We start from the raw sequence: 128470 nt of genomic DNA on the forward strand, positions 1-128470 counted from the left end.
GGCTGCACTGTTGAGTCCGGGGCAGAGTACTGGGAAGGGGGGTGGTAATTCTGCTGCCGGTGGTGGTGGTGGAGGGCAGAGGAAGAGTGAGATGGATGGCGGGAGTGCGTTGGTGCCGCAGAGTGAGTTTAGTGGTGCGACTGTTGGGTCGGGGTTGTCGCCGCCGTTGGGGCAGGGGATGTGGGGGTGGGATGGGCAGCAGTCGCCGCAGCATATGCAGATGCAGCAGCCGGTTGGGGGTGGAGGGGTTTATCAGGGGCTGCATAGTCAGGGACACGGACAGGGACAGGTGATGTATGAGGCTATGGTTAGGGGGCCGTCGGAGTTGGATGGGTCGGGAAGGACATGATTGTGACTTGGGAGTGCGTGGTTGGCGTAGAACAGGTGTTTTTGGTATGTTCATTATGTTAAGGATATGGATGCTATGATCATGTACTGTACCTGTTATGCTATTATGCGGTTCACTACTTCCGGGATATACCAGTATTCAAACAATTGCAATGATTTAGAACCTGCAAATCAATATACATACTACCCAGTAGCATCCTTTCTACCCAACACTCGATAAAATACTCCAAGGAAAGGTAATCTAAGAGCAATCCGTTCCCCCATAGACAAAAGTCCCATCAGAGTCCTCACATCCACAAGTACCGTCATCAGGGCTGCGAATGCATCCGGTTCCAACGCCGGAGGACTCGCCGTTGTCGCTACAGCACATTCAATTAGCATAACCCCTCATTAAATTCGCCCCGGCGGCTAGTGGTGATTGAATGACAGAAGTAGAGTGGGGATGAACATACTTCCAGAAGAACGTCCAGCAATCATCATCATCATCCGTCATCTCGCTATCCGTCGGCGCAGTGCAAGTGTACGCGCTGCAAGTACCGTAGGGAGCGCCGTAGGAGGAGTCATATTCGTGGTCGGTGACGAAGACGGCGAAGGTTTGAGTCCCTATATTGCATTTATCAGTATATTGCTTCATCTTTCGGGATTGAGGTGTGGACGTACCGGAAGTACGAGTGTTGTGGGAGCACTCGGCTGCCTGGATGGCGGTGGAGGTTTTGGCGGCTATCATCGTCATTAGTATCATTGTTTCTTTTGCTTGTAGGGGGTAGGTAATATTATCATGGAATATGGATAGGATAGGACAGGATACACACCAGAGCAGTTATAAGTACCCGGACACTTTCCCTTAGTGTTAGAGCTGGCGGGGTCAACGGTAGCAGCAGCCAGAGCAGCGCTGAGAAGGATGGTGAGGAGGGATTTGGTCTGCATGGTGATTCTTATTCTTTCTTCTTTCTTTGCTTCTTGGATAAGCTTTTTGTTTGATTTGTAGGTGAGGGAACTTCCGTCTTTATATACTCACCCCCATCCACCTATATAACAACCGCATTATACATCCATCACTTCATCTCAAACAGGGGGTGGAGCCCATCTCCCGGTCTAGAAGTGTTCTGGTGTTTCGTCACGGTGGCTAGTCTAGTCTAATACTTAAGCTTGTTTGAGGTGGGGATCCACTCACACTGCGGGTGGTAGATTAAGGGATGATTTGCCGCGGTGGCAGTGGGTTTACCGTAGATTCGTACGATCGGTGTATTATTGGGGCGGATGACAGATTCTTTGACGAATGGTCTAGCTTTCTAGTATTGTGTATGCTTAATATGAAGATGTGGGTACAGTCTGGTTGGTAGTTGCCTGGAGATCGGGCTTATCTGATGTTAAGTAGCCTACGTGGACGTGTGGGTGGGTTGCCGAGTCAGACCATACTTGATACATTGGATGCTGGAGTCTAGGTCGGGTGTACGTATTCCTACTTGGCAGGCTACGGTGGGTACTGTCTACTGCGGGATTGATGGGCGTGAAACTCCGTTTTTGGGTCAGTTCTAGATCGACTTCTATCTGTCGCGTCTTTCATTTCCGGCCGTTCGTCATTCGTAAATCCAACCAATATTTCCCAAGTCATAATTTCATGATAAGATATTCCTCTGTGACGCCTCCATCTTGCTCATACGCCGTCTCTCTACCGCGTTGAAGTCGTAGATCATAACCAAACTCCTGACCTGACCAGCCATCATGCTTCGACATGGCTGCGTACCTCCAGAGGCACACAGTCCGGCCCGAGCTTCGTCACCAAGATCTCTGCTCTGTCCGGTGTCCAATCTCCTATACCGGTTCCTAAATCAGCCAATGGAATGACTATGTCGAGGTCCAACGCTGAGGGATCCAAGTCCGCATTGGACGAAACAATGGCCCGGATGAGTTGGTGGGCAGACGTCCGACCTGCTATGCCGCAGCCTGCCCTCTTGCACACCGGAATGGCAACCTCAAAGACCTGAGCTTCCGCTGATCCCCCAAGCGTGGCATTCATATCAGGGAACCTCCACCGACTATGAACAAGCTGTCCCAATCGCATGATCAGCCGGCGTCGCGGGCCATCCTCCAATCCGGATTTGCTAGTCCGTGTGAACATAATGGGCTGGTGCACGAATTTGCGGGCGGGAGTCGGCTCAGAGCAAATTGCACAGGCAAATTTGGCGATCTGAGGAAGGCACTGCTCGTTGTACTTTATGATGTCTTTGCATTTCACTGCCTTGTCGGCTTTGTTTTTGCACGAGTTCGGGAAAAAGTCCTGGCGCCAATCGGATGTGAGTACAATGCAGCTGAGATGGACGGGTCGATCTTTCTGAGCACGTGGACTTCCCACGAAAACGGTGATGGCGATCGGGTAGAGCTTTTCGCGTTCTGGCTCAACGATCTGGAAGGACAGGGAGCTTGGGGAGCTGGCTCCACTGACGATATCGTAGTCTTCCATGCTGTCGGTGCTGTCGTCACTGAAGTGGCTGTGCTCCTCAAGGCTGGAGGTATCAATTTCGAGATGATCGGGATTATCGCTAATACTCAGCAACTGCGTGGCCGGAGCTTTCTCAGGCTCATTCTGATAGATCTCAAACCAGGCGGAGGCGGAGGCGAAGCCAAAGCCACTGCTGGCGCTCAGCCGCGCTCGAGGAGAGTCGGATTGGGAAGCAAGGGTGCTGCCGGGACTGGAGGCAAGGGACCCGATTGGGCTGGCGAGCGTGTTGTTGATTGTTGTTGAGTCCGACATCTTCGAAGTCGATACCCAGGAGAGTCAACAAAGATGAGGCTGACGTCATGAGCGGTGACAGGGACGTGCCATAGTGAAAATTTCATATACGATGAGTTTGTAGTGAGAGAAGGCTGATAACACTGAATGCATTGCTAGTGAATAGCCTATTGGTGTTGCACAGCAGCGATAAGAACATCTGCCATGATTCACATTCGGTAGGATAATAAGATTAGGATCCTCATTTCATCAAGTACGCACTTGATTGCACTGGAAGCTGAGTACCCAGATAGATCCCAGGCCAAGTGTTTTGTGGGTGGTACTAATAAGTGTGCAGCGCCCGGAGAGATGTAGATGGAGAGGCAGCCAGGCACAACTATCAAAGAGGGGGGATATTAATAGTTAGTTTAAGTACTAGTTAGTCGGCGGCCCGCCAGTCATCTAAATTCAACCACGCCCGATTGGGTTGAGGGGTCAGCATTCAGCTGTAAGTCTACTAAAATACAGTGCAAGCAGGCTCAGCTAGACCCCAGAATTACCCCAAATTGTGTACATCATGAGACAGCTGAAACAAGAAATTGTTGCATTGATTGCAGCCAGTTGCAAGCCAGACGATGGCTGGCCAAGGAGTGGAGGAGGGATTAATTACTACTAACTAATAGTAAATGGGGAAGGAACCAGACCACCGCAAGCGGGCACCACGTGATGTGGAGGCGGCATTGCCCCTTTGCGGCCGGAAAAGAAACCTCCCAGATTCCTGCTTCCTGCCACCCTCGACGACCGCTTATCGGCTTCGCTCCTTTTCCTTCTTGCATGTATTCTACTTGTTTGCTTCATATGACCAGTCCACTTCGTTGACTCCGCGCTTCGTTTCTCGTCTCGCCATTGTTCCCGATCGCGTGTCTTGAGTCCGCTCGGATCGCTGTCGTGGCTTGATTTACACCGATCGATGTACCTGGAACCAAACTTTCTCGTCAATCCTTCATTTACGGCCTTTTCTTATCCGTTCATGTGGACTACTGCTTGTATCATCTACACTACGTTTTAATCTCTTCGCAATTGTTCCAACTGTGACGATAACAGCCCTACACCATGAAGATTCACTCTTCGTCGCTTCTCCTCTTCCTCCTTCCTGCGCTTTCGGTCGCGCTCACGGATCCGAGCTCGGCCAACAACGGTGCAAAGGACGCTCTTCTTGCTGAGCGGGAAGCTTCGACACCAAATGCCGTCGAAATAGATGCCGCCGCCGCACCCAAGCCCGCCAAAGGGACGCTGGACGCCCCGATCGACGGCAAGGATGGTCGGCCACATGCGGGTCCCTGGGTAGAAACAAGTGCAGAGCGGGATCGCAAGAAGACGGGCTCTACCACCTTGTCGGAGGAAAAGGCAAAGACCGATCCTAAAGCGGAACAATTGGGCCCTGATGGCAACCCAATTCCCTACTCCAACGACGGCGTGATGGATGATCCTCATCGGACGGGCCCCAAGGAGGGTACTCGTGGGACAGAAGGTGGGGTGTCTGAGAAGCTGAGGGAACCATACAACAATGAAAAGACGCCGGGCAGTCCGAAGGAGGCTCCTCCGTTGCCGCACAGTGAGCAGCAAAAGCTGCCAGTGGCGGGTCAGGATGCCGATGTCAAGGACACCAAGGGATCGAGCACCGACTCAACCCTCGGAAAATTGGAGGTATTTGAGACCTTTATCATGAGGTTAGATGACGCTTGCTGATGTATTTCAGAAACCCGCAGATTTGCCAGAAAAGCCCCACGACATCCCACCTCCCAAGTCCCCGGCCACGGTCAAAGATAGCCCTCTCGGTCTCGATAAGCATGGCTCCTCGGGCAACAAGCCTGGCGAGCCGCTGGAAGAGGGAACTGCATTCCACTCGTTGTTATTCTCCTTCACCATGATCATCGTATCTGAAATTGGTGACAAGACTTTCCTGGTTGCCGCGCTCATGGCTATGCGTCATCCGCGTCTGCTCGTCTTCTCCGCCGCTTTCAGCGCCCTCATCTTTATGACTGTTCTCTCCGCTGTCCTAGGCCACGCAGTACCTACTCTGATCCCCAAGTCTCTGACGAAATTGTTGGCTGCTGTTCTGTTCTTCGTGTTCGGTTTGAAGATGCTCAAGGAAGGTCGCGAAATGTCGCCCGACGAGGGTGTTGGAGAGGAGATGAAGGAGGTCGAAATGGAGCTGGAAGAAAAGGAGCAGGAGCAGCTGCGTATGAACCGTCGCCGTTCGTCCGTGACTCCCCACTCGTTGGAGGCTGGCCGCGTTGGTCGTCGCAAGTCTCGCTCCTCCGGCAACCGTCTTCCCTCACCTCCCGAGAGTGTTTCATCGTCGTCCTCTCGTGCTTCCTCTCCCTCTGGTAACCGCTGGAATGATGTTCTTGTCGGAATGAACAACCTTTTCTCGCTTCTTCTCAGTCCCGCCTGGGTTCAGACTTTCGTTATGACCTTCCTGGGCGAGTGGGGTGACCGCAGTCAGATTGCAACCATTGCTATGGCTGCCGGTCAAGATTACTGGTGGGTGACCATCGGAGCTATCTCCGGACACGGACTTTGCACTGCGGCCGCCGTTATTGGCGGCAGTGCTATTGCTGGCAAGGTCAGCATGCGCGTCGGTACGTACTCCTCCTTTCTAGTTTCACGGCTGTTGCTAACGTGTCACAGTAACGCTGGGCGGTGCCACGGCATTCTTGGTCTTTGGTGTCATCTACTTGGTTGAAGCCATCTATTAGACCTTCATTTGCTCCCGCTTGTGTCTCACATATCGGGTGGTTCACTTCAGTATAGATTATGCGATATGGTGCTTGTAATATTCGCGCCTTAGCGATGTTTTAATAAAATTCTTGATGCAGTATAATTAGATTTATCATTCACAGTGATGCGCATTCTGTAGTGTATTTCCGCGACTAACAGGCTGATTTTGTACTTTCGTTCCTCGGACTAACCTCAGTAGGGTAACTAGCATGTACTGCACAGTGAGCGCAATCAACTCCAACAATCTATGTAATCAGTTATACTCAATCCAAGCATATACTTGTCCAGTCTTTCAGGCCAAGATTGGTACTATGCGTCAAAAAGAGAAAGAATACACCCAGAGCCTGAGCAAAACCATACAACACGACTGCCCATCAAAAACCATTTTAACTATCCTCTGCACCACAGCTTCATTCCTTTCATTCTACCAAATATGTCTAGCAGTCTGCAATAGACCCTTGAGTCCAAGGAGCGCATTGGCACATGTTCCAGTAATAACTACATTCACACGTCCTACTTACTGTCTTTCATTGCATCGCTCATTCAGTACGCGCCACAGCCAGCGGCATATTTATGAGAAGTTGAAGATCCATACTCAATAACCGGCCTAGCACCTTTGTAGAATAAACATCAGTGATAGGTTCGATCCAATGGCCTTAAAAATTAAGCTATTATCGATGTGTATGATGTTCTATTCTTAAACCCTAATGGTAGTTGAAAGCGGACGTACGTGCGTACATATCGGTAACATGGACTGAGGTCCGATATCCACAGGTTCATGACCTTTAAACAATCATTTTTCGATAGTAAGAATTCATTAATAGTGGTGGTAGTCGAAATGGTCCTCTAATTCATGGTCCGATAATACATGGGTAAACTGTAGGGTTTCTAGGGTTTTGGTTAGGGTTTATGTAGGGTTTAAGGCTTCTTAATACTGCCTTCCTACCTGGGCCTAGTGCACCATCTTATTAAGCAATTAGTAAGCAACTTACCCCAAGGGTTTCACCGCTAGTACCCCAACACACCACCAGTGTCCTTTTCCGTACTCTACGCTGTCCCAGCCATCGACAACATCACCGCGGCATCAAAACCACAGTTGTAATCACCAATTTGCATCAATTTGAGGCTTCTAGCATCGATAGCAGACCGTCTGGAGTATAAAGCTCCGCGCTTTCACGTGCTCGGACGGCTGACCGCCTTCCATTCTTCTCGGACGCGTTTGTTGTGGTGGCAGAATGGCGCGGCTGGTTCAGTCACGAGAGGTCGTACAATCCTCGACTGGTTTGTCTAAAGGCCAAGGGGTCTGGACGGGGAGTCCTATGCGGAGACGTGTCACCAGAAGTCAGAGTCGAGAGTTAGAGGAACTTCGAACTCAACAGGCTCCTCGTGGTAGTGGTGGTGATGATGGCGAGCCGTCGGCAGGTGCTGGTCGGAGAAGGTGGGGCACCCAAAGTAAGGGACCAGTGAGCGGGAAGGGTGAGTCTCTTTCTTAGTACTGTTAGTGGTTCTTTGGGGCGCCTCTCATTGTTCTTGGTGCAGGCTTAGATGTTGTGGTTGAAGAATCACCGCAAAGGTCGGCTCAGAAGACTGGCCCCCAGTATGGGAACCAGGTCATTCCTGAGACTCCGGAAGATGAACACAACATCTCCGGTACTACTATTCTGCCCTCAGAACCGGACCATGATCTGGATGTGGATATCATGGTTGAGGCACTTCCGGACTTGGAGCGTGCAGCTGCCAATGTACTTGATTTCCTCGTTCCTGGGTCGGCAGATCCCGTCAGCATCATGAGCAGGGCGAAGCAGCTGAGGGATCCTGCTGGCACTCAGAGCAGACGGCTGCAGCGGTCTGTGACTAACTTGAACCATGAAGCGAAGTACTTTGGTCAAAAGAGCCCTCTGACTTATCTTGATGTGGAGTACATTGTGGAAGTCAGTGGGCTTGAAGACTACTCGAAGCCTGTGCTCTACAAAGCCAATTGTGCTCGTTTTGCGTTGCGAATGCTCCTGGCTACACCTGGTACTGAGTCCTCTCCAGAGCAGGCAATTTCCACCATCCATGATGAGTTTCCGTCGCCTTTCATGGCTAATCTGGTGGAAAGGGGTGCCCAGAAGTCTGTCGATGAAAGCTATCTGGAGAAGGAGACTTGGCAGCTGGCTCTAGAGATTCGCACACAGTACTTGATAATGCAGCTTGAAGCACATCAGAATGATGATGACTTTGACCCAATTGAGATACTAACAACTGGCTTCTTCTTGGACGCGCCCAAGGACGCACCAAGCGATGCCGAGCGTCGGTTTCGCGGCTTCAATCTGGAGAGGTTCACTGACGCCAGACGAGAACTTCCATCGAAGTATCGGAGTGACGTTGAAAGCCGTTATGACGATATGCGTGTCGTTCTGGAAGTTGACGGTACTATCGGAGCACTCAAGGGTGACTACCGCTGGCAGAAGTTCGTCATGCAGGCCGCCCGATGGATTCGCAAGAGGTGTGACGAGGTGAACAATGACTTGAAAGGCCAAATGAGCTCCATGGACATGCATGAGAGCTTTTACACCATTGCAAAGTCACGTCAAAGTATCAGCGGCACTCCGGCGTTGTCCACGCCCAGTGGGCGCTTTTCCAATCGTCTAGCGACGGCTGAGAATACAGCACGGAGGTCTGCTACTACTTCAGGTACGCCACAGGTCTCGCAGCCTTCGTCGCAAGCAAGGCCTCCTGCCACCGCTTCTACAAATGCACAGAAAATTGCAACACCCATGTCTGCCCAGAACCCGTTTCACACAGTCCCAGAGATCATTGAACCAGAGAGAAGCGCACCCAGAGTCGCTTCAGTCGCCCGCGATGTTGTGCCTCCTGCTGCAACAGAGGAGCCCTCTGAGACCAGGCCTCAGAAGAAGTTTCGCAAATAGTGAGTATCCTCAGCATTCACCTTTTGTCCATGGGCTAATTGAGGAAAGCCCCTTCAATAACCGAGACGCTATCTCCCGGATGGGTCAACGAAGGCAAGAGCTTCGTCATTCAATTGATGCGTCAACCTCTCGCCGACAATCTGACTCAGTCATACCCAATGCTTCTGAAGTGGCAGATCAGTCTGCAGCCGACAGGCGACAGACTGTGTCTGCGATCCCACCTCGGCAGAGGTCAACGGACCCAGCACCGCCCAATGAGGTCCAGACTACCTTTGACGCTTCTCGCACGCTCGTCAATGATGAAACGCAGGTTAACGATGACACTGAGGCTTATGAGGATACGCAGCTGAATGATGGCGATGAGACACATGAAGAGACCCGGCTGAACGATGAACACACAACGGCCGAAGACACCGAACTTTTCGTATGCGACGAACCACTCGATATAAGTCAGCATACCGAGAACCATCCGGAGAGGTCCCATAGTCCTCCGATGAATCGGTCCGTCCCAAGACCCCGCAGGGAGCCTGCATCTACATTGGCACCTCCTAGAATGGAAAACCACCTTTCGCTCCCCTCAAGCAGGGATGTCTGGAATATGGCGAATTCTCGGTCGCGGGCCACTCCAGAAGCTTCTAACAGCTCACGACCTGCGTTTATCGACCGCCAAGAAAACGCAGTGCGCGTTTCTCCGGTCAGCCAGACGTCGGGACCGAGAAGTGTGGAACGGAGACCTCGTGGACGGCCCCCCAAACGCAGACGTGAAACCGAGACTGTCTCTGAAAGCGAAGAGGAATATGATACCGATGACCGTGAGGTGGCTACGGAACGCCGGCGTGCGGAAAAGCCCGCGCAGGCGCGACAAAGCAAGCGCGCAAGGGTAGACAATGGCCATGAAGGAGCCGGGGACGAGGCCCAGGTTCGACATCGGTCCAGGTCGCAGGAAGCTGCTGGTTCCCCAGTTCGTACGCAGGCCCCTTCGCCGCAGGCAGAGAACCGCCAGGCGATGCCACCACCGATATCTAAGCGGAGAACCAGAGGCTGGACAGATGCCGAAGATCGCCGGTTGATACGTTTGATCGAAGAGCACGGTGTTTCGTGGACGAAGATCGAAGATGAGAACACGATACAGCCTGAAAGGGAGGGAGAAGCCCGATTCGAAAACCGAAATCAGGTGCAGATAAAGGATCGTGCGAGGAATTTGAGGATCAAATTCCTTCGGTAAGTCGTCATTGCCTCTTTGATGTAGAAAATTCACTGATCAACTTAGGGAGTCCCTACCGATCCCCAAGAATTTTGTAGACGTGACGATGAAGGGGGTGGACAAGAAGAAGCTCCGGGATCAAGGTATTGACCCAGATCGTAGGGAATAAAGTGGACACTGTCTGTGGGCCCAGACCAGGGGTTTTTGATAATGCTTTGTGTGACGACATGATTTATGATACCTTTGGGGATACCGGGATATGTTTTCGGAGGCGTATTACTGGAGTCTGGTTTACGAACGATTGAATAATGCAGCGACTCCCAATAATGTTTATTATGACTATTAATGGCTAATTTCGGGGGTCCAGACTGTACTTGATGAATTTTTATTAATTGTCTTTTAAACCTCTCATTGCCTCGTTGGAAGCATCTTGAACAGCGAGCTTCGCATATCAGATGCGCGGCTACAGGCTAAGCCGTTCAGGGGGCCACTACTTCCCTACCATACTTGTCTCTGTGGTCTAGAATATTAAAAAGTAGACACCACTTCATTTCTCGGAGAAAAATTATTATCAGGCCCAAATTTACGACTATATGCTTAGTTACCAAAAGAAAAAGTCATGGATTCAATATTGATCAAGCCTTTGCATTCGCATAACAGCATAGGGAAACCTTCACCAGTAGGGAAAACCTAAGCCAAGACATGATGAAACAGGTAGGTTAGATAGATCACTGATAAATCTCGGAGCACAAGACAGCGTATTTTATAAAATACATGGTTGCCAGCCCCCAAGCAAATTTTCTCGAGTGATCCCTTAGCAGCCACACTTGCCGCAGCACTCCGGGATGTCAATATGGTGGTACTGGGCAGCACCCCAGCAAGCGGAACAGCAATCGCGGGCATCAGTGGTGTGGCACGTTTCAAGATCCTAAGTTAGATGAGAGGTTAGTATCCCTTCTTTGTGAATGAAGGCAATGATGTACACAACTTAGTTACTTACCAGGCGCTTTCCATGTGCAGACACTTTGCCACCACCTTTCACATGTTCAGCCGTGACGAGGGCTGCAAAGAGGGCTGTGAAAAGAACAGAGAACTTCATGGTGGTCAGAGATATTGATTGGTTGGCCTTTGGTGGTTATATGTTGGAATGGAAAGTTATCTGAGTGTAGAGTGTAGAGAATAATGATCAAGAGCTGGAATTATGAACCCATTTATATAGTAGCAAAGAAATCATAGAATAAGGCAACTAGTATATTGCCATCGATCCTCACCGTAATGAATTCTGGTGTTGATCAACCAGATCGTTGCATATTATTAGATGCTAGTCTGGTCCAGTGGCTTATTCGGACACTTCTACATGCAAGGAGGCTTCTAGATCGGGTTTTGCAGATCGTGCTGAGCGATCATATTGCATGTCGGCTAATATAATTTAGTACGGGAAGCAGATCCGATCTCTAAGACAGGAGGAATAATTGTTTGCCTTCTGCAGTTCGATGTAGTGTAGAAAAGTTTATGTTGAAAGTCATACATGCCTTTAGTAGGGCATGATACCAGAACTAGTGCTAATTTGGGCAGTGGGTTCGGGCTGTTTCACATGACGAGGCTGTGCTTCATTTGCTGACATCCACCCGCTATGTTGACCTCTTGTAGATAACATATTTCCCTCCCAGTGCATCCGTAGCTCATTATGGGTCTGCGACGCAGCTGTGTCTTCTGTCGTACCCGAAAGATTCGATGTTCCGGTAAATCTATTTGCAGTGCCTGTCGAAAGCGCAACCTCAGCTGCGAATACAGTCCGGAAGCTCGAAAGGGCCGGCCCGCGCAGAGGGGAACAACATCACAACCTCCGTTGGCGTCGCAACTACATGATAACAATGGTAGAGATGCTTCGTCGCAGCCAGGAGCGAGCGCAGAGAGTTCCTTGACGCCTTACTCAATAGCGCAAAGTTACGAGGAATCTGCAACCAGCTCCGACCTGAGTATTCAAGTAGGCGATGAACTGGAGCGGAGATTCAATGCCTACTTTATCACGAAAACTGACTCCGGCTCCAATATCTTCCAAACCGCAATCGCTACCTATCAACGGCAGTTGGAGAAGTCTCCTCGGAAAACACCAATTCATTCAATACAGCTTCCTTTGAGCTATGATGGGTTGCTGTCCCTTATGGCGTCGGAGATGGTGGGCATCCTGCCGCTCCGCTTTAGTTACCTAGGAGTTCAGCAGTTGGAGGCTCCGAATCAAAACTTTTATGTATCAACTCTAGCAGCGGACACTACGCGTACGATGTTTGATTCTCTCCAGTTTGCTGTCGATCCGTTGATAGTGCTGGGGAAGCATCTGATTCTTCAATTGGTTGATGTGTGGTTTTCGGCTCATCCATTGTCACCTCTAGTGTCTAAAACTCTTCTAACTACAGCAATCCAGGATGATACAGTAGATAAGGCTCTTCTAGCCGTCATACTGGCTGATGCATATGATATACAGCCCATCATGAGCGGGTTGCATAAATGTGCCCCAATCGATCCTCAGACACTATCCAACTTTGCTATATTGCAGCTGAAGCAGCGCACAATAGTGCTTGGACACCCTTCTGTTCTTTCTACAGCCCAGGCACTGTTTCTGGTGGGGTGGAGGGAGCTGTGCCTCGGCCATGCCCGACGTGCCACATGCTTCACAGGCTACGCCTGTCGCATAATTGCCACTTTGTACACCTTTTGGCAGGCGGGTGATCACAGAAAGTGTAGCAGAAAGCTCAACGGTGTGGATGTAGGTGCCGTCGAGCAAGAATTGGCACAGAATGTTTACTGGATCTGCCTGGCCACCACAACATGGGGGTTCATGCAAAGCAATCAGCCATTCTCGTTGCTCACTCCGGAAACGACGCCCGACTTCCCGTGCCTGGATGAGGCAGCTTCAGCTATTCTCCGCCTAGATCGCGCATCGGGAAACATTTCCACACTACAGGCACAAATCCAGGCTACCCAGTGCTTGTGGCCACTCAGTCACATCACCAGTACAGTGGCCCATATCTACACCCTGTATCTCAATGCACCCACAGAGAACAAAGATAAGCAATCTGTGCCATGGCAGAAACAGCATCTACACGAGTTACATCAGCTTTTCCAGCCTTGCTTTGATCGATCTGTTCTGGCGTCGAGGATGCATAGGATCCTTCTCAATGCCATCGAGCTGGTGAAGAACGAGGTCACCGTCGCATCGTCACGGTCTTTTCTTCTAAGTGCATATCATAGTATTGCTATTCATATGCTCTTCTCTGGAGACAAGAATGATCAAAAGCGGCCGGCGATCTCGCCGTCTGTCATCGATCCATTTTGCCAGTCGGCTTCCGCGCTTCTTACCATTATTCAACAAAGGCCTTCCAGAGTGTCAAATCTGATGCCTGCGCAAGAGTTTCGAAGCGTTGATGAATCGAGTATAATGCTGTATGCTTTGGACACTTGCAGCAGGGGCTTTTCGTACATATATGCGAAACATGAGCATGGCTCGATCGAGGAGCGCAATATGATTGGCTTGCGACAGAATCAGCTAGCCCACCTTGCTGATCAGCTGCACCAAGCCTGTAAAGGAGACGTAATATCTCGGCTTGGAGCAGCTTTACTGCCGGTGAAAAAGAGAATGAAGCGTGCGAAGCAAGCGTTCCAACAGCTTGGATCATCCTCCATTCCCCAAACAGCGCTGCTTTCCAGTCAGAACGCGCAGACACCATCGAGTAACTTGTCTTCCGCCAATGACCCTCTAATGGATCCAAGGCTCAGCGTTGGACAGATTGCAGATCCATCTCTTGCTCCTGACTCAGAGCCTTTTCCGCTCATGGCAATTGATCAGACCTTATCGCTGTCGGAGGACCCTTGTGAGATATACGATCCAGGCTTTTTCCTCGACGGACCGGTCACAGGGTCACTTCTGGGGTTCCCTGGCCTTGCCAAGATGAACATGCAACTTCAGGATTACGTATCTCTGGAAAGCGACCTGGATCAAGATGCGCTTGCTTTCTTGAGTCAAGGCACGAGTGGCATTTCGTTCAATGAATTGAACGTTCAGAGCGCTGATGCCAACCCTTCGGACACTCAACACAATGCTTTCTCATAATGAATTATTATATAGCACTTGCTGATGCTATTATTCAGGTTATCAAATTTCAATGTGTATCTCCTACATTCGTGAAACCATGGCATCGAACTATCAATCAACTCACAGCATCACGATACCAGCTCATGCCTCGCCCCATTGACTTCCAACTCAACTGGCGGTCGCTGCGTCTTCACCATGGGTGCAGGGTACCCTTGCTCCACTGCCAGGTTGCCACCAACACTACCACCGGATCTTTGCATCCGTTTTCTCTCCTTCCTTTCCCAAAACGCCCATACAAGCGAAGCACCCGCAATGACGCCCAGAGGGACCCCAACTCCCACACCAATGGCTGTATCCCGCCCCGCGGAAGACGAGGAGGAAGACGAGGAGGCTGAAGAAGATGCCATCGAGGCCGACGAATTTGACGAAGTACACGTACTATTCCCCGACGACGCATCCGCTGTAGAGTTCGCAAGCGCCGCATACCCATACAGCATCTTCCCGGTAGCAACCTCAAACGAGTTCCCATGCGGACAAATCACCTCACTGCCGTTGCTTATCGGAGTACCGCAACAATATGTTGAGACGCCATTCTCATACAGAAGATTTATTATCGAGCAACCGCCGCCTTTGTTGATACTTTCTATACAGTACAGAAGAACCAAAGATTAGCGTTATTCCCCCATCACCATTCACCAATACCATTACTCAAAAACACCGGAAGTATCATGTATGTACGTACGACAAACAGAGGGACAATTGTCCGACTCCCAATTCGGATCCGTACACGCCCCGCGGGACAGAACATACGGCTGTTCCCCCGTATCCATGCAGAGATTATTCGATAGACAGACGTCGGACTTTCCACAACATGCGGAATACGTGTCCGATGAACAGGGAACGTTATTGCTTGCGATGGTACCGTCAGGGAAGTAGCATGTCGCTGTTGCGCTGCTTGTCGGGGTGCATGTTGCGAGGAGGAGGCAGAGTAGCGCAGTCGCCCTGATCCCTCTGACAATCATACTGAAAGGCGAAAGGAGGCGGTGCCCGGGATAAGAACCGCGTTCTATATATTAAATCAAAAGAAAATCGACCCCAGAAACTCATCAATCAATCTAAAAAGAGAAAGAAAGAAAGAATCACGAAGTTACTCATGTCCCTAGGACACTTCTGCCCAAGAGAGAGCGAAAGAGTAAAAATTAAGGAAAACGAACGGGCGCGCGCCGCATTGCGAATCCAACTAAACATAAGTAAATCTCACTTATGGCAAGACAGGCAGGCAGGCAGCTAATAATACCTGCCTACAAGTGCAGAATACATGGAATTCCTACAAGATGACTGGTTATTGACTGCGTTCAGGCCTTCCAGTATTTTCCTTTTTTTTTTTTTTTTTTTTTCTGCAGAGCCTTGCAGGTAAAAAGTGGCGGCGGATTGCAGGGCTGGTCAGACAGATACCTATTATCTTTGTATCGGTGGTGTTAAGGGGGAGGGGTTGACGAATAAATGGGCTGTGGATTGGGGGCCGGGGATTCTCACTCACCGACTTTACTCATGTATGGTGTCGGTGCTCTCGTATTCGATATCTATCTACCCAGTAGGTAGATGGTTGGTACGTTAAATTTTATCTAGTCTGTATAGGCAGTAGTGAGTTGCTTAGCCTCAGTGATCCTGCGGACTATTGCTGCTTAGTTCTTATCTTATGGGGTAATTAATTAACTCCGATGGAGATGAGTTGTGGTATTGTTTAGGGCCGATGGCGTTATTTGTGGATTGAGTTTCGAAAGAAATAGTGAAATATAGTATAGCTAAATTGTAACAGAAATAGGGATATCTTAAACAACGAAAGTGACTATCACTAAGAAATTAGCTTACTGCTCAGCAGAAACCAAAAAGTACATGTCGCATCGAACCCGCGATTAATCCCAGCCTATTATAGGTATGTACCTTAGATCAATCAATGCCTAGCCCCGCACCTATACCGTACATCCGTAGCTACATATACAAGATGATCATCCCCTCTTGGACCGACGTAACTATATCTATACTCCAAAAGATAGAACGTCGAATGTAGATTGAGACATCTACAGTCCGAGCGCAACAACTGCCGCCATAAACACACCTCCGATCATCCCACTAGCAGGAGCACCAGCAATTGCAGCAGCAGCACCCGCGCTAGTTGATGGGCTCGCGGCAGCCGAGCCACTGCTCGCCGCTCCGGACGCAGTAGCAGTCGCAGACGCGGAAGCAGACGAGGCAGCAACAACCATCGACGAGGCCGCAGCAGCACCAGTAGCAGGGACAGTGACGCCCGTCATGGACGGTGCGGTAAGGATCACGCTCGGGACAGTAGACTTGGCTGCGCCTCCGTCTGCAGCGGAGCTGGCGATGGGGATACCGGTCTCCACCATGGTAGGGTTGACTTTCATGGTATCAGGGGAGGAGTTGGAGGATCCCGAGGACGAGTCGGAGTCATCAGACTCTGGGGCAATCACGATGCCGTTCTCGACGTTGTCGGTGGATTCACGTTTCAGTCCCGTGACAAGTTTGTCGTCGGTGGTGGACTCCGAGACAGTGGTGGAGTTGTTGATTAGCCATGCATTGGCGCCGCCGCCTATAGTGCAGTATGTATTAGTTTATGATTGTAAAGGCGATAGATGAGGGCGTAATGGAGGTATACGTACAAGTTTCAGATGGGAATCCCGAGCAAGGGGTCTGGCATTGGGTGGAAGAGACCTTCGCTGTTGAAGGAGGCAGGGAGTCGCCGCAGTAGCATTCGTCGCCATTGTGGAGGGCAAATACGGGCTTGTTTTGCTTCGTGCAGATTTGCTGGCAGTAGCCCTCGGATTGGAATTGATATGTGCCCGCTGAGGTTAGCTGGCCGGCACTGCTATAGCAGCCTGCGGTGGTGTAGGCAGAAGCAGTAGTGAGGAAGGAGAGGATTGAAAGGGAGATGATCTTGGTGGCACTGGCTTTAGGCATTTTGATGAACAAGGGAAAAGAATGGAAGTTATAAGGCTGTTTCCTTTTTCGTTTTTTTTCTTCAATGAACGAGAGTGGATTTTGTATGTATGTAGTAGCAGTTATATACCGGCAGGAAAACGAGAGAAAGTAATAAAAGAACGAACTGAAACAACTGATATCAGCAAAACTCACAGGCAGGCATAACCTAAATATGATCCATCCGATTATCCCATCGTTCAGGATGGGGTTGGCACCCGACCCAACCCCTTGGGATTTTGGAACACCCGAAGTTGACACAAAAATCGGCGTGTGAAACGCAGTAGAATGCCGATCTGAAGATCGCGTGAACGAACGCCCATCTGATTCTCCGGATTCCAAAATGGTTCGCTCGGCTCCACGTCCCGCGCGTTATGGCCGATCCCTTGCTGTCTTGGGGGCGATGTTTCATCATTGTTCCTGTCGAGTTGACGGTGTTGGTCTTGGGAGGACCCATTTGAGTGGCTACAAGCCTCCGCAATGCGGATACACCGTTCGCCAGGTACCCGAGCGAGGGATGTTGTTTGTTCCGGTGATGTAACGATCGTCGCACTATTGCTTTCTGAGACCACCACGCGGCCGACTATCGATTGTCAGACTCTTTTGGTCCTGTGGATGTCGTCAGGCTGGGGAGCCCCTGTGGAGAGGAGGATGACGTTCATGGTCTGCGACAAATTTTATTTGTTAGGTGAGGCTGTGTCTTGGTCGGACTGGGGCTACCTTGATAGTAGTAGTATTCTTAGCATCTTCAGTGGTGGATGCTCGCTTGTTGTTTGTTTTGTTCCTGACCCATGGAACCAAAGTCGGAAGGCAGAGTTGGCAGGCAGAATGGAGAAATGGAGTAAAAGGGGAGCCATGTTGAAGCTGCATTGTACTTTTTCGCCTCGTTTGGTGTCGATCACGAGACTGGCACCTGATACTCCCAATTCTCCCCCTTTTGGGCCTCACTCTTCCTCGTCTCCCTCGACATTCTTATAGTTCTTACTTAGTTGCACTCGCTGTGCTTTAGCGTCAGCCACTCCGCTAATTTGCTTCTGTCAGTGTTCGAATCTCCCGCATAAATCACCGGCCATGTTAAGCGCCGATCATCCACAAGCTTGATCGCGCCACTGAGATGCACTGACGTCTGCAGAACTTGTTGCAGACAGCCTCATGGCCAAGGCTGCTGTGTCGACCATTTTCATGTTTGACAATTGATACAATCCCCTACAATGGCAGGGGGAAGTCCCGGACTGGTGAAATCCGCCAGGCAATGTTGACTGCCAATGTTGCCGACCGACGATACTATGCAACAAGTGAACGAAAGGGGTGTTGCTATTGGCAATCCTTGTGAGACTAATGACTAACATTGCATCCCTTGATTTGTCACCTTTACGCAGGAGAGATCGCTGCTGGACGGGTTCGGCCGATGCTATGCTGAGGGCTCATTGATGACATTATGGTGGGAAATAATCCATTGTTGAGGTCTTGCTGGTCTATCAATGAGTGGACTTAATGTCACTGCCATTGCAACTCAGTTCCAATGCCTTCATTCAGCTCTCCGCTATATACCCAAATTCAATGCATCACAGAACCCGTTACTGCATGCTATCAATATCCTCAAGCTTACTTACCGCACTTTCATCTCGCCTGCCTCGACCTTCCTGCTATGGCAATTCTTTCCCCAGCTGAGCGGTTCCGTCCGCTTTCCGACCGGCAAACTTATCAACCCGAGCGATACGGAGAGGGGAAAGGCTATCACGGCAATGATTGCGCAACTCTGCGATAAGATAACCCCATGCTTTGACGTAGCCTCGGCCTTGCCCTTCTCCTCATTATTATCCTCCGATTCCCCCAGGGTTCCTATCTTCTGCAGAAAGTGCCCCAGGAATGGAATTGAAGATGTCCAAGTTCCAATTGCTTCCCCTTGTCGCAGGGCTGCTTGCCCCTTCAATTGCAGCCCTCAGCATCCCTTCCCCGCAGCAAATCCTCGATTCTCTTACTTTCGGAGAGCACACCGACGGCTTCTGTCCGCTAGCACCCAAGGTCGAGGTCCCTGACGACGGACTCTTCCCAGCTCTCAAGTTCGTAGAAGATGCCTCCTTCAAGTCGCGTCAAGTCAATCGTCTCTCCAGGGCCGTCCAGGTCCCGACCGCGATCGACGACTACATGAAGGACCCCTACGACGAGAAGTTCGCCCCATTCCTCGACTTCCAGAACCTCCTAAAGACCCTCTTCCCACTCACGTACGTCTCCAGTCCCCATCCTCACAACTCCATCTAACACAACCCAGCCACTCCTACGCCCGCGTAGACCACATCAACCGATTCGGTCTCGTCTTCACCCTCAATGGCACAGACGACTCGCTCAAGCCCCTGCTCTTCACCGCGCACCAGGACGTCGTGCCCATCAACGACCCCGCCGACTGGACCTATCCCCCCTTCGATGGCCACTTCGACGGCGAATGGCTCTGGGGCCGCGGTGCCAGCGACTGCAAGAACGTCCTGATCGGACTGATGTCCGTCGTCGAAGACCTACTCTCCCAGAACTGGAACCCAACCCGCACCGTCGTCCTCGCCTTCGGCTTCGACGAAGAATCCCACGGCTTCCTCGGCGCCGGATCCATCGCCAAATTCCTCGAGAAGAAATACGGCCCCGACAGCTTCGCCTTCATCCTCGACGAAGGCGGCATGGGCCTCGAAGTCCTCGACGACACCTCCAACGGCGTCGTCTACGCCCTCCCGGGCGTCGGCGAAAAGGGCAGCATCGACGTAGTCCTTACCCTCGCCGTCCCAGGCGGCCACAGCTCCGTGCCCCCTCCACACACAGGAATCGGCATCATCTCCGAAATCATCTACGAACTCGAACGCCAGGACCTCTTCGTCCCCGTCCTCGACACCCACCACCCAACTCGCAAAATGCTCGAATGCCAAGTCCGCCACTCCCCCTCGCAAGTCGAGTCCTGGCTCGCCTCCGCCCTCCAATCAAGCGACTACGTCTCTCTCGCAGAGAAACTAGCCTCCTCCCGCGGCGACAAGTTCCGCTTCATCCTCCAAACCTCCCAAGCAGCAGACATCATCAACGGCGGCGTCAAATCCAACGCTCTCCCCGAGAAAATCAGCGCCCTCGTCAACTACCGTATCGCGCTGCACCAAACCCCAGATGATATCAAGAACCGCGCTGTGGATATCATCTCCCCCATCGTGAAGAAATATAACCTCTCCCTCACGGCCTTCCCCGAAAGCGATACCGTCGACCCTGCCCTCAACAACCACCTCACCCTCACTACCCTCAGCGGCGCCCTCAGCCCCGCCCCAGTCAGTCCAACAGACACCGACACCGACGCCGTCTGGGCCCGGTTCTCGGGCGTCACTCGCTCCGTGTTCGAGTCTGTCCCGAGTCTCGAGGGCAGGAAGGTCGTCGTCAGCGGAGACATCATGACCGGGAATACCGATACGAGATTCTACTGGCCCTTGTCGAGGAATATTTATAGGTGGAGTCCGTCGAGGGCGGGTAAGGCGGTGAATATCCATACTGTGGATGAGAGGATCGATATCGATATTCATCTGGAGGCGATGATGTTGTATTATGGTATGTATATCCCTTGTTCTTCCTATTGGTATATTTGTGATGAGTGGGTGGGTAAGACTGACTTGTGTTTGTGTTATAGATCTTATTCGCTCTTTCGATGGATGGGATGATTCGTCTGTTGTGGATGCTGCTGTTGCGGATGATGATGATGATGATGATGATGAGCTTGCTCATGATGTGCTGTGAGTTTAGTTACTCGCACTCTAGGAGACTTAAGACTTGGTATGAGTATTGGTATGGGTATGGATGAATGACGGTTATGGATTATGTGGTGTCTTGCGCCAAAAGTTCATGTCTTTCTTGGAGTAGAATGAGATCCAGATCTGTTTCCATGAATAGCTCCATTATATAGCCAAATGCAGTTAACTATGTGTTTGTCTACCGATCTGAAATAATACAGTAAGAGTCAAGTAGGTAAGATAATCAAGTAATATTTGCAGCTTCCTAGGAAGATAATTATGTACTCGGCGATCGCCCAATGCACTGTAAATTGCCCGCTCCCCGTAATACCCATAGTAGAGGAAGTTTGAACGAAAGTGACAAGAAGGCGGGGAGGGGGCAATATCCCTGCTTAAGCAATATATAACAATAGTAACAATAAAGAGCTCAATATAAATGTAACGAGTGACCTGCACATCGAATGCTGAAGAATAAGAATGGAACGGCTCCACTGAACCAAGCAGGGGGATATCATGCACAGTTGCAAGGATGTGTCGGAATGAAACGAGAGAAGTGGTTTAATTGCCTTGGTTGAGTAGAAGCAGGGCAAAGGCACCGCCCACGACGGGGCGGTCGATGAAGACGTTGGATGGGTATCTATTAGTAACATGTCAGATGATTCAAGTTATATAATTTTCTGGTTCTTGCTTACCCTCCGCCAACTGCATCGTAGAGATCAGTCATTGCGTAGTTTGTGGGCGTGTCGTTAATCCATTTCGAGAGAAGCTGCGTGAACATGTCCCGCGTGCTGGTTGATGCGATGGCCGCAGTGAACATTTCCCAGTCGGCTAGTAGAACAGGTTAATAAGTGAACACCATGGTAGGGCTGTGTCAAGCTTACCCTTTGTGTAATTGTGTCTAGTGTCGAGCGGTACTCCGTACTCTAGTTGGACAGTGGGGTAGAAGGTGCTCTGCATGTCGTAGATAGATTGTGAAACCAAGTTCAGGCCCAGCTCCCGATCGGCATAGAGGTTGTATAGGAGACCTAGTAGCTGTCAGTATACGTACTCTGGCATTATTGAGGTGGAACATACCGTGGGTGTTGTTGGAGCCATAAGCAAGTGTAGCATGAGGAGGATTGGCATCGTGCGCGACGCCCAGGATCTGCCATCTGTCGATGTAGTTGTGAGCAATGGCAGTGTAGTTGGCCCCATTATCAGTGTGATCAGTCTCATTGCTAATGACAGCCATGGCTTCGATACCGATGATGCCCTTCAAGGCCAAGTTGGTCTGGTTTCTATACCTGTTGTTAGCATCTAATATCACATAAAGCGGGGTTCTGCACGTACGCTAAGCTGCCTGCAAAGTCATCCGTCGAGATTTGGTTGGCAGGGTAAATTGCATCCTCCACAAGGTACGCAGTCCACTGGTTGAGCAAGGTATAATGCTGAGACAGGTAATCGGTGTCGCTCGCCTTCTGCGCATATGCCAAGGCCATGATGACCATGTTGCCACATTCTTCTAGTGGCATTGCCTCATCATCGCCCTTTGGATGACCAGTAGCGTTGGGATAGTGGCTCCCTACATCATGCATGGCGTATGCGTTGGGGTAGTTGCCAGACTCCTGAATCTCGAAAAGTGGCTTCAACAAGAGATTGAGAAGCTCAGGGTTCGTGTATAAGAAGATGGGGTGTGCCGGGAAAATGACGTCGACCGTGTTCACGTTTCCATCCGACGAGATTTCCTTCATGAACAAGTAGGTGTTGTCCGTGGTTCCGCACAGTTGGGTTGCACCGAAAGCTTGACGGACCGTGAGAGAAGTGATCGTCAGGTAGTCCTGCCCAGCTGCGGCAATGGAATCCTGGGCTACCTGGGTATCAAGATCCGACGAGAGCGAAGAGGATGTCGCATAGTCATTATGGAAGAAGTCCAGCTGGAAGCGGCATTAGTATAGCCCTCGCAACCTTATCTCGTAGGACTTACAGCTTCTGGGCCCGTGCTGAAATAACTGGTCCACAGCGAAGGTAGAATAGTGGAACCACTGCTACTTCCTTCGTACTGAATTGCGTCGGTCTGGGCAAGACCGATAGAGTATAGAACTGAAGCTGCGGAGTCCACAGATCCAAGGTCATGAGCAAATGCAAAAATAGGCCAGTCGGTAGAAATGGCACGGTAGTCAGAGTCCTGCGAGTCGCCTAGCGTTCCGTTCGCAGCAAATGCTGCACGTACATCAACAGCTCCACCAGACTGGTAGGTCAGGCTTTCACTGTTGTCTGTGGCCCAGTACCAGTCTCCCCATTCTCCCTGGTTGCTGATCTCAGAGAAAGCAAGCTGGGTTTGGCGGCTGACTTTGTGATAGGCGACACCATTATCGGTGGTACCATAATCCCATGTTGCGGTCGTGGTTCGGTCTCCCGACACCCATTCTATATAGTTAAGTTAGACACAGCCCACCCGTTGCTACGCAAATGTAACTCCTGTCAGTAGGCAAGTACTCACCCGCCGAAATATCTGCGTACAGCTGCACATCGTGGGCCGTGCCATCGAGAGACTCAACCTGCACATCGACATAGGAGAACACGAGCGACTGCCGTTTGTAATCGTTTGGTGTAATCGGCGAAAGGAATGTAATGTTCATCTCCACTTTGTCGGCAACGTTCATGGTGAAAATACTCTTCGTAGATGTGTACTCATAGGAGGTTTGTGTCACAGTTTCCGGTCCAGGGATTCCCATCCAGGTGTAAGCACTGCCATCAACACGAATCATACCAGCCCAGCCAGTGATCTGGCCACTATTCCAGCAATATTATTAGCTTATATTTCCATCCAGATCACACACCATCAGTATGAGTACTTACGACCAGAAAATCGGCCATTCACCCGCAAGATACCCACCATTACCTCCATCACTCCCTGCAGACAGCCAAGTGCTCAAGTACGGCGACTTGACTGCCAGCGGTATCGCAGGCGGCCGGGCAGGCGAGAAACTAGAGGTAGCGCTGGCCGAAGCGGCCAGCACCGTAACCAATAAACTTATGAAGAACTGATACATTGTGAAATTTGACTGCAAGACAATCAACAGGCAAACATAGTCCTTTATAGCAGTACTTCTTTTGTTATTCCCCACAGGAAAGGCAATGTCAAAACACTTAAGGTTCCGCAGAATGAGATAGGTAACTCCAGGAATGGGGACTGGAATGTCAGGCACAGTCTCAGGGCGTAGACAATCGACTCAGCATTCCGGGAAGAAATGAGGGAATGGGGGCATATTTGAATCAAATGCAACAACCCTGATCGTCAGGAGATTCCAGTCAAAAACAAAACATCCCCAAGTTCTCGAAGACGGCACGGAACTGCGCGATAAGAAATTACTTCCCCCCAGCGTCGTCTGACCTGTCAGTCTCCGAGTGGACAAGACCCATGCGGTCTGCATCCATATGTCCGAGAAAAGCAAAGAGGTTATTCATGGAAGAAAGGGGGGCCGGTATGGGAGGGGGGCGTGGCTGAGTGTGATCAAATCTTACCAAGAAGTCTTTGATTAAGGTATGTGGTCTCGCGGAGCCATTTCCCATACACACAACGCTGGGCTTGCAGGACAGCCTCGGGCCAAAAGCAAATAACTCGGCCAAGAAGAGAATCAATGGGTCAAAGCAAGACGCCACTAGCTCGAGCAATATACTTGTTCTAAAATCCAGGTGAGCCCATGGACTGGGGCCCTAAGGAGCGCAGATGAACGAAACAATGTCAAACCAGGCCCCATGGTCTTTACAAGCGGCACGAGATTGCATATGACTACTTACTGAAAGCGGATATGACCGAGTGACAATATCATGAGTTCCGCGCCAGCAATAACGATAGATTAGCCGAGGAAACAGGTGACATCGCTTTTGACCGAAGTTATGGCGGCGGAGACATGAAGTGGATGCGGCCGGAAAGAGAGTGAAACAACTGACAAACAACTTTGCTGGAAGACACACACATCCTCCATGTGAAAAGGAGACCGTCTGAAAACGGCAGGAGACAACATGGCGTTGGTGCCAATCGATCCTCCCACCGAATAAGAGTTCTACGGTGTCTCCTGCAGAACTCTGAATTGCTGCATTCGGAGGGTAAATCATATATAGTATCGTGGCCATCGAAAGTCAACTCCGGGAGTCGATCAGTCACCGCCAGACCGGTTATCCCAACCAAGCCAGATTGTACCCATATCGATCGCAAGTCCCACGACAGTTCCCAGCAAGGGGAGGAAAGTAAAGCCAAACGGCCAGCATCGGGGTGGACTCGGAAAACCTACAGTACAGCGAGTGGACAAGCAGAATAAATTGGAGCCCCGTCAGTGTGACCGACATTTGTGATAGCATCATGTGAGAAAGTCGATACCTCGGGGTTTCCCCCTCATTCCCCTGCGTCCAGGAACCATGAAGTCCACCAGTCAGAGAGGTAGGTACAGGGAAGAGGTGCGCATGGCTGCAGTGTGACTATGCTCAACCAGTGAGCATCGACCATGGCTGGTGAAGATGTGGAGATGAGGGAGAGAGAGATTTGGAGATGGACGCCTTGACCTCCTCGGGGATCGGATGGCGGCAGGCTGACCAACGCGGAGTTCTCGCCGTGTCTTCCTCCCTCACCAACTAACTAATTGGACTATTCTACTATCAGTAAGATTATTATTATTCCCTGCTCAAGATCCCAGATCGTGTTCCACCGAAGAAATGATCCGTCATCTCGCCAATGCAGGTACCAGGCAACAATAAGTCCAGTCCAGTCCACTTTGCTTTTTGTTGCTGTTCTATTTTCAACTGTTCTTGTTATTTTTTGCGCCCGATCTTTACCACAAAGGACTGACTGACTGACTGCTAAGTAGTTAATGCAACTCGATCAATAACCAGCGTGATGTTCTTGCAGAGCATTGAGACATGCACACACAAGTAGTATACACTGCACCATGTGTCTCACAGACAAGACATCAATAGTAACCTGCACGAAACGCAGAACAGCTTCAAGTCGACAAAAAAAACAATCCAAGACACCGCTCCCACCTCGGTCAACAAGGAACTATAGATAGTTACGGTCAGGGGTAAGTAGTAGGTAGTATTCCACGGGTTAGTCCAGGAACAACAATGGCTTGGTTGTTTGCTTGTTTGATTGTTCATTTCCACCAGAGCCAAACTCCTCCGACCCATGGATTTGCTAAAACCCGACCCACCAACAATGTATAGAGCTGATCCGGACTGATCAGGAACAAAATAAAGCATAGTTACTGTTAAAAGCAAAGACACACTAGCTAATTGCTAGTAGATATCAACCTAACTCTTAAGGTTTCTCTTCAGCTAAACTAATAGATAAATATCCTATAATCAACAGAAACCATTCTACTACTAATGCAACTTCATCACTAGTAATGATGTCTCAAAGCTACAAAGACAAAGTAACCAGCGTCGCTAACTCCTATTGCTGCATGATGTATTGCATATTCTATTGTCTACTAGATACAAAGTCAATGATGTAGGGAGATACTACTAAGCAGTAAGTTGTAGATAACAGATAGTCCGAGAACTCCGATCGCGCCATTGCTCTCACTCATTGCGTTTCGCGAACTAAAGAATATTATCGAGCTAAACTACTGCTTAGGAGAGCATACCTTTAATTTATCGACATGCGTGGGAATCTCTCTTCTTGCTCATTAGAACCATCTATCTATCGAGGATCTCATCATGTCCCTCCTCTTATCTATTTAGACCGACCAAACAATTAAAGAACCAGTGATGGAATCTGAACACATGCCAAGGTACATATCTATATACAAGAATCATGCAACTATACTAACATATACAGAAAAATGATCAGTCTCTTTTATCTTTGACTTCATGAATCTCTAATCAGAAGCATTATTCCTCAGTGGCGTCTCCTCCATAGGGAAACTCTCCTCCGAAGGCACATGCCGATACGGCTGCGAGCGCTGGATTCTCCTCCTCCGAAGAACCCAAAATGCGCCCAAGAGAACTCCCGCGAAGGACGAGACAACCAGAATGAAGATGAGAAGATTTCCGAGGCCACGCACAACCTGATACGCTTGAGACAGCGCCGCAAGAAGGTCCTTGGTGTCACCATTTGACAAGGCAGAGGAGTGGTCCTCACCCGCCTGGGCCACCTTGTAAATGCTCGACGGGTTGATCGGGGAAGGAGCTCTCGACGAACCCACAAAGCCAGCGGCCTCCCAGTTATCGGGAACCTGGGTGCGATGCACGGCCGAGGTGCCCATCACATTGCCTTGGTGGTCGACAGCCGCAACAGACACCCAGTCGAGGAAGCCGTGGGCAACGAACATGGTCTCGAAGTCGGTCTTGGAGACGTTGCCGATCAGCACGGGAGCTCCGCCGTCATATGCCTGGGCGTAAAAGTTCCAGGCGGCTACGTCGGTCGCACCGTTCCAGCTGACATGGAAGATCGTGGTCAGGTCGTCTTCGGTCGTGCCGTATACGGATGCTACCAGATCGGGCGGCGCGCGAGGCCGGCCGGTGAACTCGTACTTGTATGCGCGGTAGGTCGAGAAGCGGTCCGATGCAAACCGGGCGGTCATTAGGACTTTTCCCTCTGGAGAGAATTCGCTCTGGTAGCCTGACTGGCTCCAGCCAACGAATACGTTGCCGTTGGGGAGGAGCTGGGTATTGCCGCGGAGTCGGGAGAGCTGGCCGTCAGGACGGTTGTAGCGTGCGATCAATCGGGCGGTCATCGGGTTGGCAGTCGTGTCCAGCTCGACAAATAGGGCCGAGGATATGATCTCGTCGGTGGTAATCTCGTCGGAGGCATTGTTCAGGAACGAAATGATATGGTGCGTCCCGTTCGACGAGACGAACTTGACATCATGCTGTTTGGAAAAGACAAAGTCCTGGACGAAATTTGTTTCGCGCCCACCCAATCGCCACATCACGCTACCATCTACGCCGGAAATCATATAGATGGTATCGGTGAAGCGCATCGAGATAATGTAGTCGCCGGCCTCATTCTTATCCACGGCATTCATATGCACAGAGTCGAATCCCCATTGACCCATAGGCTCCTCCCAGGTGTGAAAGCGGTCGGTCTCATGCAAGCCCAGGTGATCGGAAGAGTCCCATTCAAACAGCGGTGCACCAGTAGCCAAATCCAACTCTGCAAATCCACCCGTCAGGAAAAGCTTCTGTTCCCCGGGACGGCCCACATCAGCCATGTCCAGCATTTTCGACTGATAGACACAGGCCAGGGCTGTTTTGCCTCCATCCATGACTTTAAACTCGTGGACATTGAATTCCCAGGTATCGTTAAGCTTGAAAACCTCCGACTCCACCTCATAATGCTGACTCAAAATAAGACCGCTTCCGGGGACAGTTTCATCGAAGGACCGTTGCGCAATCAGGGACAAGTGAGGTTTATCGTCGATATTGTGCACCGCTTTGAAGTCGAAGGTGTTTCGGTTATCGAACATGGGGGATCCGGCCCAAATGAGAACCTGATCGCCGCGATTGAGTTAGCCATGTTGACGAATCGACCGATTCAAAAACTCGGTGGTGGGGGTAGAGTCTTACGCCATCTTGGTCATAGATATAGGGTCCGACCTGATACTGCAGATACTTACGAGTCGGAGATTCGGGATCGATCATGCCGTAGGGAGCAACAAACCAGTAACCCGGTGCGGCGCGGTCCCGATCATGGTGAGTGATTTCCCATTTCAAGGCCCGAACTTCGGGGAGCTGAGGCGATCATCATGAGCACGAGAGCAACACATGCATTACTTAGCCGTTGAAAAAAAAAGAAATAGTCAACTTACTGTCACAAAGGACATGAGATCCTCATCGTGGCGCTGCGCAAAAGTGAATTGCGAAAAGAGCAAGGCGAACAGACACCAAATCATGGTTCGGGCGGAGAGTGATGATGAACCCTCCCAGCAAAGCAAAAACCCAACGAGCGGAGGAGGGACAGGCCAGGGGCGGAGAAGGAAAGAGGAAGGGGAGGAGGAAGGTGAGAAGAGAGAAAAAGGAAAACCCGATCAGCCATGGCGCAGGAAATCATGAAAGGCTGATTTGCAGATACACGCGCCTTATACGGATTGGAGAGTCCCAACCCACGCCGCGGGCCCAGATACATAGTCTCGTTGTTCGACTGGGGCACCCCGAAGATCGGCATAGGTCTCCCAAACACCCGTCCAAACACACCCACCACTCTTGCCATCGGTCAGGACTCAGGAGAGGGAAGATGGAACCAGGAGAGAGAGCGCTAAACATGTTCGCACCCACGCAATCTTGGGACGGGCGATCCAATAGGGCAGAGCTGACTGACGGCTAATGTTGCCTGCGATGCCGCGCCCACCACTAGAGAGGCCCGGTGGCTTGGGTTTGATCTCGGCGCAGTGGACAAGAATAGCATGGCTGGACTGCTTACGTAGGCCGGCTTGCCCTGTAAGGAGTCAACTATCGGGCCATATTCTGTAGGTACTAGGTAGATAACTAGGCAAAGAGAGGGAAAGGGGACTTGGACTATATTCCGAGTCATTAAGGGTCTGGGAGAGGAAGGGTGTGACAGGGTCTTCTTCTTCATTCCTCATCTTCTTCCCGCTCGGTCGCGGCGGGTCCGCTGCTTGGCTTGTCTGTCCCGCCTCTCCCCTTTAGATCTCAGATCCATTCATGAGGAATAGAACTCTCTCAATTCCAATACATAACAACTAAAATAGTAGGAAGATACTTTATGATGGTCTTAGATACATACTCAGGGATCACCGAAAACATTGATTATCATTGGCTAACTATCCTAAATTCAGAGTCAACTCCTGATGTATCGGGGCTAACCAAAATCTGACCCTGTTGATGGACTCTGGAGATGCTGCTAGACTCTCTAGCCGGTGTTTAGGGGGTCACTAGTCAGTTTGGGCCCAAACCCACGGTGGATTCGCTAATCTTTCAAAAAAAAAAAAAAAAAAAAAAAAAAAAAAAAAAAAAAAAAAAAAAAAAAAAAAAAATCTTTCAGTCCAGCCAGCCGCATCTCTCGCCTCAACCCCCCCCCCCCCCAATCCAAGAAGAGTAGTAGGTATTGTGGTTTTCTTGATACTTGATGGTAAACATTCTAGCCTCCAATATCTCCCGAATGCACATTCACCGCATCGTTATCATTTGCGTCGTCATCATTATCTTGATCGTCATGGTCGTTATCGTTAGTTGAAACACACATGCCAAATTATCATCATACTGTTCCTCTAGCCATCGTGGATCATGAATTCCAAATGGTGTCGACACCCCCTCTCTTTCCTCTCTGTGAGTGAGTGAGTGAAAGTGAGAGGGATCTAGTAATCCCGAGTAGCCAAGACTTTCGAACTGCGCGCCAACTCGATACAAAACTCCGCCCAGTCGCTCTCACCGCTGCTGGTCAACACCTCTTCCTTGATGGCCGATTCCAGGCGCTGCCCGTATCGCTGCTTGAAGTCATCCTTCACGCGCTCCAGGTGCCGCGGTTCCCAGTGCAGCCGGACCAGGCGCGAGATCAGTAGGTCTGACCGGTCCTTCCCCGGGCGGGACTCGCGGAGGGCTTGGTGGAGGAGCTGAGCATCGCGCATCGGCCGGTTGATGGCTCCATTGAGAATATGCGCAAGAGTCTCTCCCTATTCTCGGTTAGTCCATTGGCAATGTTTGAAAACGATAACTCCTTCGGAAACATACCACCAGGTTGCGGGACTTGCTAATCATGGCTTTGGCAAAATTGTGGCCGTATCTCTTTTCATACGCACGGAGGACCTCTCGCAAATGCGAATCACTGCGCCGCACAATGATGTAGATCATGGGCGTTTCTCCCCCATGTTGTGTCATTAGTGCGGCATACAAATTATGCACGTCTTCATCCACCAGACGCATATCAATCGGGTCACGCTCGCTCTGTCGGCTCTCTTCCAGGACAAGGAGCACCGCCGTGCGGAATTTGTCTCCTTTTAACTCGGCCTTCATACACCTCTCCAGACTGTCTTTATATCGTGAATCTGAGAAACCCTTCTTGATCTCGCGGATCTCTCGGTTAGTGCGACCAAACAGACATTCGATGAGGAGTTCACGCCTAGAGTTGCCCAACTGGTAAAAGCAGTTCGCCCAGAAGCCTTCGGATTCCCAGCGACCAAGAGCGGTGGCGTGGCATGCCTTGCCAAAGGCGTCGACTCCAACCCTAAGTTTAATGAGCTTGGCGATGTTGATTCCCTTCCCATGCAGTTTGTTATGTCTTTTGAACTCGTCGCGGAGTTCCATGATTTCATCTGCGCTCAGGCGCGGCAGTATGCGGATCAGGGCTTTTCTATCGGGATGCCGTGGCCGTTCCAGGGCATCGTGAAGCGCTGCGGCATCCGGACCCGCATCATAGAATGACACGCGTTTCTGGCTGCGACTGGGGGTTCTCACCACGACATTCTCAAGTTCCCCAGAAGCACGGTGCTCGTACCGCACGCGGCTACTCTCCCTCTTTCGGCTGCTCTCCCGCTTTGGGCGTTCGACTGTCAATGTCGTACGCTCCCGATCATCCTTGGATTTCTTCCGTCTATGTACCCTGAGTTCTTCATCCGAATCATACTCAAGAGGCTCCATATCGGAAATGTCGCCGTCCAGCCTGGGGGCAATGACGATCGGTGATGGCATGGGTGATATGCTCTGATACGTGCCTTTGTATGGTTCCAGCATTGGACTGACAGGCCTGCTGGTCGGGTCGGGGCCCTCGACCGCGAGGTTATTGACGGAAGATACGGAGCGACTGTGAGGACGCGTGGTGGTCCGAGGCGCTATTTCAACGTACTCCATTCTATTGCCCGAGCTGGTGGTAGGCACCTTAGAGAATTGAGGGTTAGCAGAATATTTGACATCGGCAACCTGTGGCTGTTTGGCTGCAGTAGCTCCGGTTTTGGTGGAGAATTGGGGTGTTGTCGAGTATGCGACCGGCTTGGCTGCGCTATCTGCTGCGCTTTTAGAAGCATATTTAACATTTGGATCTATGTGCGCGTATTGGTACTGAGGTGGGGCAGCGTAGGGTGTCTTGACAGTCGCGTCAGTCGAAGCAGTGCGCTGATGTGCCGAAGCCACATGAGTATAGGCGTTGCCCCCAGGCATCGACAGTGGACGGCCATTAAACGATGAATAAGTTTCCTGCAAGCCCTGTGGAGTCACGTAGCGTACGGAGGAAGTATTGACGGCTGCAGTTGTAGCCGGTACAGAGGGCTCAGTGGTTGCAGGATACGGAAATGCCCCGGGCATGGATGGAGCTTGCGCCTGAGAAGTTGGCGGCACGAAGCCCGGTCGCTCACACTCTGGGACCGGTGCCCAGTTGGCCTGAGCTGTGGATGATGCAGGATAGCCGCCGTAGGGGGAAGGCTCGGGACTGGCGAAATTACCTCTGATTTCTTCTCTCGAAGGGGTGTGAGAATGCGACGGCCTGCTGCCGTGGGCTGCATCGTTATTAAGAGCCCCGGACATCATAGCAGGATCCTTGCGACGTGCAGAACCAAGCTTAGGCATATAACGCTTGAGACCTGAGATTCCGTATGTTTTGTTGTCGCGGCTCCCGGGAAGATCACCGTATGCAAGCGCATCATCATCGTCCGAACTCAGCGAGTCGAGCGAAGACTCACTTTCATAGTGAACAGATAGACGATGGCGTGAATTGCGCGGCCCGGCGTCACGCCTTGCCCCTTTGCTTTCTCCCGAATCAGATTGATAATAATGATCGCGGCCGAGTTCGGGTCGCAAATAGGCTTCCCGTCCATCAGACTGGAAATCGGGACCAGCAGCGCCATAGCGCGAGCTAGTCCGATGAGCGCCACCAGGGCTTACACCTCTGCTGCGTGATCGAGCACGGAGCTTTCCATCATTGAGGTCAGAGGTGTAATAACTGCGGGGATCAGCGGCGGACGGATCGCGATAATCGCGAGACTTGGAACGCTCGCGGATACGGCCGCTTGGGGACTTGGAACGGCCTCGCGACCATGGGTCGTCCACCTGGAGCGACATGGATCAAGGCTGGGGAATGAACCACCACGGGTAGGTGAAGTGCGACAAGTGCGACAGCCGATCGCCCACACAAGAGGAGCCAAGATATGGTGCAGACTAGGAACTAGCTTTGCACGGAGGACACAGTTCTCAGGTTACCGTTGAGAGCGTAGGTTAGCTTGATAAGCGTGAATGAAGACGGAAAAGAAGGGCGCAAGAAAGAAGGAAGAGAGGACTGGTAGAAGGAAGAGAGGAAGGGGAAGAAGAAATGAAGAAGAAAGAGTGGCACTGCTTGTGGGAGGAAGCGGCCAAGAGCAGCAGATGGTGGTTGTGTGGTGGGAGGGAGACACAGCAACTGATCATCGGCGGGATCGCGTAGAGTTCAGCTGGGGAAATTGGCCCAGTCGGGGTTTCAAGCAAGCAGTTTATGTGTAGTGGGACTGCAGGATAAGGGCACGGAGCTTTGTCATTGGTGTTCCGGGGCATCAGTGAATCAATCCTCAACTGAAAGATTCGCTACTGTACTTTCCCATTCCAATCCTTCATTCGAGGCAACCAACGCCCTCTGGAAGGAGCCGCACACTGTTCTGTGTAAGTGCACTGTACAGTATTAGTCCTCTGCAGCCTTGCGAGCGCAACGCCGGCCCACTGGGCGCGATATTAATGTGCGACAGATATCCACTGGTCTCACGAATGACGGCCGAGAAAGCTTGGGGTCCAGAATCCACATTCCTGCCGGCCAGACCGTGAGTCAAACCGCCCCTCTTTACGTCGCTCTAGCGCTCGTATACTCTCCGCCGGCAGCTGGACGAACCCCTCGCACAACGAAGCGTCATTGGTCGTCTCGTACTCAGCTTGGCCGATCCCGCCATCTTTAGCCTGCAGGAAAGTCTTCCAAGGTGCAGCATCCTGGCATGGCGCTGAATTAGCTGGCCGGCGCTGTCCACCGGTTCTAAATCTATTGGTGATTCATTCAGATGACTGACCATCGGAAAATCAGGCAAGCAATTTTTTGATGCTTCCTGACTACGGGAGGACTGGCCTTCCGGGCTCCGACTAAGCTGGGAGTGGATGATCTGTTCTTCCTTCATAGGTAGATGATTGATCGACAGAACAGTTCATACAGATAAAGCTGAACAGTGCATAAGGCAAGCGGCGACGCCTTTGGCAAATAAGAACTGGTTCAACGTCTACAACAGCATCAGCCGGGGTTCCTGGCCAATGGACCAGAATAGGATGTCTGGGACACGAAGCATGGCCCAGCAACAAGGACCGAAGGATATCAAAGACTGAATAGTGGCTCTTTAATCATGGCAAATGGCCGAAGAGAATATGGGAGAATACATGAAGATGGAAGATAAGATTTAAACAACGGTCAGAAGGTTAAAGCGCGGGAGAGGAGGCATAAAAGAAAAAGAGTAACTTGACCAACTCAGCCAGATGCTGTGTTGGGCACACAAGATCGGGCTTGTGCAGATGTGGAGGCACTAAAACACCAAGTTTGATATCACAGGCGCGTAGAAAGGGTAGCATAATCTCGCGATAGTTCATCAGAAAGAAGAAAAAAAAAAGTCACTCAATTCAGTACAATTGCGCAAATACATAGGAAATCGGGTGTCTCTCTCAACTATGCTCGAAGGCAAATGGGAAACAGAAAATACAATGTCCAAGTCAGGCGACTTCGGAAGAAGTAAAACACAACATGCTGGGACGCTTCGCTCATGAGTTCCGGGGCCCATTCAAGGCAGATAAGGGGTATCTTTTCTTTCCATATTAATGGCACTTTTGGCCAAGGTTCCCAACATTTCTCCGCAAGAGGGCTTGGGCAGTCAATGAGACAAGTCGGCATTAACGTCATTAGTCAAAAACTACACAGTATCCCTCCGGGTCCAGGACGGTACACGGTCGCGACCGCGAGCAGCAGGTAACAAGAAGGGTCGAAATTAGTCCACACGAACAGAAAGAAGAGAAGGTTCGCGAAACAAGATATGCTATGCTGAAGGGGTATTGAATGATGACCGGCTGCAAGTCATTAGCGGAACCGGCGCACATCCGGTCCAGTTCTCCCCGCATACAGCTTCTTCTGGGGTGCAGCGCTGGCCACAGCAACATTACGGTTCAAGCGGCTGGTTCTCCACCTCTCATACCAGACCACACGGCTCGCTTCGCGGAGATCAGAGCGCCATTCGTTGAATACGGCCTCCTTCAGTTTGAGGAAATCACAGTGCTCGGCGTTGTACGGGTCAGCGAATCCCCAGGCAAACTTGCGCCCAACAGGCTCATCGCCAGCCCTAAGTGAATGTGGATCGGGAGACAAGATGGTGAAAGGAATATGCTGAACGACGGCTTGGGAACCGGAAGACTTGCGCGTGTCCTGGCTGCGCTGGGAGGGCGAACGTGGAGACCGGGCCTCTGCACCTTCCTCGTTCGCAGCGCTGGCCTCCGCATCCTGTTCGGTATCTTGACCTTGCGCCTCCTCGTCCTCATCATCGCTCTCAGAAGATGTGTACTCTTCCTGGTCGTCCAAAGAAAGGATCTCCAGCGGGTCAATATTGGCTTTCTTCAGGCTATCCCAGACAGCCTTCCTGAGGTACGCCATGTGGGCTGTGGTGATCGTATCGGCCTTGCTGATAACCGGAACAACTGTGGTCTTGCCCACTATGGTTCGCAGGACCTGAACATCAAGACGCTCGTCGAGAACACCAATGACAGGTGTATCGGTTGCCCTGGGGGTTCCCTGCGCAGCCCGCTCTGCAGCCGCTATATTCTGGTCCAAGCGGACTGGATCCAGGATCAAGAAGGTGCAATGGATATGGGTGTCGCGAGCTCCAGGTGACCGAACAACCTTCATTTCCTCACTTAGCGTTTCCTCGAACTTACTTTCCAGGAACCCAGTCACCCCTCGTAGCTGGATGTCAACGATGTTCTTCTCCAGGCCTTGAGAGTCCCAGAGAGTCAGACCGACTCGTTCGCCGTCGATCTCTGTCTCCAGATAGTGGGAAGCGTAGCCCTCATTGGCGGGGGATTGGCGAGCTTGGTATGCGATTTCCTCTGGCAAACGGGAGGGGTGCTTATGCGGCGGCAATTCCAAGGACTTCTTGAGGAAATTGAGAAATGAGGTCTTGCCCGAGTTACTTGCGCCGACAACAAGGACACTAGAAGCACATGAGAATTTGACCCCACCGAGCGATTGACTGTAAACAATGCGACTTACTTGTACGGGGTGGGATCCTTGCGCCGACGCAGCCGACGCGGATTGTTGACGGTACTAACAGCACTGCTTGCGTAGCTATAGCGTCCACGGTGTGTCATGCTCTCTGCTCGTGCGTAGGCGTCGCTCGGTTCCGGGGCAACTGGCGTGCTTATCGTACTGCGGGGCACAGCTTGCTGCTGAGATGAGTCGGGCTGGCTTGCAAGTGCAGCAACAGTGTCTCGGCGCTCATCGCCACCAAAGGTCTCAAGAACTGGAGCCGGCGAGAGATCAGGTAGACGCGGGGGTTGTTGATACATCATTGACTCGCGCTGGCGGCGAGCTTCTTCTTCCGCCGTCTGAGCCTTCGGCATCTTCTTTCCGTTCTTGCTTCCGGACGAGCGTCTTTCGCCTAGAATTTCAATAGACTTGGAGCGACGAAGAAAACCCAAAGAAGATGTTCGGCGTTGGTCTTTGGTGTCCGTGACGACAGGAGGGACTTCTGCGGAAGGCTGAGTCCGACCCGGGGTCCGGGGTGCTGGTGAAGCGGTTGCCATTGGTTTTTATTATGGGCGGGCTCTTCCCTACCCTTATCACTCACTGGCTGTAACACAAATTGGGGGGATTTGCCAAAGAAAAGTGGGGACGCAGGGAATGAATCGTGTCTCAGATATAGACGCAACTCTTCTTTTTCGTCCCAGAGGATCAGTTAGTTTAGTGTACCCGGGTTCTTCTTGGGTTCGATCTTGAATAGGAAGGCCCAGAGCTGGTTCAATTGATTTAAATCACCCTAGCCCGAAAGACAAACGAAGTCAGTCCCAGCTCAGGAACAACAATCGGAACTTGACTCCATCAAGACTGAGCTAATGATTGTGCGGTCTTGCGGGATTGTTGAAAGATCATAATATTATTTCGGGTTGTATGATTAACGTACCAAATTTACACGCTTATTCTGTAACCAGTCGCGTGTTCCTCCTCCTTTTTGTCCAGTTGTAGCACAACTGCCTCGATGAGTGAATTGATCCTCGATCAAGCAAGAGAATAAATACTCGACCAAAGTTAGAGTGTCGGTGACCAAAGATGCAATTAAAAACGACACGGCTTTTCAGTAATCACAGAATCGACATGCACAAGCCCAGCAAGCGATTGTCGATCTTAACCCACGTCGCCTGTAGAGAAGCAGCGGGGCTTTAATGGAAAGAACAAACGGGGTTTTAAGTCTGTCTGTCCTTTTTTGACTCACGATCCTACCAGGGAGAGTTGAGGAGAAGCCTGCTCACAGCGTCCGACTAAGGCGGCGCATACAATTGCGATAAGATCAAATAATATCAGAAGAAGAGAAGGATGAAGAGGGTGGGAACAGAAAGAAACGGCACAAAAAGGATGACGGCGCTGGAGGGCAGATGATGATCGACCAGTGAGAACGGAGAACAGACAATGCTTTCCTGTCACCGAACCGACTCGTTGCGCAAACAAAAAAGACCCAATTGACTTGACCTCTCACTTTCCTGTCACTGTTTGTTGGGAGTCTCAAGAGCTTGCTGAGTTCTCCGATACCCTTTTGTGGTTGTTGTTGTTGTCTTTTTTAATTTTTTATGCTTTTCCTTTTTGAGGCGAATGTTGTTTTTCCTTATTTCTTTTTTTTTTTCCCTTCTATAATTTCTTATGTCGCTGCACCTCGTCGTCTCGTTCAGGCGGAGAAGCAGCTCGGGAAGCTTTTTTGGAGCTGGATGAAATTCAGGGGCAAAACGGCAGCCAGCAGGGGAGCTCGACCTTTCCCATTCTCCCCCACTCAGCACGCTCTCCGAATGTATTAGGTTGCTTCTAACTCCCGACTTGGTCTAGGGCCGGACGGCTAAGCTGGAAACTTTGGCTCGCACACTGGAGGGGCAGCCCGTTTAGCGATTTCAGTCCACGTCTCTCCAATGCAGTACGACACCGTCTGCGTTGGTATAACCCGGGGGGGATCATAGTTGAGGGGGGCGAGGTCAGCTTATTTGGAATGATATCTGCATCATATCTCTTCTCTGCTTTGTTTCAGTTGGAATGCTAACACCTTACTGAGAATACCAAGGGCAGTCTGGAAAGTAAAAAGGTCGATCAAATCCACTGTACCGACGGAGAACGTCCAGATGGAGGGAGCCACAACTGCCTGAATAATGAATGATCTTCCCCAACACCCATATCTCAACGCTCGTGCAGTAACTAACTCCTACTTCCTTAAAGGAGTCGGCCAGAATTGGGGTAGTTAGATAACTACTCGGTGGTCTAGAAGTTAGACCGGAACCAATTCAGTAGTGTCTAGCCGATAGACACGGATTGGATACATCCTCATGCTGGATCAGGCGGTGATCAAAACTCCATCCACACGTGGGTACTCCGTGCTATCGACTGTCATCCCATCCCTTGAGTCCACCACCAGACTCTGGTTGCATATGGCATGCATCCATTCCTACTGTCGTCACTCTGCGATCATATCTCCTGTCCCAGCATGCCGATCAGACTCTGTCCGACTGCTTTAAAATACAACAGATGATCACTCACACAGAATATAGTAAGTATCCTATCAAAAAAAGGGGCGACAGGAACAGTTCGGCATTTCGGTTCTTCCCGATACCTCGAGACAGCAAAACAGCAAAACAGACAAGACAGACACACACAAAACCGCCCCTTTTCTTAGTGCGGGGAGGCAACCCCCCAATCCAGTATAGTCGGAAAACCTTACGTGGTCGGGTAATAATAATACTGTTATTAAACGATTACTGGCAGCCCAGCAATGAGCAATCAGCTTACTCCCTCCCAAATTTGCCCATGTTCCCGTGCTCATCCGCCTGCTCGTGCCGGTCAGCCCCTGAGTTATTAGAGGTTGCTGTCGGACCACTCCCTATCAGGAACAGCCAAACTCAAGAAGTAGGAAGTAAGCATAGTCTACAGTAAATACCTGATGGAAGAACATCCCTAGGCCAATTCTACCATAAGCTTCTGTAATACAGACTAGTTGATGTGAGTCCCAAATTTGCGTTCTATCTAGTCAGTACTCCTCCCTCTTGCCCTGCAGTGGGAATGTGAATCTGGACTAAATGCAGCAAAAAGCAGCCGTAATCAGAACATCAGATGATCAATCTCCCAGGAGGCTGACTTGAAAACACACACACGCACACACACACACACACACACACACACACACATAACAATCTAATCCACAATCCCACACAGTAATAGTGTATACCCTGTCTTACAAAGTACTCCGTCCTGTATTCCGATCTCCACATATATCCACTCCCCTCTCTCTGTCCCCTCCCCGTTCTCAACGGTTTATGCCATTCTACCCTGCACTGTAACCAATCAACAAAAACGGTATGTATAAACAAAGATAAAAGAAGAAGAAGAAAAACTACCACACTCTCTACATCATCTCACCCTCCTCATCATCCCAAATACGAAAAGGCAGCACGACGCAAGGACTATCCGGACAAACAGTCGACCTGACAAGGTGTTTGAATTTAGGCCCGTTCGGGCCCGCACTGTATTTCGCTTGTCCAAAGAGCTCCGGTCCCCCCGGCAATGCGTCGTCTCCCCACTGCCCATTGAACTCTAGCCAGTTGACTGGATATCTGCGGTCGTAGGGCTGGAATGTCTGGCTGGCTGCGTCGAAGCTATATGCGTATGCGTTTGCGATGGGATCCCATAGGGTTCCTCTGTCTGTGTAGTCCATTACGAAGCCGAAGGGGAGGTTGAGGTGTGGGATGGCGTGGTCGTGGGTGCTATGTATTCCATTAGGTTATCATATGTTGTTTTAGCTATAGTTGTTTTCTGGGGAAAGCCGATATTATAATGCTCTCTAGGGGCAGTTCATACGTACCCAGGTACTGCGTATACGGCATGAGAGCCATTAGCGGAGTATGCGATCGGTCTTTTGCCCTGCTTCTCGGTTGCGTCGTAGGTGAAGGCTTCGCCTCCAGCATGTTGGCTGTACCAGATTGCTTGTGGGAGTCCGTTATCAAAGCGAATCATGTTGTGTTCCCTAGGGATATCAGTTGGGAATCTATGTAGAGAGAATTAGAGGTGTTGCGCACCAGTCACCGACGTGGTCTCCAAACTGCATTCCCAATACTGTGTTTCCCATATTGTACCTTTCATATATTCAGCATGGGTTGTAGCTCGCTCTCGGTACTACGAATCACTTACGCATAGAAGTAGAAGTAGAACGCATCTACTGTCCCATTTCCATGATCACGAGTGATTATTGTCGATGAGACAGCTCCATTTGTCTTTCCATTCTTATCTGGTCTCACTCCACGAAACCATGCTGGCTCTGGAGTAGCATCAATGCCCTCTATCGAGGTTAGGTAAACGCTGGTGTTTCCCAACTTGTTGAGTTCCGCGAGGTTATTGAGTGTTAACGGTGATGGTGCTCCTTTGATTGCAGTATAATTCACCATTGGTGTCGTGTGTACAAGCTGCTGTCCGATATCCGAAGGCATGTATGTTTCCTTGCTATATAGCCATACCAGCGGTGCTGGTTTTGGATTAGAATAGTGGTGCAGGCAGCTATCCTAGAAATCGCTTACCATATTCCATTACATAGCATGGTAAAGCGGTTGATGTCAGATTATAGGCCACGATCGTCTCATTGGGCTTGGTCATTGACAGGCGTAACTGCAGCACAGTGGAGAAGAACTGCACTAGAAAGGTCCACATGTTGACTGGTCGACTGTCATTGATTTCTCTGTCAAAAAGTGTAACCAAGTGTAGAGAGAGCTCTTTCCACTATTGAAGGCGCAAGTGCAGATAACGCGCAGCAGGGTTGTCCCCGAACTGTAGCCGCCAGCGTATTAGCCAAGTTATATTGCAGAGGTGCATATCAGGTGTAGAGAGTATGGACCTGCCACACGGTGTGGTACAGTCTGCAAGCCAATGTCTATCTGACCTTCTGACACTTCCATGTCGAGGGTGGTTGCTGGGCCCTCACTGGTAAGGCTAGTCCGGGGATAGTGGCAGGTGATGGGCCAGAAGAAGGCAAATCATTGCTTTTTCCTTAGCCCCGTGTGGAATACTGGCTGCAGAAACAGATGTGGCCGTCTCCTCGCCCACCTGCGATCTTCATTGCAGGGGTAGACCCAGGGTCCAAAGCATTCTGCAACCATAATGGTCGCGAATGAGTAGTTTTGCGATAAGCATGATCTGGAGTGGTGCATCTGATGGGCCCTTGTTTGAGATCATAGATGAATGTGATCGTCCGGTCACACTCTGCTCCGGCCTGGTCCCGTGATGCTGTCTGTAACCAGTCAAGTATGCGCTTTTTATCCCATGCCAAATTCCTTGCTTCTCAAACCATACAGAAATTGACCACCTCACCGAGGGGATTTACTCGGGTGTCTCATGCACGGACTGGTGCATAGCTCATTCAAATGCTTTGTTAGCCTTATGAATACCCCTCGCTCGCTCAGGTCCAGAGAATGCTTATATGCTAACATGTTATTGGATATCATAAACAGACAAGCCTTCTTAGCGTCCATTCCGGGTTCAAACTGTCGGAGTCAACCAAGACAATACGACTGACTACATAGAAGCCAACACCATCCCGAAGTGAGCACGGATCAACAGAGAACCGAAATCATAACTTCTCTTCTGCCGCCGCCTTCTTCTCCGCCTCAAGCTCCTTTCTCTTCTGTGCCTCTTTCATCAACTTGAATAACCGTAAGTCGAGAGGTATTCTTTCACCCAGCCAAGTAGCACGTTGGGTGTGATTACGCTCTTCCTCAGTTTCCACCGTATTCGGATGGATCAATGCACTCAAGGGTCCCCGATTGACAACAAGCCAGGGCACAAAGGCACCAAATTGTGCAGGAGTGAAAAGGTTAACTTCGAACATGGCCACTGGATGAGGCCCTATCGGCCTGTCGAAGAACTGATAGATTCGTAACTCGGGAACTACTCAAGTCAGTATTGTTACTACACGAGTATGAAACTGCTATTTTAGCAAGGGGATAATACTCACATTCACGCCGGATCCTCTCCCACAGAGCTCTCGCAAAAGTGACCTGATCTGGATTGTTCTTTAATGATGCAAAGTCAGCCAGGAAACTATGATGCTCAGTACACAAGTATCCACCAACCTGGAAGTGATAGATATGAATATCGAAGCCCCCACGACGACCCTTGGTGAGAGGGTCCGGGAACTCTTCGTATGCCTTACTCAGAACCCCATGTTGGGGGTTTCTTAAGGACTTTCCATCCTCGTTTCTCTCTCTGTACCATGACACGGGTTAGGCTCAACGCGTAAAACAATATATCATCCATTCGTCTATCTGAATCGATATTTCACCTTACTTACTCAGATAGCGGTTCTAGGTTCTCATATCCCTCTAACGGTGAGGGATACGAATATGCAAACTGGTCCGTCATTTGAGCTCAAACGTCGTCGGAGGTACACAAATGAGATGTGCCTGCTCCGCGTGTGGAAGACTGTTTTAAGACAGTAATCTGATCAACTGCTGCTTTGACCTGCCTTTAACCCAATCTGCAGCGTACGGTCGATAATCCCCTAACACTCTAGATGTTGTCTGATAGTAAATGCAGTAGTATTCTCAAGCAGAATGATGGTAGGAAAATCAGCTGCTATCCGAGTCCATATCCGACAGTACTACCAAGTTCCGCCATCGGATAGCGGCGACAACATATACCAATCAACTATGGCCAGAAAGACCCCCAATACGTCTGTCTAATGTCTTACCAATCAAGTCTTGGACTGTGCCACAAAGAGCGTCGGGTTTTATCCACTCATTGTTACCAGCGATGAGGCCATTTTCAGGTGATTATGCAACAGTATTGCGATATTCCGCACTTATGACAAAAGTGCGGAACTGGGTGAGGGGCTTGTCTTGGCGTGTAGACCCGTTGTTTTGTGCCTGAGGAAAATAGAGTTTTATGGGGGAGCAGTATACTATAGAGTGATTAGGAAAAGAAAGAAGCGTTTATTTATGTTTCTATTCGAGGAATGTTGGGCTTTAAGTCGGCATTATTGTAAGATGCATAGCTGCTTTCACTTAGAGTGGTTGGTATGCAGCTTGAGAATCCTTCGGGATTCAAATATATTCTCCTAGAGTTCTGATAAGCTGAGGCCTGGATTTATGTAGACCACACCCCACAGCTGATTTAATCTATAGTGATTACTATCATTGCTTGAAGAACAGATACAAGCTACTGGCCCGTATCAGTGGATATCATTGCAAGAAAGTAATCTATATAACGCCAGGGAGCTGTGATTCACAATATGATAGATATGTAAAGACCCCCAAGATCAACTGATATCACCAGGAAGCTTTAACGTCAATATGCCCATCCTGATCTACAAACTTGCCCCGATCCCACTCTCGCCCCTCACCCTTCTTAGACCACTTCACATCCTCTAGCCTGCCTTCTGAGTCATCCCCTGGCGTGGAGGTAGTGTTGCTCTTCCAACGGTCCACAAATTCGTTACTGAAGCCAGCTTCCCGCAACCTCTCCTCGCCCCTCTGCTTCCATTTTGCCCGATCACGCAACGCCTCCAGAGAGAGTTCCCAGTCGTCATCTCCAGTCATTAGACCAGCGACAGGACGGCGGGTAGGCCTGCTACCTGCCTGCCCATCATCATCCTCCAAATGTATATCCGTAGTGGGGTCGTAGTCAGGGGCAAAGTGTGCATCGATGTTGCTCATGTTGGGTTTGTAGGCACCGCGACCACGGGAACGAATGGGCGCTGAACACCCATGATCGTTATCTTTCGCCGGTAGGGGTCCAACAAGGTCTTCAAGAGGATCCGACTCATCATCCAAAGGCGTTTCCTCCTTGAATTGTGCATGAGTAAACGTTTGTTCTTTGCTTGTCGATGTACTATTTCTTCTAGATAGTTCCTTATCACGAGAACTGCGGTGACCCCTGCGCTCGCTATCTCTAGTTCTGCGCCTGTCAGATGCTCCTGGAGACCGCGAACGTGATCGTGACGACTCATAGCGGTTGCGATATCGTCGGCGATGGCTGCGAGAATCAACATCCCGGCGGTGTTCCGGGGATCGACTCCTCGAACGAGAATCAGATCGGTGGCGACGACTCCTTCTCGAGGATCTATGCCGGTCGTCATCGGTATCTTGAGGGTCACGCCTCCGTCGGCTCCTATGCGATTGGCCTCTCTCCTCCGATGCTGAGCGACTCCGATGTTTTCTTCGACTAGATCCATATTTGTCCTCACGATCCCGTCTTCGATCGCGTCGCGACTCTCGATCGGTTGACGTACGCCGACTGCGACGTTGGTCGCGATTCGCATCGTTCGCTGAAGAGGATGACGCCTGGTTCCGCAACTGTCGCATTCGCTCCCTGGCCTCCCGTTCTTCTTTCCGTTTCAGTGCTGTATTGTGATTGTCCGTCTCTCGGATTATATGTCGGAGGAATCGTGTGTTTGGTTTAGGAGCGGCGCCTGTAGGCCTGCAGCAATAAACTGTCAGCTCAATGATCGTCGTAAAGTATTCGCTAGAGAAAGTATATACCTTTTGGGCATGTATGCTTCCAATCCATGTGCCGAGTATTTCAGTGAGCTATCCCGTGCCTCTCGTGCGAGCACCTGTGCAACGTAGGCATCATCGCTGGGGTCGCCGATTGCATTTCCGGTGTTGGGAGGCATGCTGTCGGATCGTGGGACTTGAGCAAGGGTGGAAGGGTAGAAGTAGGGAAGTAAAAAATTTATATCATATTAATATACAGCGCCCATCCGGTAATTATATCATCCAATCCGAAAGTGAATATATAAAGAGAAAGGAAAGCGCGGCCAAGTCTACAAATGTGGGAGGCAAGAGCCATACATGCGGCGATATTGACGCTGCTGACCGGTGACTTCACCGCCCGGCTGATAAAGTGGTGGGTCCGATGAATCTGTTTACCTCCGCAATGTTTCTGCCAACGCGCGATAATGAATGGTTTTTGCCTTCACCCCTCATCCCATTGATTCGAAGACGCGAAAGATCCACCCTTACACTGCCATTGCAATTGACTATATTGGGTTATTGAGGGATCTTACAGATTCATCAAGGATACAATGGCCAGTTTAACACCCGCAGAAGCACGAAAGCAACTGCAGCAACTAGCAGACGACAATGGCGACTTAAAAACACAATTGAACATCCTCCGTATCAGCGAGCCGATATTCTCCCCTGACTCTGATACCAGGCGCTCATCACCATCTAAGCGCAGGTCAGATGTATCCACCTTTGAAACACCGACACCTGCTTCCTTGGAAGCGGACTTGACACACTATAAAGTATGAACAAATTCTCCCGAAGTGGGGTCGCTCTATAAGACCACCTATTCGTGCTGACAATACTCGGAAAGGAATTGTTCTCGAAGTTACGCTTTTCCTACGTTGAGCAAGTTACGAAGGAGAAATTTCTGCGTGCAATTGTGGGCGATCCGCCCCTGGTGGTCGGTCACAATGAAAATGTTGAGATGGAAGCGCAGTTGGCGGAAGTAAAGGCGGACCTCAAGGCTCGCAAAGAAGAAGTCCGAACTATGGTGGAGGAGATGGAGAAGCTGGGTAGGGATCTGGCGAATCGTGAGTACTCCCTTGTCTTCTGTACAGTAATGACTTATGTCCGTGGAGCTTCGATTCGTGACCATATCAACGACTGTCCTAACGATGGAAAATCTTTAAACAGGTTACAAGAATGTCCAGCTACAAATGACCCAACTCTCAACACTTCCAGAGTCGATTGAAAACCTCGAATCCACTGTTGCCGAGCTACGTGCAAAACAAGGATCAGACGCAAACGGCCCAGAATCGCAAAACCTCCCCCTTCCTGCAACGCTGAGTCTCCTGTCTGAGCGGGAGGCGGAGCTTGCGGCTCTTGATCGACAACTTGCAGCGGTGCAGAATACCCTGCCCCGCAAGACACGAGAGGCCGAGGCGGTGGAGCGTGAATTGGGTGTTCTAGAACGGCGGAAGACAGAAGCGATCGCACAGGCCCAAGAGGTTAAGAGAAAGAAGGAGGAAGGCGAAAGTGACGGGCTGGTGGAGACGGGAAGATGGTACCGGAGCGCGGAAGAAACTCTCAAAAGCCTTCTAGGTGTTACAGGATGAGGGCACTAGGCGTAGGCATGATTTGACGATATTGGGTCTTGGGACATGGCGTTTGCGGTGGATAAGCCATACATGATTACTTAGGTGTTCAGTGCTCAGGGATTACTACGACTAGGGAACCAAATGGTATGGGAATCGAGCCGTAGGCTACTAGTTCATTAATGGAATCGCATGATCGTACGTTATACGCTATGCTGCAGCCATAACGGAGCCCCGTGTTTTTATTTTGGCTAACGAAACCCGTCCGTACTCCAATTTTTAATCCTTTACTCCTCGTCCTCCTCAGCCTCGTCGTCACCACCACCGGCAGCAGCGGCAGCCTTCTTGCGCTGGACACGGCCAGGGCGGCCACCACCGTAGGGGGAGGTAAGGGCGAAGTCGATGTGCTTCTGGGAGTCCAGGCGGACCATGTAGGAGGGGACGTTGACGATCTGCTTGCCGACACTATTTTAAGGTTAGTAACTTGGCGTCATTACGCGAGGGAATGATCGGTTGCGCATACCGGATGTGACGCTGCTTGATCAGGACACGGGCGTGGTGGATGGACTTGGCAAGACCGAGCTTGTAGACGCAAGTCTGAAGACGACGCTCCAAGAAGTCCTCAACGCGGAGGGCCAGGACGTAATCGAGCTTCATGCGAGACTCATCGAGGACACCGATGCGGACCAGACGGCGAATCAAAGCGTTACCTTCGAAAAGACGCTTGGGGTCCTTCTCGTCGAGGGTGAGAAGCTCACTGTTCCAACAGTCAGCCATTGTTCCATTACTTTCTCCTGGCCATTCTCAAAGTCGATGATCCATGCGAAGTGGGGTGCGCATACCGAGCAGCACGACGAATCTTGGACAGGGTGAGCTGGACACGCCACACCTCACGCTTGTTGCGCAGGCCGTACTCGCCGACAATCTTCAGTTCCGAGTCACTAGCGATGACAGTTAGGCATGGGAACACACGACTTAAACAGAAGCACGCTTCTGATCAGTGGCCGGAGAGTACTAACAGACGGGCCGACTCGAAAGCTATATCAACATGTTAGTATATCATTCCACGTCGCAAACTTATCCAATTTTTGCAAAGACTGATAAGGCTACTTACGACGACGGGGGACCTTGTAGGTCTTGGAGTAAACGCGGCTGTTGAGAAAATTGCCATTAGAATGATGCGATACAGGTGTAGCTGATCGCTGGTCGTATACTCACGGGACGGGGGCCATGACTGCTGATTTCGGCTTGTCGCGAGGTTGTCGTACACACCAAACTTCACGAAAATCGCGGAAGATCTGAAGTTGAAGATGCGTTTTGGAGAAGGGAACTAAGCGAGCGAAGGTGGAGCCGGAAGCGGACTAGCGCAAGGGCTAGCCCTCGGCGGCGGAGAACGGCCGCACTAAGCACCCGAGAAGTCTACACCATCGCGAAGGGCGGCATAGCGAGGCATTTCTTCGACGTCGACAAGTTCTCAACACCAGCACCACCAACACCGCCGACATGGGTCACTCGCACGGTTTGAGAGCCGGTACTCGGGTATGTCGATTTTACCCAGGAAATTTTGCAGCACCATTTCGCTGGCCCGAAACGCGACCGCTGACGAACTTTTCAGTATGCCTTCAGCCGTAACTTCAAGGAGAACGGCCAGATTCGCCTGTCGACCTACCTGAAGACCTACCGGTACGCCGAAAATTCTCGCCGATTTGGATAATATTTGCATGAAGGAGCAGGATCTGATATTTTTCTTAGGGTTGGCGACATTGTCGATATCAAGGTCAACGGTGCCGTTCAGAAGGGGTCAGTACAAATTCCGCCCGGTTGAGATTTATGGGGATTCCGACATGAAGGGTTTTGCGTGTTGGGATGCCCGAAAACTTTGAACGAATAATTGGTTTGCTGAGACATTTGGAAATAGTATGCCCTACAAGGTCTACAACGGTAAGACCGGTGTCGTCTACAACGTGACCAAGTCCTCCGTCGGTGTCCTCCTCTACAAGGTCGTCCGCAACCGCTACCTCGAGAAGCGCATCAACGTCCGCATCGAGCACGTCAAGCACTCCCGCTCCCGTGAGGACTTCATCAAGCGTGTCAAGGAGAACGCCCAGAAGAAGCGCCAGGCTAAGGAGCAGGGTGTCCACCTCCACCTGAAGCGTCAGCCCCTCATGCCCCGTGAGGCTCACCTCGTCGAGGGTACCGCTGCCGAGACCATCACCCCCATCCCCTACGACACCCACATCTAAACGAATCAAAAACGGTCGATGCGGTTGTTTGGTGTTTCTGGGTTTTTCAAACTTAGGGTGGGCCTTTGCAATGAGACGAAGCGAAACAGAGGGTTCCCAGATGTTCTATCACATCTAAATCCTGTGCATAGATTCCCCGGAATGAAAGAAAAAACAAAATTTCCATTTCCCTGTTCGAAAAATGATATCCATGCGTTTTGCCAACTACCGAAAAATCTGCGAATATGGCTTCTGCGACACAACACTAGACTTGATAAACCCAGCACTCTCTCTCAACCTTGAAACCCGCCACCCGATTCTTCAAACCCTACAACATGGTATCTACGGTACGCAACTGTATGTCTGGGACGAGTGACGTATGGAGTAGTTTTGGTTATCTTCGAGTTTAAGCCTGGGACGTTAGATGTAGCCTGCCTATCCGAAAGCCATATCGAACATGTACACGTAGGGCTGATTGACGATATTATTTGTATCTCTGGATAGTACCCATCTTCGTTCGATTCCCCGCAGTGGATATAGTATTCAAGTGCTATTCTCAGCCTCCGCCCGCTGAAGGCTGTCCCCCATCGCTCTTCACTTGCTATATGTAGATTAGTTCTCCATCCCCAGTGATTTACCCTTATCGGGTTATCGGTGACGTGCAGGCCAGATTCAATGTCTATACTAGATCCTACGCTGCGCCTTATATTTATCATACTAGTGATACATCGTCGACTGCTACTAGGATGGCGAGTGAAATATATACGTTTAGTTACTTGAAGTTAATTGTTCGAGTCTATGAATCCTCCCCTACTCCTTCTAACGGGTCTCCTATTCCACAGAGAAATGTTTACTTGGCAAGGCTACCACTACGCTACTAGATCAGACGTCGCTAACGGTCAAGTGCTAGAAACCATTTTCAAACTCAACAGGCTCAGATCGAGTGTCACTTTCATCAGGCGAACAGTTACAACGATTCGTGACTGTATGCTTTCATGAACGTGCCCAGAAATTCCCCGGAAGGTGTTAGTCACAGCAAACACAGTGGCAAAGTATGTTTGGTATTCAAGACGCTATGCTTTGTTCTCAGATTCCAGTTTGCGACAGGTGCTAGTCGATTTGCCATCAGGCAGCACTGACGGATCCAGTAGAGACCATCAGCTAGCACCGTAAGTTACTTCGTCAGACAATATGACTCCCAACATACTGTCAACCCGAATGGCGCATGGGCAAGCATGTTTCCGTGCAAATGGGTCAGGAACTGAGCCAAAGGCTGGTGACCTTTCTCGGAGTCATAGCGCACATGGACAACGGATTTGTTGGGAGTCAGAGGCGTCCGCTTTAGTGACCCGGCTAAGACACAGACGAGTATATGTGGAAAGGATGTAGCATCTCCAATAAGAAGACCTTTTGTAGATGCTGACTATTTAGTTCAAAGGACACGACTTTAGTCAGGTCCGGATCGACCAATGTATTCCGTATGGTTCCTATAAATGATTAGTAGGATAGGCCGCAATTTGGGTAGTCCGCAGTAGCCTATGGTGCCTGCATTGTTAGTGCCCCTTTGACCATGTCGATGCTACCATAGTCACCAGATCCGGTGGTGAAGTTATGCCAGGAAGACTTGACAGTCAGTTTGTACACCATGAAACTTTTTGCCAGCTTCCTTCTTGGAGCTGGTCGAAAACAGTAGCATTTTCCTTGCTGAGACAGGAAGCTAGTACCCCGGCAATGCGGTCCGGTGCCGTTTCGGCAGGTCGATACACCTGTCAAGGGAGGGTCTCCGAAACAGTAGAGAGTATTTTTCTAATAGAGTGAATAACAGCACCGGTGAATAGGAAAGGAGTTAATGGGGAACCCTAAAAATAAGTTGGTCCTTTTTTTCTTCCCCCTTCTCTAGGGGGGTGTGGGCAAGGTTGAATCGGCCCAGGAGCAAAGCACAGCAGCAGTTCGGTTCGCGAAGAGAGTAAGTAACTCCAGCGCGGCTCCAGCCACAGGGTTTGCGGGAGGCCAGCGCGCTAACCGAAAGCAGCCCGCCTTAGTGCCTCAACCTGAACCGTCAAGTCATCGTCCATGACTGCAGCCATCACCCGATCACCATCCCGAGAAGCACCACCTCCTTCGACACGAACCTCCCTTTCGGGACTCTCTCTCTGGGCAGCGGCCTTCTACCATAATACAGCCAGCCTTCTCACGCCCCCGCCCTTCTGCCTCGACATTCACTTGGTTACCAGCCTCCTAACACTGGTCCCCTCTCCGCCGTCCACCTGGTCGTTCGGAGCTTTTACGGCTCAAGTAGTTGAGCTTACAGTTCAACCGTGGCGATTCTTGATACCTGACCATAGGTATATTCTCAGCCCGTCCCTTCTCATGCATTCATAAGTTCAGGATTACAGTCGCCACTTGTTTCCGTGTTTACAGTTTCAGAACATTTGTCTAACAGATGTTGCAACCTGTTGGCCTCACAGACTCAAGAATTGTTATGGCAGAGCAGAGCAGCCACGATGTGGTAGACCAAACCCTGTCGGGCGGCGATCCTTCGCCTTCCGACGTTCCTGCGAGCACCACCGACAAGAGATCTGCTGGAGGGGACGCGGGGGAGTTTAAAGACACCGCTACAACAACACAACCGGAGACGAACGCGAGTGACAAACAGGGTGAACAAGGAACGGGAACTACCGAAAATTCAGAGCGAGAAAACAAAACAAAAGATACCGATCAGACGCCGAGCGTGAGTGATGCCGACAACGACCTCGCAACATACCTACTGAACCCGACGCAGGATACCCCAAGATCTGGTCCTCTGCCGGTCGCCGCACGGGCGCTCGAGATGAATGGAGTAACTTCTGGGTCAGATGCTGGGGAGGACACAGCGTCTCAGGGAGGTTCAGAGTCTGATGCCAGTCGAACAGAGGGCAGGCTCCGTGCCGGCTCCAAGAAGCCAACCTCCTTCAAGCCGGTTACATTTGCCAAGTTTTCTGTTCCCAAGGCGCCGGGAACTCCCCCGATAACAAAGGCTTCTGAGAAAGGTATTTTACATTCACGTGTAATACGGAGGAATTAAGTCTGATTCACTACAGCCCCTATGACTTCCACTACCCCCCTGGGGACGCCGCCGCCAACCTCCCGTCCTCGCTTGGTCGTCAAGACTACTAGCAGCCTACGCGACTCGTTATCGAAAATGGGAACAGGTGCAGCCAAACCCGGTGGAGCTGGACCGGATCCGAACCAAGTCTGGAATAGGAATCGGCGTAAGACTACAAACCTCCCAGTTAACTGAGATGTGCTTCTGACCATCTTGTCCTTGCAGCCGTCCAGCAAACGCCTCCCAAGCACTTGACCGACGAAGAGTTGAAACAACAGTACGGCATCCATATGACGTCAAGGATACAGGAAGACGGCGGGGGAAGCGAAGCGAAATGGGCAGACATAGATGACGACGAGGATGATTGGGCTCCTGAGACGATTGAGTGGACTGATGGCACGAAAACTAACCTCACCAACCAAGAGCCTGCGCCATCCGCTCCAGTACCCAGCCAAGACACGGTGGCAGATGATTTTAAAAGGGAGTTTCCTCCAGTTGAGCAAGCAGCAGCAAGCATCAAGGAGGCGCCAAAGTTCATACCGAAACCTACGACGTCTATTGGGCCAAATCCCACGGTGCTTCGACTCGGAGCAAATGCAGAAAGACAAGCAAAGAATGCCGGTCTTGCTGCAAAGGGACTGAATGACAAATCTCCTCTACTATCCACAAGTCCGGCCCCTCCGCCCGTCAAGTCGCCTTGGGCACCTCTGCCACCGGTTGAAAAAATCTCACCTGTTATTCCTCCAATCCAGGTTCAACCGCCGATGCGGGCTCCTGCTCGGGAACCTTACCCGACTGACGGTTCCAGTGGTCCCTTTCCTCCAAAGGAAATTGCTGCAGACGATTTCAACCGGTCTTGGAAGGAGATGCAGTCTGGGACCCGGGAGCTCTACAATTCTCGATCTGGCCGCTATGAGCCTGCTCCTGACACGAGGAAGGGGCCTTGGCGCGCTGAACAGAGTTACCGTACCCCTGCCTTGTTGCAGAGGCCTGCTCAAGGTGAACAAAGTGGACCAGCAGAGCCCTCAGCCGCTTTCCAGACACACCGATCGAGCGGTCAAGATGGTATGCACTGGACACGGCGTCGGACATCGTCTAATGTGAGCGGGGGAAGTGGCAGCTTTGGGCGTCGGATGTCGATTGGTAGACCCGATGTGCCCCAGAAAGTGTTCGAATCGAGGAGAGGATCACAGGTAAACGGAATGATAGAAGCGGCCATCCCTCCTAGAGATATGCCACCTCCCAAGGAAGCTTCCCAACGCGAGATATCGCCTTCCCGACGTGGTCCTGGTCCTTGGCCTTCAAGAGGTGCTGCAAATGTGCAAGACAGAATAGCCAATATACCGGGCGGGACAGTACAGCCACCAACTGCCCCGACAGTGGAAGAGCAGCCAGCAGTGCCCCAACCGCCTCAGGAAGACCCTGTCGCTATGCAAGAACGCATCATGAAGGAAAAGAGGATGGAAGCTAGGCAGCGGAGAATAGAGCAGGAGGAGCGGGAAGAGGCTGCGAAGCGTGAAAGGATCCGGCAGAAGCTCGAGGCGCTTGGTCCTCCGCCCGAAAAGCCAAAATCAAGGCGTAAGGAGTCCATTGATGCCGGTAAGCCCGAGGCAAGCATCGCGCAGGCTACCGCGCAAGCGGCCCATTCTCCTCCGAAGCCTCCAGTACCTGAACCGAGCGGGGAGCCGAAGCAATATGGCATGATGAAGGTCCACCATCCAGACACTGTGAAGAAGCTTGTGGATAGGGAAAGGGGCAATACGGATAAAGCACCACCGGTTGCTACTGCGCGACGCACGTCTTCGCCGGCGCGTGAGCCCAAGCAAGAGACTAGCCTGCCGAACGGATCTCAGCAACCTGTTGTTGCTGAAACATCAAGCTCAGATAACTTGCCGGATCCCAAGGTCGACGAACAAAGTTCCCAGTGGAGAGGCAATCTTACTACCCCCAACACCTATCTGCCTTGGTCCCCGAATCCAAAATTTGTGGGACCGGCACCTCCTGCCATCTCAAATCCTTGGAAGCCTCTTAGCAATGACAAGACGCTAGGCAACGGTATCTTTGAGCAAAGCCTAGGGGGCTTCCCTGGGAGAGATATCTCCATACGCAGCCATCTAGGTCTTGACCAGCCACCCATGGCCCCGGCGACTCAGCCCTTCTCCGCTCCTTCGCGATCTCCACAGGATGGGGTATCTATCTCTCCGTTACCGTCCCCGGAAGCTAGGCATGTTCCTTATGACAACATAAACCCTATGCTGCGTCCCGGGCCTATTGGACCACCAAGCTCGCAGCACTCGCACCGGCAACAACAGACAGTGGCCTGGAACAATTTCCATGCAGTCGCTGCCAAACGTGAGGCAGAGGAGAACGAGAGGCTTCGTAACGAGTATGATTCGATGCGTGAGGGACCATCTTCTTCACTCCCTGTTACCTTCAACGAAACCTGGAAGCAGGTCCGGACCGGTGACCAGGCTGGACAGAGACAAGTTGTCGGAATCACTAAGTCAGCAGACAACAACGCGCCTCTGCCAAATCCTCTCCCTGGTTTTGATCCCACTGTCAGCTCTTTGCCTTTCACTGAGACTCCTGCTCGTCCTCTCGGCAGCGTTCCGGTTCGAAGTTCACGATTCTTCCCTCAAGCAACGGAGCATCTGAGGAAGCCGGCGAATGACGAAGGTGATTATTTCCGGAGTATTTCGCCGCCTCCCCCTGAAGAGATGTCAAGCCACCCAGTTTATACTGGTGCGTCGAACAGGCCCCTGGTCCATCTTCCTGCGCCGAAACCCATTGTCAAACTTCCTCCTAAAGTCGTAACTCCGCCGCCACCGCCTCCCACCTTTGCCTCGATGGTTGCTGCCCCTCCTCGTCCAGCTACATCCTGGCAGGAGAAAATAAACACTCTCTTTGGCAAGAAGACGATACCCGAAAAGAGAAATGCGCTGGCAGTCACATCAGCGACCAAAGAACCTCTCGATGTTCAGTTGCATATTGCTTCAGTCTCAGTCTCCTTTCCTTGCAACGGCGAGCTTCATGTCGGAGATGGTGAAGTAAGTGCGAAGCAAGTTGAAGAAGCTGAGGAGATTTTCGAGGATCGTGAAGTAGGGTCTCTACCAGTCGTCAGAGTCCCAACCAGAGCGCCTCCAGCGGCATGGCAGGCTGCGCGAGCACCTTCGCAGTCCCGGTTGCGGTCCAAGCACTTGAAGTCGATGCAAATTCTCAGCGTTGAGCCTTTCTTCGTTGGATATAACGATAGGGATTCCGCCGGAAACACAAAGGTTTCGATCCGATTCCCCGGTGCGGCCCTGGCAAAGACCCTGACCCTCCCTCGAAAGGCAGGGGCAAATAACCCTCGCCCACGCGGCCCTTCAGGCTATAATAAACCTCGAAAGACTGCAAAGCCGCGCGAGGGCAACGTCTCCTCACAAGCAAAGAAGCCTGCCACGTCCCAAACTAATGGCAGCAGCTCTCCGCGACGTCAGTCCCGGACTGCATCCTGGGGACCCCGTACTTTTAGCGGATCCCAGTGAAGTCAATCGTTCTTTTCCATGCGGAGTGAAGTCTCATGATTCGAGTTTCAGCTGTTAGCCTTGTGTTGGCTTTTGCCGGGTTTCAGAAATTCATTGAGCGTTACATTTCGGTAATGATTAGCTACGCTTGCGAGGGAATCCGATGGATTTGGGTTTGGTTTGAAATTTTTCAGTATTCCTTCAATGTTTCTTCGCTTGCCGTGCCATATTCCCTGCGTGCGCATATTGTCAACGCCTCCCCCTCTTCACAAAGTAACATACGCCATGAGTTGAGCGGGACGATTGCTACCAGATTTTATACAAACTCTCATCACACGCTACTACCATGTTCGATGCTTCCTTCTATCTCTGTCTTCGCGGGGGTTACCCAACCCATGTCACGTCTTTCCGAATCCCCCCACAACATTTATCTGCTCGTACCCCGTCATCCTTACCTCCTTTCTCGAAACTTGACCTCCCAAATTCCGCATGTACGGTGCTGTATCATGATCAATGCAGTTCACTCACACAACCCTTCCTCCCCTCCTACTCTCTCATCTTACGCAACCCCCTTTATCCATCTCCCTGTCGCTTTCACCTGCTCCGTCGATAGTACATCGTCGTCGTTGAGCCATTTGGATCCCCCTTCTTTCTTTTTTCTATAGCTTGTGGAACCGGAGCCAGGATTCTGGGAAAGGGTAAATGGTACGGGAGCTTTGTGTTAACGTGCAGAACCGTGTATCTAGCATTTGTTCTGAGGTGTGCATTCGAATACTTTAAAGTTATGTGTTGTTCCTTTGAGTGTAGATGTAGTGACATGTGGTATGGAGGCTTGCCTGATCATGGTGTCAACTGTGAAATCAGCTGGGAAGGTATAATGTTCGCCATTCACAATGTTTGCCGGTACTTGTACAGCATTACGCCATCCTGGATACTACCATTTACTGAATTTTGGGCATTCATAGTTATATAAGATAGTAGTAACTGACTAATAAGAATAAATTCCACAACACCAACCCTGCTAACGCTAAATATAACCATCCATCCCATGTTAAGCCACAAAACTCCTCCTGCAAGGCACTAAGTAATAGTAATCTAATATACAAAACATCCATACACCCCTGAAAAGAGAAAGAAAGGAACAAGGCCTCCAAAAACAGCCGCAAGCATACATGAACATACATTACACCACCGACTCCATGTATTAGGGTATCAATCAACCTCCCCGGCTTCCCCGCTCCCGTCCAATAGCTTTTTGCATCAGTTAGGTAGCCCTACCAATTCCAGGTACGGGATGAAGCAGTGAAGACGGGCGGTTTCCATTGCAGCCGGGCGGGATCGATCTTGCGAACGCCCTTGATTTTCTCCTTCTCCAGGCGCTTCTTGTGTTCTTCGACGACTTGGTCGGTTAGGACTATGACCCAGTTTCCTTTCTATATCGTAATGATTAGTTAGTAGCTGTATCTTTCGGGGTACCTAACTGGTAGTGGGAGGGAACGTACATGGTAACGGAGCATATTGAACACAACCAAAGTCTCGTGGACGTCTTTCTCCGTCATGGAAGTCAGCATTGAGAGGTCGTGCTCGCTGACGGATTCCCGACCGGTTTCTAAGAGCAGTTCCACGAGGGTTTCTCGCCAGTATTGTCGGTAACTGAGGAGACCGAGATCACTGAGAGGTTTTTCGGGCGATCCGAGCTTTCCTTCGCGCTTGCCGAGCTCGTAACTGAAGGAGATGAGGAGACGGCCGTACCCGCGGCGTTGGTATTGAGGGAGGGTTAAGATACAGGCCAGGTTGTAGCCTTCCGCGGAGTCTTTTTCCTTGGAGAAGTAGCCGACGAGATGGCAGCCTGTTTCATCTCGACTGCACATGCAGTAGAAGAGGAAGGGGTCGACGTCGTAGTACAGTGTTTTGTGGTCGAGGAAGAGTTTGCTCAGCAGACAGAGGTTGCGACACCAGGTTCGTTGGCGGCGACCGTCGACTTCGAAGAATGAAATGTAGTCGTCCCGGTAGATTTCGTTTCCGGGCGGGTGCACGAGGGTGCATTTGGAACGGTGACGCTCGAAGGCGCGCTTGTTGTCGAAATATCCCAGACAGAACTCGTCAATGTATACGACGTCTGCGTCGGAGAACGATGCCGGGTATGGTGAGAAGTACCAGGGCTCGATATCGTATTTGCCCATTTGGAGACGGGTCAAGTTTCGCACGCGGTGAATCTCTGTTGGGTTCTGGGTCATACTACCGCTAGTACGTAGGCGTTCGATTTCTTCTTCGCGCGACATCAGACCTAGTGCTTTTGCTTCTTCTTTTTCATCCTTGGAAAATCCGACATCGATCATGTCGACATCATCCGAGTCGGGCTTGGGGGTTCCATCCGCGGAGACAGCTTCTGAACCCCCGATGGAGAGGTTCACGGGAGTCTCGTCGCGGTTCTCTTTGCCGCCCGCTTTAGACGGACGCTGGGCTTTGCCAACGTTAGTGTTCTTTCCAGTCAGAAGATCAGGCGTTGCTGATACATCCCGGCTTTCGGCCCTAGCACGCTTCTGGGCGTTCTTGCTAGGTGCCTTGTTGCCAGGGCCGGTCTTCTTCTTCTCCGGTTTCTCTGGCTGAGGCCATTCGACCTCATGTGACAGGTCTATTCTTCCGGAATCAATCCATTCTAGATGCAAAGTGAGTATGAGCAGCATGATAGGTCAATCACTAAAGCACGACTTACCATCAAGACGCTTGTTGAAGTCGACATAGTGGACGCTGAGGTTGTCAGTACAAACATCACAACACTTCAAGAGGGACATGAAACATACTAGAAAGAAGGACCATCTTTCCGCTGCTTTATCGAAAGAATTTCTGCTTTTCGTAGTTCTCCATCCTACACAGACAGACCAGTCAGTGATCATTCCGATATTGGGCAATCCCCAGTATAGAGAAGGCATCATGTGACTTCCACGGCCGCACCGCAAAAGATCACGACGAACAAACTGACCTTCTGCACCATGGCCTTGACACCGATCCTATCGCCTTGATTAGTTCATGCGACCGAGGAAAGCAGGGCCGTAAAGCCCAAAGCCTAATTCAAAGAATTATTTCATCGACTTACCGGATGGTATTGAGGGTGGCGAACCCCTTCTCGACGGGGTCCGGGGTCCCGGTGGCCTCGTCCCTGCCGCCCATATTGAAGAAGGGGTGATTCTCAGTATATCTATAGAAGTTATTTAGATGAAATCGCTATGTGGAGCGGATTGCGCGATGGAAACGCGAAAGGGGATCGTAGGAGGTGATGGAGGATTCTCCGTTACGATGCACCGGAAGAGACCGCCTTAGATTTTTGCCATCCGCTTTTGGTCATCCATCCATCCCCAGCTGCGCCGGTTACTTGGATGGATCCGTCGGGTTCGTGCTGCTGCAGTGGTAATGGTCTATATCGCCCTACTCACCATGGCATTGCTTGCGGGTTGAGGTGTCTGAATTGTAATAGCTTAAAATATGGGTATTACAGTAGCTAATATAAAGTATTATGGAATTCGTTTAAATTGGTTCTGGTCATTGAAGACGAGAAGCATACTACTACTATATAGCTTCAGTATATTTATCCGCTAAATAGTACAATCATGTGAGTGTGATCGCAATAATAGCATCAATACTTAGTACTAGCAATGCCGAAGCACACACCAGTGAGCCAGCAGAGCACGTCGGTCAGTAGTACTAGCCTCTAGTAGTTGATAGGAAAGTATAATTACATTTCGAGCTGCAGAAACGCAGATTCAAATTCAAGCTAGGTATCTGTTTTAAACCACTCAATGCCACCCATTAACCATTCCCCCTGTTCCTGCCACGAGCTCATCAAGCTCGTCCTTCCGGGTCCTATACAGGTCTTGAGCTTCCCGCTCTCTGCGCATCACGAATGCCACGTCATCTCTCAATTTCTCAAGTCTCCGTGAGAGAGCGGACTGTTCCGAGATCTGCAGAGTACGGAAGGCATCCAGCTCATCCGTCGTCTTCTCTAGGGCTGTGTGGGCTTCCACTATCTTAGTCCGGAGCATCTTCGCCCGGTTCTGATAGCCTCCGTAATGTAAAGCGAGCTTCTTCTCCAGCTTGTTGCCCCGTTCTGCCGTGGCCAGCAGAGAGTTTTGTACATTGTCGAATGCAGCAATCATTCGCTGTTCTTGTTGGTACACATCCTCCTCTTCATCGTCAGCATAGTTGGAAAGCCCTGGTAGCGCGCTGGAATGTTTTGTGGTCCAATGCTCGTCGAAGTTTTCCTGCCACTCCTGCTGCTTTTCGGATGTGGCGGCTTCCGCTGCAATAGCCGCACGGGCTTGTTCCATGAAGCTGTCATCTAATTGCTCCAGCTTGCGAGCTTTGCCCTCCACTTTAGCACCGGGGGTGGGGAATTTGCGGGCGTCGTGCGCAATGAGAAGAGCAGCTTCCTTTGCGACAAGACTGGAGATGGGATCCGTGATGTGAGACACCCGTTCCATCATCGCATCGATATCAAGTACACTCGGCCGAGGTAAGGATCGCTGGTACACCTGTGATTGACGCTTGAACTCGGCCGCTGCAGCGCGCTCTCGAGCCTCTTTCTCCCTTCTATCGCGCTCGGCGGAATCCTCTTCCACGTACTCAGCAGCAGCCGTTGGTTCCGTAGATTCGGAAGGAAGCTCTTCCAGCTCCCATTCCGTTTCTTTGGGCTTTGGTAGGGCTGCCAGCTTGCTGCGGATGCTTTGACGCATGAAATTCTCGTGCATCTTGATATCTCTGGGGGTACTTCCAATCAGCTGCCCACCTTCTGCCTGGTTCAGAGCGAAGTGATCCCGAGGGGTCCGCAAGGGAGTGGCACCAGGCCCAACACCACCTCTCATAGGGGTTGCACCGACGCCATTGGCTTGCCTAAATGGTGTTGCCATCGGGTTGGGCGTAACAATTTGCTGACGACGCGGAGCGATTCCATCAAATCCAGTGGAAGACCCTCCCTCATGCAGGGGAGTGTTCTCACCTCCCAATAACGATGATTGGGTCTCGGTCAAAGCTCTGATGTTGCGGATTTCGTTCGCGATGTGATCTTCCTCTGGCGGCGCGCGAGGTGTTCTGATGGGAGTTCCACCGACAATGCCAGTATAGTTTCCGACCAGACCACGAGCCCCTTCTTCGTCTCCCGCCATTTTACTGGCTCTATCACCTGCCATACCCATCTTGATGATGTCTTCCATTTCACCTTCGCTGACCTGAGGGGCCGGGAGGACAAGGGATCTTCGCTTGCTGCTTTGCTCCGCCTCGCGGATCTTCTGCATCTGGCCGGCACGAGCAGCAGCGGCGAACGCCGCGGAGTTGCCACCCTTGTCATTCTTCCTCTTCTTCCGCTCCGCCTCGTCATCCTGATCTCCCTTCCGCTTGTTGGCGAGCTGCTGTTTGCGAGGATCGAACATCTCACGTTGCCTCTCATTGCGGGCTTCTTCGTCCATGGTATCGTAGAATCCGGGGGCTGCTGGCTTTTCGAATGGGATGTCGGCGTTATAATCCATTTCACCCTGTTTGCGGGTAACGACCTTGATGTTAATGCCAGCATTTTTGAGTTCACGTCGTTTCTGGAGGACTGCAAGTCGTCGCGATTCTTCCAATTGTCGCTCTCTGGCCTTCCGCTTCGCCTTCTTTCCTTGTGTGTTCGCCAAACGAGCGCGAGCTTCACTCAGCATTTCCTTCTCATCTTCGTCGAGGTCAATGGTATCAGGACGAGCGGGCTTAGATTCCGGATCGGGGTCCAATTCGCCGGGTCTAGGTACTGTCAGCATATGAAAGAGAAGCTAGCAAAGCGTGTGGTATCAAGAGTCGTACCGTAGCCGTCGCACATCGTCAGCACTGGGAGCAGCTGACTCTGCGCCGGGTCCTTCCAAAGCAAGTTCATCGTTCTCACGCGCTTCCGCTTCATCCAGCAATTTCTGATAGCGTTCCAAGCACTGTGTTGCTGTCCGTCCCACGATAGGTGCGATTGTACGCCACTGTGTTGGCATCAACTTGGCCAAATGCAACAGCTTCTCATCCTCCTCCCTCGACCACTCGACCTTGCGGATGCCGGGATCCAGCCATTCCACCCATCGCGCCTTGCACTGCTTTGGTGTCTTTCGTGCTAGCAAGGAAGAAACACGCGCCCACTGGTTGAGACCATACTTCGAGACCTATTATATGTAGCGTTAGTATCGCCAATCGCAGACCAGTCGGCTTTTGGACAGGAGTTAGCTGTAGCATACCGCCGCGCGAAGCACCTCATCCTCGATGTTCGTCCTAGCTACAGTTAGTGAAATGCAACAAAAAGCATGCATAATAGCTATGCACTTACCAGACACCTCCTTTGACGACAGGCATGGCTGGGCAGTTCTGCAGCCGCTGACAGCGACAAATTGATAAAAAACAAAAAGTAGTATAATACAGCGACGAAGCGCAACCAGAGACGAAAATATATTAACGATTTGGACTGCTTGGTCCAGGCTGACCAGAGTCGATAAGGAACCGACGCGGGTGAAAAGCAAGGTCAAGTCCTGAAGCGGCGTTCGTCACTGCCCGCGATAGGCGCGCAGAACCTTAGCGCGACAACCGCACTAGCGTCGCCCCGCGCATTCTTAGGTAAGCGGGTCCAGAATTTTGGTTGGAATATTCAAAAATTAGTACTCCGAAAAAAGATCAAATATTTACAAGAGTACTGCACACCGATTAAATTCCGGTGGGGTCTCCGAGATGTCTGAAGCCGTCAGTGCACCAAAGCAGTATAAGCAGCCTTCTCGCAAAGGCAAGAAGGCCTGGCGCAAAAATGTCGATATCGATGAGGTTCAGGAAGGCCTTCGGGTTCTGAAAGAAGAAGAGATCAAAGGGTAAGGATTGATGTCACTTTTCTGCCAACGTGGGTCACAACAAGCTAATTCTGGTCGCTTTCTCCTAGTGGTCTTCTTTCTGAGAAGCCGTCCGATGAGCTGTTCGTTATCGACACCAAGGGTTCGTCAGAAATCCGTGAAGCGTACAAGAAGAAGCACAAGCCTTTGAAGTCGGAAGAAATCTTGGCGCAACGCTCCGCTATCCCAGGTCTCGACACACGCAAGCGCACTAACTCCAAGGTTACCGACGGTGTTATTGAGCCGAAAAACAAGCGTCAAAAGAGCGACTGGGTTACGAGGAAAGACTGGTTGCGTTTGAAGCAGGTGGCTAAGGAAGGGAACCCGGTCATCAAGCCCGCTGAAAATGACCTATACGACCCTTGGGGAGATGCAGAGGATCCCACGCCCTTGGACGATCCTCAGTTCGACTTCCTGGAGAAACCGAAGCCCAAGGTAGAACCGGTCACCTTGAAGCAGGCTCCGATCTCACTCGCCGCGAACGGTAAGCCGGTTCCTGCGGTCCGCAAGCCTACTGCCGGAATCAGTTACAACCCGACGTTCGAGGACTGGGATCGGCTGCTACAGGAGCAGGGAGAGAAGGCGGTTGAAGCTGAGAAGAAGCGTCTGGAGGAAGAGCGTAAAGAAGAGGAAAGGCAGCGCCTAATCGCCGAAGCCCAAGACGATGATGGTATGGTGAAGTCCGATGATGAGAGCGCGTGGGAAGGATTTGAAAGCGAATATGAGAAGCCGGACTGGCTGAATAAGAAGCGTCCGGAGCGGAAGACAAAGGCACAGAGGAACAAGATAAAGAGACGCAAGGAAGCAGAGAGGCAGGCCAGGTGGGAAGAGCAGATGAAGAAGAAGGAAGAGCAGGCCGCAAAGGCTAAGGAGGCCGCCGAACTTGTGGAGGCACAGGAGCTTGCTCGTGCCGAGGAATCTTCGGACAGCTCTTCGGAAGAGGGTGATGATACCGTTTTGCGTCGGAAACCGCTTGGTGGAAAGCTATAGTAAGTGATCTACTCGTCTGTGTTTGCTTTGAGCCCTGCTAATCCAATCAATAGCGCTCCTGAGAAGCCTCTGGAGGTTGTGTTGCCAGACGAGTTGCAAGATTCTCTGCGTCTGCTCAAGCCCGAGGGCAACCTGCTGGACGACCGATTCCGCACTTTGGTTGTCCAAGGAAAGCTGGAGTCTCGCAAGCCGGTGACGCAGGCAAAGAAGGCAAAGAGAGATGTGACAGTGAAGTGGTCTCACAAGGACTTCAAGGTTCCGGGTCTGTAAATATTTACTCTTTTGGCGTTTGCTTGTGTCGGTTCTTTCAAGATAGATTCCACGTAATATGGCTAGTGCTGGACATAGAAAAGTTTGTATGAGCCTCAACTAAATCCATGAACTTTACGAATATAGGCAGGTCTCAGTGCTTCTGGTAGTTATACCCACCAAGACCCGATATATACACTGTAAAATAGTCCGTAGAATACACTTTGCATGTTGACCAGCAATATCTACTTCTCAGTGTTCGAGACTTGCAGGTGGGCCCGTCCGAAAATTTAGCGCGGACCGTTAAGGTTGCTTTTTGGAAAGTTGCCGGGCCAGTCTCCGCAGCGCCCATCTTTTTTCTCCGGCCCCTCTTGGATTCTCAGATCCCTTCACCATGCAATAGTTGGAGGCTCATCACTGGAATGGACTTGAAAAACCTCTCCAGCAATTGGAAGAAACTCCAGGGGACGCTTAAAAAGGACAGCGTCTCCACCACGAAACGGAAACCCTCAGATCGCGAGACGGAGAATGGTGTGGTAAAGAAGAGGAAAAGAGAGACTGTCGACGGACAACAAAAACCTGAGCGCAAACCGGTCTCGGCCAAGAGAAAAAGAATGTCTACAAACGGTACTGATGGCGGCGAGAATGGCGCTGAGCAGCCTACGAAGAAGTCGACGTCTCGGAGGAATTCTACGGTCACTGTTGCGGAATCAAAGCCGAAGATTAATGAAGGCCGTTCACCTACGTGAGTACACCTTTGCTGCCGATTTTGCGAAAAGTCATTACTCTGAATAACTACTAACGTCCTATTAGCGCGGAACTAGGAAAATATGTTGCGATGGATTGCGAAATGGTGGGCGTTGGCCCCAATCCCGATCACGACTCCGCTCTCGCGCGAGTCAGTATCGTCAACTTCAACGGTGAACAAATATACGACTCCTACGTGAGACCCAAAGAGATGGTTACGGACTGGCGGACGCATGTCAGCGGTATCCTTCCGAAGCATATGGTGGAGGCGCGAACACTCGAACAGGTGCAGAAAGACGTTATCAATATCCTCGATGGGCGAATACTCGTGGGACATGCGGTCAGTAACGACTTGGACGCTCTTCTTCTCAGCCACCCCAAGCGCGACATCAGAGACACCAGCAAACATGCCCCATACAGAAAGATTGCTGGCGGTGGCTCCCCTAGGTTGAAGATGTTGGCTTCGGAGTTCCTTGGATTGGAAATCCAGGATGGCGCGCATTCCAGTGTGGAGGATGCTAGGGCTACGATGCTCCTGTACCGGCGGGACAAGGATACATTCGAGCGGGAACATCTTAAGAAGTGGCCTGTGCGAGTAGTGGTCGAAAAGAAAGACCAAGACGATGATCAGAAGAAGAAGAAAAAGAAGAAGAAGAAGACCCGCAAGAGGTGATTTTGGATGCAATGGCTGGTTCTGTTCGATATACCCCAAGTTCATGAAGTTGAAGGTTATCCATAGAGAAGTTTAGTAAATAGAATATAGACAAGCATTATACCAAACTACTTAAATTGTAGAGATGTGCCTCGTAACACTTGTATATCAGTTAAGGACATGCCGCAATCAATGACCCCCCGCCAGTTGGTACTAAAGCGGACCGCGGAATTAACCGCCCTTTTCGCGACTACGCGTCGCGTTTGCTCAATTATCCTTGCCGACATCATTCCGAACATCTTTAGTACAATTGTCTACTCAACAGAACGAAATACGCAGATTTTCGAACTCTACATTGCTTAGACTGCATTACACGCAATTCCGTTTGACACACTTCAATATGTTCGCCATCCAACCCGCCCAGAACTCTTCCAACGAGACATCAACCGATAAATTCACTCCGAACATTCTGCCCTGTCGCATCCACCACGATGGCCCCGTTGACACGCTAGGTCGCTACTGGACGCCTACCACTGATGAGAAAGGTATAGACTAACTGCTTCGCGCCCGGCAATTCTCAACAAATGCTCATAGATCACAGATCGGAACCTGCAGACAGCCTACTTCCGCGGCCGCAAGCTAAGGGGTCGCCGAGTCGCAATCCCTGAAGGCTACGAGGGTGAGACCTACTTCAGGACATCAAATTTTGACAGTTCATTAATCTTATCGATTTAGGTGTCATTGCAACCCCCACAGACCGGACGATGCCTGCTACCCGTACGAGCGCCGACGTCGAGGTCGAGGAAGTCACACCAGAAGAGCCCGTGAAGATCCTTGAGAAGCAAGGCACCTTTGACGAATATGTGGTCTGGGGACATGAGTTTGTGCCTGCGGCAGATGAGACCTTTGTTAAGGGAGTGGAGGAGTGGATTAAGCTGGCTGAAGTGGTAGGTCGATATTCTTATAAGGGTTGTCCTCAGGCTAATGCAGTGTAGATGCATACGACTCCTGACAGTGAAAAGCAATCGTCTACTTGAGGGAAGGCTTACGGTGAACAATCTCATTCAAAACGAGGGCACATATTTGTGTCCGCGGGCTGGATGGGTTCCTTGACTAACCCTGTCAACACATGAGCAAAGCCCCCTATTCGATGCGTTCCTATCGCCATACACGAAGTCACACCACCGACCTACTGCAATCAGCCATATATGGACAAGGACTATGCTAGAGCCGTGGCGCTAGCGGCATGCCAAAGGTGGAAGGGACGTCCAAGCTCCGAGTCGCTTTATGCAGACTGCGATCTTGCCGGAAGGCTACGATTCAAGGACAGGAAATGGAGCACCAGGCTAGCTGCGCATGACTAGAGATACCCAACGGAAGAAGTTCTGTAACCACAACCATCTAGATAGCTGCTAGAGCCAAGCCAATACCACGATCAATCCGATAGAGATTCCATATAGATAAGCCTGACCGCCCTCAAGATTCTGCCGCCAGAACAAATATCTGGGGTAGGGTCAACGCTTTACAACAACTTCTATAGACACCCCTAATCTTCAACAGGCCCCTCACAATGTCCACTAACGATGCGAAGGTCTCGCCGGAGGCGCTCATCTCGAAATTCGAGGTGAGCAGACTTCTCAAACAAGGCAAGCAACCCTACCACCAGCCAGCCAGCCCCTCCATCACCCCTCCCTGCACATCCAGACAAGACCACTCTAAGCAACACGACTAACCCAACCCCCAAAGACCAAAGTGGCCGCCGCATCGCTATCCTGGGTAATATCGACAACCAGCAAGGCATTCTAATCGCCGAACGTGCCGCCTTTGCAACCGAAACTCCTGAAGCCCTCCAAGCCTTCCACGCCGCCATCACCGATGTCAACAATCTCGGCGACAACGACATTTACCGATGGTATCTAGCCTCTTCGCACTCCGAACCTGGAAGCCAACAGCCCCCGGACCTCAAGATCAACCTCATCTGGCCCTGCACGGAGTCACACATCAAGAAATACTCGGAGCAGGTTGTGCGCATGGTCACCGAGACACCGGAGATCTACCGGGACTCTATCCGTCCGTATGTGAGCGCGAAGCGTGAGGAAGGACGACTGAACTGGGTATTTAATATTCTTGAGGGTCGCACGGAGCAAGAGGACGTGATTCTTCGGGAGAAGGGACCTGATGGAACTGAGGAGGGAGGGTTCTTGGTGTTGCCGGATCTGAACTGGGATCGGAAGACGATGGGGTCATTGCATTTGCTGGCGCTGGTTATGAGGAGGGATATTTGGTCTTTGAGGGATCTGAAGAAGAAGCATATCCCTTGGCTGAAGTATCTGAGGGAGAGGCTGTTGGAGGAGACGGTTAGGGTGTATCCCCAGTTGGAGACGGATCAGCTGAAGCTTTATGTGCATTGTAAGTTTCCTTTCCTTTCTGGTGCTTTGCGCGTTGAGGTGTGTTTTACTGATGTGCATGTGCTGTATAGATCAGCCGACGTATTATCATTTCCATGTGCATGTCGTCAATGTCATGCTCGAGGCGGGTGCAACTCAGGCGACAGGAAAGGCGTTCGGGTTGGAGAACATCATCTCTCAACTGGAGACACTGGATGGAGACGGAGAAACTGGAATGGCGGATGTCAGCTTGACTTATTTCCTGGGCGAAGCCAGTGAACTCTGGTCGAATGTATTTGGGCCTTTGAAGCGGGGAGAGAAGCCGCTGCCGAATTGATAGAGTATACTAGACTCTAGAAAGTGATGAGTTACGATGCTACACCAATTACTCTTTTTGTAAACCCCATTAAACCAAGCATATATTTAAGTAGCGCTGTAAGCAAGCACGTACTTCCATTGTTGACGTAAATCTAATCTATAGACTACTTACTATATCGGAGCGGAACTAACTTTCCCTCGATTCGACCCCGCAACACCACCAACGACGTCAACCCCTCACGGCGCCGCCACACATCGCAAACTTTCCTACACATCTCTCACCCCTCACACAGTCAACATTTCCTCTTCTCAACAGCAAACCTCACTACTACATACAATCCACACATCCTCAAAATGGCCGACACAGCCGACGCCCCCCAAAGCAACAAGGCCTTCGTGCCCCTCGGTACCTCCCCTCCCCCATCACAACCACACCACACCACCCCAGCTAACACAAAATACCCAGAAAACAACCCCGAAGTAATGACCCACCTCGTCCGCCAACTCGGCCTCTCCCCCACCCTAGGCTTCACAGACGTCTGGTCAATCGACAGCCCAGACCTCCTCGCCTTCATCCCCCGCCCGTCCTACGCCCTCCTCCTCGTCTTCCCCGTCTCCGCAGCCTACGAAGCAACCCGACGTTTAGAAGACGCGCCCCTCCCCGAATACACGGGCTCCGGGGCCAACGAACCCGTAATGTGGTTCAAGCAAACGATCCGCAACGCGTGCGGTCTCATCGGGCTCCTGCACGCCGTATCGAACGGCACGCCGCGGAAGCACATCACCCCCGGCTCGGACCTAGATAACCTGCTGAAAGAAGCGGAGGGGCTGGGGCCGATCCAGCGTGCGGATCTGTTGTACGAGAGTAAGGCGTTGGAGAGTGCGCATGCGGATGCGGCGAAATTGGGGGATACGGATGCGCCGGCGGCGGAGGACTCGGTGGATTTGCATTTCGTGGCGTTTGTGAAGGGCGAGGACGGCACGCTTTGGGAGTTGGATGGGCGGAGGAAGGGACCGTTGGTTAGGGGGGTGCTTGGGGAGGAGGAGGATGCGTTGAGTGAGAGGGCGTTGCAGTTGGGGGTTAGGAGGTTTTTGGAGGTGGAGAAGGGGAGTGGGAGTGGGGAGGGGGATTTGAGGTTTAGTCTGGTTAGTTTGGGGGAGGTTTTTGATTGAGGGGGGTTAGTTGGTGAGGTGGATGTATGTGGTTGTTGTATACCCGATTACCATTATCTAGTATGGTAGATGATATTAGCGATGGTTGTGGCTGTTGTATGAGTATATCAAGCTCACATTCACGTATCTTTATCTTCTTCCCTATCAATCAATCAACCCACCATTCCTCAGAATTGAACTTCAGAACATCATCCCCACAAGCCCACCACCCAGCAGTCAGATTGCGTGCAAAGACCTCCAAAGCAGCATACGGCACACAACCCCCTGCCTCCTCACCAGAGTTAAAGAACATCCTCTCAAACAGCTCCTTCAAATTCGGCTTCCGAGAATGCACATCCGGAACAGCAGCAATAACCCTTCTCACAATACCCCCATCCCCATGCCCATCCCCACAAGCACTCTGCACTCTACCAATAACAAGAACCTCATACGGCTTCCTCCACAACCCACCCACCTCCACAATCGGCCTCCCATCCATCGTAACCTTGCACCAAACCCACTCCTCACAGACCTCAAGCCCAGCACCCCGAATAGCCTCATAGGCTGTTTTCCGCGCCTTCGCGGAATTAGTAATCCAGATGGCTGCTACGGGGCCCTTAGCAACTGCACTAGTGCCGTCTTCTCTGTTGTCGAAGGCATCATACTGTAAATACCCCCGTAAGACACCACATATACGTTCCGTGAGCAAATCCCAGCCTTTATAGAACTGCGTTTGATAATGCCCACTGCGCCGCACGGAGCGGTTCGTCCATGGTGGGTCGAGGAGGATTAGATTGAATTTTTGGTCGTGTGGTAGACCGGGGAGTAATGGCTGTGATGATGAATTGTGGATAGGTTCGGAGATGGGGATGGTGCAGCGGAGGAAGTAGGATGATGGGGGGATGTGGAAGGAGTGATGGCTGTAGTTTGTGCTGCCATTATTTGATGCCTCTGTTGTTGATGTTGATTGACAGCGTATCTTCACTGTAGCTGGCTCGATAGAGGTGTTTTTGACCAGGTTATTGGAAAGCTCTGAGATGGATGCGAAGGTGTTTTCTCCAGGTGATAGAATCAATGGAGGATCGTTGCGAGTAGGAGGTCTATTGAAGTGGATAGAGCCAGACTCTGAATTCAGACATGAACATGAACATGTGGTATTGCTGCGTTGCCGTTTCCTCTTCTTTGATGGTGGGATCTGTTCACTCTGGGCTGGGTCTTCTGGACTGCCTGGCGCATCGTTTTTTATGAGACTGCGAGGCAGGCACCACTCTTGAAATTTATTTTCAAGTGCTCCTTTGAGCTCCGCCAGCTTCTCAACCACTAGCGGCTCGATGGTCTCGGAGTGATATTGCCTCTCGGCAAGCGGGATTCTCTCTAGAACCCTCGCCCGCGCGGCCTCGGTCTTGGGCTCTGTCAAGGTTGGATAAGGTTCTCTCAAGGGGGCGGAAGATAAAAGAATCCTTTCTCCATGGTAGGATCCTCGGGTAGAAGAGGCTGGATGGGGTTGTGATGCCGGCGGCGTCTGTCCTGGAAGCGCTTGTGCCTGCGCGATGGAGCTGGGAATATCGATCACAAAGGCGGTGGCACTGGGGTTTTCATAAAGTATTGGAGACTTGATGGCCATGGTCTGCCCGGGTCAGACCGAGGGATTACTTGGAATAATGTGTGTTCTGACTTAGGGTGGCATTGTGACGGTTCGAAGGTTGGGAGAGGGAAAATGAAATTGATGGAAGGTGAGTTTTAGTGTTTGTGGTATTGGACTATATGCTAGGGACACTGGCGGCTTTCTATCGATAGCTACAACAATTATTGCTATATACCCATGGCTTAAACATTGATTACCCCTGTAACTAGTCTCTCGCTGTAAGCTTGTAATGTGTGATTCCAGCCACAACCAGTGGAGCACAGCTCAGTGGCTAATACAGCCAGACTCATCATCATGCAAACGCAGGCCATCGGTTGCATCCGCTTGGCTAGACCATCCACTCCTTGAGTAACCGAATAATAAGAATGAACAATACCATCTGTTCTCATATCCAACAGAATAATAGCAAAGAAAACATATAACCAAGCCACAAGGGGCAGAAATCACTTAAATGCTTATTGACATGACAAAGGCAACACCACTATGCTCTCAAATGGACAAAAATTCACAACACTTTTTTCTCATCTCGTTCCTCCTTCCTCCGTTTCCAAGACGATCCAGCGTCGGTCTAGGTGTGACAAGGGTCATTTCGTTATAGCCATACTACTCTCTGTATCCCGGAAATCGAAAAAAAGGGTAAGGGCAAAACTTTATACATCAGGTTGAAGTCAATGGCGAATTAAAGAGTTATAAAAAAGCCTCAATGCTGGAGATCAATCCGCATTAGCGTCGGTCGCCCAGGCAAGCCGTAGGCTCTCACATATGCTGGGGATGACTCACACGGCCACGTCGTCCACCCGCAGACTGTGTCTGAGCTGGCTGCGCTTGGGAATAGAACTGAGTAGGATACTGATACATCTGAGCAGAGTTCGTAACAGGGCTGAATTGCTGGGGGGCAAAAGTCGGTTGGTTCATCATAGGGTTGGAGTTCATCTGGCCAGGACCGCCAGCCAAGGGCACTCCCGGGGTCTGCAGAGCCCGAAGACTGTCAGCCGAAGGTGCTCCAGCCGGGTATCCAAAGCTGGAATTTCCGAGGCTTGGGTATAGTCCCGAGGGAGAGAGGCCCCGGGACTGTGCAGCTAGGTAGGCCTGATACTGCAGTTGTTGCTGGGTCAGAGGCGCCAAGGGCTCCTGGCCGAAGCCGGTACCATTAACACCAACTCCACCAACCCCGTTAAGAGGATTGAGACCACCAGCAGAACCAATGCTGTTCATTCCATTGATACTGTATGGATCAAAAGGAGCGGGGTTGGGCTGCTGCTCGGAGGCAACGGGCCTGGTCGCATCCAGACCTGGGCCTAGCATGGTAGGAAACTGCGCACCATATTGACGTTCCATGGACTGCTGGGAGCCGTAGTTTGACGCCGCCTGCCGGGAGGTTGGGCGATGCTGTTGCTTGTCCGAGTTGGAAACATGATCACGTCCATGATGATTGTCGCGAGCACCTCCCCGAGATGACAAGCCAACTTCGTCCATCAAACGCTTGTAGCCTTGACTGGGAGTTGCCTTCAGCTTAGTGAGAACCTTGGAGACGTTCTTCACCACTTCGGCGCGCATAGACTCATCAAAGAAAGGTGTGGTAAGAACCTTAAAGATCAGTGTCGCGCCCGATGTCTGGTCGCTCAAGATCTTCTCCAGTACCTCGTCGCCCGGGCTGAAAAAGAGAGCCTTCAACACTATCTCACGGGCATCTGGCTCGTTGCGCTGGTTAATCACCTTCAAGACAGTCAGGTAGGCGACCTTGTGGGTGCACAGGTGCACGAGATGAGGGACCAGGCGTGGTGCAAGCACGGTGCGACGGCGGGGGAAAGTGCAGGTATCCAAGAACCATGTCAGCAACAGAGCCCCGTTGGCATTCGTCGCAAGCTGGACGCTGTGGAGAGCAATGGCCGAGGCAAGCATGCGTTGCTGGTCCTTCGAGGCGTGGTGGCTTTCAAGGCATGCTCGCATGGCCCGAGCACCGAAGCGGCCCTGGGCGATCTCCCACATCCGACTGAGCATCGTCTCGAAGATGAAATCATTGAATGGTGCGCCAAAACGCAGGCAGCACTGGAGAACATAGTTGCCGTACTGGTCAAGGAATAACGGAACGGTGTATGGCCTCAGAGCATCAACAATCATCTGCATCTGGTTCGGAGTCTTGGCCACATCAATGATCTTCTGTGCGGCCCAGGTTCCGTTCTTGTGGACACCAATTTCAGCAAGGTGAGGCGCAATGGGTCCGAGCATCTGCTCCTTGGTGGATTCCGAGCAGAACTCGAAGAGCTTCTGGACGACAGTGTTTCCGAGATAATCCGACGCGAGCTCTGCGATTTCCGGCAGCATCGCAACGGCAGTTTCCTCAATCTCCTGGACTGAGCAAGCTCCATTATCGATCCTCTTGCGGATATCACGGAGCCGCGGTGCGTCGAACATCCTAGTTTGGCTGGGCTCGGCGATCGGGGGAATCTCATCTTCAAATGCATCAAAGGCAATTGCGCGATGGATGCTAGCGCTGATATTGTGAGCATCGTCTTCCGTGGCCCCGAACTCGGTGACGATTTGTGCCATTTCCGGCTGCAGCTCGGGAAGAGAAGGTATATGCGGAATGCTGGTGCCGCTCTCCGGTCTCACAATACCATCAGGTCCGTTCATGCTTGGATCAGGAGTCGGAGAAGACTGAGCTCCATTGACACCGGGCGTGCCAGAAGCAGAGGTGCCAGGAACTTTAGCATATCCGATCCGGACAGGGCCAGCGCCGGGGAAAATCTCCTTTCCGTTGAGAAGTGACTTGGCCTGAATGGCACTCTCAATGCGCTCATAGTTGACAAAGCCACAGTTCTTGTGGGTCAGAACGCGAGTAGACTCGATTTTGCCGTACAGGCTGAAGATCGCCTCCAAAGACGTGACCGTGGTGGAGACAGGAATGCTGCCAATCCAGAGAGCACGAGTAGGGCCATCCTGATTGTTCTCGTCTGCCAAGTCTCCCGTTTGCCGCATTCCCACGTTAGGCGCACCACTTCCACCAAGATGCATGAGCTGAACAGCTTCCGACAGCTCATCGTATTCTCCGCCTTCCGCGATGTTGAGGTCAGCGGCGCTAAAGCTGTTCTCGAGACGCGAAGGAGTAGCGAGGTAATTGCGGATTGACGAGCGCTGGGGAGGGGCCTCCAAAATTCCAGCCGTCCTGGCACGAGGTCGGCTGGCAGATGCGTGGTTGGCGAATGCCTGTACAGCAAGGTTGTGCTGATGAATCTGAGCCTGGGTTGCGGCCAACTGGGCTGCTGTTGCAGCCGCAGAAGGAGTAACGGTGCCAGAGGGAAGTTGCGAGTAGCGGCTCTCATACTCCAGGTCCTCGTCATCAGCATACTTCTCTTTCGCGTTCACCGAATACGATCGGATACGGCTGTTATTCTTCATCATGGCCAGTTCCGCCAGCAAAGGGGGCAAAGAAGACTGTTGTTGTTGCTGCTGCTGCTGTTGCTGTTGCTGCTGCTGTTGAAGGAGCATATTGACATCAGGCCGCACAAGCGTAGCTCGTGCCTGTTGCGGTGTCTCCGCCAAGCCCAAGTAGTCTAGCGTTTTCACATCGGTATCCGCAAGCCCGTCCCTTGAGAATGACGACTGGCTGGGAGAGGCAGGTCCTTCAGAAGAGCGAATGCTTGTCAGTGTTGTCGCGCGCTCACGTCCGGTTGCCCAGCTAGTAGAGAACAAGGACGGTCCGAATGGACCAGAAGAACCCAAAAAGTTTGCTCTCTGGGGCATAGAGCCTGCTCGGAGACGCGAAAGAGATCCCGCGCTGCTCCCACCAGGGGCAGTTGCGGTCTTTGCGCCTGTGTCGATACCGGAAACGCCGGATGGGCGGAAAGGGCTAGTTGACGGCGTAGGGCGGGAGGTCTGAGGCATATATGGTTGTTGAAGATTCACCTCATTCAATGCACCGACGGGCGAAAATCTGGAAGGAACAGTCCCAGCTCTTGCTCTCCGGCCAGGGCTATTGATCGAGCCGCTGGAGGTAGGCACCAGATCTGGGAATCCTTCTTGGCTTGGGGACTCCGGGATGTTCTCGCGAAGAGGGGTGGAATGACCGCTAGTCGGCGGGCCCCAGATACTGGGCGAAACGCCTTCCTCTGCCTGGATCTCTCGCGCTCTAATGTAGGGGGGAAAAAACAGGCATTAGTCTGCGAGAAACGAAATAAGCGCATTGAGATAACTAGGGTGCTTACCGTTTAGAGTACAAGCGAGCCCCAAGTTCATGAGAAGGGGATCCAGCCCCTAGCCTCGCGCCGCCAATTGCGCCTGCGGCTCCATTCAGACCATTCGACGGGCCGAACGGCGACTTGATGGCAGCAGATCCAGAGAGATCACTGGGAGAGCTACGCCCTGTGCTAGTTCCCGACATTGGTTGAGTGGTCGGAATGTAATTGAGGTTCATATGACCATCCGGTCGTGAAACAGGGAGCATTATGAATTATTTCCCTCCGCCTCAAACGAAGGCGGACACCGGACACCTTGTGTATGAATACAAGTAATGATATGCAGTTGTCGGATCGGTAAAGATGCTGCTCAATCGGAGGATTGTCTCGCGAGGGTCATGTGTCAGTTCAGTGTGTTGAGAACCAAACGTCGATAATTGAGAGCCGATGCCAATGGGGAGCACCGGAGCAATCAAGGCTGAAACGATTGATCAATGAACGTAAAGTTCGACGCTCGAGGAAGCCAGCGTTCTGTGCGTCCAGCCGGTGTGTGGATGTGCTCGTGGCGGGGTTGACGGAGGACTGGGTCCGAAAGAATACGTAAGCTTGAACAAGCACGGATGCTCAGGAAATAGGAGAGACAGCGAGATCGATGAAGTAGTTGTCAATAGTTGTCCGTTAAGCGTAAGGCCCAGTCAGCTTTGTCACCGTGGGTAGTAAAGATAATCTTTGGACTAGTGGCCAGATTCGATTGCCACGATCCACCGCAGTGATTAGGTCCCGAGTGTTCAAAAATATCGCTAACCCGCAAGGACCCGCTCGAAATGACCGCAAGGACACGAGGAGATTGAATGGGAAAAATGTCGAGCGAGGGGGTGGGAAGAGCGAAAGAAAGGAACGCGGAGGTCGTTGATGTACGGGGGTGGTGGTGGGTGGAAGGGAAGCCGAAAAGGGTCGCTGGACTCTTTTAGGGTGGCTGGAATAAATTGCGCGGCTTCGGGCAGAAGCCAGAAAAAGATACAAGAATGGAAAAGACCGACGATGGGACGATACTAAAAGGGATACTGAATTGAAGGATTACTCAAAAGAGAAGAGATTGGGGAGGGAAAAAGGGAAGGGGAGGTAAAATGGGAGAGTAAGACAGGAAAGGGGTGCATGAAAGGAGGAAGCGTAAGAAGGAAGAATAGATGGCGGTGGATGTTTGGTGAAGAAGGAAGAGAGTAGAGCTGCTGCACCGGCGCGGAGGGAAAAGGTAAAAGGTGGAAAAGAGACTTCGAGTAGAGAGAAGGAGGAAGGCGGTTAGTTTACTCAGTTGGGGAGCTCAGGTTTGCCGGATCCCGGGGGGGGCATGTCATATCCACTCGTCTGGTTGGCCGGTCGGGTTCACCCATTCCCTACTTATTTTTTTTTTTATTACTCGAGAAGTGTGCCTGTGAAGTGCATGAAAATAAAAAAAAAAAAAAATAATTGTCTTAATTTTCTGACTCTTATGGTCTTTTCTTATATTGGTGAAGGATCCTTCCCTGTTCATCCTTCATCCCCATCTTCATCCCTTGGTGTGCTCGTGCCCACTGCCCAGCTGGCGATCAACCATTATTTCCTGCTGCTTCTGCTCGAACCCCCGGGGGAAACAGAGAGGGTCAGGCCTGTTCGTTCGGTTCATCGATCGATCCCCCTCCTAATTCCGATTTTCGAGAAGCTCCTAAATAGCGCATTTTCCACCCTCAGCCTTCCACAATTCCATGATCGGCTCTCTTCGCAATAGTCTTTTGTCAGCGATAATTGATAATTATCGGTATACTTCCATAGTGCTTACTACATCGTTCAATATTTCGTCTTATAGATCACGTAGATGTAAAAATTGCTCAGTAATAATATTATTTTATGGTCTTGCTCTCACCGAATACTGAGTAGAGTTCCCACCTGATTTCGCTCACTAGATGGGTGTACAATTCTAAAAGCGGAAAGAGATCAGGCCCGGGTGGAGTCGATGCTTTTGGATAGCATCAACAGTTAATGACCGACAGCCTTACAAGACAACTTTCTTGGTTTTGAAATGTTCAATAATTCAGTTTCACTTCTGTATATCACTGTGGATGACAGTTTATTCGGGACTAAGGTCACAGTGCAGAGCTAAGAGGTAGACTACAATTTGAAACCAAGATGAATCCATATGTATTACTGCGGCACCTCTTGTCTACACCCAATCCGGATCAAACCTTCACGCATACGGCAATGAAAAGCGTACCAATGGCCTTTTCGACATCCTTGTCGAAGCTGAAACGGGGGAGGGATGCGACCCAGTTCTGGGTGATTGGCACTCTGAAACGTCCTAAGACCCCGCATTCCACCGTCCGTCATGTGTTTTGACATTGATCACCTCTCTTCTTTCCTCCCTCGATTGTGGCAATGAGTAAGTATGTCTATCGGATGACCTGCCTTTTCATGATGTTAAATGGATCGGCGCATAGCTGGAAAGGCTGTTCGATTGATTACTCCCTTGCCGGTTTCTTTCCCAAAGAAATTTACTGTCAGCTTTACTTATACTCGAACTTAACGGAGCCACATCTGTCATGATTACGGAATATATATCGGGTACTACGGAGTACTGCAGTAGATACTAAACCTGGAGCAAACATGTCAAATCCCTCTCGTGGGTTCAATGTAATCCATAACGCAAGGGATGAAGACATTCTGTTGTGAAGGGATGGATATCTCAAGTGGAATCTTTCAAGATGTGAAGTCATCGGCGGAACTCTTATGCAGGAACGCTGCCTGTAGTCTGTACGACGGAGTACTTCCTAAAGTAAACCCTGCCACATCCCTTGAGGATCCGTCATGACATACAGCAAGCTAATCAACCATGGCGGTAAGACAGTTAGTTATGCGGGGGCCAGGCTAAAGGCTACTATGGATATATGGTTTTCACTTTTCTTATTTCAAGCCAATATTCCTGCAGCTACTGTGACTTACAGGAACTTGTGCAACGCGGTACCTGACCCAGAGTATTCTCGGGTCGGGCTGGATGCTTGCGGTCCCCTGCCCGGAAGACTCGGGATGCCCCTCATGCTATATCGTATCAGGTAGGTTGGATTTATACGCCCATACAAAATTTCCTGCTATGTGAATTAGGGATTATTCCATCTCAATTATTGGGGTGACATCCGGGTTCTGAATCCCATTCATCACATATATAAATCACGTGACCTAACATATAATACACCTGAGGCATCAACTTACCACCCGCCACTGCCCTCCGCTGTATCTGCAATGATTTCCGGCACCGCCTTGCCAGAGCTCCGGTGCAACAATTAAGTCTCCAATAATTTGGGCTCAACTCTTTTTTTGCTCCCTTTTGCTCTCCACACATTATTGATATTTGAGGATTAACTTTCTTACGTGATTCTTTTAGAATGAAATAAATGAACAATTTTACCACAAAGTATCACGCTTGGCCGATCTCATACGCGCCCGACCGGACTCGCGTTTTATCGTGATTTTACGGTCGGCTTCCGATAAACGATTAATGTTCCTCACTTGCCGACTTTGAATCAACAACTGTCCTCACGAACAATGGCAGATGATCATGAAAGCCCCTCCTCAGTGGAGGAGGCGCCGGTTGAGTCCCTCATTCAGGGGCGTGCGAAGCGAAGCACAGCCGGCCTTCATATGTCAGCCCTCCTGGACGCCGCCGCAGACGATGACCTTGCGCTCTTGTTCGAGGAAGTGGAGGATGACAACGAGTTTGCGATGGATGTGGAGGAAGAAGGGGGCGAAGAGGATGATATGCGCTTTGAGTCTTCCTCGGATGATGAGGATGATCAAGGACCCGAGTCTCGAGCTGACGACATGGAGGGGGAGCAACAGATACAGAAGGAGGAGCGACAAGAGAAGAAGAAAAAGAGAGCTCGAGAAGACCTTCGATTCAAGATAGCCAGCAAGAAGGTCAAAATCGATCCTACTGCTGTGTCTACAGTGCCTGCTCCTCGCCCTAAAAAGAAGTCGGAACGTATCTCATGGATCCCTACGCCGGAGGAAGGGCCCACGCGATCATCCTCTCGTCGCCAGACTATGCAGAACAAGGAACTCACGCATGCACGCCTGAAGGACAGCGAAGAAAAGCGCATCCGTCTCATCGCCACCATGGAGGAAGCAGCTAAAAGGAAGGCCCAGTTCAAACCGAAGGAGATGACGCAAGCCGAGCGTCTTGCAGAAGCAGAAAGGGTGGAGAGGCATAACAGCAAGAGTCTAAATCGATGGGAGGAAATGGAAAAAAGGAAGGCTGAAGAAAGACGTGCGAAAATTGAAGCCCTTCAGAACCGCCGCCTTGAAGGGCCAGTCATGTCGTACTGGAGCGGCATAGCAACCTGGGTTAATGGTCGCTTAACGCGCATTGGCAAAGTTGACGTTACGGCCAAACCAGAGAAGGAGGATACCACACGCAAGAAAAGCAAGAAGACGGACAAAGAAAACAAAAATGTGATAGAGCAAAAACCGACCGAGGATCCCACTGTTGCTGGTTCTGCCACGTCGCAAACAGCCCCTCCTCCCACCCAGAATGAGGGCTCTACGCTACCACAAACACCCGGCGATGCAGAACCTGCAAAGCCGAACCAAGACCTTGAACAGCAGCAAACAAAGTCTGAGCCCACCCAGACCAATGGCGCAATATCGCAAGAGAAACCCGCTGATACACCAGTGGAGGCACCCACTGCTACGCCAAAGGAAGCACCCACCGATACGCCAATGGAGGAACCCACCGATACGCCAATGGAGGAATCCACCGATACGCCAATGGAGGAATCCACCCCCTCTCATGTGAACACAGAGGCTACTGCTGCTGCCCCTACTCCGGCTGCTGCTGCTGCTGATCCTGTGCAGCCTGCCACAGATGCAGTTAACGACGAGTCGGCTACAGAAGCAGCACCAGACTCTGGTTCATCAAAAATTGAAGATGAAAAGAAAGAGGAAGCCACCGAGGCCAAGGCTCCAGATGCAGCTCCGGAGGAGAGCAAGTCAGATGATAAGCCAGATGTACAACAAAAAGACGACGCTGTACACGCAGCCGAAGCTCAACAGCCTACGTCGCAGGAGTCTGGCGAGAAGCCTACGTTAGACTCCGAAAAGCAGCCTGACCAAGATCCACCAACTGCGGCCGCAAAGTCCGATGATGCATCGAAGGAAACAGCTCCTGAACCAACCACAGCCGCTGAACCTGTGTCTGAACCTGCCACGGTGCAGCAGGAGCTATCCCCTACCACAGTACCAGATGCAAATGCCGCCCCTTCGCAGACTAACCCGCAGAAGGAGACGCCCAATCCAGCACAACCGGGCCAGGAGGCTCCGGAGGTGCATACGGACCAGCCAGCTGTTGCGAATGGGGAAACCCCACAACCGCAAGTTCCAGAGGTACCTCAGGTTGTCGAGCAAACAGGACGAACCCTTACGGTGTTGGAGAACTTTGATGACAAGACCGCCCAAAGCCGCGAGTTTAGTATCTACTTCAACGCCAAAAAACCCCCTAGGCTAACCAGTATGCAATGCACCTATTCCCCCATTGCATGCACGAACACATTGGACATGCTAACACCGCAAAATAGAAATCTCTTCATCCCTCTGCGTTATTACATCACTACCCTCGCGCTATCGGGATCCCGAAACCTCCCTGCCCTTCGCAAACTCACATGCTTACAACGAGATCCGACACACGGTGGCACAAAAGTATAGTTGGAGTCCCATGCTGGGATGCTACGTTGGACCTGTCGGAGTCGCTGCGCGAGGAGTACCAGCGCGGTTCCTCGGCGGTCCTGAAGCAAAAGAAGAAACTAAAGAGAGCGGAAAGGACGACAAAGCCGCTAGCAACGAGGCCACCACCACTACTAGTGACAAGACAGAAAAAGAGAAAGAGAACGAAGCAAAGACTTCCGCCGCGGAGGCACCTGCTCCATCTACATCCGGCCCTTCAGCTGCAGCCGCACCCGCGTCCGCATCAACACCCACACCCACACCCGTTGCGGCTACCGCGGGCGATCCGATGGATGTCGATAAATGATTTCCCTCTCCCATTCCAGGTCTGACCTGGAAAAAGAAGGAGTGGTTGCTATTATGTTGCACCGGCGTGTTCATGTTCCTATGCCCAAGATACCCACTATTACATCTACACCATCAACTCTAATCACACGTCTACAAATATATCATACGTAGTATCAAAGATGAACAGTAGCGTAATTCAAAATTCATTCATGCCACTAACTATCTATCTACCTACTACCGAACTCATGCAGCATGCACAACATACCGGGTCACACCTCCAACAATTAAAGCAACGAACTCACAGCCCCACGGTTTAAAATAAGTACCTCAAAAAAAAAAAAAAAAAAAAAAAAAAGTAACCAACCAATCACAGCATACAGTAGCCAGCTAAATTTGCAAACCAGCCCAAAACGTCCGTGCCCAATGGCACGCGACATATTAAATGATACAGTACTTACATCATTTACATACTTATTCCACAGCGAAACGAACGCATTATCAGGGATATGTGAGACGCCCATTGGCACGGGGCATATATCACGGTGACCTACTTAGTAGTCTCATACTTATGCTCCTGCGCCATGGCGCAAATGCAAAGGATTGTGGCCCACTCATAATATGACATTTCATATGTATGTATAAGTCGCTAGATCCGAGCTGTAGAGAGTATGGTAACCAGGGAAACTTGTATTAATCTGACAAATAGTAGTCAAACAGACTAGGAAAAAGTCACTGTTTTTTCCCCTCTTGCTTGCTTGCAGTCAGGTCAACGAGGACTATGGATCTGAATGTTACTTCGTTTATCAATTATGGAAAGTGCCGGGGGGAGGTTGGTTGTTGTACTTTACTTACTTACTGACTGACTGACTGCTGGGAAGTGGTTGACGAGATAGGTGAGTAGTACTAGGTGGGTGCTAGTACATACTACATTGGATGTCACAGTGATTGTGTGGCATGGTTGTGTTACGGCTTATATACATAGTAATAAAACAAAGCTGGTAGGTAGTTACTAGTAAAGAGAGACAGGAAGGCTAGTCTGTTCTGGGAATAAATGGGTAACTGCTTACAATGCTGTGGTGTCAGATTGGTTGTAATATTTGGTACCGGAATAATTCATGCGTAAATTAACCCGTCACAGTATGGTATTACTGCTTTGCTTGAGACTAGTAGGGTAGTATGAACAGTTAAACAGAAACAAACAAAACTGAATAAAGACATTTGGTTGTCATTTCCAACTATTTGATTCCTATACTTCTCAGACCTAACCAGATTTAAATACCCGGTTAACTGTCAGATCAATCATCCCCTAACAAGCAACCTGATACCCTTACTCCCCTCCTTCGTAGCGGGGATGAACATATCAGCCGCAAAATCCACATCGTCATTGGACGTTTCAAACAGCTCCAGCATCCCTCCTTTCCCACCCGTCTCATCCCCCGTGCCGCCATACAGTCTAAAGATCCTCGAGATGCAAATATAAAGTTCCGCATAGGCCAAATTGATACCTACACATTGTCTCGAGCCCTTGGTGAAAGACACGAGATACTTGTTCAGTCTTTTCCCCTCTTTGTCGGCCTCGATCCATCGTTCTGGACGGAATTTGCTTGGCTCCGGAAATATAGCGGGGTCATTATGCACGAAAACAGAGTTCATATTCATGGGTGTTCCTGGCGGAATCACCCAATCCTTGCCGCGTTTTCCGTCGTGGAAGACCAGTGCATCGTCGGGTGAAATACGGGCAAGGCGGCCAACAACTCCATAGGATAGACGTAGACCTTCGTGTATCACAGCGGTAAGGTAGGGAAGTTGTTCTAGCACCTCGATCCCGACGGGTGCTATGGGATCAGAGATGGAAGAGACTAATTCGGCACGAAGACGAGATAGAGTGTCCGGTTGCTTCAGCAGGAAGTATGTGATAACTGATAATGCCCAGGCTGTGGTTTCAGTGCCCGCACCCACGACTATTTTAGCTTCCTGGGCAAGTCGCTCGACACTCTTCTCGGAGACAGGCAGATTTGGGTTTGCAATTAGGTCGTGGAAGATCGTGGATTGTTTCTCTCCATGGGGGACATCTGCTTCATTAATGATCTGGTGCACCTGGGCTAGATTGTCGCGAGCGAAGGACTATTGACTTCTGGTTAGCTCGCAGTTCTCTTAAACACTGACAAAGAGGTATAAGGATTTAGTAGTACCTGTTCATCCTCCAGCACGGTTGCAATGCTATCATTTATCGTGCAGTTAGCTTAAGTGTCATAGTAGCAGAGGGGCAATCAATCATACGTTGGACTAATCCACGAGACGATCCACGGCGGAACAACCTGGCCAACATGAATGAGCCAGTGGAAATGCTTCATCCAATGCACAACCTTGCTGGCAGCAAGCAGCGCCTCCTGAGCTGATGCACCAAAGTCGTCCTTTTGCAGTCGCTCACGCGACCGACTGAAAGTGTACTCCATAATTACATCTGCGACTCTGTTAGTTACTTCGCACGGAAACCCTTTTTGGGCTTTCATCATTCCGTTCATACCGTTTGTAAACGCGGCGTAGGCCATATCAATGCGAACCGGCTGGCCAGTATTCTTAAAGCCATTCAATCTCCTCAGGAGGATGTCGACCTTCCCCCATATGACGGGCTGCAAGCGTCGGACGCTTGCTTTTGAGAAGAAAGGATTCAAAGCGGACCGACGCATGCGATGTAAATCATGGCCGATAGAAGATATGGTGGAGTAGGGTGTCCCGAGCTGCTGATTGTAGTGGGAGGTTTTATTTCTCTTCTTACTCCCGGGCGCATATATTTCATCATAGAAGGCCGAGGTTTCTATATGAAGCTCCTCGGGATTGATGCGAACAATCGGACCCTATGTACTTGTCAGTAGAAGGTATGGAGGTTTTTACTCTAGAACATGCATATAGAAAGTCATACTTACATAGCGTTTATGCATATCACTGATCTTGAAGATATAACGGCCACCACATATTGCATCGTAATAGAATTCATAACTCGAGTGTGCAGTTAGCTTTCAACTATTCTCACTACAGAATCCACATGGATACGCGTAATTCGAACTTACAACCATGTCACAGCTGCCAGCGGTGGCCCCGGAAAAGCTGCAATGGGGCTCAGGTACAAACGATACACTATACAGACTACTAGGTAGGCAAGAAACACAGTTGATACCCCAGTCACGGAGAGGGGACTGAGCTCCTCGACGAAAGCCATTCTAAGTTCCAACACGTCACGAATGAAAGCCGAATCATTTGGTAGTTCTTATCAGAAAAAAATGAACAAGAAAGATGGAGGGTGGAAAAAAGTGGCACAAGATGACCGGGTGTTGGGTTAGAATTTTTGTTTCCCCCAAGTGCCTGAAAGGGTAGCTTTTCTGCACCGCTTTAAGATCGGGAGGATCGGTGACCTAGGACCAATGTTTACGACGATCGATGGATCCTGATCTTTCAGGGAGGTGGGTGTTCGTCAGGCTCTAGTGGCCAATCGAATAGTTAATCCCTGCGTACTTAGTCACTTGCCTCAAAGATAACTAACTAATTAAGTAACTACGTAGTAGTATTTGCAGGGAACTGCTAGCGCGCATACTTGTGAACAACTCCGATGCATCATCCTTTTCAGAGGATGTCCCACATACTTGAGACCCGAGAAAACCCCTATCGGAAGATAATCGAATTTGCGACGGGGCAATAGTCGCGAGCTAAAGGTCCGCATACTTGCTTTGGCGCCTAATTGACGGGAGAAACGAGCATCTTTGCCAAAAGAAGGTTGTGCAAGATCTTGGGTGGGGGCTATTGGGAGGATGCTCGGAACCAACTTCGATACAGGGAGTGGGAACGGGGAGAATAGTTCCGGCGCAGAGGTTGCTCTGAACCTTCGTAGTATGAAGTATGCGCCCATGTGGCCCGACTCCTGCCAATAATCATGCCTTGATGGAGTTTCGCGGTCCACAGGTTTGAGAGATTTTTCGAGTCAGGATCTTCCCGATTGTTTCTTTCACTCGGGACCCATACACACCGTGACAGATGAGTTCCTCTTTATCTCGCCTCAAATTTCTTTGCAGACTTGATGGAGTTCAGCTGTGCCGGTATTGGTAATACTGCACGGTACACTCGAATTGGGTAGTAGAAAGTGGAGGAGGAATCAAACAATAAACTATGAGAAAACAATAATTTTTAAGACTAGGGGAAATCTTGGAAATGATGAGACAAATAACTAGATAATGTTGGAAAATTGAAGGTCGGGCTGCTCTTAGAAAAGTCGATTTCTCTCCACAGAGCTGGAATTTGTTTTGAATACATGCATATATCCTTTGCCAACATCTCCATTGCCTCTTCAGTAACACAGAATTGCTGCCGGAGAATAATTGGAACATCTGGACGGAAGCATTTTACTCGCCCACACAATGCTAGCATATCAACAGACCCCAGTCGTCTATCCGGACAATGAACATGCGGCGAAAGACATTCCGACAAAAGCCATCCGGTCATTCGTAACAGCACTAGGGTGTGATTTTGGTCGATTCCCCGTCCCCAAAGACCCTGAATTATTCCACGCTGCTGAGAATGCTATCCACCAACATGTCAATTCCGAGCCACATCGCCAGATGCTCATCAAAAGGCTACCAGTTGGTCTAGGCGTCGCCAATTATGCATACACCACCTATCCGTTTGAAGTTCGACTATTTATCGGGATGTACACCACCCTATTCACATACATTGATGACGCAGAACCCCCGGATCTGATATCTAAACTGGAACGTTTTGCCATGAACTTCGGCCTTGGTGCCTCACATTCAGACCCAAACCTTGACTACATGGCATACCTACTATCTGTGGAATTGCCAAAGCTGTGGGGCCCATTCACATCCTCATGCATAACCAAGGCAACAATGGACCTGATATCTGGCTGTATGCTTGAAAGTTACTTTCCCTCCGGCTTTGATCATCTAGCTCGCGGGTTCCCCTCATACCTGCGCAACAAAACAGGTGCTTCGGAGGTGTATGCGTTCTTCATCTTTCCGGAGTCACTCTTCCCAGAGTCTGAGTTTCTTGGATCATATGTGCACACGATCGGTGGGACTATCGAGATTACCAATGCGGTCAATGATATTATATCTCATTATAAGGAGTCGGTGATAGGGAACGAGATGAACGGCCGGATTGTCAGTGAAGCTATAGTACAAAGGCGCCAGCCCGTCGATGTCCTGCTTGAGGTGTGTAGGGATGCAGGTACAATGCACGAGCATATCAAGCACAAGCTAGGGGAGGCCGATGAACGACTACTACGGGCGTATTGCTCTTTTGTTGATGGTCTGTCAGCTTTCCACATCTTGAGTGAACGCTACAAATTGTCTGAGATCGGCATCACAATCAAAAACGGCTTGCTTGTTTGCTAGTTTATTGGCCTGATGCATATTTCCTGTCTGTGTACATATCTGTCATTAATATGCCAAGTTCAAACGTATGTACTTAGACAGCTAGTTGCTTAGTTGATTATAGATAGCATAGATAGCGTTGTTTCAATACACCAAAGTACTACTAGCGTTTATGGATTGTATAACAACTCAGTAAATGAAGCGGAATAGCTCTGTTGATATTGGAGACAGCCACTATAATATAGTCATGTCACATACTCGTAACACTGAGCTGATAGAGCAGAGCTCTGCAAGTAATGGCTGTTCCCGGTTAAGTTTGAGGAGATAACACAGCTTTAAGAACCAGGACGAGATGGTCGGCGAAGGCCTGTCGGTATGACAAACGCAGGTTGCATGCGTGGTGTTGCACGGAAATTACTTACTACCAAACTGCCCACTACACCATACTACCGGGAATCATACGAGGGTCTTGTAATCATGGTAACCATACAGGAAAGGTGACGTAAATGGAAGATTATTATTCCGGTATAGCCTTTCTTATGTATGGCCGTCGTTATCATGTGGGCAGAAGACCGAAGTTGACAATGCCGACAAAGTAAGTTTTATCTGTATGCCAACCCCTCTTTCGAGTCCGTGGGTTCTAATCAGCGTTCAACGCTAATGAACTTCTTGTCCTTGACTCGATCATGGTTTAAGTTGCAGGAAGTTGCGGTGTAGAAACCTTGAATAATGGGAGTAGCTACGTTATAAGACTCTCCATATTTGATAATAAGAGATAAGGGGGATTGAAGGGTGTCCGCGTGCAAGTAGGATATCTACTCCTATCATACTTGATGCGGAAATCTCGCATGTGACGGTGATTAGCATGATGGAGGAGAACGTGTGATAGGCCTTTAAATCGAATGATTCGGTTTAAATCAAGGCAGGGGGCAACGATCGCATGGTGAGAGTATCACTCTACTCCCGTTGAGTGAGTCGGCTTAGTTCGATTCGTATGAATGATGACCCGTGAAACGTGCAGTTGTTGGGTAGAGTAGATACATCATTGTACAGGCTTCGGAGGGGACACAACGCCTGCCCCGCATGTAAGAAGTAAATACGGGGCCATGGAAGCACAAAATGCAACAGGCCAGATTGGACAGACAATTGGACTTGTGATACTCCGTAAACGTGTACGCAACATGGGAAATTACAATCTTCTAGACATTCGAAAGAGTAAAAACATCAGCTAAAAGGACTTGACCTTGATGGGAGAGAATGGACGATCCTTTTTGCTCTGTTGATACTAGTCCAGACTCACCGCTATGGTCGAGACACTGAAATGTGGATGTGTGTGCCTATCAGATTATGGAGCCCTAGATCCAGAATATCCAGTTCAAATGATGTGTTGCGGTAAAGCCGAAAAGGGGGACGATCCCTGGAACAAGTGGGTGGGAATCTCCATCCGTCATCGAGTTTAGTAACATCCAATCTCAACGTCGGATGTATAAATATTTGCTAATGGATGAAGAAGTTTGATCCACAGGACGATCGAGAACGTGTCAACTTCTGTTGTTTTCTACAAATGCAGAATGCATTATTCACCAGTCTGTACCAAACCAATTATCTGTCAGTTTCCAATAAGTTGATCTCCGGATAATTGGTGTGCAACTAGTAAATATAGTCTGCGCTGTGGTTGCCAGTCAGTCTGTGACATTGCCCCACTATTATGGACTCCATCCCCAGTTACTCGCATCATAGACTGATTTGAATGTTGCAGTCACTGATGACATTATAGTTAGTAGACCTTTGTTTAAACCTCTGCTGCCGTGTGGGACTGCCGAAATATGGATGGAATATTTTTGTTTCGCCCCAGAGAATTGTCTCATCTATTTCTGTCCATCACGGCTTTGCTTCGCCTCATGGCGGTAGCCACCTGAGCAGGCCACTATCGGTTTCGCCGGTTCTTCTTGCTGCCTAGTTCCTCCCCTTCTCCTCTTTTGCCTCTCTCGCGATTACAAGCTAGTTTAAGGAAAAAGTACAACTACTACTCGAGGCATTTATGGCGTCACACAATATAGGCCATCCCGAAACGACAGAAAGCCATAGAATTGATCCGGGTCGGCATTTCCTTGTTTGCTAGCCAAGGTTAACTGCCTCCCTGGCGTCCAGTTCCGAATCACTGCTTCCGCACTGCGATAGGGCTCACTCATTGGATCTAACGGCGGGTGATCCTGCCGCACAGATCCAATTAAGGGGGGCGGACACTGCAGAAAAGCACTGAGCTCTGGATGGAGAAACAGTCCATGTGTAAGCCTGTACGTTAAGCATTGGTTGGTTCCCCTTGAGTCCGGCCACCAAGGCACTGTCTAGACCAGCAGATGTGGAGCTGGGGTGTTTTACAGCTGACGCTCCGTGTTGACGATGGCTGCCCGATTTGAGGTGACAAACTGGGCTGGTCGGCAGTGATGATCAGACCTCAAGAGCCCCGCGTAGCAGAGATCCAGCCAAGCCAAGACGACGACATGTCATTCGCATGCGACGAATGGTTGAGGACATGGTGGTGTTCCTTCACCCGATAAGCGTGGTTCGGTCGGTTAAGGGAAAAATAAAATATCGGAATCTCAAGGAAAGCCAAATGAGGATTTGAGGGGCAATGGGAAGGGCTTTTATCGCTCCGGTCTCTGCACAAGATGGACGCGGCAACTAATGGTTACCTTATCGCGATGGGTACCCCGCCTGCCAGTGGACATAAGAGAGACTCCCGAACACTAGTAGAACACCGCAGTACTTACGCACAAGTACCATATAAGAGCAACGAGAGGAAACAACGGATTCGGAGGAGAGGACGAAAAATTCTTTCTGTGTGCTTCGTCTTCCATCCGCTATACACTCCCCACCGGATCCAGAGTGACAGCTAAATATAGCCAGTCAGTCCACAAGGAGAAGTCAAAAAGAGTCGTTCCGGCGGAGCATTGCAACGTTCCCCAGTCATATACTCCGTACGCGGAGTGGATTAGATCATCTATGGGTGGTGAGGTAAGCCGAATCTGTTGTGTGCCTTCCCCATTCAGACGGACGATTGCGCGTTGTGCTGCCTGAGGCAGGCGGCACACGGCAGTCCGGCAGTCTAGAACTCCCTTCCCCAGCCCAATCATGGCGTGACTCAACTGAGTCTCGCCTTCCCTCCCGGGCCTGACGTGCTCGGGCGTCACCCAGGGTGGTCACGGTAACTAGTAATGGGCCGAATGGAGGCACACCTGGGGATGTGAAGAGAAACCAAGGCTAACCTAATCCCCCCATCATGCTCTCCCCATGTAGGTGGAACAAAGTTCTAGAATTTCTGTTGCTTGAATCGATTTTCCGGCTCTGGTTATATCTATCGGGCTGTTCGCTTTTTCTGCCTTTGGTGTTCTTATCGTGAGACGCAAACAGCCTTGACACTTTTCGACTACCACAACAGGAAGACCTTTCGATTACTCTTAGGCTATTCTTATACAATTGATTGACCGTCCCGGCGCCTGTGATCTGATGCTCCCTTCGGTATCCCTCTTTCAGTATTGCCTAGTTATTCTCCGAGCGATTTTTCTGCTTTCCAGTCGGCTGCACGATACTCTCTCATCACCGCCGGTCAATAATCCCGCTTAGCATTACTTACACCCGCCCTTTTCGGTATCAGGCCCATTGCACGTGCGGTGTACCTTGGAGAAGACGGCACACTGGTTTATAAGAAAGGGGCCAAACCAAGAAGAAAACAAAGAGGGATTTAAATCGCAGAAAGGGGGAAACAGAATACACTGCCATTCCTTTGGTATGTATGTCTCCCTTCCTAGCTATAATTATCCTTTACGATTTTCTTTTCTTTCGTTTGTCGATTACCCGTTTGTTACTTTGTTGTCCCTTATCTCTCCCCACTCAGAGGCCGGTGATAACGCTCCCTCAGCCGGGCCACCAACGTTCTAGTAGTACTACTAGTGAGACTGGTTTCATTTGTGACCTATCTGACCAATTCTGGTACCACAGCAGATACACACAGAGCAGAAAAGAAAAAAGCTTATCGTTGTTACTGTCATTACAAAGAATTTGGCGCTCACCCGCTACATATTTGCCTCTCATTGCCAGGGTTTTCTCAAAAATAAGAAACCACTCAGGCGTGTATTCCCTTGCCGTTTCAGCTCGATTCATTCGGCACATGCCATTTCGGCTGAACGAGGACTGAGGCATTATTACGAAACTATATCATCCAGTACTACCGTGCGAGGCCATTGGTCCAACCAATTGTGCAGTTGGATCCCTGCTAGACGCAAATCCCTCATACTTTCTGACCCCATAGGGGCAAGCTCTCGTGCTCCACAACTGGCGCGGTTCGGCGCAAGGTACCATCGCCGAATTATTTTCAGATAGATGGTTTTTCTTTTGGACCGGTGTCATATTTATACTTAACCAGATCCTCACCGCCATCCATGACTCAAAGCAATAACCACCATCGCCGCACTTCCTCGGGCTCCAATGTCCCTAAGCTGAGGAACTCACGGCCGGCTTTACATCGGAGAGGAACATCCTTTGTCAACCACTCTATATCCAAACTAGGCTCTGGACAAGTCACCAAGCAGTTAGAGTTGGACGACGACCGGCAGCCCGAGATGGCGGCTAGCTTTCTCAACTTTTGGTATGTGTTATGCTATATCCTAGTATCTTCTGCCCTGCCTTCTCCCCAGCATGGTTGCTTTTGCCAATCCTCGCACATCCCCGTTAACCTTGTCGCTTATTCCCCTTGCATATCAAATGATCGCTTATCTTCAGGATCAAAGCTAACCGATCTACAGCGCCATGTGCGAAAAACAGATAACAGTGCCTGACAATTCCCTCTTATATTGTAGCGAAAGGTATGAGACTCCTTATCGCGCCACAGCCTTGACTGCACAGCCTCCACTGCTGGTTTAAATTCCAACCCAGTTCCCCCTAGTCCTTCCTTTGTCTCATTGCTATCTCTTTCCTTTCAATAAATTTCTACTAACACATTATCTCTGCAGCTGTCGCCGCAAAGACTCCCACAAACCACTTTCAGCTTCCTTCTCATCAACCTCCTCCATGTCTTCCTCAACAACTCCACCTGCCTCTCCTCCTATGTCTCCTCGAATGATTGTAGCACCCATGACTCCCACGAAAGGTGCCGCCAGATCCTCAATCTCCAGGATACCCAGCGAATGGAATGATGCCAAGACGGATCAGGATCCATCCGAATGGAAGCCAGTGATACCTATGGGATCCGGTGCCAGTTCTCTGGCGTCGTCAGAGGCCTGGAATTACCTCTCCCAGTTTCACCGTGATGACACTATGATGCCGGTCCGGCGCCCTCGGTTTGATCACCGCAGTTCGACCAGCTTGTCGGCACTCTGGAGTGCTACGGGGTCTGTTCCGCCGCTGATGCACACGCCGTCCACAGCTGCATCGTCGGTGAGCAGCAATGGGTCGGACTATATGAGCTATATGCATGACTCGGCCTATCGTCCACTGCCCCCTCGGCACAAGCCCCAGATGTCTGGTTGCCCAAGCGCCTCGAAAGGGCTCGACTTAGTGGTGCCTCATGTGCATGTGAGCGTGGAAGATGCCCCTGCCGTTAATATCTCCAACGATGGGTCGATCTTCCCCGCCAGTAGTGCGCTATGGGATGAGAAGCCCAGTGAAAAGACGCCGACCCTGAAGACGGCCTTGGGTTCGCCGACCTCTGATATACCTGCCCGTTCCCTGGAGGAGACTTCGTGATCATACCATCACAATTTTGACGCTTTCCAAGTCGACTGAGTTTACAATTATTAGTCGAAATTGCAAGCGCTCAGAGGTTGTGCATGTGGGTCATGGAAAGGGCTAGCCTCAAAGCATTATCTTGATCTTTCTTTTTCTTTTGGTTTCTGTTGTCAGTCATTTTGGTATATGCAAATATTGAGCGGGAAAAACACAACAGATGCATTAGAGCCAGCATGAGTACTACGAAGCGATGGATGATAGGCGTGGAAACGGCACCTTCCTTTTGGACATTGAGCACATAGCGGATGCTTAAATAGATTCTTAATACCACACGGACTTTGGGCATATGTATAGACGAGTGGGTGTCACTATATAGAACTGAACAAGACTCGGTTATTTATTGGACCATCTACCTATCAACTTGTGATCTACCACTAGACCGACCATGGGGTAAGGTTAATTAGCTGCTGTCACAGACTAACAGTACTGCCGAGCCACTGCCGAGCGCCCTCTATTGTGAAGTATAACTGACTAAGCACATACATACAATGATGCATAATGTTATGCATTCAACGAGTGGCAAGTAACAGCCAGCAAAGAGAGGATAATTGCTCGCAGCATCCTAATGCTATACATGAATCATACAAAAAGCTTAATTGGCGAATAAGCTACAACATAATGCCGTGCAGGTCATACAAACTAATGACATGCAGTTCACCTACTAAGCAGAGAACGCCTGCTCCCCAACATTCTCTCTGCTCCTGATGTGTACTATAGCATAGCTTTTGAGCATCATAGCCCGGAGTAAATTCCTGTTCGTGGATGTGCCCGGTTTTAATACAAAATAATTTTCATTTCGCGTTGGATAAATACGCTTACATTCGTTGGACCTCACAATGACAAGTTATGGTGGCAAAAGAGCAAAAGAAGGAGAGGCGATGAAGATGTCAGCCAAGCACTAGACATGATGCGTTTATATAGCTGCAGGGTGTCTGCAACTGGTGCATCTTCTGGTGTGGGTTAACCATCTTTTGAGGACTCAGAAATGCCACTATCCACTCAGCGATTTTAGCATCTTTAGCCTATCACCAGTCTTCTTCATCTCTGGATATCTGCTAATGAACCTGCGTTGAAGAACCCAACTCTTGAGAGGTAAATAATCAGCTCATAGACGAATACTTTAGCATCAGAGTATTCTTGGAAACTCAAAAATACCTGTACAATCTTGCAAGATGAGTTCATCGTAAACTCAGAATCTGCCCTTTTACTGAACCCTGAGATTCCCAAAAGCCTAGATTAGGCAACTTGAAGCGAACCTCTCGTATCATAAAGAACTCGTAAATAGAGCAGATTCATTTGTCAAAGACTAGTAGCAAGTGCAACAGAGCTAAGGTACCAAGGTTAGTTTGGTGAGCTTTCCTGGGACGGCAAGCATATTTGCCCTGCCAGCCGGAAATCATTTCCATCCATCCCCCGTCAACTGAATCTTACGAGCGTCCCGTTCTTTCTTTCTTTCCATCTTGTCATCAGCCCGATGTCAAATTCTGCATCGAATGAGCACCAGATAACTGACCATCAAGATTTCTTGTCCTTTGCATCTCGTTTATGCATCCATCTCCCCCATCCATCGACTAGGTTCTCTTCAGGGATTCCACCTTCTGCTCTCCCAGCCTCCTACCAGACCTCCCTGTTCGGGCTCCAGGCTGTAATCGGCAGAGAAGAGCTAGGACTTTGATGAGTTCCCTCTTTTTCTCGTCAGTACGCGTGGATCGATATGTTCATTATGCCCCATGATATCGCAACCTCGTCTGCCCTGGTGCGCCCAGGAAGAGCTTGATGGAAGATTACTGCAGATTCGAATGTGGCTTCTATGAGAGGAGAACGCTTCAAAAGCTGTTATTATACCGAACGGCTATCCCTGGCTTATTTGGACACGAGACAGCCTGGACTAATCACTGGCTGTGAAGATGTTCGAAGACTCAACCTCGTCTTCCGAAGGCTACAAAATGCCTGGTTAAGAACAAGTGTCTTTCACCAGATATACTCATTACTACCTATGGGATTAGACGCTGTGTTCACCTAACTTTCCGTGTCCAAGTCCATGCTATTATTGAATTCTGGCTAACCTAGCGCTGACGGAGATCCGGAGAGCCCGCAGACCAGATGTGCCAAAATCCCACTTTCCCTTCGAACGACGTACTTCGGCAGAAACAATAACCTATGACTTCGACAATACAAAAGATTGGAGATAGATTGAATGACTACATCTGCACCTGTATCACTGTGGGGTCATACGCCGTCAACTTTGAAGGCTGGTTACACAGATTGATCCACTCGGCCGGGTATGTCCCATGGTCGGCAATGACAGGAACAGGTTCATGTTTTGCTGCATGTCATCAATGAACAAGATGAATTGTCGGATGAAAATTTAGACATAAAGGACGAGGAATGTACTTGGAAGGGCAATCCTTCATGCCAGATAGGCTGAATGTTGGTTTGTCGGTACAAGCCAATAGCAAATCTGCTCAATTCAATGCAAACCACGACGTTGCTGAGTGCACAGCCTACCCACTGCATAGCCCAAATACGGCGATCGGTCGAGATTCAGAGCTTCTGTCCTCAGATACAAGGAGGTCATGTCAACCCTGGAAATAGCTGAGATCACGGTCCAGCGACCGATAAAGCCTTTAGGTCGGATTAGCACCGGCGGATGACGTTGCTTGGACACGATAACAGCGCACGAATTATAATACAATGCCAGCGTTGGGGTCTGAAGAGCTAGGATACAATCAAATGCAGAGAGGATGGGAAGATGTTTGACTAAATGCGTCGCGGGAGCACATCCTCTCTGAAGTGACTAGGGCTGCATTAATGTCGTTCTGTCTGCAGAGACTTGATTGGACCGGCACGGAAACGAAGACCTAAGGTATCTGACAGGACCAGGCGTGCTGCAACCGACACGCGGCGTGAAACAGGTCAATATAGGCCAACGGGTTTAAATAGGCTAAAGTGATAACGCAATTGCGATAGGAATGAACTTCTATTGCTCATGGCTCGATAGCATCCGTGCTGGGCGCAGTGTGCCGTCGAAGGGCCATCTGCAGTCAATGTTATTCAATGGTCTCGGCTACGCAACGCGCGCGCTGCTCTTCCAACTACGAACCTCCGAGTCGAGAACCCCAAGCCTACGAACCATCTAGCGGATTCACCCACACTACTGGAAATATCTTCAGTGATTACCATGTCTTATGCACGAGGGATTTATCTTTTCGGAGTCGAAAACAATACACATACAAGCAAGGATTGATCTATGACGAAATCAATACAACACATTGCAACATAATGTACATGCCCAGGACGCCGGATCCTTAATACTTCTTCAAGCACAGCACAAGAAACCCGATAATTTCGCTAGAAGGATTACACGGCAACCGATCTGGGACATAAAGTGGTGGACATGTTGGTTATTTTCAGTCATCGTCGCCAATAATGTCGTCAGGAAGAATATCGTCAGGGAGACTGTCCGCAAAGCCACCCGAATTATCATTATCGAGGCAGCACATGTAGCAACCCAATGATGCTTGCCACTGTCATAACGGTCAGTGAGGACTTTATGCCGAGCATCGAGGATGTGCTTACCTCCGGCTTGCTGCAGGGGAGATCGGAACTCTTAGGGAGGCATTGACCCGTGCAAAACTTGTTTCCAGTATCAGTACCCTGGGAACCAGTCTGGGCATAGGCAGTAGATGCGAGGAGGGCAAAAGCCGTAGCGAAAAGACCAGTAAGCTGCATCTTGCTACTTTGATCAAATGAGTGACAGTCTGAAAACGAGGGAGTGGACACCGAGCAAGTTCGGCAAGAGGACAGAATCAAGTATAGGTAATGTCATGCAGGCGATCACGTACATGGGTGGCAGCGACACATAAGTTGCTTTATAAGTGCTCCGTTTCCCCTTGCTATTTGCGAAGCAAGGGGGGATAAATTGCACCTGTTATTACTGTGTCGCGTCCCTATGCTAAACGCTCAGGAAACAAGGTCCAAAGAATGCTGCTCTCCTACGAGCATGAATTCCATGACAACGAGTTTTGGTATGCTCTGGCGGGAGCAGAGCAAAAGGACGTCAACAACATCGATATGGACTCGTTCTGTTCAGAGATCAATCCTTAACTCCCATCACTCCTCAATATGTTCCTGGAAATACCACAGAACACATCCGTTATATCTCCCAGGAATTATCCCTATCCTGCGAGTGGCTGAATAATATGTGGCTGTGGCCGATTACCTACCTACGGCATGTCTCACATTCCCAGCGGAAGGGCCTCACGCGCCACGCATAGGAGGCATGACTATACATGCAGGGATAAATTATCCGGAGCAAGGGAAATTAAACAAAACAACTGTAGGAATTATACTAAACTGGCATTCGGAGAAAGGCACGCTCTATAGTAAGTATAATTTAAGGTTATGTAAAACATAAGTAATGTCAGTATGATCATGCTCAAACAGCGTCATTTATTTCTGCCGAAAAGCTAAGTTGATCTTGCTTGCATTGACGAAGATGAATAAATGCAGGAGAATAGTAGTACTAACTTTATACTTCGAACAAGCTATTTATACAGAAACTTTGTGAAGTTCACATAATACTAAACATGGACAGTGAGAATCAGATTCGGTGTCATGATTTTATCACAGACATGACATGGTAAGATATATACTATACACAGACAGCAGTCAATCAGATCTTGACCATGGAACCAAACGAATACGTGAAGAAAAATTAGTCTCCCTGAGGACGTGTTCAAACCCATCGAGCTAATCCAATAAAGGTAAAGTACTTTCTTCAGGGCAGAAATTACTAAACTACGTGTAATCCTATTTCCACAAACCATGTCACCTAATCCACACACCAAAGAGGGTTGTGATGAAGAAACTAAAAGGGGGCGGCCCACAAATTCTGACATGGTAAGACGTGCGTGGACAATGCGCGAGTCATCTCACCCCTGAGGGGGTCGTAGACCAGGTGGCAAATTCCCGAGGGACACTTCTTCAGCTAGCCAGGTTCAGTTCGGATGTGCTTCATCTAAGCTGATAATGACCTGCATATGCAAGCTTCGGATGCCTTTCTTGGGTAATATCATCCTGGAGGACCCTGCATATGGGGGGCTAAGGTGGACTAGTTCGAATATCTTCGTAGCCTGTACAGAGTAGTGAGAGAATGGACATGCACTAGTATGAGATTAGGCATATGTTCCTCCATAGGCTGCATAACCGGCCCAGAAAATGGGCTGCCAGATTCCACTGTGGTCCGGAAACAATTTCCGTAAGGCAGGCTATGGCAGCAGGCTCACGGAATGGTGCCAGCACATCTGGCTGAGACTGGGCCGCAGGGCTCCGCCTCGAGACATGGTTCAGTAGAAGTTCTGACAAAAAACGACCGGAACCCAGTAGATATTTGCCTTTTGCCGTTGTTGTCATCGCTCTTCCTTATTTTCCAAGTCGACAGTGACCAGTCAGTATAGATATAGCTTTCCGTTAGAATGACCTATTCAGGCAGACCACTGCACTCTGCGATGTACTCTTGGGTTCCTCATTGCGGGCAATGAATGCGCGGAAGAGGTCTCCACCGATTTACCTTGAATGCCACCCAAATCGAGACACCGAGCAAGGCCTGTTGTTGAATGTCAGAATTTGCACTTTCTGAATTGCAACCTCTCATGGCATGCTCCGAAGCTGCTGAACAAGTGTAGTCGACAAGTCTTCACTGGTACAAGCCATAACTTTGCATCGCTAACCCGCAATGTCATAGAAGAGATGTCAGATGCGAGGAGTCCGCCGGCACTGTGAAGGCTGCACAGATCTTTTGAGTCACAAGGTTAGTACTGATGCAAACTTCTCCCACTTATCCTCTCAAGGCATGCGCCTTGATAGTTTGTAAGCGTTTCCAAAACGCATGACCTTGTTTTCCTCGCGTTCGGGAGATGACTTCGGAGGCGTCCAGTAGTTGCCCAATGAGGATTCCTGGATGTATTTTCCTTCGCTAATGGGCACTCACCTTGGCGCTAGAAACCACCGGTTCGTCTGGTTGCTGCTGCCCTTGCCCTGCTCCCTCCACCCCCCTTTTCTCTCCAAGTAGGTATTCCTCATCACCTTCAGGTTTTATGGTTGCTTCTTCTTAACTGCCAGTGCCTAACCTGGAGCAGAATCCACGAATGTGATTGATCTACTAGAGAGACTGAAAACCGATTGGTAAGCGAAGACTACTTCACTCTCGACACAAATTTCTGGCTTCTGCAAAACTTTGCGCATGCACGGACAACACTGGGCGTATGCTCGCCTTCTGCATGTGGTTTCGTCAGAGCCGAAATATAGTCCTCTACAGTTGGCTCTTACCTCTACTTCCGAAACGTCTTGCCCACGCCCACAATAGCCAGTGTTCTCATGGCGGGCGATGGGACTTTTCGTCGTTGCGAATCCGGTCAATCCCTGGAAGTGGAGCAAGCCAGATCCTCATAACATCTTCCGAACTATTACAGCAGCCTGCCCGCCGGTGGAGCGCCACAATGGACTTTGGCAGGTCTGGACAATTCGTAGGGTCGGACTCGATGCCTTCGATGGATGCCTTGATCACCGAGATGTTGGCATTTATCTGACAGGGCGTGCCAAAGCGCGAACGAAGCTTAGTATGCAGTTGCTTCAAACAGCACCTTTCCACTGATTTATCAGTATCACCCAACCATTTCAAACTCGATAGACTGCACTACACCCAGCATTCAATCGGTGGAGTCTCTGCCCAATGCTGATGCCCGAACAAGAAAGCCAGACTTGGTTGTACGGATCCAACTTAGGACGTCGTACATGGCACTTTCGATGGAAGCGTATCGGATGGAGTTGTACATTGACAGACCTGACGTTCATGCTAAAGCGCACTAGTTCCCGTGACGTAACCAAACATATGACAGCATACTCATTCGCTGATCCAACACACGAGCGTGATCGACGATTGTGATACGAGCGAGAAAACTATTCCGGAGTCACACAACAGACGGTAGTCATATAAAGTGAAGTCCCGAGCACCACGTGTATCTTTTGCAGACTTGCAACGAAGCTATAGATTTGGTGGATGACTGAGTTCATTGTGATGAAACCATCGAAGATTGACGCTAGATCTGCACGTCAAATCGAGCCAGACTACAAAGCTTGGCGCTCGTTCAAACAAGGGTCCTTACCACCCATGCGAGTCCAGTACAAGCAACGACCTTCGGTACCATAGAGAGACGTCTTCGGTATAATACGGCAAACTGTCCTAGATGCGCTTTACGATCACACCGAACCGATGGGACGCTCGCGAACACGAGCTGAGGTGTTGTCACGGTGCCTAAAGCCTAACGATTGGAAAACCGAAGATCATCGCGCTTCCTGTGGTATCCTCTTTCCCTTTTCGCCGAAGTGTACTGAGCTTGACCGAAAGGCACGTCTCGGATGCACTCGATCATCGGAATGACTGGAGCGAGTCTTCAGCTCCCAAAGGAGACACTTCACAAGGGCGGAACTTGCGAGGCGGACTGTGTATACCCCGACATGCCCGCGAGCAGAATTCTCAGAGCACTGACAAACCAGCTATGCCGTGGATTTGTGCCACGCCAAGGATTTGCCAGTATATATTGGAGTAGTCGAATCCGAAGATGAAACCGTGTCTTGATACCATTGTGGTACCCTCAGCCGCTACCAGTGTGTTTCCACCGAAGACAAACAATCGCCGTTTTTCTTAATGTTGACAACAAGACGCAACGCGGGACCGCTGAAATCCTAGATAACATGATGCTGATGACACCGAACTTTGAATCCAATTCTCTTTCTTGTTGTGGGAGGACGATTTTCGAGAGACTTGTCGCGATAAATTCGAGGTCAGGAGGCGATTCTGTTTCTCGGCAGGTACGATTCTACTGATTCCTCGTCATCAGTATGCAGGTCTGCGAAAGGAAAGGCATTTGATGTGACGCCTGTTACATAAGTGTCAGTTCATAGCTTCCATAGAAGCAAGCTCTTCTGCCAGGCCGTGAAGCATTCCCACGGTCAAACGGGGGCTAATACAATAGCCATAAAAGCTGGTGGCGGCTGCCCGCCGACTTGGAGCCAGGCTGCTGCATCGCGAAAACTTCCCACTTTGATACATGATATTGTAGGTATAAAGGATCAGCTTTGAAAAGACCAGACAGTCTTGGGGAGGAAAAATGAAGAGAGGGAAGGTCAGTGATCCGGTTGACGTATAGTCACGGCACCAGATGTTCTAGCGTGCACTACAAAAGCGATGTTTCCCCGAATGGCGGCGGAGACGAGAGGGAGCGAGGATTGGCTGGGAGATTTCTCCGCGAGCACAGTACCAAAGATCCCCCAAACCAACTAACAGGCCTAACCTTGACATTGCTCTGTGTTGCGGGTAGCTTTATTCCATGGTTCTTGACTGGCCCGCTCGGCGAAATGTGCCTGCGGATAACAAAGTCGCCCGCAAAATGGTCACATATGGTGCTGGTCTGATGGGGTACCATCGAGGGAGCAACCGTGCCCGGTCAGGACAGCGCAATGATGATCCTTTCTGGGCTTTGCCTCTGCAATACCGTCCTATGGCTCCAGGGCCTGTGATCGATCTGCTGAACACCCTAATGAAGGACTGACTTTTGGCCAATAGTTAATCCCTGTTCGCGTGGCTTAGGTCAGAGGATGGACGCTTCCCCCTTCCCAACCCGACAGCTGTCTCTTCCTAGCCTCAGCTATTTCCTCAATAATTCCACCATTAAGCGGAAGAATCTTGTTGGGTCATTGGGCGGCAACACCCAAGTGCGTGGTCAACCACTGCATCAACAGCCTGGGCATAGCTTGCATCCACTGGTAACTCGGCTAAGCTCTTGGAATCAAGAGGCACCCATATTACGGAGTACACCTGTCACCAGATCGACGGATTTCCTTGTCTTGTGGGGCACTGTTCAGCCTGGACCTTCCTCGATATCAGTCGCCACTTCCCTTCTTTAATCTGATCCTTATCGTTCCTGCAATATTATAATATACACTCCACCGCCAAGCAAGCTTCTTGTCGAAAAACAAACGAGGGGCATCTCCACAGGTTAGAATTCGAGACTCCCGCCTCTGCAGACAACAGGATGAGACAAGAAAACACTGGCTCGTCATTAAACGGCGATCCCAGGTAGGTACCTTACTGTTAAGAACTTTGTTTATTTCGCCCGTATCCTCTTGACAGTATCGGTTGACTGTTTATTGCCGTTAGTCGTCACAACCAGAGCAGTCAAAGCACGCGTCTCGAGCCTCCAGACAACTCTTCTCAAACATCTGACCGACTCGCCGAGGAACTGGTTTATTACCGAAGCTTTCTCGAACAGCTTCTAGAAGTAGTCCGCAATGGAGATCAGGATACTGTCAACCAGATGGTTTCCATGATACGTTCGGATGCATCCCAGCAGCAAATTCTGGCAGCCTTATCTGAGAACTCCGCCAACGATGGCCAGACTGCCCAAGGGGCTCGTGGTCGGAATAATCACAACCCGAACTGAATGACTTCAACCCTGCTATGCCTCGCATCTCCAGCAGATTGTCTGCATGACGCATGATCGTTTGATAAGGACTTCACAAGGTTTCCTGGTCCCCTTTGAACGCAGATGAGGGCGGTGGGATACAGCTAGACGAGTTATTCGTATATCTTTCTGTCTAGTATCATATTAGTCGGCTCTTTCAAGACAAGGAAAGTCTACCTATCTATCGTCTCACATATCATACCAGAGAGAGCCGCCACCGGCAGCTTAGATGGCCGCTGTGTGCTGAGAGAACGCTGTGTACGATCCTTAAGACCAGCAGATGTCTAGCACCAGGTACTGTGTTGCAATCAGGCTCTCGTTGCACCAGTCTATCTCAGTTAGCATACTGTATACCTAGAGGGGCCATGGTAACCGTCCCTATGGACATAGCTTGCCTTTTCAATGGAGGCCAGCCTTGGACGCACCATTATCCATATCTGCCCTCTACACTTCTGGCTTAGCATAGCGATGTGCTCGTTGCGACTCTGAATGCCCACTATGGTGACATAGAGCGTTCAGCAAGCATAATCGGCTTGGATGCTTCCCGCAGGGAAGCTGCATGAGAAACCATCTAATAACCGAAACGGCATTAATGAAAGTCATCACTTTACCTAAACCAGTTATACATATTCATTGTCGCACTCGATCACCCAATTCGAATTTTGTCAACAAGGACTAATGAGTTGAGAAAGTGATCGAGGCATATGTAGAGAGGCAGTAGTAGTAGTCGCTGCTCGTGATGTCAAACGGAGCTAAACCCCCTTGAGCGTCCAACCAACAACATCCTTGGCTGCAGACTATGGTGGTGCCTTCTCAATACGGGTCTTTTTTTGCAGTGTCCCATTACTTAGTCTTTCCCCACTTATGGCATCGACTTCTTCCCAGGGATGTGCTGACTCCCTAGCTACTTACTGCGTTTGTCTACGGATCAATATTATGACGGACTATAGTGCAAAGACGCAGTTTTAGTAATCCTTTACTTTCATCACGACCCACAACTGGTCTCACCTCCAAACTCGATAGCTTGTATGTAGGTCGACGTCAACGATTTCTATTTCTTCATTTACGACAAGATAGTGCCAAAGCGACCGTGTCGTGATGGTTACACTAGAGAATTAATATAATTTCAAAAGCATTCTTAATGATACTTTAAGATAGGTCCTGCAACGCTACCAGATTTGAATGAAACATGACGATTTGCTTTCATGGTCGATATCCGAGAGTATTACCATGACTACCGATATCACATCTGAGAGCATCGGTGTATCATGTATCTATATATCCTGTCTATGACATCAAAGCGCTTAAGGAGTGCAACGGCCCGTGAAGCGAGGATACAAGGAGCAGTCGCGAACGGTGTAACGAGCACACAACCAAGCCAGGAAACGTTCGAGACCAAGACCGTAACCACCGTGAGGGGAGGTACCGTACCTATATTGTAGATGCATATTAGTTATACGTCTCTTAAAGAGATTACATGATGGGGAGAGGCTCGTGAAGGCTTGACTTACTTGCGCTGGTCAGTGTACCAGTAGTACGGGGAAGGATCCATGCCTTCGTGCTTGTAGGCGGCCATGAGCTCATCCCAGTCGTCCATTCTCATACTACCACCGACGATCTCACCAACACCAGGCATGAGAACGTCCACACTCTCAGTGACACGGCGGTCTTCAACGTCCTTCTTCATGTAGAAGGCCTTGATCTCAGCGGGGAAGTGGGTAAGGAAGATGGGCTGGTTGATGATATCGGTCATCTTTCTCTCAGCAGCCTCGGCAATGTCATCGCCGAACTCGTGAGGCTTGCCCTCCTCGTTGGGGATGTCGTGTTCCCGCAGCCATTCAATGGCATCGGAGTACTTCATCCGCTTGAAGGGGCGGCTTGGGGGCTTGAAGTCGGGGTTGAGTTTCTCGATGAGAGCCTTCGTGGCCGGCTCAGCCAGAGTCAGATCAATAACACGGCAGATGACGTGCTCAAGGTGATCGAGGAGGTCGTTGAAAGTGATGAAGTCAAGCTCTGCCTCGATGTGGGTGTACTCGGACAGATGGCGACGGGTAAGCGACTTCTCAGCGCGGAAAGAAGGGCACACACAGAAGACGTCACCAAGGGAGGGGAGGCAAGTCTCCAGGTAAAGCTGGGAGGACTGGGTCAAATAAGCATTCTCGCCATAGTAGTCGAAACCGAACAAGGTGCTTCCACCCTCCACCTGAGTCTGAACCATGGCAGGAGGGGTGACTTCCAGCATGCGGTTCTCTTCGAACGTCTGACGGAAAGCCCGGAGGGTAGCCGCGCGAACCTTCATGACTGACGAGGCGGTCTCACCACGGAGGACGAGGTGACGGTTGTCATAGAGGGTTTGGGGATCAGCATCAGGTGCAACTCTAGTGGTGATGGCCTCCTTGTCACCAGCAGCGCGGCCAATGATAGTGTAGAAATCGGCGTGCAGCTCACGGTTGTTGGGAGCATGTTGCTTAGGGGGGACGGCACGCATCTCACCATGGATAGCAATCGAGGTCTCAAGGGTAAGAGTCATGGCATCGTAAGTCTTACACAGGTTGCCCGTCAGGACGCACTGCAGGTAGCCATAGCCATCGGTCAGAGTGAGGAAGATAACGTCCTTCTGAGCACGCAGACGGTGAACTCTTCCAACCACACGAACACGAGTTCCAGGAGTCTCAGACTCGGGGGATCCCAGCTTGACAACGGCCGGATCAGTCACATCAAGACGGATCTTGGTGGGCTTGGGAAGTGATGTGTCCTCCGTAAGAACGACCTTCTTTGCCTCCTCAAGGATAGCCTGTCGCTTCTCAGCCTCCTGCTTCTCACGGATAGCCAATTCTTGTTCCTTCGCAGCCTTTCTCTTCCGTTGCTCATACAGGTTGGTGGCCTTCTTAACCGCCGACTTCGTGGCCGGCTTCCACTCCAATTTAGACGCGGGGTCGGCACCTGCCTCCGTGGGCTCAGTCTGGGACTTGCGGGTCAAGTACTGGTTGCCATCGGTAGGAGCGTGCTGCAAGAAAGCATGAAGGAGAGTCTTGTAGGGGGCAGATTCGGTTCCGTTGGCGGTCGAGTCGTCCCTGCCGACATCTTCGTCAATGTAGATAGAAGCCATTTTGGTGCCTCAGGTGTAGGTATCTGGTCAGCGCGAGTGGATTGGGGGGTGTGAGCTGGGCTCTGGCGGAGATGTCAGTCAAAATGTGTTGCGGAGACGCATGTGAGTCACCACGAGAGTCTTCTTATCGGGCGCTCATAGGCATTGAGTGATGAGACAAATGACAGAAAGCACTTACATGTAGACCAGCACTCTGACCAGGAAGGCGACTATGCAGCAAGTCCCGCGGGAATGGAGGCCAAGATGTTCAACTCGCACAGTGTGGAAGTGAACAGTGGAGGGGTAAATTTTTGGATCCCGATATCCCCACGTATTATTCAGGCATCAATAAGGCATACACACTGCCGCCCAGCACGGATACTACCTTATCTAACCACTTGGAGACCCGGGATAATCTTACGTCCGGACGATGTAGTAGCCAATATGCACCGAATCCATTAATCATGAGCAAATTCGAGAGGTTCATAATGCTTGGGATGAAGTAGTCCTAAGAAGAGGACACATCGAACGATATCTAAGATAGGCCCCCCACGCCGATAGAGACAGGAAGGGTTACCGTTTTAAATATCTCAATTGCTATGTCATATCTTCTAAGATGTTTCTTGTCTACTCAACCAGCAATACTATGGGCATTAACTCTGTACGGATTAGTGAAAGGGTTATAACTGTACAAAGTATGGTACTGGCCATTTGCAAAAAGGCCCGCCATGGAAGGTAGGCCTAAGGCGCCAAGACCCTATTGTTCTGCAGCCGGACCGGATCAACACATATTCCGCCAGGACCAAGAGCCGCTGACCAGGACACCCCACCAACACAGATCGTTCGTAGACGCTGTGGCTGGTTGAAAGTCTCCTGTTAGCCCCGAATTCTGGCACTTCCGCTGATTGATCAATCATTTATGATCAGAATGACCGATCGCAATGTGGGAAAAGCAAAGTCCCAACTGATGCATCTCAGGGGATGGCATAACTCCTGGAGGCGCTGATACCGCTGCTGCAGGGCGATAGAACGAATTATAGATTTCTCAGCATCTGCCTTGGCCGAAATTACGCTGTCTCCCAAACTTGTTAGTCGGCCATCGTCTGAACACGAACCAGGAGCGGTTGCTTTGGGCAGGCTACTTGATACCACCCATTCTGAGATCGATTGATAGCAGATCAAAGTGCTTCAATCAGCGTGGAAGCGCAGCATGCTTCAGAGTGGGAAAGCCGCTGCTTAGTGCTGCTCATGCGACGGATGACAGATGGTTGGATGGAGACCATTTCCCCATCTTTTGCCTCAAAAGTATGGATCTGCTAAAACCTTTCACTCCACAAGATTTGATTACGCTATTACTATAATTATCCATTGGGACTTTTCCCGCAGTCACAACGATGGTTCAAGTTCACCATGGAGCATTGACTGGTTGAGGAATCCTTCTGCCGCAAATCCCCTTTTTTACCCACCTGCTTTTCCTCCCCCTTTGATACATCGATTACATACTTGCTGCTCTGTCTCGGCCCATTCCTTGCTTACCTGACCCTGTACCAGTCTGTCTCTTTTTGGCTAGTTCATCGCGTTCTTTACTATCTGGGATTGTTGGTTCTCCCACAACAGTTCCCTTGGTTCGATTGTGATTTTATTTTAATTACTTGAGTTGTTGATGATAATATTCTGATAAGCTTTCATTTGTTTGATTACTGTTTACTTGCATTTCTATAAGATAGTCTGGGAAACGCAAGAGGAGAAGAATCGGAGGGTGTTGTTCTTGTTCTGTCCTCGCGGATATCATTCATTCATTATTATCTTTATTTTCTTCTCACTATTTATCGCGCCTGTGTCCCTCAAACACGCGCCCCCCCTTTTTCCCCTACCAGGGGCCCTCTTTTTTCCTCACCCTTCTTTTCCGCTTAACTTGTACTGGCGGCTGTAACCTTTTAGTTTAATTGTTCTTTGCAATTACTTTCTCTCTTTCCCTTTGCTTTTCTTTTACTCTTCGTCTACTGTTATTACCACTTATCCCTTTTCAGTTTGATTGTCGGCGGCCTTTGGATACCTTCTTTGTCAACGTTTGGGTCCGCTACAACCTGGCACTCTGGCAGGTCTGGGGCGTTCTCCCTCTCCAGTACTCCGTACTCTCATTTGACAGGGCCACCTTTATTTTATCATTATTTTTATCTTTTATCTTTGTCCTCTCATTCTAATCTCGGTTGGATCTCAGTCGGAGCACAACATCACTCTTGCTTTAGTCTCTCGGCCTCCTCACCCGCAAAGCCCCCCTAAAGCAACTAAACCAGCGCAGGTTTGTCTCCGTTTCCACCAACTCAACCACTCATTGCCCATGCACATTCCAATTGACCAGCGGGATCCCTTCTAGACACGTCTTTATTGGCAGTCTTTCTGCTCCGTGCTCTTTGCCGTCCTTTCTGCTCTTCTTTCTCAGTTTGGTTACCCTCATTCTGGCCTCTCCAGGTCTCTGTTTTCTTCCTTATTTTCCCCCTTCTCTTTTCGGGGGTGATCATCGGGCCCGGCCTTTTTTCCCTCTCTCCTGGCCATTCCTACCGTGTTGATTGCCTAGTACGTCCTCTCCCCCTTGACTAAGTGATATCGTTAATTTCCATCGACCACGAACTCACCTTATTCCGTTTTCCTTTATCAGGGGGACAATTGTGTCCTACTCGCTCCCTTCCCTCGCCATGCAAACCTCCGATGCAAGCATTCCGAGTCGTCTGATCCCTTCCAAGTTTTCCCACCTCAACGCGGACAGCACCGGCTTCTCTCACGGAGCATACGCCTCCAACAACATTCCCCTGCAGGGCCTAACGGACCGGAACGCTCGTCGAGCCAATATCCCTGCGATTAATACCTCTGCTCCCGTCTCGGACAACATGGCCGCCTCTGGCGCCGCGTTTGACATGAACTTCACTCCCCTGCTACCTTCTCAGCTGCTGCTTGGTAGCCCCTTTCAGCCGGGTACTCCTTCTGCATTCGCCTCGCCTCAATTCGCCAATTTCGGCGGCTTTCCTCAGACGAATGCCTCATCACATGCCCAGAATCATCAGAGTCACCATCAGCTCGGAAGTCCAACCCAGCCCTCGCAGAATGCTGGCCTATATTCTAGTATGATGTCGACGGATGGTATAGGTAATTCTCAAATGCTGGGAGCTCCTCAGTCTCCTGTTGGTGGGATGGGGCCGCTGGGCAACGCAGGATACGGAAGTCCCGCTGCCTCGGTGACCCCTGGCTTGCTTTCGGGTACGAGCCGAACCGTATACCTAGGCAACATCCCGGCAGAAACCTCCGCAGAAGAGATCTTGAACCATGTTCGAAGCGGTCAAATCGAGTCGGTTCGTTTGCTTCCTGACAAGAACTGTGCTTTCATCTCCTTCCTGGACAGCAACTCCGCAACCCACTTTCACTCGGATGCAATCTTGAAGAAGCTTGCCATCAAGGGGAATGACATCAAGGTGGGTTGGGGCAAACCCTCTCAGGTGCCTACTTCGGTCGCTTTGGCTGTGCAGCAGTCCGGCGCATCGCGGAACGTATACCTGGGCAACCTGTCGGAGGACATGACAGAAGAGGAACTGCGGGAGGAGCTAGGAAAATTCGGGCCTATCGATACCGTCAAGATCGTCAAGGAGAAGGCGATTGGATTCGTCCACTTCTTGTCCATCAGCAACGCGATGAAGGCTGTTTCTCAACTTCCTCAGGAGGCTAAGTGGCAGGCCCCCAGGCGCGTATTCTACGGCAAAGATCGGTGCGCTTATGTCTCCAAAACACAGCAGCAAAATGCAGCTCAGTTCCTGGGTATTGCCCCTGGTTATGCACACATCCTCAATTCGGCGGACCGTGATTTGATCACCAACGCACTCGCTCAGCAATCTGTGGCCGCCGCAGCTGTGGCCACCACAGCCGGCGGAGTCAACAACTTGGGCAACCGGACCATCTATTTGGGCAACATTCACCCCGAAACGACTATCGAGGAGATTTGCAACGTTGTACGTGGTGGTTTGCTGCATCATATTCGCTACATTCCCGATAAGCATATCTGCTTTGTCACTTTCATTGATCCTACGTCAGCTGCATCATTCTACGCCCTGAGCAACCTGCAGGGCCTCATGATTCATAACCGTCGTCTGAAGATTGGCTGGGGTAAGCATTCCGGTCCTCTTCCGCCCGCTATCGCCCTGGCCGTGAGTGGCGGTGCTTCTCGTAATGTCTATGTCGGTAATCTTGATGAGACCTGGTCGGAGGAGCGCCTTCGCCAAGATTTCTCCGAATATGGAGAGATCGAGCTCGTCAACACGCTTCGTGAAAAGAGCTGCGCATTTGTCAATTTCACCAACATCGCCAATGCCATCAAGGCGATTGAAGGGATGCGGAACCGCGACGAATACAAGCGATTCAAGATCAACTTTGGGAAGGATCGCTGCGGAAACCCCCCGCGTCAAGCTGGTAATGGAGGTCCGCAGGGTCGTAATGGGTCCGGGTTTGAGGGACCTCAGTCACCTTCTCCAGCCTTGAATGGCTTCCAGCAGAACCTAAGCCAATCTGGCTCGGGCTCTAGCCCGACTCATCCTGCGCTGTCTCCTGCTCCAGGGTCTACGGGTTCTCAGAATGGTCAGCACCACAGACATCCCCTGCAGACCGTCTCATCCCCGTCTGGCATTCTGAATGTCGGTGCAAACAATCCTTTGACGATGTACCTCAACCAAATGTCCGCCCAGCAAGCTCAGGAGCAGGAAAACCGGCTGAATGACCCCATGACCTTAGCTGGTCTCCAGTCCCAGCCTCAACCGCCACAACAGCAGTCGCTCTACAATGGCGCGAGCACTGGTGAGCTTTCCAACGGCAGCATCGAGGCCCCGTTGCACCAACACAAGCCGTCGACCAACGGATTCTTGAATGTAACCAACGGCTCTACGGGCCCCGGCCACCATGCTACCGCTAGCACCAGCAGCCTGAATGTGCCACGGGCGCAACATTCCCGGGCTGTGAGTTTGCCATCGTTTTCTCAGGAGCCTTTCGGGTCTGTTTCGAGCCAGCCTCCCCGTTCCGGAATTGCTCATCAGCCGCAAAGCAGCTTTTCAAGCTTCACCTCTGCTCTAGGCGGTCTCAGCCATGCCGGCTTCGGATTGGCCATCCAGAACGAGAGTTCGCTGCCCGGCTGGGCTGAGGAGGAGATTGGAGCCAAATAATTGCACCCTGCCGCTGCAAGGGTGATGCCCGCTATTCCACTTGATGAGCATAGCCATTCTTCTTCTGCATTCTGTTCCATCTATATTGCTTTGCCACTTGGCTAATTCCTTCGATGTCTCCATTCCGATTTCTTTCTTTGTATTGGTTTCATTTCACTTCACTTTGGTTTTTCTCTCTTTCTTTTAATTGTGCAAATTTCCTTTCTCCGGCAACCCCCTCTTACCGATTTTAATATTCCTTTATTCCTATACCATCCTATGTATTGCTAGCTGGGCATGATCTTCTTCATCTTCTTTTGCCTTTCTTTCTTGTCATTTCCATACTTTGATTCTGCTTTTTTTTGGCCATTTTGCCGTTTCTGATCTCCAGTTGGCTACGAAGGCGGGTGAGATTGCAGCCAGATCCTAAACCGGTTTCTGTGAGGTCTGTTGATGTCTCAGGCTGCTTATTTGCATATGTGATGCCATTCAACGGAACTAATCCCGAGCATAGAGCTCCCCTGTTGCATTTTGATTACGACAAGGGTTTATATAGCGGCGGAGGTAATTGATCCAGGATGATAATAGTGGATCCGCCAGCAAGGAACATAAGAAAGACGAGAAGAAGAGTGCTCAGTGCATAAGAAATGACAGACATGTGGTCACAATATCAAAATACTCTCAATAGAACTGTAGTACTAGATTGTACGGAATAGCAGCTACCGCATTGGGTAATGCGTCAACACTGCGATCACGTGAGCATATACCCGCTCGGTCGCGCTAGGCCGGATGAAGATGTACCATGGAACCAAACGAAGCCGCTGCGATCACCATCATTTCATTTCACCACCACCTCGAGGTCCTTCATCACCACCGTTCTTTGACGACACGGTAAAGGCCGCTTCACACCTCTATTGAAGCACAATGTCTTTGCCTCCAGAACAAATTAATATCAAGCGTCGCAGAGAAGAGGAGCCGGTCGAGACGTTATGTAAGACTCCCTTGATTCGTTGCATGAGCGGCCCTTCTTTTAGTGACGAGGCCCCTCAACTGCAGAATATCACTAGCAGTTCCCGTCTGCCTTTGATCATTTTACCAAGTTGCCAACGCTAACGCAATTTCCAGACATTCAGTCAGAGCTGCATCAGACTAAGCGTCGATTCACGGACTTTGTTTTCCAAAGAGTTCAGATCAGTGGCAATAGCCATGAAGACAGCTCGTCTAGCCCCTCTTCTTTCTCAGCAGCGCGGAGAAAAGTGCTTACTCCGCGGTCGGTGAGCAACACCGTCTATCCAACTACTGGGGGCGTGACCAACCGCGTTGCTGGTGCAGGAGCAACTGTCCCCTTGGTAAGAGCCACGTCTCCTGGGGCAGAGTTCCGCGAGGAACGTCGCCTGGCGAACGCTCGGAAAGAAAATGAGGAGAAATTGAGAAAAGCCTTGCTTTCAACGCCTACAGAAAGCCAGCCGGGAACCCCATCTGCTGTTCCAGCTTCTAATGGAATCGATGCCGCTAGAAAGGTAGCGTCATCTGCATCCAGTGAGAGAGGAAGCCTGGCTTCCTCGCCGGGACGGACGCAATCTCTACGCCGATTCCAGATATCTAGATCCACTACGCCAATGAGCCCGCTCCGTAGCACAGGCGGTGGTGTCCAGAAACGCAAAGATGGCGCGGTCGCGGTGCTAGTAGAGAAACTGAGGCGCACGCCGCATTCGAGACAAGCGTCGATGGTTGCTGATGCTGCTGCTCAGGTGGATGAACAGGCAAGCATGACGGTTGCGAGCGCTCTGGCCTCCGAGCCCGAACGGCCGAGGAAGCGGCCGGTGGTGAACCAGGCGGAGAAGAAATGGAGAGAGGAGCGTAAGAGCGCGATCTCGGCTGCGAAGCAGCATATCTCACAGGTGCTGGACAGAGAAGCTGAGGCTGCCCATCAGAGTAATTGGGAGAATGAGTCGGAACGATTGGCAAGGGAACTGGAGAAAGTGGCTCTGGAGCTGGACTCAGAAATGGATGTGACGGCCACCGAAACAGACTACACGCAGCGATCGGGGTCGCAGTTTTCGAGACCGTCTCGGCCTCATTCGGTGATGCCCAAGCCTCCGTTGAAATTCCAACCGCGCACGCCCAATAAGCATCGTGCGGGAGCCTCGGACGCACAAGTGATGCAAGGGCCAGTCGAGAAAGTTGAAGAGGCGGCGAACACTCTGTCCGCGGGGCCTGAAGAGGACGAGAGCGACGGGGAGTACGTCTACGACACGTACATACGGAAGCCACTTCCAGACACTGGACTACTTACGGACCCATTAGTTGGTTTGGATGCGGACCAAGAGGCTTGGTTGCGGCAGCATGGCATTGATGCGAATCGCCAAGACATTGGAGTTATCGTCATCACGCAGGAGGATGAGGAGTACTGGGAGAACTTTATCGAAGACGATGAGGACGAGGAACGGTGGGATAGCGAGGATGCAGATTCGAACGGTAAGCAGTCGATCGCAATTTTGGCAGGACCTTCTGCAGACAAGGCTAACACCACGGGTGATCCCGGGCAGCTGAAAATAATCCCGCAAATGACTATCCAGATGAGGAATTGTCGTGGGATGATGAAGAGGATGATCCAACGGCTATCTACAACAAATACCGGGCGTACGCTCGGTCTGATGACGAGGAGTTCGACTTTGACGACTCAGCCAGTGAGGGGCGCCATCGTAGTGGATTCGGGTTTCGGTTGCACGTGGATTCAGACGACGAGAGCTGGTGATCGGAGGGATTACGGTGACACACGCACACAGAGGGCGACACGCACAAGCCATCAATCAGGAAGCAAGTGAGCAGGGAATGGGGGCATGGCTGACCGAACAACGAGGCAGCGACACTAGCTCGGGTGGCTGCGTCTGCAGAACTCACGCCTTGTTTGGGTTGAGGAATTCATCGTATGTATGGTACTTTTAAAGCCATGTTTATTGCTGGCAATCGACGAGGACGACGAGCTCCTCGATGAGGCTGGGCTCGAATCGACTCGACCCGACTGACCTCTTTTGCCGTCCATGAAGTCATCGACGTAGGGCCCTGATTCACCGCAAGATCAGCAGCCGTCATGCCTCTGCAGAAATAATCTGCATCCGCATCGCTGCTGCAGGATGAGCTGGGCCGCGACGACAGGACTAGGCCGTAAGCCAAGTCGACCGATGTCTCCGGCCAGTAAGGACCGTTTCAGAATTGCAGTGGTGTATTCTTCCTTCCTTCTCTCCTTTCCCTTTCCTTCCCTTCCTCCGGGGAGAAAAATGATCGATCCTTCAGCATCTCGGTTTCCCTTTTCCCCCCCTCCCATTCCCAACGAAGTAAGAACCACGAGAGCAGCAGATTAAGCTGATCTCACCACCACCACCCCTCCTCCTTCAGTTTTACTACTTCTAAACCCCCCACGACCCTTAACACACAGACTCCAAAATAAGATTCTAACGGACCGAAGTAATGCGGGGTCCAAATCCTTCAAACACTCCTCAAGCCGATATCATTCGCCCTGTCATCTGATAATACGATAGATAGAACCTTCTAACTTTTCACTGAACAATCGTATTATACGGGAGTACTAGTCATGCTCATCTTTCGGGATTGGAATTAGAAGCGAAGAAGAATAGAAGAAAAATAAATTAAAATAATTAATAATATCACGAAAAGACTAAAAATAAGAAAAAAAGAAACGTTGAAAAACCTAGTAAGACATACATGCACAACCAAAACAAGCCAACCACTCATCCACGCCCAACACCTCCATCTTGTCCAACCCACCTGATCGATTCCTCTTTTCCTTCCCTCCTTTATACAGCTGTAAGCATGTAAGTAAGTATGTAAGTATGTATGTATATACGTATGATGTATTGTGTGTACTATTCTACATGCCGAGAATTCCATCCATGGCCTGTGCATCCACATCATGCAGTAAGTAATCCTCATTATCTGCAACAAAAATCCTTCCATCCACCCCACCCATCCGCCTAAATGAATAACCATTTGTAGGTTTTATGTATGTGCGTGAGTGATAGGTTAAGTTAGACCAGGTCAGGTTACACCTCTCTTTTCCATTTCCTATTCCTATTTTCTTTCCTGCTTTGCATTTGGGTTTGACCTTTCATGTACGTTCGGGATCTGAACAATCCTTCGATCAGCATAATTTCGTCTGCAGACTAGACTAGAATTTTCTTTTCCCACGCGTCGTTCTCTTTTCGTCTACTTGGGTCTGTCTACCTGTCATGTCTCGGATTGTAAGTAAGTATTAATTCTGGGTTGGTGAGGTGAGGGGGATCGGCGATTGGTTGGTTCCATTTCTTTCTTTTCTATCTTTCTTTAGATTCTTCTCTCTCGTATTGTCTAGATTGGGGTGTGTGTATGTATACTATGCTTGGAGTATTAGTATTACGGTGTATAATATCGAAAACAGATAGGAAGAATTGAACTTGGCTGGTTAGTACGTGGGATATGTATACATAGAACCCTATTAGCTAGGCATTTAGTATATTATATACTGTCATGAGATAAACATGTGAACGTTAGCTATCTATCTAGCTATCATCCCAGTTCTGTCAACCCATATAAGATCAACCATATAAGCGAGGATAGTCCTATAGTGAAACCCCCACTATGTGGCTATGGTGGAGACCAAAGCTCCTCTGTTATTTTTGACTATAGATTGGGTAGCTTGGGGTTGTAGTGATGCTAGTCATACTAACATTGTAGTGCATATATTACTATAATACTCTTGGATATTAATTCCACATGGTACTTGTTTGTCTATACTCGCATACGTAGGTAGAGGGTAAAGTATTCCTACCACAATGGCTTAATGCGCTATTTTAAAGATAATCTCAACTACTACCATTTCACTTATACGTATGACAGATTGTCAAATGCCCAGCCAGGTACAGAGGAAATAAGTAGATAAATCAGATAGACACTCCATCACTCTACAACTTGTGTATTATTCCGTCTCCCAATCTCACTGATATATTCATCAAGGTATACTCAGGTATAACATTATACTTATTTCGCTACACTGATAGTCAGCATTTATGTCAATACTTCAAAGCATTTACACCCACGTATCCCCAATAAACCTCTCTCAGACAAAAGTAGACATACGGTTCTACCCTTGAGTATAGAAGATGGTCTAAACCACTGTCATTCCATTTGGACATGGCGTATGGAGTTGACTTACACTACAACTAAGTCTTCTAGTTGCAGCATACTTCACTATCTGTAACCATCATACACACTATACATAAAATACCGTATCTAACACACTCACCCCCGTATCCATACGTACCACTCACTACCTCTCGGCCATCGGACATAAGTGCCAAAAGAGTCTATGACAACAGAGTGGGCAGGCTTCCTTACAGTATGGCCTGATTCGCGGTTGGGAAATCCCATGGTGTAATTATTCGCGCATTCATTCATGCGTTCCTCTACGCTTGTTCCTTACAACACAGATTGATAGAAAGAATAATTCGGTTATATTGATGATTGTCCATAGTCCCAGTAGTTGTTATTTCCGTAGCCAACCCTTTCAAAGGTGTTAACAAAAAAGTGATGAGAACCAACCCACCCTTAGCCATGTGTGTAAGATGCATGTATGCAAGCAAAGATCAGATAGCCTCCCAAGTAGTAGTAGTAGTAATAGTAACATAACATGCTGAATTGTGCCGACGTAATGAGCGAAATGAAATTTGACAAAAGAAATAAAGAGAATTGAGGATAGAAAGAGGATAGGATAGGAGAAGAAGGGGGAAATCGAGGAATTAAACAGAGAGGTATCTTCAGACGGCCGTGAGTTGTATCAGAGAATTTCCAGATAAAATAATAGAAAAATGAAAACAATCTTCAAAGACATCAAAATTGTCGAGTCGGATGGTCATTAGGAAAGAGTGAGGAAGTGGAGGTGTGTGAAGGAGGGTCTTTTTTCTCCTCTTCTTTTCTTTTTTTATTTTCACCTTCACCTGGGTATGCGTCTTCTGAGAACTTCCTCTTTCGACTCACGCATCCATGGATACCATATCCCCACCCAGTCAACCACACCGAATCGCGGGGCCCCCGATTCAGCGGCAAGACCCGCTCCCTCACGAAGAAAGTCACCGTCACGGAGACGCCGTTGCTCTCGCAAGGTTGGGCACTTCTTTTCTTTGATGAAGCGATAGAATTTGCATTGGATACCCTGGAAGCCCCGGCGCTGCCGGCTAGGGAATTGTTGGTTGAAGCTTTCACGTACTTCTTTCCACTCTTGGCAGAGGTCCACGCGGTGGTACCAGATGAAGTACATTTCCTCTTCCTCGTACTTCGGTCGAGGAGGTCGACGTCGCTCTGGAGCATTGCTGGAGCTGCTGGAAACCGAGTCATATCGCTCTCGCGAGTATGCGCCAGGCGATGACTCGGCCGATCGAGGTCGATAAGGAAGAAATGCTGCGTCCTGGGATGATGCAGAACTCTCTGCGTAGGGGTGGTGGCCATCTGAGTAGGGGGAATAAAAGTATTGGTTGGGACTGGGAGGATATAGAGGCGACAGTTGTGGTCCTGGGTGGCTGTAATGCATCCGAGAGCTCGTACTTTCTCTCTCTGATGATGGATTTAATAGAGAATCAATGGCCATGCGGCTTTGACGAGAAGCCGGCATGTAGTTTGCCTGTGGCCGCTCGTGAAGAGTCTCCATGGTAAATGTGTAATAACAGCGATGATAATAATAGACGCTTTAGTGGTGTGTTTTTTTTTTTTTTTTTTTTCTCCTTGGGAAGAGAAGATGATGTTCCAGTGGTAAGAGGGTGGAGGAAGTAGTGCGGAGACAAAAATAGTTGTTCCAGTGAAGGGAAGGAACAACCGCCAAAGGAGACCAAGTATATTTGACGAAGATGCAAGTAACGATGACTTCTCGCCCACAGTGAATCTGTTGGACTAACCAGAGGAGGCCAGCACCAAAGGGGGGTGGGTGGGGAGGAGTTTAAAAGAAATAAGAAATTTGGAAAATAGTAAGAGATTAAGAAGAAAAAAAAGGGAAGGAGTAAAAAATAAGAAATAAAAAAACAAATCAAAAATGTGACAGATGTTGGGTGTGTCTCTTTCAGCAAAGGCCGAAGGCGCTTCTACACAGTTGCACTACCTTACAACTGGTGTGTGCCTTGGTGAAAGAGAAAGGGAGCAAGAGGAGGACGAGGAGGAAAAAAAAAACAAAAAATCTTGGGAGAGACAGAGGAAGTGACGTGGATAGGGTAGAAGGAGGAATGAGAAGCTTTGTTGAACCGATTAATTTCCCAGGACAAGCCAGTCCTTAAAGCATCGCCAACGCCGCACGAGACTCCCGGTTGGACTTTTAGTGAGGGCAATGGTGGCCAAGGGTCCCTGTTAGTTCTTCTTAACCCATGCAGCGTACCAAACCTCTGGGACTGCCTGGCCTGTAATAGAGGCCGAAGTGACTGCGCCCCCTGTCCGGTCGTGGGGAGAGTCACTCCTACGGCGGGTACACGACGGTGACCGGCGTGATGTGTAGCGCCTGCGCCAGCAGGGAGCTGCGAGGGTAGTATATTGGTTGGAAATGAGGAGAAAGCCTTGTAGGAGGGGAGGGCTGTTCGTCCACTGGTGGCAGTGGTAGTAGTAGTCTCCTGTTGTTGTTGCTGGGGTTTATTCTCGCGTCTGTTCCTTCAACCCTAGTCCATCTGCAAGCATGTCCTCACTCGCGGTGGCTGTAAAATAGTATACCGGTATTTATTTCGGCCGGTGATCCAGATGAACAAAATAGATAGCAGTGAATAGTAATAAGATAGGAACCAAAATGGAAAAGATTCAAAAAACAATAGCAGCAACCAGGCCTTATATGCAAGGATATAGTATCGTCTGGAAACCCGTCAAGCACCAGAAGGATTCGCCACTTATTTTCAACGCCAGATGGATCCTCAGCATTCAGAATGATGAACTGCAGGAGAGGATGAGCGAGGATAAAAAGAAAACGACTGGATGAAAGAATGGCATCCGATGGATTGGATGGTTCAACAAGTGGAGATCGCGACAGGGTCACGTTGGCAGACCGACGACGTGCAGGGCCAGACTGGACGCTTGAGGGAGGTTAGTTTAGAGAGGGTCACCGTTGGATCGGGTAATTAATCGGGGCTTGCTGTAATTTATGATCTGGTTCGGATTTTCCTATGATTTTCCTTATTTTTATTCGGGCTTCTTATTTTCTTTTCTTTTCTTTTCTTTTTTATTTCCTTCCATTTTTTTAAATTCTCTGGTTTTATTTTTATCTATTTCTTCCTGATGTAGTTTTCATTCCTAGTTTATTTCGAATCTGGGTTCCAGCTCCACTCTCTTTCTCCTTCGTCTTTTTCTTTACCCCTCAGATTCCGGCTTGGCCAGTTCGTGCACTGTGCAGATTAGATATCAGAAAAGTCAATGTGGAATGAGGCCGTAATGAAGAATCCACAATCAAGCGAAAGCGTAAATAAAAGTTTTTTTCTTCTCTGAAAAAGAAAAAAAAGTGTGACGAAGGGAAAAGTGACGGAAGGAAGGAAGGGCCAAGGGAACAGGAATCGATCCTGATAAAACTGCCTAAAATAAAACCACCCCCAAGATTAAATTCTCAAAGAACAAAGACGAAGAACGAGGAGTAAGAGTGAGTAGCATAGTAACTGCTAATTCAGATCACCCAGTCAGTTAACGACGATAGTAATATAATAGGGATGAATAATAAGAATAATCAAAACCAAACTCATAATAATGATATGATAATGATCGCTTGGGGTCCGGGCCAAATTGACGACAAGCTTAATGGGTCCGGGTCATTCAAATCGTCGACCCAGCTAACTAACAACTACACTACTGACACTACATCGCACAAGTTATCATTGTACTTACCCTTAACCCTATTTAGTAGTTTGGCAACTGCCACGGATATGAAGAAGAAGAAGAAGATGATGATGATGATGATGACACCATCCTCAACCTGCCAGCCAACAACGCGCCATCCCCTGCCCTCTCTTGTCTCTTCTTTTCTTACTTACCTCTGGGCGGAGGATTGGCCACGCGGGGAGTGAGGGGGAGCAGGCCTTCGAAAAGAGCCATCTGCATGAGCGTCATGTACACAATCAGTCAAATCCCTCCCACACACACACACACTACTATTACCCCCCATGTCAATTCTCCTCATCGGCCCCCAAATCTTTCTGCACTATCCCCATTCATTCACCCATTCCTTTGCCCCAGTACCATGGGCTCGTTACTCTGCTTTCTTCTGGCACATGCAGTTTCTAGTTCCAACGCGCAGGTCTCGGTATGGCTGGGACACACCCTCACACTCACACACACGCTCCAGCCTATCAGCATAATTACAAATTCCGGAAGGATGGCCGCGGACTAAGGAGCAATAATAAAATTTAGAATAATAATAATATAATAATAATAAACAATAACCATACGATAATAATAAAATTTAACACCGAGCAATCAGAAAATTGAACACAAAATAAATAAAAAAAGCGTTCTGGAAAAATGTGGTACGCATGTATCATAAGGCGAAAGAGCCAGTCAGCCTTTCTAAACTGAGTATGTATTAGTCCCCACGTTTGTGTAAGTAAGTAACTCAGTAACTCCCTACCTGCCATTATTCAGGCTCTTGGCTTACTACATACGTACTGACTGACTGACTGAAAGTGACCTCAGCCAACCGCAAATTGGTTACTGCTTTTGTCAAAGATGTACATTAAAGTGGGTTGAGTGAGAGAGCGATCAAGTATGCCCTTTACCTAAAACTCTCTAGATAGATAGATAATCACCTACTGATCGATTGACTGACTTGCTTGCTGAAGAATGTGTCAAACCGTGTTATGCGTAACAGAGTTACGCCAGCAAGGGCTTTTTCTCGTATTTATATTCCCCACCATTTGCATTCCGCAGTAGCTACTTTTACTACTACGTACTAAGCTAATAAACTACTAAGGAAGGGAAATGTTAATGCGGTCGTAATTAATGACTCGGTTTTTGCCTTCTCTTTGGTTCAAACCCACCTGGAAATATTTGACGCACGATCTGCCCGCGGCGAGGAGCTTAAGAGACACATACCTTTCCTCCTAGGAGTCTATCTATTAGAAATAAGATATCTAGGGGTTTGATTTGACCTAACTGGACACCATCTAACAAATAATACGTAGTAACCAAAAACCGAAACCCCGAAAGAAGACAAAATCAGAAATGAAAATAAATTCCTCGAAAAAGAAGAACGCCGTCATTCGGCCGTAATACATCACACATACTCAAATAAATAACTTACGCCGCCCACAACATGCAGCCCTGCCATTGCATGAGAAAAGGCCAAGACGAAAAAAAAAATAAAAAAGTCATTTCAGTTCCCCGAACCTGATAGGTCGTTCCAAGGCTGCAAGACGGGTCGACCGAAACGAAGCATTGCAGGGTTCATTTTTTTTCTTTGCAATTTCCAAGCCTTCTCAAATTGATTTTCGGCCGCTGGCGGGAAAACATCAGACGACACAACATCCACTCAACTACCCATAGCTGGCTGGGGGGAGGGAAGACCGGGAGAGAGGGGAGTGGGTTTGTGTGGCCCGGAGCTAGTTTCGTTTTGTGTGCTGTGCTTGCTGCTGCTGCTGTACTCCACAAGCAATCTTCATCTTGTACTTATCTACATTGGGATTGGGGATGGGGGGTGAGTGTGTGTGTGGAGCCGTGGGAGGCTAGTTAGTTAGGTTAGTTAGCTTAGGATTGTGTCCGCGGTGGGTTAGTAGTCCACTGTTCGCTCCGAGCCTCTCTTTCTCTCTTACTTTCTCTGTTTTGAGTATGACTCCAGTCTCTTTTCTTACCCTCCTAGAAAAGATAGAGAGATAGTATCTACTTAGACTAAATTAATTTACCTTACTACTATCTCTGGAGAGATGGACATGTTCGAGACCCATACGTCGCTCGCTCGCTCTCTGAAAGATGTCAATAGCGATTGATTCATTTGGAATGAATCCGGTTGTGTTCGGGTTACTTTACTTACTAGTTTCGTTTTATTTTTTTCCCTACTACTATCTATCTATCTACGTAGTTATCTGTCAGTAATGAATGATTAATTCGAATAGCTAGCCCAATCTAATCACTCGAGCGCGGTCGCCGACCTTACTTTTTTTTTCTTTTCTTTTCTTTTTTTTATTTACTCGGAGAAATAAATAATGATACAGAAAAAGGGGGGGTTGTGTAGTATGGTAGTGGTGTAGGTTATGGAAAAGAAACGAACGAACGCAACGGGATTATACGGGAGTCACGCAAGACTAAAAATGTGACTGACTTGACTGACTGACTTTACTTGACTTGTCGGTGGGAAGATCCTTAGTTAGCAGGAAGCAAGGTCAATCTTTTCTCTCTCTACTACTGATTTTCTTATTTTTTGATTTGTTTATTATTATTGTGATTATTTTTTTCGGGGACGCTAGTTGGCATATGGAACAATCCTTCATTCGATTTCTACACCTCACCTCGCAAAGTAAACGGAAAAGGAAAAAGTAATGAAACCCGAGAAGAATAAGAAAATAAGAAACAAAAATAAGCAGAAGAGAAGAAAAAGAAAACATGGATGGGTAAAAGGATCACTGCAGGATTCGTGCAAGACCATCATCGTCCATCAGCAGGTGAGGATTTGGAGCAGAAAAAACGGAATGAGCAGTCAGTGAATGAGAGGAAGAAGAAGAAGGGGGGGGAAGGGGAAGCCAGAGCCAGCCTGAGGGAGGGCAAGGAGGGAGGGAGGGGGGGAAAAGGAAGCCGGCGAAGCAAGCCAACAGAAAGGCCGTAATGGGCCGCGTTTATTGGGCGCGGAATAGAGTCAGCAACCCAACCTGCAGTGGCTTTGCTAGCGTACCGTTGTGTCGGGACGGGTTTACGAATAGGATCGAGGCTCTAACGCTGTCTGGCTCTTATGGTCTCAGATTGCGCAGGGCCATTGCTGAAGGACAGGCGACCTGACAGCCAAGCGGGAGACACGATGTGTGTGGGTCCGAGCCTTAGTACCGGGGGGAAAAAAAAGGGAGGGGGTGGAAATTGGAATGGGAGAAATTTCAAAAAATTTAAAAATAATCATATATTAATAAAAAAGTAACAAGAAAAAAAAGGTAAATAGACACGCAGAGAACAAATGCTGGAATAGGGAAAAGTACACAAAGAGCCTAACTAAACCAACTACTTATTTACTACTAAAGAGGAGGACCATGGGATGGATGGCCCCAACCTAGCTTAAGGGATTAGCCATGACTGACTGACTGACTGCGTGAGGCCACCACCACCACAACCACCATCATTACTACAGTAGTAGTATCCTCGATCCTTCTGAATTTCTTATTTTCCTTCAATGTAATTGCTCGGTCGGCCGTTTTCAATAATAATTTCATTCTTAATACTAAGTTTTAGAGATGATGGTCCACTTTGAAGAAGTAAACCACGGGTAACCAAACTAGGTAATCGAGGTACTTACCTTTTAGTGATTATTTGCCGTTCCTGTCGACGATAAAAATCATCCCGAACAGAACCGCGCGGTCCAGATAACAATCTGCAGACCTTTGCCAACACATCCTCTGCAGCCGTGAGACGATCGCCTGCCCCCTCCTTATTCGATACTTGAATTTCCAGATGATCTCATCTGTCGGTTACGACGTAGTACTTTGCGCGATGATTTAAATGTATGTAATGAATCCCCAAAAGACAGGGTATGTAGCCTGTTTTTTTATTTACTTTGTTGCTTTTTTTTATTTTTTCCTATCCCACCCACTTCTTGATCGGTACGTAGTAGCATCTCCATCCTCGATTTGCGACTGGCGACACGGCACAACTATGAGGTATTGTATAAAACCCAGGAGGCCAAAATAGATTAAAGACCCTGCCATATAAGCTGAGACCTAAGTTGCTTAGCCTACTTCGGTAATGATTACATCTTTTTTTTCTTATTCTTCCAGAAGAAAAGGTCAGCAGCCGTCCACGTTGACAGCATCATTACCACAACCTATTATAACCCCTTTGGTTGGCATTCAGTAATAGTTAATAATAAGTGTTCATTATTTCAACCTCTCGGCGAAGAAGGAGGGGCGGGCTGAAGATCCGTGAAGGATTACCATCATTTGGCAAGTAAACGAGGGGACGAATCATAGCAGGGCCTGTTGCTCTCTTGGCGACCGAACTGCGATCTCACTCCGAAGCAAGTACCGCTGAAGGAACGATCTGGAGTAAATTCGTCAGCCTCCTTCAGGCCGGGCCTGACTGACATCCTCAAACCCACTAGTTGCCGCGGATTTGAATCCGCCACTGTCAAAAGACTAGCCGACCCATTTATTGTCTTGGGAGGATCCATCCTGGCTTGAGCACGGTGGTATGTTTGGGGGCGCCTTTTTTCTGTTCTAAGTCTGAGGAAGTTTTAGTAGCAAAGCACAAGACAAGTAGCCTACTAGTCGAAGAAGACGCGGCGGGGCTCGGGGATGACGATCCGGGACGGACGAGTCTGGAGCGAGAGAGAGGAATTGAGAATTGATTGAGAGACAACGGGGAAGCCCGATTTGGAAGGACTCTCTTTCTCTGTGTGAGAGAGAGAGAGACCCGGTCGGTAAGGTAATTAGCTTACGAGGGATCATCCATGAAAAGTAGGGGAAAAGAGGAGAAAAGAAAAGAAATAAAAACAAAACAAAAAAGTAACAAAAGCTCGAAAGAAATAGGCAATGTTGACAGATCTGTTTTCTATGACTCAAAGAAGCAGGCTGGCTGGAGTTTCTCAGGTAGTAGATCTGATATCAGTATTATCAAAGTCATGCATATATCAGACATGTCGCACATGATGGCTGTAAGGAAGGCCGATGAAATCACCCTTCAAGTTCGGGTCGGGTGCCTCCATCGACCGTGCCTGACACCCACCCACAGGAGAAGGGTTGTTCTAGGCAAAGTGGGCCGTGGCCACAGCAGCAGCAGCAAGAAGCAGCAGTACTTACACAAACAAAGCAAATCTTGTACCCCCCACACTCAGCCGAAAAGTTCCCAGTTCCCACATCCTCAACCTGAAAAAGGACCCATGATGGCCAGGGAAAAAGAAGGAGTGACAACCGATAATTGTGTCACTATCTCCACAACTCCGTATGGCGCCGATCGGCCCCGAACTCATCCTAATTAACTAGCGTAGACGAGCACACAAATCACGGGATGGGCTTCTTGCCAAATCACTCCAATTCTCGTATCTCTCGCTTTTGAATTCCGGTGTGTGTGTGTCTGGGCTATTATGGTGAAGAGAATGAATGGGGGTTCGGTTCATCGTATTTCGTATAAGAAATTGATATAGAGTGCTAGTATAGTAGTAAAAGATGGTGGTGTAGTAGCCGTTATCCTTCACTTATCTTTTCTGCTAGTCGAGTCAATCAGCAGCACGCGCCCCCAAACCTTTCTAGCCTTTTCTCCAATCTTCTTTCTCCCTACGCTTTCCCTTTCCTTCAGCTCCCCTCGAGTCCATTAGCTTGGCATCGCAGGGAAAAGCCAAGACGATTACAGTTTCATTAAGTGGACCATTCGAAAACGGCAAGGTTCCATCGGCAGCTTATCAGCTAGTAGCTGTATCGAAATTCAAGTGCGAAACACCACCCTAAATAAAGGGCGGAGGCAGCCTCGGCCATGACTTGCTGTACGAGGCAACAAAAAAAATTACCCAAAATCGGATGGCCACTTTTCTTCTTCTTCCTCCTCTTCTTCTGCTCCATATGACAAGGGGACTTGTATGGTGCCAGTTAGTAGTATTATTAGGGCCTGGACATCGTTAGTTCCAGGTTTCAACTGATGCAATGCTACACGGCGTATTGGAGCCGAACGAAGATTGGCTGAGGGTCAGAATTGCGGCACAGTCAATCTGCGCAAGCTCCAAACCCAACTCAGGCGCGTAGCATATCCTCTTGGCTTTTACCCCATGCAAGTTGTTCGAGCATATGACTCTGGCAAGTGAGCTAACTAGTCCATCACCCGCTTAATGATCTGGATGATATGCGTACGCGCATGCGCTCAGGCAGAAAGCGAGGGCAAGGTTCCGAGGAAATAACAACCATTTTCTCCGTCTGCAATATGATGGGCAGACCGCCAGAAAGTCTAAGACTCAAGAAATGAAAATCGAAAAGAAAAAAAAAAAAGAAGAAAGAAAAAAAGGCGGATGATCATCCGTCTGTCAGCGCCCGTTGTAGATCCTATCCCGGAGTGTCACAGATTCCTTCGTCCCCAGCTCTCTGCTCCGTACAAGAGAGACAGGAGAACTAACCTGACTTGAGTGGAGAGGGTACTCTGGGGCATAGTCTCCATTGAGGACAAGCTGGTCACTGCTTGCTCTACGGCAGCTAGCAAGTAGCAACAAAAGGTCGCACTTGCTGCAACGATGAGTGATTCCAGACAAGGTACTAGCTAGACGACAACAATAACTTCAACTACTACCTCTCTTGCTGCCACGTCCCCCGACGGGCGACCCTCACCTGTTCTGCCTTAGTTCCCACCATCTTCTCCTCATCCGACGCGTAGCCGCAGCTGCGTTCGGTCACGTGAGGGTTCATCGCCGGGGAAGTCAGGCAGACAACCTATGACGAAGGGCCATTTTAATTAATGGCGGAGCTCGGCAGGTCAGTAGTTGGCTCGTTCTAGCATGTCGCAATCCTCGGTGGTGGAGACCAAGGCGAAGAGAACAAAGAAAGTGGGCGGCAGGGATCATTTCCATTCCAGCAATCGACGTCGAGCACGCCAGGACACTGACTCGTAAGAAATTACACGACCGGGCGAGGGGGTGGATATTTTAGCCCATCCCATGTGTCTGGGACTGGGTTGGAATGGGCTGTGTAACTAATCGAATCCGGGATAACTTGTCTATAATCACATTCTTATTGAAGGTTATGCATCAGATGCAATGCAGTGATCATCTCCCTCGAGCGGTCAGGCAACTGTAGCACAGCGTTGCAGTTGCAGCGCCCATAGGGTGTTGGAGGTCGAGGTCTCAACAGGAATGGAAGGATTGATTAGGATCGTTGGCTAGAAATGACCTAGAAGTCAGAACGTTGCGGCTCAAGTTTGCAGCGCCGTCCAGGAGGTGGATGGCATTGCCTGGCAGCGCCAGATTTGGGCGCAAGAAGTGAGGCACAGCCGCGGCGCCTAGAGGCTGGTGTCTTAGTAGCAGCGCTACTACTAGCATCCTCAGGATTAGGCTAACGCCTGGGGGTCCAGCGGAACTCCGTACTACGAAGTACAACCGACCATCCTGCGTAATAATCCAAATGTAGTGATGCTGTCACTTGGTAGGTGAAACCAAATCGACCCCACTGGCACCTGCGGCGATAATATCCTGTTATACTAGTCAACCTGCAAGCGAGGTTAAGTGTAACTTATTGCTGGTCAGGGAGGTATGCAAAAAGACCAGCCTAGACAGCACACAAGTATGAAGTAGTACCTTTCAGGGGCTATCCTAGCCATTCAACCCAGTGTTGAGTGCCCCGATCGGGAATCATTGCACGTTCTACATACCGAGTCCGGACACAGTAACTTAATGAAGGATGTTGTGATGATATTGTGTTGCCATTGTGCGACATATCGGAATATGTGCCGAGCCTCACCTGGTTTGGATCTTCCAGAAAGATCGATATGTTCCTGTATTGTGTACTACGTGGTGGCTGAAGCCACCACCCTTCTCATACCATAGTTCCGTCAAAGCCACCGGCCCGTCATCGATCAAGGATCGCAACTCTAAGCTTGCCTCAGATTCCATTTCAGTGCGAAGATATTTCCTGCTTGCGAAATGAAGGAGTAGCCAATCGATGTATAGTGGATATATCAGGGGAAACAGTATAAAACATACACGTTCGTACTTACCGGAACGGACGGGAAGATCCCGTCAGGTTTGGTTACAGAGCTTTTTGGTCACTAACAACTTCCCCTCACCCCTTGACAAGGTAGTTGCAGTAGTAACCCATCCTTTCTGCCTCGCACAACAGCAAAAGAGTCGCTGTCAAGGTCGTCAAGGCTCAACGGTGATGCGGCGTTGCACATGACGTTGCTTTCTTCTAATGGACCAATGCATGGAACCATGACGGTGGCTTAGTTATGCTGCCTGGGGAGGGTCGACAGACAATGGCTTAGACGGCCAGGCAGTCTATTCCTGCAGCCTCGTGTGTCTCCTCTTCGCTGAGAACCACTCATAATGCTGAACACCGACCTGACTATTGATGGTCATCATACTGACCGTAACACTTGTTGGCGAGGATGCATCTTTGGTTTGAAGAAGCGGGGCCGCTGTTGGCATTCGAGGCAGTCAGAACAGAGGATGAAAGATGGGTGTGGACTAAAAGAGGCACCACACTTGGCCAGAGCTTCCGGAGCCTAAGGAAGGGGTGTCTTAATTCAGCTTGCAAACATTCCGACTGGACCATTCCTGTACTCTAGAGGCTACGGTGCCCCGTTTAGCCCAGATCAGATTTGCTGCGGACTGGATATGTCAGATGTCAATTAAATCAACAGCCCAATAAACTAACCACGAAGTGTGAAGCTGGAGTTGCATTCGCAACACGGAGCACTCTCCGAAGTGCTCTCGTTCTAGGGATAGTGTCAAAATTTAGCATCCTAAAGCTTAATCAAATGATTTGATTGCCCAAATTTTACCCGACGGAAATCCCCCGATCATTGGTAAACTTGACACTTTCGCCAAACCTTTTTCTTATCACGCCAATAGAACTGTATCATGTGTAATAATAATTTATAAATTTTAATCTGGATTCTGGTCTTCATTCCAGACGACGCCGACACTCGCCTGGAAGCGAAGTATTGTAATTAATTCTCTTTCCTGTCAGCAGATCAGTTTGAGGGAGTCTAATCATCAGCTGATGCTCCCTCTCGTCCTCTCGATAAGCAGTGACCACTGCGTTAGTAGTGATGCACAACACCTTTCCAATCATCAACCACATCACCTGAACCTCATTAGGCTGACTACCTCACATCAGCAACCTGTTGAACAGATCATCATGCAGAATCACCATGGGCCCCGCCTCTGCCTCCATTTTTCCCTTCCCCCCTCCCGTCTCCATAGTCCATTCATTCCGAGACCATTAGCCTCCACCGGTCCGGATCGGGGCTGATCTAAGTAGCGCGACCAAAAAAAGTTATCAGGCAGGCTATCCACCGAACGGCGACGCTAAGAGCCTTGGAAGGGGTTGGCACGGAGATCCGGCAGGAATATTCACGAGCACCTTTGGCAAAAGCCACGGGCATATTTGCCCATGATTATTGATTGGTGCCTGTCTAAGTTCTAGAAGACACTGCTCGGTCCGGGCGACAAATCCTTCGCTGCGGCAAAGGATTGTAGTCTACTGCGCTAGATGATATGAGCCGACCTTCTTTCTCATTGTGCGTGGTAGGATTTGAGACCACGTTCACCACGTTTGATCGCCAGGATCTGTGGCGTGGTGTTGGGTGAGATTGTCCGCGCCACCGTCTAGATATCCATACTTGAACTGTCCGTCAAGAGGATCCTCATCATGATTGTTTACCCTTTTGAAATTGGCGCAGTTACTGATATTTGGTTCTGGTGGATCTACTATCTTGAAAAAGGAGCCCCCGCCTCTTTTCGTTCTCTCGTATTCAGAGCACTTTTTGTCCACAGTAGGTAATGTTCACGCACTGTGTCTCCTCTGTAAACTAAAAAATTTATCCGACCATGCTCATCACTTCCTTTTTACGTTTGTTTTTCTCTCTCTTCAAAGCTCCCTATAGGGATTCCCGCATTATTAAGCTCTGGGCTGCACCGGAGCCTGACTGCCAAGCCGCGGCCGGTTCAGATCCGCCGGCCTTGACGATAAGCTTCAGCTCCAGGTCCGAGGCCGCAGCCACGGCGGTGAAAATGGACACCGTCTGCCTCCATTCCTGCTGCCATTGACTTTTCGCCGCAATTACTTGGCTTATTGGTGGACTTTTGACGATGAAACTCAAACCACGCCTGTTTCTGATTGGTTGGCTTGTCTTACCCAGTTGGGAAATCTCGGTGATTAACCCTCGAAAATGCCAAACACCTAGTAGTAGATGGACATGTCGTAAGAGAGTGAGAACCCTTACCTACTACTATAGGATATTTACTCGATCAAAATCTCTCATTAAACGGAGCTGTGCAGGCAGGTTTGATGATTCTCCGGGAAGTTTTAGACTATGCTAATTGAAGGAGTCATCAGACTCGTCTGCCTTCAGCCTCATTCCTCTTTGAGCCCCCCTCCTCTGCCCATTCCCTCAGACACCGACGAATTTCTTACCCCTGCGCCTCGCAACACGTGGGGCCAATTGCAACGAGCGCAGGCCTCACTTTCTCCCCGTCGTCCGCTACATAGTATATACTTAGTGGCGAACGCTATGCCTAGCAGGTCAAGTAGATGGCTTAGTAT

The 128470-nt window shown here is 49.9% G+C and overlaps 41 protein-coding genes across 41 annotated transcripts in view; 19 read left to right on the plus strand and 22 right to left on the minus strand.

Annotated features, from left to right (window-relative positions):
- Positions 1-349, plus strand: part of BO79DRAFT_152172 (extracellular serine-rich protein) — a gene marked incomplete at both ends in the record, with an annotated part of 1299 nt that extends 950 nt beyond the window's left edge. The window contains one exon of the mRNA XM_025678677.1: positions 1-349. This exon is cut by the window's left edge and continues 311 nt beyond it. Coding sequence (XP_025537824.1) covers positions 1-349 — 349 coding nt within the window.
- Positions 350-589: 240 nt separating this feature from the next.
- Positions 590-1438, minus strand: BO79DRAFT_270027 (uncharacterized protein; the record flags this gene model as incomplete). The annotated part of the gene is made up of 4 exons (XM_025687264.1): positions 1161-1438; positions 1009-1068; positions 801-951; positions 590-707 (listed from the first exon to the last, which is right to left on the minus strand). The coding sequence occupies exons 1-4, from the start codon at positions 1273-1275 to the stop codon at positions 590-592; spliced, it is 444 nt and encodes a 147-aa protein (XP_025537825.1). The 5' UTR covers positions 1276-1438.
- A 633-nt stretch (positions 1439-2071) lies between these two features.
- On the minus strand, positions 2072-3103 carry BO79DRAFT_238896 (uncharacterized protein; the record flags this gene model as incomplete). The annotated part of the gene is made up of 1 exon (XM_025684861.1): positions 2072-3103. One exon carries the CDS (start codon positions 3101-3103, stop codon positions 2072-2074), a length of 1032 nt encoding a protein of 343 aa, XP_025537826.1.
- A 753-nt stretch (positions 3104-3856) lies between these two features.
- BO79DRAFT_198276 (TMEM165/GDT1 family protein) lies at positions 3857-5941 on the plus strand. The gene is made up of 3 exons (XM_025681330.1): positions 3857-4768; positions 4821-5706; positions 5756-5941. The coding sequence occupies exons 1-3, from the start codon at positions 4175-4177 to the stop codon at positions 5821-5823; spliced, it is 1548 nt and encodes a 515-aa protein (XP_025537827.1). The 5' UTR covers positions 3857-4174; the 3' UTR covers positions 5824-5941.
- A 989-nt stretch (positions 5942-6930) lies between these two features.
- BO79DRAFT_288810 (Myb-like DNA-binding protein) lies at positions 6931-10130 on the plus strand (the record flags this gene model as incomplete). Its single annotated transcript, XM_025688725.1, has 4 exons — positions 6931-7321; positions 7385-8756; positions 8806-9978; positions 10028-10130. Exons 1-4 carry the CDS (start codon positions 7081-7083, stop codon positions 10128-10130), a joined length of 2889 nt encoding a protein of 962 aa, XP_025537828.1. The 5' UTR covers positions 6931-7080.
- Positions 10131-10775: 645 nt separating this feature from the next.
- Positions 10776-11060, minus strand: BO79DRAFT_256936 (uncharacterized protein; the record flags this gene model as incomplete). The annotated part of the gene is made up of 2 exons (XM_025686231.1): positions 10776-10889; positions 10962-11060. The coding sequence occupies 2 exons, from the start codon at positions 11058-11060 to the stop codon at positions 10776-10778; spliced, it is 213 nt and encodes a 70-aa protein (XP_025537829.1).
- A 588-nt stretch (positions 11061-11648) lies between these two features.
- Positions 11649-14072, plus strand: BO79DRAFT_246595 (uncharacterized protein; the record flags this gene model as incomplete). Its single annotated transcript, XM_025685583.1, has 1 exon — positions 11649-14072. The coding sequence occupies one exon, from the start codon at positions 11649-11651 to the stop codon at positions 14070-14072; it is 2424 nt and encodes an 807-aa protein (XP_025537830.1).
- An 89-nt stretch (positions 14073-14161) lies between these two features.
- BO79DRAFT_33878 (uncharacterized protein) lies at positions 14162-14945 on the plus strand. The gene has a single exon (XM_025689092.1). It carries the CDS (start codon positions 14250-14252, stop codon positions 14724-14726), a length of 477 nt encoding a protein of 158 aa, XP_025537831.1. The 5' UTR covers positions 14162-14249; the 3' UTR covers positions 14727-14945.
- A 1176-nt stretch (positions 14946-16121) lies between these two features.
- Positions 16122-17033, minus strand: BO79DRAFT_176547 (WSC domain-containing protein; the record flags this gene model as incomplete). The annotated part of the gene is made up of 2 exons (XM_025679861.1): positions 16122-16665; positions 16736-17033. The coding sequence occupies 2 exons, from the start codon at positions 17031-17033 to the stop codon at positions 16136-16138; spliced, it is 828 nt and encodes a 275-aa protein (XP_025537832.1). The 3' UTR covers positions 16122-16135.
- Positions 17034-18024: 991 nt separating this feature from the next.
- BO79DRAFT_33890 (uncharacterized protein) lies at positions 18025-18472 on the minus strand. The gene has a single exon (XM_025689094.1). It carries the CDS (start codon positions 18398-18400, stop codon positions 18137-18139), a length of 264 nt encoding a protein of 87 aa, XP_025537833.1. The 5' UTR covers positions 18401-18472; the 3' UTR covers positions 18025-18136.
- A 420-nt stretch (positions 18473-18892) lies between these two features.
- cps1 (Gly-Xaa carboxypeptidase) lies at positions 18893-20972 on the plus strand. The gene is made up of 3 exons (XM_025682721.1): positions 18893-19276; positions 19324-20621; positions 20701-20972. Exons 1-3 carry the CDS (start codon positions 18933-18935, stop codon positions 20805-20807), a joined length of 1749 nt encoding a protein of 582 aa, XP_025537834.1. The 5' UTR covers positions 18893-18932; the 3' UTR covers positions 20808-20972.
- A 274-nt stretch (positions 20973-21246) lies between these two features.
- gta1 (glutaminase GtaA) lies at positions 21247-24115 on the minus strand. The gene is made up of 8 exons (XM_025689096.1): positions 23639-24115; positions 23280-23572; positions 22764-23206; positions 22130-22713; positions 21875-22077; positions 21682-21825; positions 21493-21628; positions 21247-21437 (listed from the first exon to the last, which is right to left on the minus strand). The coding sequence occupies exons 1-8, from the start codon at positions 23830-23832 to the stop codon at positions 21359-21361; spliced, it is 2076 nt and encodes a 691-aa protein (XP_025537835.1). The 5' UTR covers positions 23833-24115; the 3' UTR covers positions 21247-21358.
- Positions 23991-25045, minus strand: BO79DRAFT_33898 (uncharacterized protein). The gene is made up of 2 exons (XM_025689095.1): positions 24581-25045; positions 23991-24496 (listed from the first exon to the last, which is right to left on the minus strand). The coding sequence occupies exons 1-2, from the start codon at positions 24914-24916 to the stop codon at positions 24149-24151; spliced, it is 684 nt and encodes a 227-aa protein (XP_025537836.1). The 5' UTR covers positions 24917-25045; the 3' UTR covers positions 23991-24148.
- Positions 25046-26500: 1455 nt separating this feature from the next.
- BO79DRAFT_198292 (uncharacterized protein) lies at positions 26501-28956 on the minus strand. Its single transcript, XM_025681331.1, has 3 exons — positions 28588-28956; positions 28346-28510; positions 26501-28269 (listed from the first exon to the last, which is right to left on the minus strand). The coding sequence occupies exons 1-3, from the start codon at positions 28669-28671 to the stop codon at positions 26656-26658; spliced, it is 1863 nt and encodes a 620-aa protein (XP_025537837.1). The 5' UTR covers positions 28672-28956; the 3' UTR covers positions 26501-26655.
- Positions 28957-30093: 1137 nt separating this feature from the next.
- anxc4 (annexin ANXC4) lies at positions 30094-36511 on the minus strand (the record flags this gene model as incomplete). The annotated part of the gene is made up of 5 exons (XM_025684085.1): positions 30094-30408; positions 30467-32773; positions 33346-33540; positions 34815-35919; positions 35979-36511. The coding sequence occupies 5 exons, from the start codon at positions 36509-36511 to the stop codon at positions 30094-30096; spliced, it is 4455 nt and encodes a 1484-aa protein (XP_025537838.1).
- Positions 36512-38963: 2452 nt separating this feature from the next.
- BO79DRAFT_246602 (vacuolar protein sorting-associated protein 62) lies at positions 38964-40797 on the minus strand. Its single transcript, XM_025685584.1, has 5 exons — positions 40526-40797; positions 40143-40473; positions 40031-40087; positions 39817-39978; positions 38964-39718 (listed from the first exon to the last, which is right to left on the minus strand). The coding sequence occupies exons 1-5, from the start codon at positions 40653-40655 to the stop codon at positions 39361-39363; spliced, it is 1038 nt and encodes a 345-aa protein (XP_025537839.1). The 5' UTR covers positions 40656-40797; the 3' UTR covers positions 38964-39360.
- Positions 40798-41571: 774 nt separating this feature from the next.
- Positions 41572-42584, minus strand: BO79DRAFT_288820 (uncharacterized protein; the record flags this gene model as incomplete). Its single annotated transcript, XM_025688727.1, has 4 exons — positions 42292-42584; positions 42074-42206; positions 41956-42013; positions 41572-41888 (listed from the first exon to the last, which is right to left on the minus strand). Exons 1-4 carry the CDS (start codon positions 42360-42362, stop codon positions 41572-41574), a joined length of 579 nt encoding a protein of 192 aa, XP_025537840.1. The 5' UTR covers positions 42363-42584.
- Positions 42585-43267: 683 nt separating this feature from the next.
- Positions 43268-44635, minus strand: BO79DRAFT_198303 (uncharacterized protein; the record flags this gene model as incomplete). The annotated part of the gene is made up of 4 exons (XM_025681332.1): positions 44480-44635; positions 44230-44417; positions 43864-44162; positions 43268-43783 (listed from the first exon to the last, which is right to left on the minus strand). The coding sequence occupies exons 1-4, from the start codon at positions 44611-44613 to the stop codon at positions 43268-43270; spliced, it is 1137 nt and encodes a 378-aa protein (XP_025537841.1). The 5' UTR covers positions 44614-44635.
- A 272-nt stretch (positions 44636-44907) lies between these two features.
- On the plus strand, positions 44908-46111 carry BO79DRAFT_176572 (uncharacterized protein). Its single transcript, XM_025679862.1, has 3 exons — positions 44908-45246; positions 45318-45537; positions 45641-46111. The coding sequence occupies exons 1-3, from the start codon at positions 45025-45027 to the stop codon at positions 46060-46062; spliced, it is 864 nt and encodes a 287-aa protein (XP_025537842.1). The 5' UTR covers positions 44908-45024; the 3' UTR covers positions 46063-46111.
- Positions 46112-46190: 79 nt separating this feature from the next.
- On the minus strand, positions 46191-47298 carry BO79DRAFT_198310 (40S ribosomal protein uS4). The gene is made up of 6 exons (XM_025681333.1): positions 47260-47298; positions 47156-47193; positions 47061-47079; positions 46884-46982; positions 46565-46798; positions 46191-46506 (listed from the first exon to the last, which is right to left on the minus strand). Exons 1-6 carry the CDS (start codon positions 47271-47273, stop codon positions 46329-46331), a joined length of 582 nt encoding a protein of 193 aa, XP_025537843.1. The 5' UTR covers positions 47274-47298; the 3' UTR covers positions 46191-46328.
- Positions 47299-47533: 235 nt separating this feature from the next.
- Positions 47534-48770, plus strand: BO79DRAFT_238910 (60S ribosomal protein eL21). The gene is made up of 4 exons (XM_025684862.1): positions 47534-47580; positions 47657-47724; positions 47794-47841; positions 47960-48770. The coding sequence occupies exons 1-4, from the start codon at positions 47545-47547 to the stop codon at positions 48282-48284; spliced, it is 477 nt and encodes a 158-aa protein (XP_025537844.1). The 5' UTR covers positions 47534-47544; the 3' UTR covers positions 48285-48770.
- A 1803-nt stretch (positions 48771-50573) lies between these two features.
- BO79DRAFT_34060 (uncharacterized protein) lies at positions 50574-55038 on the plus strand. Its single transcript, XM_025689098.1, has 3 exons — positions 50574-51292; positions 51344-51514; positions 51574-55038. The coding sequence occupies exons 1-3, from the start codon at positions 50707-50709 to the stop codon at positions 54873-54875; spliced, it is 4059 nt and encodes a 1352-aa protein (XP_025537845.1). The 5' UTR covers positions 50574-50706; the 3' UTR covers positions 54876-55038.
- Positions 55039-55847: 809 nt separating this feature from the next.
- Positions 55848-61352, minus strand: cef1 (putative cell division control protein (Cdc5)). The gene is made up of 10 exons (XM_025684863.1): positions 61186-61352; positions 61097-61130; positions 60684-61024; positions 58659-60623; positions 57952-58053; positions 57838-57865; positions 57659-57723; positions 57571-57605; positions 56357-57513; positions 55848-56287 (listed from the first exon to the last, which is right to left on the minus strand). The coding sequence occupies exons 1-10, from the start codon at positions 61209-61211 to the stop codon at positions 56129-56131; spliced, it is 3912 nt and encodes a 1303-aa protein (XP_025537846.1). The 5' UTR covers positions 61212-61352; the 3' UTR covers positions 55848-56128.
- Positions 61353-61535: 183 nt separating this feature from the next.
- Positions 61536-64417, plus strand: BO79DRAFT_198323 (Nop53-domain-containing protein). Its single transcript, XM_025681334.1, has 5 exons — positions 61536-61714; positions 61783-62721; positions 62776-62988; positions 63417-63716; positions 63785-64417. The coding sequence occupies exons 1-5, from the start codon at positions 61581-61583 to the stop codon at positions 64389-64391; spliced, it is 2193 nt and encodes a 730-aa protein (XP_025537847.1). The 5' UTR covers positions 61536-61580; the 3' UTR covers positions 64392-64417.
- A 279-nt stretch (positions 64418-64696) lies between these two features.
- On the plus strand, positions 64697-65700 carry BO79DRAFT_288830 (ribonuclease H2 subunit C). The gene is made up of 4 exons (XM_025688728.1): positions 64697-64915; positions 64972-65049; positions 65106-65317; positions 65366-65700. Exons 1-4 carry the CDS (start codon positions 64771-64773, stop codon positions 65405-65407), a joined length of 477 nt encoding a protein of 158 aa, XP_025537848.1. The 5' UTR covers positions 64697-64770; the 3' UTR covers positions 65408-65700.
- Positions 65701-65922: 222 nt separating this feature from the next.
- On the plus strand, positions 65923-67100 carry BO79DRAFT_246611 (putative mRNA decapping hydrolase). Its single transcript, XM_025685585.1, has 3 exons — positions 65923-66016; positions 66117-66779; positions 66850-67100. Exons 1-3 carry the CDS (start codon positions 65941-65943, stop codon positions 67092-67094), a joined length of 984 nt encoding a protein of 327 aa, XP_025537849.1. The 5' UTR covers positions 65923-65940; the 3' UTR covers positions 67095-67100.
- Positions 67101-67336: 236 nt separating this feature from the next.
- Positions 67337-68248, plus strand: BO79DRAFT_176599 (ubiquitin carboxyl-terminal hydrolase; the record flags this gene model as incomplete). Its single annotated transcript, XM_025679863.1, has 2 exons — positions 67337-67481; positions 67542-68248. The coding sequence occupies exons 1-2, from the start codon at positions 67430-67432 to the stop codon at positions 68246-68248; spliced, it is 759 nt and encodes a 252-aa protein (XP_025537850.1). The 5' UTR covers positions 67337-67429.
- Positions 68249-68396: 148 nt separating this feature from the next.
- BO79DRAFT_198339 (MT-A70 family) lies at positions 68397-69851 on the minus strand (the record flags this gene model as incomplete). The annotated part of the gene is made up of 1 exon (XM_025681335.1): positions 68397-69851. One exon carries the CDS (start codon positions 69849-69851, stop codon positions 68397-68399), a length of 1455 nt encoding a protein of 484 aa, XP_025537851.1.
- Positions 69852-70444: 593 nt separating this feature from the next.
- BO79DRAFT_34098 (putative RNA binding protein Jsn1) lies at positions 70445-74707 on the minus strand. Its single transcript, XM_025689099.1, has 2 exons — positions 74078-74707; positions 70445-74001 (listed from the first exon to the last, which is right to left on the minus strand). The coding sequence occupies exons 1-2, from the start codon at positions 74314-74316 to the stop codon at positions 70629-70631; spliced, it is 3612 nt and encodes a 1203-aa protein (XP_025537852.1). The 5' UTR covers positions 74317-74707; the 3' UTR covers positions 70445-70628.
- A 2677-nt stretch (positions 74708-77384) lies between these two features.
- Positions 77385-80099, plus strand: BO79DRAFT_176607 (putative signal transducer; the record flags this gene model as incomplete). The annotated part of the gene is made up of 2 exons (XM_025679864.1): positions 77385-79580; positions 79648-80099. Exons 1-2 carry the CDS (start codon positions 77621-77623, stop codon positions 80097-80099), a joined length of 2412 nt encoding a protein of 803 aa, XP_025537853.1. The 5' UTR covers positions 77385-77620.
- Positions 80100-81379: 1280 nt separating this feature from the next.
- BO79DRAFT_270085 (cytochrome P450) lies at positions 81380-83300 on the minus strand (the record flags this gene model as incomplete). Its single annotated transcript, XM_025687265.1, has 6 exons — positions 81380-82204; positions 82273-82300; positions 82361-82544; positions 82608-82938; positions 83008-83080; positions 83152-83300. The coding sequence occupies 6 exons, from the start codon at positions 83298-83300 to the stop codon at positions 81380-81382; spliced, it is 1590 nt and encodes a 529-aa protein (XP_025537854.1).
- A 1552-nt stretch (positions 83301-84852) lies between these two features.
- On the plus strand, positions 84853-85482 carry BO79DRAFT_152026 (terpenoid synthase; the record flags this gene model as incomplete). Its single annotated transcript, XM_025678674.1, has 1 exon — positions 84853-85482. One exon carries the CDS (start codon positions 84853-84855, stop codon positions 85480-85482), a length of 630 nt encoding a protein of 209 aa, XP_025537855.1.
- Positions 85483-87329: 1847 nt separating this feature from the next.
- BO79DRAFT_230219 (uncharacterized protein) lies at positions 87330-89125 on the minus strand (the record flags this gene model as incomplete). Its single annotated transcript, XM_025684086.1, has 9 exons — positions 87330-87444; positions 87538-87674; positions 87763-87845; positions 87960-88009; positions 88423-88538; positions 88612-88700; positions 88731-88876; positions 88940-89004; positions 89099-89125. The coding sequence occupies 9 exons, from the start codon at positions 89123-89125 to the stop codon at positions 87330-87332; spliced, it is 828 nt and encodes a 275-aa protein (XP_025537856.1).
- Positions 89126-89784: 659 nt separating this feature from the next.
- Positions 89785-91241, plus strand: BO79DRAFT_34132 (uncharacterized protein). Its single transcript, XM_025689100.1, has 3 exons — positions 89785-90109; positions 90267-90326; positions 90474-91241. Exons 1-3 carry the CDS (start codon positions 89904-89906, stop codon positions 91204-91206), a joined length of 999 nt encoding a protein of 332 aa, XP_025537857.1. The 5' UTR covers positions 89785-89903; the 3' UTR covers positions 91207-91241.
- BO79DRAFT_34133 (uncharacterized protein) lies at positions 91242-91572 on the minus strand. The gene has a single exon (XM_025689101.1). The coding sequence runs from the start codon at positions 91532-91534 to the stop codon at positions 91277-91279; it is 258 nt and encodes an 85-aa protein (XP_025537858.1). The 5' UTR covers positions 91535-91572; the 3' UTR covers positions 91242-91276.
- A 3086-nt stretch (positions 91573-94658) lies between these two features.
- On the minus strand, positions 94659-94980 carry BO79DRAFT_256965 (uncharacterized protein; the record flags this gene model as incomplete). Its single annotated transcript, XM_025686232.1, has 2 exons — positions 94659-94775; positions 94828-94980. The coding sequence occupies 2 exons, from the start codon at positions 94978-94980 to the stop codon at positions 94659-94661; spliced, it is 270 nt and encodes an 89-aa protein (XP_025537859.1).
- A 5363-nt stretch (positions 94981-100343) lies between these two features.
- BO79DRAFT_256966 (uncharacterized protein) lies at positions 100344-100751 on the plus strand (the record flags this gene model as incomplete). Its single annotated transcript, XM_025686233.1, has 2 exons — positions 100344-100387; positions 100469-100751. 2 exons carry the CDS (start codon positions 100344-100346, stop codon positions 100749-100751), a joined length of 327 nt encoding a protein of 108 aa, XP_025537860.1.
- A 1192-nt stretch (positions 100752-101943) lies between these two features.
- Positions 101944-104133, minus strand: BO79DRAFT_288838 (asparagine--tRNA ligase DED81). Its single transcript, XM_025688729.1, has 3 exons — positions 104060-104133; positions 102284-103943; positions 101944-102203 (listed from the first exon to the last, which is right to left on the minus strand). The coding sequence occupies exons 2-3, from the start codon at positions 103879-103881 to the stop codon at positions 102077-102079; spliced, it is 1725 nt and encodes a 574-aa protein (XP_025537861.1). The 5' UTR covers positions 103882-103943; positions 104060-104133; the 3' UTR covers positions 101944-102076.
- A 2423-nt stretch (positions 104134-106556) lies between these two features.
- On the plus strand, positions 106557-109058 carry BO79DRAFT_152433 (putative differentiation regulator (Nrd1); the record flags this gene model as incomplete). Its single annotated transcript, XM_025678690.1, has 1 exon — positions 106557-109058. The coding sequence occupies one exon, from the start codon at positions 106557-106559 to the stop codon at positions 109056-109058; it is 2502 nt and encodes an 833-aa protein (XP_025537862.1).
- An 850-nt stretch (positions 109059-109908) lies between these two features.
- BO79DRAFT_210072 (Iwr1 domain-containing protein) lies at positions 109909-112176 on the plus strand. Its single transcript, XM_025682722.1, has 3 exons — positions 109909-110028; positions 110163-111515; positions 111587-112176. The coding sequence occupies exons 1-3, from the start codon at positions 109962-109964 to the stop codon at positions 111793-111795; spliced, it is 1629 nt and encodes a 542-aa protein (XP_025537863.1). The 5' UTR covers positions 109909-109961; the 3' UTR covers positions 111796-112176.
- Positions 112177-114845: 2669 nt separating this feature from the next.
- BO79DRAFT_34251 (uncharacterized protein) lies at positions 114846-115930 on the minus strand. Its single transcript, XM_025689102.1, has one exon. The coding sequence runs from the start codon at positions 115735-115737 to the stop codon at positions 115027-115029; it is 711 nt and encodes a 236-aa protein (XP_025537864.1). The 5' UTR covers positions 115738-115930; the 3' UTR covers positions 114846-115026.
- Between the last annotated feature and the right edge of the window lie 12540 nt (positions 115931-128470).

This window comes from Aspergillus costaricaensis (assembly GCF_003184835.1).
Source record: "Aspergillus costaricaensis CBS 115574 unplaced genomic scaffold BO79scaffold_23, whole genome shotgun sequence".
Classification (NCBI taxonomy): domain Eukaryota; kingdom Fungi; phylum Ascomycota; class Eurotiomycetes; order Eurotiales; family Aspergillaceae; genus Aspergillus; species Aspergillus costaricensis.

What these genes read in the sequence shown, in the direction of transcription:
- BO79DRAFT_198276 (XM_025681330.1), top strand. Translation starts at nt 4,175, where the DNA reads ATGAAGATTCACTCTTCGTCGCTTCTCCTCTTCCTCCTTCCTGCGCTT. An exon ending in CAACCCTCGGAAAATTGGAG is followed by an intron (nt 4,769 to 4,820) that starts GTATTTGAGACC and finishes GATGTATTTCAG; the next exon opens with AAACCCGCAGATTTGCCAGA. An exon ending in CAAGGTCAGCATGCGCGTCG is followed by an intron (nt 5,707 to 5,755) that starts GTACGTACTCCT and finishes AACGTGTCACAG; the next exon opens with TAACGCTGGGCGGTGCCACG.
- BO79DRAFT_33878 (XM_025689092.1), top strand. Translation starts at nt 14,250, where the DNA reads ATGGGTGCAGGGTACCCTTGCTCCACTGCCAGGTTGCCACCAACACTA.
- BO79DRAFT_33890 (XM_025689094.1), bottom strand. Translation starts at nt 18,400, where the DNA reads ATGTTAGTCATTAGTCTCACAAGGATTGCCAATAGCAACACCCCTTTC.
- cps1 (XM_025682721.1), top strand. Translation starts at nt 18,933, where the DNA reads ATGTCCAAGTTCCAATTGCTTCCCCTTGTCGCAGGGCTGCTTGCCCCT. An exon ending in AAGACCCTCTTCCCACTCAC is followed by an intron (nt 19,277 to 19,323) that starts GTACGTCTCCAG and finishes AACACAACCCAG; the next exon opens with CCACTCCTACGCCCGCGTAG. An exon ending in GGCGATGATGTTGTATTATG is followed by an intron (nt 20,622 to 20,700) that starts GTATGTATATCC and finishes TTTGTGTTATAG; the next exon opens with ATCTTATTCGCTCTTTCGAT.
- gta1 (XM_025689096.1), bottom strand. Translation starts at nt 23,832, where the DNA reads ATGTATCAGTTCTTCATAAGTTTATTGGTTACGGTGCTGGCCGCTTCG. An exon ending in GAATGGCCGATTTTCTGGTC is followed by an intron (nt 23,573 to 23,638) that starts GTAAGTACTCAT and finishes TTGCTGGAATAG; the next exon opens with TGGCCAGATCACTGGCTGGG. An exon ending in TGGCTCCAACAACACCCACG is followed by an intron (nt 21,826 to 21,874) that starts GTATGTTCCACC and finishes GACAGCTACTAG; the next exon opens with GTCTCCTATACAACCTCTAT.
- BO79DRAFT_33898 (XM_025689095.1), bottom strand. Translation starts at nt 24,916, where the DNA reads ATGGCCACGATACTATATATGATTTACCCTCCGAATGCAGCAATTCAG. An exon ending in CTCGGTCATATCCGCTTTCA is followed by an intron (nt 24,497 to 24,580) that starts GTAAGTAGTCAT and finishes TGCGCTCCTTAG; the next exon opens with GGCCCCAGTCCATGGGCTCA.
- BO79DRAFT_198292 (XM_025681331.1), bottom strand. Translation starts at nt 28,671, where the DNA reads ATGATTTGGTGTCTGTTCGCCTTGCTCTTTTCGCAATTCACTTTTGCG. An exon ending in ATCTCATGTCCTTTGTGACA is followed by an intron (nt 28,511 to 28,587) that starts GTAAGTTGACTA and finishes TGATCGCCTCAG; the next exon opens with CTCCCCGAAGTTCGGGCCTT. An exon ending in ATATCTATGACCAAGATGGC is followed by an intron (nt 28,270 to 28,345) that starts GTAAGACTCTAC and finishes CGCGGCGATCAG; the next exon opens with GTTCTCATTTGGGCCGGATC.
- BO79DRAFT_246602 (XM_025685584.1), bottom strand. Translation starts at nt 40,655, where the DNA reads ATGTGGACCTTTCTAGTGCAGTTCTTCTCCACTGTGCTGCAGTTACGC. An exon ending in ATGCTATGTAATGGAATATG is followed by an intron (nt 40,474 to 40,525) that starts GTAAGCGATTTC and finishes ATCCAAAACCAG; the next exon opens with CACCGCTGGTATGGCTATAT. An exon ending in GGAGACCACGTCGGTGACTG is followed by an intron (nt 39,979 to 40,030) that starts GTGCGCAACACC and finishes TGATATCCCTAG; the next exon opens with GGAACACAACATGATTCGCT.
- BO79DRAFT_176572 (XM_025679862.1), top strand. Translation starts at nt 45,025, where the DNA reads ATGGCCAGTTTAACACCCGCAGAAGCACGAAAGCAACTGCAGCAACTA. An exon ending in CGGACTTGACACACTATAAA is followed by an intron (nt 45,247 to 45,317) that starts GTATGAACAAAT and finishes ATACTCGGAAAG; the next exon opens with GAATTGTTCTCGAAGTTACG. An exon ending in GGGTAGGGATCTGGCGAATC is followed by an intron (nt 45,538 to 45,640) that starts GTGAGTACTCCC and finishes ATCTTTAAACAG; the next exon opens with GTTACAAGAATGTCCAGCTA.
- BO79DRAFT_198310 (XM_025681333.1), bottom strand. An exon ending in AAGATTCGTCGTGCTGCTCG is followed by an intron (nt 46,799 to 46,883) that starts GTATGCGCACCC and finishes CTGTTGGAACAG; the next exon opens with TGAGCTTCTCACCCTCGACG. An exon ending in ATCAAGCAGCGTCACATCCG is followed by an intron (nt 46,507 to 46,564) that starts GTATGCGCAACC and finishes ACCTTAAAATAG; the next exon opens with TGTCGGCAAGCAGATCGTCA.
- BO79DRAFT_238910 (XM_025684862.1), top strand. Translation starts at nt 47,545, where the DNA reads ATGGGTCACTCGCACGGTTTGAGAGCCGGTACTCGG. An exon ending in ACCTACCTGAAGACCTACCG is followed by an intron (nt 47,725 to 47,793) that starts GTACGCCGAAAA and finishes TATTTTTCTTAG; the next exon opens with GGTTGGCGACATTGTCGATA. An exon ending in AACGGTGCCGTTCAGAAGGG is followed by an intron (nt 47,842 to 47,959) that starts GTCAGTACAAAT and finishes ATTTGGAAATAG; the next exon opens with TATGCCCTACAAGGTCTACA.
- BO79DRAFT_34060 (XM_025689098.1), top strand. Translation starts at nt 50,707, where the DNA reads ATGTTGCAACCTGTTGGCCTCACAGACTCAAGAATTGTTATGGCAGAG. An exon ending in AACAAAGGCTTCTGAGAAAG is followed by an intron (nt 51,293 to 51,343) that starts GTATTTTACATT and finishes GATTCACTACAG; the next exon opens with CCCCTATGACTTCCACTACC. An exon ending in AGTCTGGAATAGGAATCGGC is followed by an intron (nt 51,515 to 51,573) that starts GTAAGACTACAA and finishes TTGTCCTTGCAG; the next exon opens with CCGTCCAGCAAACGCCTCCC.
- cef1 (XM_025684863.1), bottom strand. Translation starts at nt 61,211, where the DNA reads ATGCCTGTCGTCAAAGGAGGTGTCTG. An exon ending in GACGATGTGCGACGGCTACG is followed by an intron (nt 60,624 to 60,683) that starts GTACGACTCTTG and finishes GACAGTACCTAG; the next exon opens with ACCCGGCGAATTGGACCCCG. An exon ending in CTTCAACAAGCGTCTTGATG is followed by an intron (nt 57,514 to 57,570) that starts GTAAGTCGTGCT and finishes CTTTGCATCTAG; the next exon opens with AATGGATTGATTCCGGAAGA.
- BO79DRAFT_198323 (XM_025681334.1), top strand. Translation starts at nt 61,581, where the DNA reads ATGTCTGAAGCCGTCAGTGCACCAAAGCAGTATAAGCAGCCTTCTCGC. An exon ending in CCGCTTGGTGGAAAGCTATA is followed by an intron (nt 62,722 to 62,775) that starts GTAAGTGATCTA and finishes TCCAATCAATAG; the next exon opens with CGCTCCTGAGAAGCCTCTGG. An exon ending in AATGAAGGCCGTTCACCTAC is followed by an intron (nt 63,717 to 63,784) that starts GTGAGTACACCT and finishes ACGTCCTATTAG; the next exon opens with CGCGGAACTAGGAAAATATG.
- BO79DRAFT_288830 (XM_025688728.1), top strand. Translation starts at nt 64,771, where the DNA reads ATGTTCGCCATCCAACCCGCCCAGAACTCTTCCAACGAGACATCAACC. An exon ending in AATCCCTGAAGGCTACGAGG is followed by an intron (nt 65,050 to 65,105) that starts GTGAGACCTACT and finishes TTATCGATTTAG; the next exon opens with GTGTCATTGCAACCCCCACA. An exon ending in GGATTAAGCTGGCTGAAGTG is followed by an intron (nt 65,318 to 65,365) that starts GTAGGTCGATAT and finishes AATGCAGTGTAG; the next exon opens with ATGCATACGACTCCTGACAG.
- BO79DRAFT_246611 (XM_025685585.1), top strand. Translation starts at nt 65,941, where the DNA reads ATGTCCACTAACGATGCGAAGGTCTCGCCGGAGGCGCTCATCTCGAAA. An exon ending in GAGCAGACTTCTCAAACAAG is followed by an intron (nt 66,017 to 66,116) that starts GCAAGCAACCCT and finishes CAACCCCCAAAG; the next exon opens with ACCAAAGTGGCCGCCGCATC. An exon ending in GCTGAAGCTTTATGTGCATT is followed by an intron (nt 66,780 to 66,849) that starts GTAAGTTTCCTT and finishes TGTGCTGTATAG; the next exon opens with ATCAGCCGACGTATTATCAT.
- BO79DRAFT_34098 (XM_025689099.1), bottom strand. Translation starts at nt 74,316, where the DNA reads ATGCTCCCTGTTTCACGACCGGATGGTCATATGAACCTCAATTACATT. An exon ending in GCTCGCTTGTACTCTAAACG is followed by an intron (nt 74,002 to 74,077) that starts GTAAGCACCCTA and finishes CCCCTACATTAG; the next exon opens with AGCGCGAGAGATCCAGGCAG.
- BO79DRAFT_34132 (XM_025689100.1), top strand. Translation starts at nt 89,904, where the DNA reads ATGACTCAAAGCAATAACCACCATCGCCGCACTTCCTCGGGCTCCAAT. An exon ending in GCTAGCTTTCTCAACTTTTG is followed by an intron (nt 90,110 to 90,266) that starts GTATGTGTTATG and finishes ACCGATCTACAG; the next exon opens with CGCCATGTGCGAAAAACAGA. An exon ending in CTCTTATATTGTAGCGAAAG is followed by an intron (nt 90,327 to 90,473) that starts GTATGAGACTCC and finishes TTATCTCTGCAG; the next exon opens with CTGTCGCCGCAAAGACTCCC.
- BO79DRAFT_34133 (XM_025689101.1), bottom strand. Translation starts at nt 91,534, where the DNA reads ATGCCCAAAGTCCGTGTGGTATTAAGAATCTATTTAAGCATCCGCTAT.
- BO79DRAFT_288838 (XM_025688729.1), bottom strand. Translation starts at nt 103,881, where the DNA reads ATGGCTTCTATCTACATTGACGAAGATGTCGGCAGGGACGACTCGACC. An exon ending in TGGTACACTGACCAGCGCAA is followed by an intron (nt 102,204 to 102,283) that starts GTAAGTCAAGCC and finishes TCTACAATATAG; the next exon opens with GTACGGTACCTCCCCTCACG.
- BO79DRAFT_210072 (XM_025682722.1), top strand. Translation starts at nt 109,962, where the DNA reads ATGTCTTTGCCTCCAGAACAAATTAATATCAAGCGTCGCAGAGAAGAG. An exon ending in GGAGCCGGTCGAGACGTTAT is followed by an intron (nt 110,029 to 110,162) that starts GTAAGACTCCCT and finishes CGCAATTTCCAG; the next exon opens with ACATTCAGTCAGAGCTGCAT. An exon ending in CGAGGATGCAGATTCGAACG is followed by an intron (nt 111,516 to 111,586) that starts GTAAGCAGTCGA and finishes GATCCCGGGCAG; the next exon opens with CTGAAAATAATCCCGCAAAT.
- BO79DRAFT_34251 (XM_025689102.1), bottom strand. Translation starts at nt 115,737, where the DNA reads ATGGAGACTCTTCACGAGCGGCCACAGGCAAACTACATGCCGGCTTCT.